Below are 144,179 nucleotides of genomic sequence, written 5' to 3' on the forward strand. Positions count from 1 at the left end.
CTCCATCTTAGCCCCCCCCCCTCCTCTGCATCCCTCAGTATCCACCCGACAGAGAGTCATCCATCTTCATTGGGGAGACACATGTTCTGTTTTGACAGTATGGGCTCTGACGAAGCGAGAGGAAGGAAAGCAGCAACCCCTTGACAGCAAAGACGCATTATCGGTGGGAAAACACATCCGACCCTCAATTACTGAAGCCCGTCCAACTCCGCCAACACTTTGGGTATTAGCTAATGTCACTGTCGTCTGGCTCAATGATCCGCCATCACTGGAGAGGTGTTAAATCAGTCTACTCAGTTAATTAGTCAGCGCCGTGTGTTTGATATGGTTTGATATGAAAAGTCCTAAATGGTTTGCAGCTTTGATGCTTCTTCGGTGCTCCCAAGATGAATCAAGATTTCATATGTAATTTGATGCCTTTCTTATTTAGATGAATACTCTTGTTGGGGATCTCTTCTTCGCCTGTTTAAGCGCTGAAGCTATCGTTGCTATTGCTAACTACCCTGTTTTTCTTCTGTTTTATTCCAAATAAACTGCTCCGGCTGCTGCTGGAAATGTAAGATGCACTGCCTCCTCTGGAGCAGAAGGGTAAGGCAAAACAGAGTTTGAATAACACTTTTGTTTTTTGTTTTTTTTACATCAGTCAGCTGTCGAGAGGAAAATCATCATTCATCCAGTTGAAAATCCTGTGAATTATTACTTCACTGTTTGACTATCCATCACGTTAACGTCTTTTTACAAATGACAGTTTGATTGTTAAAAGACAATCAATCTGATATGGGAGACCTCAGCAATGTAACTGATGTGAGGCTCGATTGATTTGTAATTGCTGTCAGAGGTGATCTTAGTCAGTGTCCCGCCATTTGGAGCGGTATTACTTTGACCTAAAGATGACAGTTCAATTAAATATAGTGTCTTCAGGCTGAGAGGTTGTGACAGGCATGTCCATGACAGTTGCCATAAGGACATTAATGACATCGCTGCCAGTCAAACTGTCACTAGTCTCTCCTCTGTTGCTTTTTCCTGCCATGGAATTAAGTAAAAAGAAAAAAAACTTTGAAGGCGGGTCAATCAATCAATATGCTTATAATCACAATTCCGATTTCAGGAAACAAGAGTGAAATATTTTCTCTTGTTTCTCTTGTCTCCTAAAAATTACGTTTATATATATTAGAGTCAACATTTTTTTACATTTTTTTTTATTTTATTAAAGGCAGTGCAGTCACCCGGAGGGTAGGTTGGCAAAATGCAAAACTATCATGCCAGAGACCGGGGTTTGCATCCACAGTCCGGTCCGTGTTTATGTTTAGAAACAAAAGCACTCTGGTTAAGGTCAGGGAGAGATCGGGGTTTTTGTGAAATGTAATTAAGCACATTGTGTCTGAAGTCACTGTGAACTTTTTTCTATATTAAACCAGATCACGATCGCTCCCTAACCTTTACCAAGTGCCACGAGAGCCTAAACACAACCATAAAAAAATGTAATACTGCTGTGGTCACTACCAGTGGATGGTCACTACAAATGGTGCAGGGCTGTTGCAATACAACAAGCATGCCGCTGCATCTGCATGTTTGAGCCGATTTACAACAAATCATTTTAAGTCGGCGCTCACCATTTTTTGCAAAAACCACATGTCTGTGTTTTAGAAATTTGAACGTATTCTTGAGGTTCTTCCAGCCCGGCTTGAGTTGTACAGTCCATCGCAGGGAACAACACGTCAGCCTTGATTTTTGTCAAAGTTACATTATATCAGTATGAGGTAATGCAGTGCAGATGTTTTAAATCAAATCAATCTGCCCTTAAACCTCATTACCACACAATGATAATGTAACACTGACAAAATTAATGCGGACTTTATGTTCACTGTGATAGATTTTACAACTCAAGCAAGTTTAAAGAGGGTACTGAGAGATTTTTGATATACAGAGACAAATGGAAGCCAATGGCTGCTTGAAATTGGTTGGAAAATACAAAAATGAAAACTTGCATAGCAAGTGTTTAAAATGGAGAGCGTATAAAGTTTATATGATTTGTTGTTATGGAGCAAAAATAAATTATTTAAGGCCGTTGAGGGTGGTCACGTGGAGTATAGGAGCAATGGTCCTTTCTATACGTAAGTCCTAAGTTTTGGGACTGTGTAGCAGGGCAAAACCAGCTGTTGTCTGTCTCACCAAAAAGCGTTTATACTTGGCTGGTGAAAAGGTTGCCAAATAGCAATTAGCAGTACACCCTGGGGTTGCTGCTTCCTCTTATTTTACTGTTCGCAAGTATCCAGAAAATCCACTTAATAGAGAATCAAAAGACCACCGATTCACATTTTGTTCTGCCATAATTTCAGAAATTCACTCAAAACCTGCACAGCATTCGAATGGAAACATTACTGAAGAACCGTGTTGTGCGTACAACGTAAACTTTCTTACATTAAAGCTGAAAATCAGCATTTTCCTTTATTTCTTTTGGCTTATAGCAAATCACATGCACTTGAGTAGAAAGCTGATACGGCAAACACTTGAGAATTGTGAATGACAAACAGCACCGTACAGTCAGTAACAGGTAGGATGAAGAAGCGTCATCACTACGGGGACGGAGTTATTGCATGAAAGAAAAAAGGTGAATGAATGAAAGCATTCTCCTAAATGAAGATAGCTGGTCCCCTTGGGTCATTGGTTGACAAAATATTAAAACACCGTCATACTAAATGAAGAACTTGAGGTACAAATTAGAAATGAAGGCTTCACATGAAGGCCTACAACCTCCCTAGATGACCCGAACGCCTCTTAACTCAACATTTCCACTGGTATCGGGTTGTAAATGCTGATGCATCTGAGTGTTCGGATAATGAATTTACTCGATCTTCATCTCCCTATCGCCTCTCATCGTTGCTAGTGCTGACCGTGTTTCACAAAATGCTTCCTTGCCATCTTGACATCACGTGGAACGCAGTAATCAGGCTTCGATTTACTACCAAAACGATCCTCTGTGATTTTATTTGGGCCTAATGTTGTTTTTAAACTTGTCACATAAATCAGGCCGAATCAAGAGGAGGAAGAAACGGTTCTCCCTTCCTCCCCCGTGCATTAGCTCACCCTCCCCGTGCAGACACTCTCCCCACCCGGTGCTCACATCCCGTCTGTAGGCGCTCATGCCGGGACGGTGCTCGCTCAGCGCTTCCTCTTGACGACCCTCTGAGGTACATTTGATGTCAGCGTGAACAGCTTGTTTTCCTTCCCTCCCCCAGATTCCCTCTCCCGCTCCCTCTCCCTCTCATGCATCTTATTTCTTCCTCGGTCTGAAGGGCCGTCGTGTTACGTGACGCAGGTTCGAGAGGCCGCCGCACCAGATTGATGGCCGCCGGGGAGCTTGTCCGTGACATACCGGCCTGAGAAGAACCATAGGAAGAGGTCCTCTCTGCCCCCATCCATCATCCCCGGGCCCTAATCACCCAGTGATGGAGAATGTACAGGATGGAAGAGGAGAGAGTTCTGGATGACAGACGTGTGTGTGTGTGTGTGTGTGTGTGTGTGTGTGTGTGTGTGTGTGTGAGTGTGTTGCACAACAAAAAGCAATTCTGCGTACTGTGAGCCACTTCCTTCTCAAGCTTTATTTAACCAGGGGAGCTTTGTGGAGCAAAGATGATCTGTCTCAGGATCACCGTTCGTACAGTCACGCCCTCCTCTCGCAGGAATAATATCAACCCAGGAAGTGAAGTGATTTGTAGCAGCCGTAGAGATCGTCAGGGTAACAAATAAATATGGAGCAGCGCAATCACAAACGGTTAACAGCGCATGGGAGTGATTTTTTTTTTTGCAGTTTGTAGTGTAAGAGGTGATGATACCATGCTGGAGCAAGGGCAGGTACAAATAGCTGTTCTTTTGGCCGACAGTGGGAGCACGCACGGCGAAGTCGAACGAGGGCGAACACACAGAAATGAAAAATGCCAAACCAAACAAGCCCAGAAATACCTCGGCCCTATTCATCAGCACTGCGGGCGGAGTGGGCTTATCAGTCACATTCACACGTTGACCCACCACGCTCTCTTGTGACTGGTCACTGACAAGCTCCACTGATGCATTTTGGGGGCTCTTCTCCTGTTTGAGGTGCTCGGGGGCACTTCACCAGCAGACGATGATGGTAGATGAAGCATTTCTCATTCACTTTCTCCAAACTTAATTTTTTACGTGTTGTCTTGAAAAACAAATGTCCAAAAGCGTGTTCTCTATCCTTAATTGCTGTAAATGATATGCTATGACATGATAAAATGATACGAACCTCCGAAAAAACTATTACATTTTCACACAACTTTGAGGGGATCGAACACACAAGCTCCTGATTCACGTCATGTTACCCACTTCCTCGTCGGACAGTATGTCAGCCTTGTTTCCAGCAGGCTCACCCGGTTTATCTACTGTGTCGTTGAAATATTTTTGATCCCGTAAACGGTCTTCCGACTCCGTGAAACTGTCAAGCGTGAACCTAAGGTAGCCTCACCCGTTTATCGGTGGTTAAAATAGAAACGACTGAGCAATCATCTGCAAGATTCTGCAAGCGATTGGCGCCAGGTTCACCCGAACTGACATGAAGAATGAGGTGAGCTGCTGTACACCTCATCAACAAGCACCCTCTGGCTGTCAAAATAACAGTTTAACATGTCAGGAAAGACCCTGAAGACAGTTTTTCCAAAGAAAGAACAGAGAACCACATGTTTTACACAAAAGACTAGGGCTTTCATTCTTTAGATTTCAATAATGGGTTTTTAATTTTATGAAAGCAATTACTGTCCACATGGTGGATTTGCAAAAAGGAGGCAAAATACACACACACACACACACACACACACACACACACACACACACACACACTTGAAAAAAGTGCCTCATCAGCAATTAGACAACAGAAAACTTTTCTTGCAGAACATCAATCAAAAACAAGTCTCTTCCCACATCTCGCCTTCATTTTGTTATTTCTCACCAAAATGATTAATAGTCACTTAGCGTATTATTGCACGGCATGCTGCCGCGGCTCCCGCAATTACACAATACTTAGCTCCTCAGCTGTCAGCCATCCAAGCGGGGAAGAGGATACCGCAGGTTCACGTGGCAGAGGAGCACAAGCAGAGGTTAATACGCTCTCCGAGAGGACGTGTCGCTTTCGGCACACCTGTTTTTACACCACGGCGTCCATTTTGAGTCACTCTCTCGCCCAGTTTGGAGCGTGTCAATAACAACGACAAATATTAGCCCGAAATACTGAAATGCACGCCCGTGGAACTGCATTTCGCTAGAAATGATAAACCGCGTATGATTACAACCAAAAAACCATAATTGATGATTTTTCTCTTGAAAAGCAACACAAGTGTCAGCTGTCGGATGAAAGATGGCTCCCCGTCTTCAAGCATTCGTCAAAACGACAGACAGTTTTTCCTCATGGATTCAACATTGAAATGTATCGACTACAGCTGCGGATTTGTGATGTAAATTATTTTGACTTACTGATGTTTTAAATTTAATTTGAAGCCTGTGGATTTCAGCCTTATACAGACTGAGGACAAAAATCTCTGGTTGCCCATTGATTGTACAGCCGGAGTTCTGTATGGGAATAAGAACAAACCCCCCCCCCAAAAAAAAACAACAAAAAAAACAAAAACAGCATGACCTCATTCAGTCCAGCCATTATCATTGGAGAAATGCATAAGCTGTTATTCCAGGTAGGACTGCGCCTCATTTGTCAGTGTCAGATGAAAGGTTCTGCGAGACAAAGACCCATTAAGAGCTCAGACTAAGTGTTTCTTTTTTCGGAATATTATATGATAGCCATTTGTTTTCACTCTCTCACGCAGTAAAGATATGATTGACTCTCATCTCGGGAGGCAAAAGGTTTATTTCCGAGCCTGGACGGATCTGCCAGCATCAGTTGTTAATGTAATGACCCTTGAAGGCACGCCAATCGCTTCATCAAGACCCCAAACACACAACATATTTCCATTATTAAAAGGTTTTTCATTCTGTAAAAGTAAATCTTTTTAAATATTTCCCTTGACATTTTATTTTCTGCACTAAAATTTAGGATTAGAATAATAGCATGAGCGTGTAGAAGACCTTTTCGGATCATCTCAGGTGTCACAAATCGAAGGAATTCCTTTAGATTTATACTGAAACTCAATTAAACCTTCCAAAGGGTTAACGCTGTTTTATAAGTGTGACACCTCCAGTGGAAATCCCCTTTATAATTGCAATCAGTGTACTGTCACACCTTCAGCTGAGACTATGAAGGATTTCTTAGGCTGCAGTATTTGGTTTTACATAGTTACCCTCGCAGGATTCAGTAGGAGGGTTTGAAGTGATAATCCTTAGAATCTGCATCCGGCTTGAATTGGTGGTTACTGGTGGTCGCACCAAGTGTGGTTTAATACTGCAGCAAACGCCCCTTGAGCACCTGCTTTGTCAGAAGTGCAACATTGGGAACAACTTCTGTGTAACTTTTTAGAGTGCGGCCAAACAAACTCACGGTGCTTTAATAAGGAAGCTGGTCAGTGTCTGTTTCTCTCTCTCCGTCATCCGCTGGGCATCAGCCGCAGAGCACAGTGCAGTCGGTTTCCTTGCCGAGGAGCCGGGGGCGCGCAGTCCGTCACCTCACCTGCAGCGCCTCATCTAACAGCTCAACTGCGGCGGCGCTTTTCGGGTTCAAGTTCTTCAGCTGATCTGCCGTCGGGGCATCCTCACAACGATCGCCGTCCTCTTTCGTAGACGCACTTTCGATGAACGATGGCGCCAACTCACAAATACAGGAAAAAAATCCCTCGGTTTGCGTTAACAGCGACTAAATACGGCACGTTTGACTGTAGGAGACTGAGATCAGTGAGATGAAAGCACAAGCAGCGACACTGGATGACCTGCACACATCTCGTGTGAAGGTAGGCAATTTGAATCCCGGGCGCGAATGACGGACTCCGCCGCTAACATCAGAAACTACTACATAGTGAGGATTGTAAAGAAAGTGAGTGGTTATTGCAGACCATAAATAGTAGCAACAACAACGTTTAATTTCATAACAATCTTTTGTAAATGTGCAACACATGACATACTTGCAGTGTGAAACTGTGAATTCTGCTTTCATCTCAACATACTGGAACCCGCAGCGGTGTCTAAGTTCTACCTAGAAAAAGGTTTCAACGTTTTGTGGCATCCCTTCATCTACAGGCCCACGTGTCCTCACAGCGTTTTTTACGGATCCTGTTTGCTCAATCTTGGTTAAGATGGATAGCTCCAGTCATTCTTTGTTTTCATAATAAATTGGGTTTCTTCTTGAACCTGTCAGTAGTGCTTTAGTGAAAAAACAACATCAGTTTCAACTTGGGCCAACAAACCGGTGCTTGTCCTACCTGAGAAAGTGATCGGGATTCGTATGAAGTTATCACATATGTTTGTATTGGCCTCCAGAAATGAGAGCACATCATGGAAATCCCCTCTTTAAGATTTCATGTTCCTCCCTCTCTCGGCCCTCTCTGCTGGCGTCGCCCATTAAAGCACTCATGCTGTTCACTTTATCATTCTTATGACCCCCATCTTCGGCACTGGTACTGAGGCTTTCCTCCCCCTCAGTCTCTAATTCATCATCCTTTATAGAGACTAATAGGCTACGGGTGACACCAGGGAGAGCAGCCGATGACTCCTGGCTGCTCAGATCCACTCAGAGTGAAGGGTTTTCATTTGCCTCCAAGACACGGTGGTATTCATTTGTTGCAATGGCACCCAATTTTCTCCTGGCTTGGGGCACAAAACTCTGAATCTTTACAAGGCCTCTTAAACTGAGATGTACGGCCTGAGTTTAGAAGTGCCGTGTGACGCCGTTTCCCTCCCGGTCGCCTCTTGCTGTTAATATTACTTTTTCATATTAAATGGCATGTATTTTATTTTGTAACTGCAGGATACAGTCGCATATAAGCAAAGATGAATTTATAGCTTGCCTTAATGCAAACTCTAAGAGGCAGATTGGCTTTGAAGCAGCGAGTCTAATATTGAGGAGAGTATTGGTCTTTTGTTCAACAGCTCAGAAAGTTATAAATGGGTCTTAAAATTAAACATGCGATTTCAGTCTGAAGAAAACCTTTCAGAGTAGACGTGATTGCATAAGAAGATGTGAAAGGATGCTAGTAATTCCGAATTTGCTCTGGCCGGTGTGAAGCAAGGCGAAAAAGTCAACGTGAGCTGAAACCATTTCATGTATAATTAACTGGACTTCCTGGAGTTTTTAGATCAGTCGGAGTCTGAGCTGTCACGCAAAAACACACACACACACACACACACACGCACTCACACACACTTGCGTTGCACTCTTAACACACTTTATAGCAGGAAAAAGGAAAGAGGCTTGGATGGATTGATGGGTTTACGAAGTGTCTCACCTCGGTACAAGAGACAGGGCTTCGTGTCCTGTTGCCCACCAATAGTCAACACTGTAAATACTTCTAGGTGTTGAAACCTAAAAAAAAAAAAAAAAAATGCTGCTTACCGTTCATATGAGTGTTCATCAGATCAGTGACACCAAACGACAATGTGCGAGATGCGTGTGCGGAGGTGGACGACATCCGGATTTGCTCCCGCAGTTTGTTTTCAGCCGTCCCTGCTAAGGAGCCGTTGAGCAGGTTTTTTCTGCAGCAATAAAGCAGTTAAGACGCCCCTGTGCCCATGACATTTATATTTGAAAACTCCTTTGTGTTGACAAAAGGCCACATTACAACCAACAATCACTTACTTGATGTAGTTAATAGATGCTCACGGGCAACGTGACACATCCCCAGGCGCTGCACGAAAATGGCCGGTAATGGCTGAATCATGACAAGGTTTATTTCTTTTTCTTTTTTTTTTTTTTAACTCTGACACAACTGTGCACTAGCACAGTAGCTGATGCAAGCTAGCAGTAGCGGTGACTCTTGATCACAGCCTGGATTAGCCTGCGGGCTGTGAATTTATCATGACGATGCCAAACAGAGCTGAAAGAGTACCGGTAGGTCGTATTTACCGAGGTGACTCTTGGAGCCGAAGTGCTGCGGTCGTGCTGTGAAGTGGAGACCCAGACAGACAGTACTTGTAGTCGGGCCGCCGATTATGTTGCGCAACCAGCTGGCGGTGTGATGGTTCACTTAAGTAAGTGTTGTTATTTTTAGCGGGGAATGAAGCTGCGGTTTTGAAGCTAGCTAGCCTGTGCATGCTGCTGCAATCAAAGCCAGAAGGGGTTCTTGTTCGCGCTCACATGCAAACCTACATAAAGGCTCTGTACACTCCATTAATACATGGACTACGTTAAAGACATCAATTCATAGATCTTGTTGATCTCCATGCAGTATTTCTGTATCTCCCTGAGCCCTAACATGGTCACATATCATACTGTAGGTACAGAGCTTCCTTATTGGCCTCAGCAAGACCCCGATGCAAAGGGACAAATCCAGCTCAGGTTTATGTAAAGATGGTAGTTTAAACAACAACACCGTCAACGATGACCTTTCTGTACTGAGTGTGATCGGTCAATGTCAATATAAAGCAAAAGAAGCAAAAACTGCACGAGTGTAGTTTGCAGGAGACAGGGTTTAAATATTCGATATACTCTCCCCTCTGTTATGTAACCTTCCTCTGCGACTGTCTGTGAATTCGTGGCTAAGGTTTTATTTTATTTTCTTCTGTAGGACCAGTTTTTCATCCTTGTTCTGCAGTTGCATTCGAATGTAACTGCAAAGACACAGAGGATTCAGTGTAGGTGCAGCTGGAAGGGCGCTGAGTCAGATCCTTTTGCGCATGTAAAGCACTTAGTTTGGTGAGGCTGGAAACATATAAATCTTCAGCAACCCAGCGTGGGGGGCTCACTGAAAAACAGCTAAAAGGAAACAGCACATTATTAATATTTAAATTTTTTATGTATGAATTTGTTTATCATCTCCAAACTGAGGAGACATAAAATATTGCAGGCTGCCTAACAAAGCTAAAAAGAAAAAAAAGAAAAAAAAAAAAAAGCTTACAGAGTACTGTGTTTCCAGAAACGTTATTTGTTTTATCCAGAGGTAGGCAATTAGCTGGGCGAGCTGAGTTATAGATCTCATCATCTAAATAAATGAGAAATTATTAGGTGAATTAACAAGGCAATGATTACATCATTTACCCTTCACAATTTTAGACAACGTGGGAAGAAGAAGCTAAATTACTCCACTCAGAAACCGCTCATCTGTTAATAGTATTTCCAATAAAGGATAATAACGTTTGATTATCCAAGATGCGCTTCCTTCGGGGAGAAAAATATTAGGTTGAGAAATGTGTTTATTCTTAACCTGAATAACGAGGGACATTATCCAGGCTCGAATGCCTGAGAAAAAAGTACCATCTACCAGCCTTTCTCCCGAGTACCGAGCCATTCCTTGCACATACAAGCATTAATACGGTGAAAATACATATCGTCTGAACTATAATTTGATGCTTCAAATGCCAACCATTTGAATTACAAATGCGCCATAAAGAAGAGTTAAAATGGCCCGTGTAACTGTGTCTAGTGTGGTTCAATTGATGTGGAACATTTAACTGCGGTCGTTGGAGCCTGGCATTAATACTTACGTGCTTCTGTTTCTCTTCTCTCTGTCTTTCTGAGCTTTCCATAAGACCAAAGTCTGCATAGATACTTCTGAAGAGGTCTATTATAGGTGTATAACGTCAGCTTTAAAAAAAAAAAAAAAACAGGCCTGTGGCAAATCTAGTTTTATTTGGACTAGATTTTCTTTCTTTGACAGCCACAAATAGAGAACATTTCGGGCAGAAATGTGCTTGTCCTGTGAGACATTATTAACGTCCTGTGAGTCAACTTGACAATCTGTGACAAAATGTAACTTGTTTGAAATATATGCAACATTCTGCTCAGGAATTCAGTGCTCCACGCACGATAAGCAGATAATCCAACAATCCCTAATGCTGTTTGTTTTCTCACTCCCACTCCTGGTCACTAAGCAGAGAAAATACAGATTTGATGACTGTACTTTTAAGTGATGCCACATTGCAGATTGAACCGCTTATTATCTCCTGATTCCACCTGGGGCTGCCAAGTTGTGCAGCTGTATTGTCAGACAGAACTTTGATACTGGATGATTCAGCAAAAACACAGGATAAAATTCAATGACAATTTTTTTTATTTTTTATTTTTATTTTTTTAAATCATCCATTTCTACAATATCTGCCCATGGGAACAGCTGGACGGTTAAGGTTAGGGAAAAACTGTGGGGAAAAAAGGGAGGGAGAAATCTGTACAAAGTCAGATGCACCACCCCTTCAACCTCCACACCCTTATTTCATTTCCCTAAATAAAGGGCGCACCACTCCCTGCACTGGCACTGAAGGTTGGCATTGGATCTAAATCGTGCGCTGCAGAATCACCTATCATGAATGTAAATCCTAGGATAATGGGCTGAGCTGTGAAGTTGCATGACACAAAATTAAAATTTCCATTAAGATTTATAGAATCGATTACTTCATTAAGAGTAGTTTTGTCGCAGGTTGCAACGGAAATCTTCTGCTGATGCCGTTTTCACTACGGGACAGTCTCAGTTCAGTGAAATCTCTGAACTCACGCAGGCCGACTCAGTAACTCAGACATGAAAACATGTAGACAAACTGCGGCCCCTGTGAAAGGGGTCAGATCTCAAATCTCATGCAGATGAACTCTAAGCAAAACTTCCCATCTGCTCTGCCATGCTGCCCCGCGGTCCCAAGAGAGTGCTTAAACAGACTGTCCAGAAATTAGGAGTGCAACCAAAGCTTGCTCGATGGAAAGGAGAAAGTTGTCTGAGTGTCTGAGGGCGATTTCTCTGATGATGCCATGGCAAGAAAATCGCCATGAATAAAAACAGGCCTTCTGTTGTGGAGCATACTTGTAAGAAGATTGCACTCTCTCGGGCTCAGCAGTCAACTAAGTGCTTTAATAAATGAGATAAATGTGAAAAATAACTATAAAACACTAACTGCTGAAAAAAGTGTCGACTCTTACTCTTAGTTACGTTTATATACTGTGTCGTGCAGATACAAGCGCCAGCCACATGAACTCAAAATACCGTTGCAGTGGTGAAATGTTTGTCAGGCATGAACGTAACTTCCTCTATACAACATTAAATTGCAAGCAAAAAAAAACCAAAACCTTTTTTTTTTTTTTTCTGTCCCAAGCTGAACAAATTCCGTAAAAACCGCCACCATAAAAGGTTCCCTTCCTACAACACAGGTAATTTTCACAGGGTCTGGAAGATGTAATACCACTTTAGAGTTGAGCTGGAGTCAAAAACAGCGCAGTATCCCCAGGAATCATACGCATATTGGACAGTTCCACATGATTTATGTCCAGTGCCAGCGCTCAGTTCCAGTGCAGCAAGTATTGAGAAGTAAGAATGTAGAGATTGGGGTCATCTAGCACATGTGATTTTCATTAAGGATTTTCATTAGGGAGATCGGAGTTCACGGATTTGCAATTAACCTGAGGTCACCTTTATATTTGCCATAATTCTGATCTTTCCCCAATATTTAAAAAAAAGAATGGGAAAGCCCCTAACTCGTAACTCAGACGCAATCATTTATTTCAACTTGTATGGATAAATTTTTCCTGTTCTTTCCCTCGCCTTACCCATAGCATAGCTGTCAAAGTTTGCATTGGAAGTAAAAAAGTTTTTCAACTGGGGTTTTGCAGAATCGCCCGAAATGTATGTGTTTGTCAGGCACTTGAGTTGCGAGAAAAAGTTGTCCACATAGTATAAGAATCCCACGTATACATTTGAATTTATTTCACCTACAAAATAAAATGTAATATGTTGAATGTATTTTATGACTGAGGAGATGATCGCGTACCTTTTGAACAATTAAATAAATATCTGTTAATGTGGTCCACCAATATTTGCCAGTCGGAGTTTGTGGGCTATACACTCGCGGAACAAGCTGAACGTCGTAGTCAACTTGCTGACCTATGTCCTTGAGGTATCTCCGAGCTCTCGCCATCTCCAACAAGAGTTGCTGTTCATATCACAGCCCGATGTAACTGTTTTCGAAACACGATTTTCAAAACAAGAATAAAGTAGGGTCAACTGATTGAGAGTGACGTGTACTTTTGATTGTGTTTTCTGTTCCCAACAATATGAGAATGACTAATATGCCAGTCATCCAATATCACCTCCTTATATGGCCCCTATATACATCTACCCAGCTCCCTATGACACCACATTTCCCGTAATCTACACCTCGTCCTAAACTCTGCCGCCCCCATTTCCAATGGTCGGATCATTGATCTGTAACTTTGACGCCTAGACTCTGGCCCCTAGTCAAAAAATGATAACTGTTCATATGGGACGATGGAGCTAAGTGCGAAATCAATGGGGCCAGCCTCTCTGATGTGGATATAGCGTTACCGAGAAGGCCAGCGGCCCCTAGGCGGGGAAGACGCTTCCCCGGGGAAGACTTTTGGAAACGTACCACCCCCGCCAGCCGAAACTCCGGTCCAGGGGTTCATCATTCACACTATCAATTACAGCACCTTAGCAAAGAACTCATTTTGGAGGAGTCACGGTTCGTCTATCAATATCCTCTCACCTGGTTTAACTGATTGTGACAGTGATTCATCTCACAGACCGTGCTGGCTGAAGTTCATTTTCGTTTAGGTTGTGTACGTCATCACCATGGGCCAAAATCCGGATTTTCAAAGGAGTTCTGGCCGAAGTGGTGCAATCACAGGATGTAGGGTATGCATGTGATCGTGTACGTGGGTGAATGACTGAGAGGGAAAGTCAAACAAAAGGGACTGCGAGAGAAAATAAAGCAGAACCCAGCGATTTCAATTCGACGCTGCTCCACAGCTGCAAGCTGTCTTATTAACATCAGGACACATAGCCATCCAGACATTTCCTGTCAGGCTGATATTTAACCGCAGGGAAAGGTCATTTTTCAGCTTTGGTTTCAAATTAATCCCCGCTTTTGAAGCCGTGTCTGCTTTGCGACTGGACCACAGCTCGATTGTGATAGGGGGCCGACTTTGGCGGCCTGGCGATCATTAGGTGCCGTACGATGTTGTTCTCGGGCTCGGTAAATTAGCACAACCGTCCCAGATGGACATTACGCACGCACACAACACCAAACCGCGCTGTCGGGGAGGAGTCTGGGCATGTAGCCGCCACATTAAGTTGTTTCCATCATTAGGCTTGCTTTTGCTTATTTCCCTGGTGAGTCGTGTTTTTGTTTTGAGGGATGTGTCTATCAAGGTTCGATGTGAGGCTCGACTGTACTGTTACTGGTTATGTGTCAACGATTATGTTTCCCACCCTTTTTTTTTTTTTTTTTTTTTTTTTTTGGTCTATTTAAATTAAAAAACAAATCCCCTGAAACAAATCGATGAAAATGAGGATTTAGGTTTCAGACAACATAAGCATTTGCCAAATGAGCAATTTCTCAAATAACACCACGGTATCTGTAATCAGCCCCACTGCCAGAGTCTCTGTCTCTTACTGTGATTATGGTAGCTGATATGGCTGGTTCAAATTAGCCGTAGCATCTAGTCTTCCCATCGTTTTGATTGTAACTGTGGTTGAAACAGGGTGCGAGGGCAGGACACAATGTGAGGCTTAGTCTAAAACACTCAAACTTTAAACAATAGTTTACCCAATAATAATAAACTCCGTTAGTTTTTGAAAAAAAAAAAATCAATTGTTCTTAATCGGAGGTACAAACATAATGGGGAAAATTTGAGAAAAATCATTTTTAGGAATGTTTCTTGAGAAGGTATACAAGACTTGCCAACAAATGAATCAACAACAATTTTCAGGCAGATGTATCCAACACTCCCAGACCGTGGTCAAATGCAGAATGGGGCTATTTCTGAGTCAACTTTTAATTCTTTAAAGGACTAGAGTTAACCTGCTACCCCAGGAGCCCCCTCCAACGACCAGCTCTGGGAACATAAGAGGGCTCTAAAGATGGGGCATCTAGCAGGCAGACTGAGCATTTGTGCCTGGAAACCTGATAGAGCGCCCCTCACCCAAAACTTAAAATACCAGCAGAGATCAATAGCTGCAGCATGTTATCTATTGTCCAGCAGAGTATTGTAGGTCCCAGTGTCTCAGCCAGATAGATACCCAACTCAGTCCACTTAGAGTGGAACTCCACCGATTTTACAAATTAAAAGTGACGCTCGTGTCAGTTGGTTGTTGAGGGCTGCAGGTTGGGAAAATGAAAGAAATCTGGGGGCGTGGAGTTAGGAAGAAATTAGGTCACCAGACCACCGTGGCCTGCTCCTCATCTCTGCTAAATAAGCTGCTGCTTGCATAACACACTCGAATCTACTACCTAACCATGGATGGATAATGTAATGTGGGCGCCAGCCTTTGAAAGGGAGAAGAATGTGGGGAAAAAAAGACAACTGTGATCCTTTTTGTTTCTCGATCGTGAGTCTGACAAAGTTAGTGCTAAATCGGTGGAGTACCATTTTAAAAATTGCTTTTTATTTGTTAGATATTTCTGGACCAACAGAACAACTGCAAATGCAGAACGGTCCCGTAAATATCGTTATTTCTTATTTCCGGGAAGACATTTTGTGATATGTGGTTTGTACAGCAACTGTGTTCCTCTTTTTGGCACTAGAAACTTAATGTTTATTCAAACTTTAATCAAACTTCATGAGGGAAAACACAATAAACAAAGATTTTGTGTGAAATGCATCTTAACCCGCATCAACACAAGTAATAAAAAGAATTTTATATTAATGTTTATATAAAAACCGCTGCCCCACAGATCCCTCAGAGGAGAAAAAAATGCAAATATTTCTACATTTAATGAGTATCCTGTCTTCCCTCTCTTTCTAAAACAATATTGAGGAGACAATGAATTATTTTCCTGTTTTAAATAAAGAAAAAGAAAACATTTCTCCGTATAATTAAAAGCTGGTCTGCAGCCTCTGGGCGTCTCAGACATCGGCTCAAACTGTGAGAAAAGATGAAAAGCAGATCCTGCATAATCGACGGTGCCTTCTGTGAGTCAGTGAAAGTGCACCTTACTCAGACGCCTGTGTGGAATGCATTCTGGGTAACATGCTGTCTAGCCCTCATGTCCGTCATCTTAAAGAGCAGCAAAGACAGAGCACTTGTGGACCTCTCTGGCAGATTTATGGGCTGTCAATGTCTTCCCCCTTCACCCGCTGTATCCCTGCTGCTTTTACTTTGACGGAGCTGAATGGGGGTTATGATTCTCCGGGCCGACTCACGTCCAGGCCTGTGCGTTCTGGATGGTCCGGCGGCAGGGGTCAGCCAACCCCTCGGGGCGGCGGGGTCAAGTTTAGGGAGACGTTTTGGCAGATGGTATTTAGAGTTCAGTCTGTCACTCAGGAAGAACAGAGAAAGAGGAGAAAAGACACTTTACGGCATTAATTGACTCGTCTGTGTCTCAATATTGACCCGGCTTCCCCCCAAAACGATCTCTTACTAATCTCCAAAGTGAGACACTTAAGGTCAAAACGTCAGCAAAACAGTCCTTAAATACCACTTATTCACCACTCACTTAAATATTGACGATAATCTGAGTGACTCAGCCCAGGTCTCATTCAATTGGAAATCAATTCTTTTACCTTCTTTTGCAAACAACTGAGAAGCAGGCTACTCATTAATTTTGTAAGTCAGAGGTAAATTTCTGTTTTTTCCTTCACTGAAACTCAGTGTTTGCTGAAACCTTCCGCGTAACGTTACCTTAGAAAGTTCTGTGTCACTTTTTATTAAAAATGTGTTACTCACGTGAAACTATATTTTGACAAGACATCAACTCTTTTGGATTTATTTTTAATTGTATGTATTAAGGCTGCAAAATTTGAAAACTAAAAGTTTATGACAACAAAAATCAATGTGTACAGGTAAAACCGATGAAGGTCTGCCTCTTTACTGAGTCAGCTCACAAGTTAAAGGCACTGACAGAAATCTTAAAATGGTGGTCAAACCTGTGTTTATGACTATTTCCACTTTGAAAATTGCGCTCTCTTCTTCTACAATGGTTTATTGGCGTCCGACTTGAGCATCAGAGCCACCGGCTGTTTCTCTTAACGAGCCATCTCCTAAAATTCAAATAACATTCGTGGATGGAAATGCACAGTAATTCTTTGGCAGATTCTGATGAAATCCTGTTAATATTTGTAGCAAATTTGGATGACTATCGTGAATAACGCTGATATTTTATCGTTAGCTACCATGCTCGACAGCCACTGTCTGGCTAATGCTAGTTACACAGCTCGTGCTGCTGTTGGTTAGCAAGAATTAACACCATTAGTAACTTAGAATCACTGTGACTGCTTCAGAGACGACAGCGGTGAAGACCAAACCTTTAATATGTATGATGCTGACTCTACCTGCTCCTAGCTGAGTCTGTGTTTTGTTTACAACTTGTGCACTGCAGCAGAAACACAATAATGGGAACTGAGCTTAGACACTTTCAGTGATGTCTCTGGATTGCTCAGATAAAAAAATATGTATATAAATTTGGGAGCCAAATGAGGCGTGAGGAGTACAGGAAAGAAGAACACCAGACAGAGGGAAGGTGGCAAATTCATTAGGTTGGAACTCTGTTGCTTCACACTAAAGGAATCAAGCCTCTGCTCTGGTCTCCTTCGCACTACAGACATTTTTTTTCCTGTCTCCATCAATCATCTGTTTTGTCGGTGGGGGAGCCATCTTTGTGCCTTGATGTTAATCAAATAAACAGCACATGTTTTACACTGGTTTACCATCCCAAATTCATTGTAGCTTGCTTGTATTCTAATGGCGTAATTATTCTAATGTTGATCGCGCCACTTGGGTAATTAGCATTTTTGATTGCGACTGCATTCGCAGGTGAATTGAAGGGAGGGAAAAATAAAAGAGCAGACAGCCCAAATGACATTTAGACACGTTACATAAGCTTACAACAGAAATTGATTTTTATAAAGACATTTGTGCAAATTGGTCAACTTCATTCCCACTTTAAACAAAGTTTGTTTTTCTTTATTTAAAGTTAAGGTTAAAATCTATACCAGGGGAGCAGGTTTAAACGGTGCAGCTGAGGGAAGCTGCAGTCTTTAAGTGAGAGGGATCAGGTTCCTGCAGTGAGATAGCGCCGTGAACTGGGCCGTGACTTAAGGCAACCCTCTTAGTGTACCTTTTTTTTTTTTTTTTTTGCTTTGGGAAAACAAGTCTGTTGAAACAGTCAACAGAGTGCGCCGACACACAGTGGCCTTACCCTGCGTTTACTCAGATTACCCCATATGGACGCCTCGCCACATGGTCCCCTCGGCCCTCCAGCAGCAACCACAGCTCCCTGCCCTTGAGAGGGACAGAGGATATGTTGAGAAGATGCTATACGTGTGTGTGTTTGGGTTTTTGTGTGTTAAGCGTATACGTCTGTCGGTTTGGATTTGTGTGCCTGGGCTTGTGTGTTTAGGTGGTCTCTCTACCCCTCTCTGCCTCTCAGGTTATGCTCACACTGCAGGCCGTCATGCTAAAGTGCAATGGAAATTGAAAATGAAACACGGTTAAACCTACATCAACTGATTTTTTGGCCCCTTGGGTGCAATGCAACAGGCTGCAAACGCAGCACAGACATTTTATCACCTTACAAAGCTGATATGGTGATGTGTTAACTAACAGTCACCCTATTTACACATCCAGCAATTACAGAGCAACATTACCATTTATTTTGAACCGTGTTTCTGGCCACCTGATACATTTAAGTTCAATACTCACTCTACTTTTAGCTTTGTTTTGGTCTCCACCAGCTCATGAGGGAAATATTTGGCTCTTCAGCTGCTAAACGCTCCACGTATGCGCTGCAGCTACTGTGATGTTCACTACGCAGATGCTCTGATTTGTCAAAGCAATCTCAACTCAAGGTCCTCTTACTAGCTTTTCCCTGGGTTTTCCTGGGCATGTCACACACTTTTTGTCAGAGTATAGAGTTTGCACGGTTATCCAGGAGAAGGATCCGTTGAGACGTGAGCTCAGAAGCTGTTATGCGTTCATCCATAGCATTTTTAGGATTGTTTGTCAAAATTGATTCTTGACCTTACCTTGAGGAATCTCAACTCAAGGTCCACCTACTAGCTTTTTCTGGAGCTTTGACATAGAGTTTGCTCACTTGTCAATGGATCTGATGACGATGATGATGCTCCGATGTTTTAAGCATTGAAGTGTAGGTTGACAGTTGAGGGCCTCCTTGTTTAAATAGGGGCTTATTATTACAAAGTTGCAGTTAACACTATTTTTCTCCTCCCTTCTACAAGTGTAATGAAACTGAGCAGTCTTGAATCTTGAATAATGTGCCTGCATGAAATAGGTTGTTTTTTCATCAAGGAAAAAAAAAAAAAAGAATAACCAATGTGTTTTGACATCAAACAAGCTGAGGTTTCCACATATTTCTAGGCCTTGCAAAGATCATGTATGATACGCTTTAAAAAATGGTAAGAAAGCATTTAAAATTTGCAGCTACATGGTTATTCTGGGATGGTGGAGACAGAGTTGAAAGGTGCTGGATGCTGGGGGTTGGTGCTGATGGTGGTGGGGGTATGATGAGCGGTAGTGCTCATCCATCAAGACCACTTACACGCCATAGGATCTGCTCTATAGCTGAGGGGGGAAATTAGGTTATAGACCCACATCTGCTGATACCCACTGGTTCATTAGAGGATCTGTCTGCTTAGGCAGCAACTGTATGGCATCAAACACACTGCAAAAAATGAGGCGTATGCTACGAATATGCAACCTATCCAAGATAGGATAGATTCATTTTCAATATCTGTGAAAATGACAGAGATGCAGTCTGACGAGATGTAACCTAATTTCCTTGTGTCCTTTGAAAAATTCTAATTTAATCTTTGACATTATGTGGAATCAACTAGTGCTTTACTTCATGTTGTCATACCAGCTTTTTTTCAATAAAACTCCAAGATAATCAAGGGATTTCTTTGGCAGTAAATAAACTTTCCAACACGCCATCTAATTATCACCCTTGTTTAAATGTTAATAATCACGTAGGAAGGAGAAGAAGATGGCGGCATGGGTTGCCGGTCGACATTTCTTGCAGCACCTCTCTTGAGTAGCAGAGCTCTTCGGTCTCGGAAGGAGGAGAGTGGAGTAGTAAAAGGAGGAAGGGCAGAGATTCAGAGTTCATTTTAAAACGAGAGGGCACTATCAGCGTGAGTCCGCCACCACAGCCCAATGCGAATTACACTGATTGGATGCAGTTGGTTTGGTGCTCTTGTTGCTGACATTGACAAAAAAGTTAGTTGGCTGTTGTTTCAATTAGTGGAGGTGGGGTGCTGAGTGATGGGAGCGGGGAGTCAACTGAGGGAGGAGCCTGCGGCTTTTACTTATCTTGTTTTGAGAATTTGGTTATGCATCATACAAGTTTGAGTGAACCTTACCTACTGTTGCTGCTGGGCAAACGAATGGGAAATACATACTTGTTTTGCCAGAGAAAGTAATGAATTTTTTTAAAAGAATATATAAATGAGACAAAAACAAAGTTGTTGTTTTTTTTTACATGTTGTATTTGTGGTGTTTCCTAGTACTTCAGTTGTGAATCACATTTTTCATGTGTCTATTCGGTTTAAAGTTTCGTTGACGTAATTAACACTCGTGTGTGGAGCCCTCCCTTCTCCAAACTTGATTTTTGTTGGTGTTCCTGCACCTCAGCAGTTGTGTCAAATACGGGCCACAGGTCACCCATGGATGACCGTTCGAAAATTCAAGTGATTCAAAAAAAGGCCGAGCCATTATAAGTAAGAGGTGAAAACTGTGTTGGGAAATACCAGTGATATTATTGGTTTCTTTCCATAAATATAATTCCCTGTGATTGGTGTCTTCCTAATACTTTTGCTGAGTGTGGATTTAGGCACTTGAACTACTCTCTTGTTTTTTGTCACTTTAATGCATTTTGCACTGCCCTCTGTGCTGAGGACTGACAATTACTCATTCTTTCATTCAGCTAAAGTGAGAACGACAAACTTTTTAACTGACGCTGCATATTTTAGACAGCGACAGCTGAGATATAGAAAATACAATATCAATTCTCTATGCGTGCTTACTTTTTGAACAGGACTTCGAATACTTGAAGAACCCTGTGGATTCATCCCCGTGTTGCTCCAGACTGTGGAGCATTTTTCAATTAAGCATTTCATTTCTGACAGTTGAAGCCACTGAGGCTTGAAATGTATGAATGATGGCACTTAGTGAGAAACTACCGTCCACACCCCATTAACCGCCATCATTCATGCTGTAGATTGCCGGATTAGGACGAGTCATAAGTCAAACGTGCAATTCAACATGCCTTCCTCTGGCCCCTATCGCCTCTCAGTTTTTAGATCTGCAGCGGCTGGAGATGTGAGAGCTGGAGGATGCTGGCTGCTTGGCCTGATCGTCCCATAAGGGTACTTCCTTCCTAAGTATTGCTTTTCCCCTTATCCAGATTCTTCAGATTAGCCAAACTGGAGTATAAACAACTGTTAAGAGGGGAGACCATTAGATCACTTATTTATGTAAATTTACTTTAACTACCAGTTAGTCTACACTTCAACACTGTTTGTTAAACATGTAAAAAAAAATTATAAATATGTACAGATTCTCATATAAACTAGACAGACATTCAAAGCCGTAATCCCAATTAGATTGTCCTCCTGTAAAAAGACAAAAAACAAAACACAAGGCCATAAATCAGCAGCTTGTTATGACCCGTAGTTTATTGTTAGGCAACCTGTAGCTGGCGTAGTAATTATAACGGGAGCCAAGGAGGAAGTCAGGTGACGTAGCATAAAGATCGACAAAGTCCGCATCAGGAGCAGGCTGGGGTGGAGGGATGGGTCAACAAAACACAGGACTTCCACGCAGGAGACCGCTGGTTGTTGTTTTTTTTCCTGCGGGAAACCGATCAAGGTTGTTTCTTTCGACCGTGAGCGCTACACAACCTGAACCGCGTGTTTATTGTTGTAACCATGACGACGGAGCTCCTAGGGGGTCATATCAGACGGCGGAGACAGACGACCTACATGGTTGTTCAGGCTGGAGGACCTGCTGATTCTAAACTTTCTGGCACTTAACCCTCATTTTGAAAACTAAAACAATCTAACAAAAAAGGACCAAAATAATCAGCCAAATAATTTTTGTTTTTACTATATATATGATGCATGTTAACGTGTCTATGTACTTTATAGACGTATAAATGAATACAGTTTTCTTGAAACTAGACAACTAACAGAGGTGTTTATTCAACAAAGTACATTTCAAGGATGTCCTTTGTTAGGTGTTCCCGTTATTGTGTAATTATTTCATTGTGTTTTATTGAGATGTGCGTGCCTGAGCTCTGCTACATATACAATTCATGCGCCACTGGGGACGAGTAAAGTTATTGAATTGAACTGGATTATTGTTTTTTGTTTTTTGTTTCCTCGCTCCATAGACCTGAAACAGAAACAGCTGTGGCTATGTCGTAAGAAAAGTTGTCTGAAGACTTTTATCTGTTTCCAAATGAATCCCATCCAAGAGGTTTCGTAGTTACCAAACTTTCATGTGAGATTATGTACTGTGACCACTATGAAAACGCACTCGTAACATCCTTGGATAGGTTGTTGTTGACTAAAGTGACGAAATGACACACTGAAGTAGCATTAGATGACATGTATTTGAAGATAAGAGAATAATTTAACACTAACTTATGTTTCCGTCACTTCATGCGGATCAGCTCCGGTTTGATTTTAGCCTTAAAACTTGAATAAGGTTTTTTATCACCATCAGCTAATCTTTCCGCCCAGTGAACACGTTAGAAACACACGTCACTGCTTCCTAATCCATCAGAGTTTCGTGAGACTGTGAAAAACAGATTTGACACCTCCCTTCATTATATAACGCCGCTGTTAAATTGTCGGTTACGAGGGGGAGCCGGAGCAACCGTCCCCTGCCTTATCTAGGACGATCAAAGGTTTCATCAGTAGTACCATCGCTACGGTTAATGGCCATTAACCTGATCTCCCCTCAGCATCCGTCAAGGTGAGGGCGAAGCAACTCAAGCAGAAGACCAGACATAGGCGGATGAATGAATGAATCTGGGCAGGCTTTATTGAAAGCAGAGCCATGGTGGTAGCATTTGTGTTTCTCCAAACACACCCAGCTTTGTCGTGGGAGTATTATGGGCTGACATCAATGCTTTGAACTCCATATATCACCTGTTCAGGGATGGTGGCTAAGGGGGTTCTCACACGCTGTGAAGGAGACATCCTTTGAAAACCAAGAGATCTGTATCAAGGCGCTATAAAAGTAACAAAACTGCAGTGGGTCAAACTTATTTCCCTGTTGATCGAGGCAAACATTAATGACTGCAAATCTTGTCCTGTTCTCGAAGTCTCGAATATACTCTTATGAGATTCTTGAATTTATGCTTGACCCCTGCGGGTTTACATGCTGCGCGCTGATCTCGTGAGAGATTAAACAGATGTCTTATGTAGTTGTTCCGTGTGTAATTGTTCTTCTTTTATTCGCTGGGTTTTCACCGAGGAACCATGGCAAAGACAATTTACTGTCACCTGCAGAGAGACAGACATTAATTTTTTGCTTATTCTATTTCTAATTATTCCTACATGGAACATTTGGCATAAAACCGCCATGTAATGCAGTTTCTTCATTACTAAAGGTCAATTTCGCTGTTGTACTACTTTAACTAGGCAATATTTTTCTATAAAAATTGCACCCAGCTGGGTGTCCCGCTTGGTTGGCCCTATCATGTGATCACGTGACAGCACTGCATTCACGTCAGCCTGAATTCGCCCAATTCCTACCAATTGTTATACCGTGGACCCTATTGCCCAGACGTAATTACAGCATCAAGGACGGGCGCGTGAGAACGCAGCAAGGAACAAATTGAAATTTGAGACTGTGTCCAGCGGCGTAGGAGTGGTCATAGCGCCCACAAGACCTAGCTAGGAAATCCTGGGATATGTTACCAAAAAAAAAAAAAAAAAAAATCCTCCTGGGGTGTTTTTATAAGCCAAGAATTGAAAAAAATTATGTATTAAATATTATTTTGGACACTTCCACGCAAACCAGGTTACATTTTTCCTTACGTATAGACACATCAGAAGAATAACGTTTGAGATTAGTACATTTTTGCTTGAACATGTCTTAATTGTTTCTCACAGAGACACAGAAATCATTCACTTGTTTACTCATTCACTGTTCTCTATGGTGAACACCCAGCGGGTTACTCTCGTTTGAGGCTTCAGACACTGCGCTGCTACGTTGCGGTTATTCCCACGTCTAGGAAAGGCAAAGCGTTGCACCGTGGAATTTTTAAACACAATGTCCATGACATGGACGCTAACTTTGCCGTTCTGTTTTGGGGTGTTTTTTCAGTCCTGAAATCGTTTACTTAAGTAAAAGCACATTGTAAAAATGTCCCGTACCTAGTTAAACTTGTGCATTCACCATCTCACTAAAGTAAAAGTACAGAACTACTGTCAGTGAAATGTTCCTACATTGAAGTTATGCAGAATAAAACCTGCCCCCTGTGGTGTATTATTGTATAACATATATTTGGGTTGGTAATACTGTACTGCTGGAGTTGACTGAAGTGGGACTAATTTTAACTACTGTATCTACCACTATTTAATCTATGACAATAAATCATATTTTAAAGGCTAATTATACTGTAGGTTCTGTAGGTAAAACATAATTCTGCACAAAAACTAGTAACTAGAGCTGTCAGATAACTGAAATGGAGTAAATGGATCTAATATTTGCCCCTGAAATTTATTGTAGAATTTAGTGTAGATTATTAGAAAATTAAATAATTGAAAAACTGTAAAACAGAAGAATAAAAAATAAAAGTGAAGGTAAAATAAAAAAAGGAAAAAATAAAAGAGTGCAAGTACCAGAGAACTGCACAGAACAGTATTTAAAGTACTTGTAAATGGCCTTAACACGTTTTTACACATTTTATTCCTGACTTTCCAACTAAAATACATAAATTACATGCATTAGGTTGAAATAAAAATTAACCAAAAAAAAAAAAAAGCAGAGGAGTTGTTGCAGTGCTCCAGACCGTATTATTTCTGCCCATTAAGCCTCTAATTTCTTGTTCTGTCACCTCTCGCTGACATCCGGGGCCCAAGCTTTAACTATCATTGATATTCCGCGGAAAGTCTGTGCCCTGCTGTAACCTAGAGAAAGCTTTACGGGAGCAACGAGCACTCCATCAGCAGGGGGAGCGTGATGACAACACGGAGGCTGCGGCAGTGCACTTCTCCCCCGGCGCTCGGGAGGCTGTCAGCGGGCCGGCCGCGGGGATCTCGGAGGGGCAGATGACAGGTGGAAGAGCCGAGCGGCTGCACTGGAATGAAAATGGCACGGCCTGGACAGCGTGGCGACAAAACGTTTCGAGTGGCCGGAGGGTCCAGCGGATCCGGGCACGAGACGCTGTCCAGGCGCCTCTTTTCTGCCTTAGTTGAAGTGTTCACTCCATGAGTCAGTGTGCCGATCGCGGGTGGTGTGTCGAGGGGTGGGGTCGGGTGGGGACGTTAGGCCGCTGTTTTCCTCAAGCTGCGATCTCTAGGCTTCTGCTCGGGCAAGACAATAGCACATGGGAATGCATCGATATTAGCCGAGGCCCTCTGCGTGCTCGGACACGCCGTGCAGAGTTCAACAGTGTCGCACTCCTACTCCGCTGCTGTGCAATGTTTGTGTATGCTCTCCTTCTCCCAACCTCTTAAGTAACTCTCGTACGCGGCGAAAACCTGTGCCTACGTGTTCCTGTACTTGTTTTTCTATAAAATCCTCAGGGTTTCTTCCGCTAAAACAGACTTACTTTGACTGATATTAACTTTACAAACCGCTAATAATCTTCGGAAATTAAAACATTTCGATTCAGACACAACAAGCGTGAGAGGCAGTTGTTGTTCGGAGTTTAAACCCCACAACACCTGCTTCATCATTAAAATAAGAAGCAGCAGCAGGCTTTTTTTAAGCTCTGACATAAATTAACTTGTGTCCTTCTTAATAAAAGCAGCATATCTGGTTTCCGGAGGACTACGACCCATTGGGACTAATGCATTTTCCTCCTGCTGGAAGGCCGTGCTGCAGACGACAGAGACGTTTCACACAGGCTGTTGAAAATGGCAGCCGCTTCACTCACTCTTAATCCAGATAGTTCAATCTTGACACTTTTATGGGTGGACAGTCAGAGGCGAGTGGAAGGAACAAAACAATCCCTTTAGTTACAGTAGCGAGGAATTTGGCCATGGTCGAAAGACGCAGATGTGGAAGATCGCATTTCAGATGAGTGCTAACACACCGATGGCCCCAACAAGCCTCTGCAACAGCCCTGCGCTGCGGTATGTGCCGCACTTTCCACGGGCGATCACCTTTTTGATGACACATTAATACATTTCATCTTCTTCTCAGGACCTCCCCTAAAAATATGGATCTTTAAATTGGGAGACGTGGCTCGACAGCTGAAATCTCGAAATAGCTGACAAGTCTGCCGTGGCTGTGTGTTTTTCCTCCACCCACGGCGCCCTCACCACTAAAACCTAGTCACTGCAAGTGGATTGACCTCGCTTTGTAACCGGAGACGTAGTTGTGCTTTGGAATTCGCAAACTTTCATCTCTCCAGTCAAAACCTTTCATCACAAATGGCCCGGCGTCTTGATCTGCCGTCAGTTATCTGCCAGGAAAAGTAAACACGAAACAAAAGGCCCCCACTTAAAGAAATATGGGGTAACAGAGACACTGAGAAACATTTTAATTATGGGAAGCCTGTGGACGCTTAACGCGTTCGAGAGATTCTCGGCTCCGACCCCGTGGGCAGATACAGGCAGTGGTGGAAGAGGAATTCAGATCCTTGAAAAAGTGGAATAGTGAAATAGTCCTGAATACTAACGGTCAGTCCCGCATTCAGAATTTAAATTTAGGTAGAGAAGCATTAATCATTAATCAGCAAAATATGACTAGTAGCGCTGCAATAGAGCCGGGCAGAATATTTATGGTAAAATGAAATAGAACGTGAACAAAAACTAATGTTCCAGGCACTGAACTTTGTACTAATGTCATGTAACAACAGACATAAGTTTTCGCGAGAGGGAAACTACTACATATACTATACTACATATCATTAAAATATCATTCCGCAGTAGGTTCGTGGTGGTAATACAAAGTTATCAGTCACGTCACTGTTATATTTTTATGTGTAAACAGAATTTCAATGTAGCTGATTGAGGTGGAGATAATTCAAGTACCTTACGACTTGTCGGGTAGTTAAACGTATCACGGCGTTAGATTTCCTAAAGTAATCACGTATACATGTAAAATACGTGAAGTTTCACAGCTGGAATTTTATCTGTAAAGTCACTAAGTTACTACGTCAGATATACGGTGTTGACTCTGGCTGTTTTGCTACTCGTTTTATGTCTCAGTGTATTTACCGTGTTGCCATGTGCTGAGGTTTTGGGGGTTTTTTTGCGAGGTATCCAGAGCAGATTCCAACTATGTCGGTGAGGGAACGAAATATTAAGTTGAATCTTGAATCTTGTGTAAACGCGATAATATTTAAACCGTCCGCAACAGAAAAACTACAGCTTTGTCATTTGCTTCAACATTTAAACTACTTACTTTTAAGCATGAAAGTTTCCTTCTTGACCCACTTTGCAATACAGTGCAATGCAAATCCCCCCCACACACACACACAGATGTATGGTCGTCGTCTAATTTTAGTTTAACAGGGTCTTCAATAGGACAAAGTCACACACACACACACACACACACACACACGTCCTCGACTGTTTTCGACGTATTTCAGCCAACCCGGTTTGGACGACTGCATTCGAGCAGCTCACTGCCTTAAGATTCCTTCTCTTCCCTCTTCCTGTAAAAGAGCAATCATTTCTTCATTAGCCTTTTATTTGTTTCTAACTGTTCCACTTCAGGGGTAACACACACAGTTTATTTGGGTACTCTTAATTACAAAAGGGAGATTGTGTGCCCTCCTCACTAAAATGAATGTCTCTCTCAGCCTCCCAGAGGGCAACAGCAGCTTAGAGTTGGACTGTATCTGATTGCATTTTCCAGGATTGATGAAGTTATCGAAATACTGACCAGACTGACTTGGACCTTATCTTGCTTGTATGCGGCTGTGAAGTCTTTAACCTGTGTCTTTCACCCTTGAGGTGAGGAGGATTAAGAGGAGAAATGCCTTTATTTCTTATTTGTTCGTTTCTGGGATTTTTTTTTTTCTTTTCGAAAGAGAAGCCCGAGGGCCGTGAGATCAGTCACGATAAATTAGATTGCAGTGCTTTCTCTCTCCAGATAGCCGTTGAGGAGGCAGGGCCAGCTTCAGGATCTTTTCATTCTTCGCGCCGTTATTAAACACAGTGCTAGAATCGGCTTCCCCTAGTTGATTCCGAAGTGTCGGGGTTGACAACAAAAGAGGAAATATGGTTTGCTGCCTGCACTAGGCGGTCGCCTTCAACGTCACATGTAAGACAAATGTGCAGGCGCAAGTCCGCAACCCCGCATGCATGCACACAGATATCTGAACCTTACCTGCTAAGTTTCAAACCAGCGCAGGACGTACTCACACAGTGCAGGCAAAAGTGAGCGGAGGGAGATCCGGGAGATGGATACCATGCAACTTGGATTTTTCTATATTCAATGACAATCTTTCCACGTATTCTTCTTAACTATACTGTGGTTGCATTGACCACAGTTGAAAGTTCCTGAAAACTAGGCTTCAAACCTTTACTATTTCTCTATAAAAATCAAATATGCATGACTAAGTAAGTGACAATTAAAGTTAAAGGACTGGTTGGACATTCTGGGAAGCATTCTTGTTCACTTTCTTGCTGAGAGTTGAACATTTTGCTACTCTTGGGACACAGACCGGTTAGCTGTTTCCCCCCGTTTCCAGTCTCTCTAAAGCCCCTTTCACACTGAACAAAAAAACCCAGTAATGTCCCTCTGGCTTTTGGCGTCAGAGGGGAAGGGTACAATCGGCATTCATGGCCTGGTCAGATGACTCCGCAGCAGTCCAAGGTATTTATCGGCTCCGGCTCAGACGGGCAGTGACGGAAACGTGACACCCGGGACGCGTTAACCTCGGCCCCTCTTCTGGCCCGATGCTATGATGCACGCCGAAGTTCGGGGTGTTGGCGCGTAAATAGCCAGGAACATTTGCTATTTTTTTTTTTTTTTTTTTTACAGCCTATGGAAACAATGTGCAACGGCGATTTTATTCTTGGTATGCAACGCGGCATGCGTTCAGTTTGAAGAGACTGTAAAAGTAAAAGACATAAAAAAGTAACCGCCGTTACGTAGCCACTCAACTCACGTACTGGCAGTGGGAAAGGATTCCATCACGTCTTTTGGCGTGTTTAAAAACCCCACATATACACACTAATTTTGGTGTAAAAAGGCTATAAGGGTAGGCCAAGCAGCTGCTAGCTCCAGCCACATATTTCCCGCAGACACATGAATCTGGTACCAACCTTTCTCGTCTAAGTCCCTGCAAGAAATTGAATAAGCGAACTTCCCAAAAATACCAAACCACCCCTTTAAAGTTAGGGAAGAAAAACACACTTTTTTTTGGTCATCTGATTTTGATTTTTACTTGATCGCAGATTGGACTGACAGTGGCCTGGCAACGTGAGCAAACAAATCCTGAGCATTGCACAGACGTATCCTATCCCTCATAGGCCAAAGCTGACTGAGAATGTAGCCAAGTGCCTTACCTGGCGTTCATTTATACACAGAAGATGCATTGACCTTTTGACCACTAGGAGGAAGAAGAAAAGCAAAATTAAATCTATGGACCCACAGCACTGGCAAACAATTGCCCTCTAAAGTTGCTATGGCTAACATGTTAGCAAAAAACAGTTGTTTATCATCCCAACATTATCACCCCACTGAAGTCCTGTTTCTGGCCACCCGACGAGTCCAATTTTCACTCTCCTTTCAGCTCTGTTTTTCTCTCCGTTAACTCCTGAGAAAAGTGTCTGGCTCGTTAGCTGCTAGACGTTCCAGTGTCCTCCCCAGCTAGTCATTAACCTATTCTGCCTGCAGTTTGTTGCCGGGGAGGTAGTGCACACTGGGTTCGTCAGAGCTTTTATTTTTTATTTTATTTTATTTTTTTGTGCTGAGTACAGCCGCCTGCTGTGGCTGGAAACGATGTTGGTTGGAAGAACGCTGAGACTGAAACAATAAGTAAACATGCTGTAAGACTGAAACATGAGCTAACGGGGGGTGAAAAAGCTCTAGAAAGAAACCGCCTTCACATTGGAAACATGTCATTTGATTCTATGTTTGTTTTAGCCATACATGTCCTGATTAGTGCCACTTTAACCACAAATGCCTGAATCTTATTTGCTATGAGCAGATACTGTAGGAATAACATATGAAAACCTTAATTCAGCATGAACATTTTCTATATGCATCTTCCGAATAGTTTGCATCTTTTCAGATTTGCGTAACATGACTCTTTCGATGCAAAACAGTATATTGACTCCCTTTTTTTCCTCAGGACAAACTGCTCCACATGCCCACACCGACGCATGCACTTCACGTATAAACAACTACAGTGATTTCCTGGAAAGTATGGTTCTTGATGTCCATCCAAAATCTCGGAGGGTGTGGCTAAAAGGCCCGAAATCTCATCCACAATTGATTATGGGCATTGAACTCAGCGTGCATTAATTCAGTTTACGGCCATTAAAAGAAGAAGAATGCTTGGGCTTGCAAATGGCAAAAAAACGACTGTCAACGGCATGATGTATGGTAGCTTATTATATTCCCCTCATTATGATTAATAACATAGGAAGGGATCCTCCATTCTTGTCAAGATGGAAAATGTAATTAGCTGCCTTGGCTGGCGTTACAGCCAGGCCTCCTCTTGGCTGCTCACTTCCCCAGGATAAAACACCCGGTCTACAGCGGGAGACAGACTTCACTGGTGTGTGTGAAAACCGGCATCCGGTTGCACATCCCCTGCATCCCTTTCTTTCCATTTTCTCAACACGCTTTCCTCTGATGTTGTATATCTCATCATTTCACAAAGGACACAACCAGTGCAACTGATGATTAGCCGTGTTTGGAAAAGGGCTACTGCGAAATTGGATCTACCCTCCATTTTAGGCTGACACGAACCTTCATGGCGTAAGTTCTTTCACAATAAAACCTCCGATTTACCAGAGGAAACGTCTTCCACTGGAGTAAAAAAGCATGAAATCACACATTTAAAAAAAGAAAAAAAAAGGATTGATTTTGTTTCTTTTTTGGCGGTTGTGTCTCTAATGATGATCCCATACCGGAGGTCATACAGGAGATTCCCCACATTTGTACGTACACGTTCGTATTTGTTGGAGGGGAGGGTGTGGTTGGTGGAAGAGAGTAATGGCGAGGGGCAAAAGGAGGCCATTCTCATCATTTCTGCCGCTGCACCTGTAATCAGCACCTGCGAGACTGATCGAGCTAAACATCAATTAACGCAACAATATCCTCGCGGAGACCCAGCTCACTCTCAACTGGACCCACAGCAGCAGCCTTCTGACTGCAGTAGTGACCGTGGTGAACCAGGAGACGCTGATGGAAGACGGTGTTTTTAGAGCTGTGCTCTCGTCTCCCTGCGTTTAGCTTTTGCTTTCATCCGGAAAAAATGGCAGGGTTTTTTTATTTACTTCATACCTTGATGCGAATCTGCGAGTGTGGTGAGGGCAGAAAGAAACCTCTTCTCTGGCGTGTCACAACGTTAGGTCTTGAAAATAAAGGAGTGATACTTACAAATAACATGCACAATATAGAAATCCGATCATGGGAAACAAACGGTCATGACATTATAGACTGAAAGAAAGACGGAGGGAAACATGCACAGACGTAATTTCAGTCAACATATTATCGAGCCGAAATGAGATATGCAAAAAGCTGCTCTGACTAAGGATGAAAGTAAAAGTTTCTGGGGAAGTTATCCAGAGTCCTTTCATGTTGAAGCTCACATTTTAAGAGACATTATCGGAAATTAAAGGTTATGAAAGGCTTTTTTCTTAGTTTTTAAGATACATAAGTATAGAATGAATCTCTGTGGTTGATAGAAATGGTCACGTTACTTAATGTTCTCACTAAATTATCTTGACTCTTAACCAGCGTTGAAGACGGAGCGGTCCAGTGGAAAACGAGCATAATCAGATTACATGTTTGAGCTGTGAGTCCAAATGGTTTAAGTGGACGAGCAGGGGTGTTCATTACGAGATCATATACTGAAAGTAACAACACAGATCCTGGTCATCAGCTGGGGCTGTAAGAGAAGAGACGGTCCTGTAACCGAAAGGTCACAGGGTTGATTTCACGGTCTTTTCTTAGAGTGTCCCCTGTACTGGTCCTTTGTTCAAATTCTGAAATCCACCAGTGTTTATATTTTCCTGACAAGCGACCTCTTGCCGTCGTGCAAATTGCAAAAAGGAAGCGGGCTGTTGCTCTTGCACAGCAAAACCCCTAAAGAAGGTCAGGGTCCGAGCGTACAGGGAGTCTGACTTTGACACGAGAGACTGCTGTTCGCATCCCACCTCCTCCTCACACTGGTTCGGTTTAACCACAAGCACTCCCTCCTAACCTTGAACAAGTACTTTCACTTGCCTGGAGTTAGCCAAACCTTAGCCACAGTGGTGACGGATCACGGCATCGATTGTTTTTCACATCGGTCATATCCTCCGGGGCACGGACTTGGCGGGGTGCGCCATCCCGCCGGCTGTGGCGCCAGATCAGAGAAAAGCTCGTATGGGCTGTTTTGGACACAACTCAATCGCTGCACGGGACCGTTGAAACCGGATGTTTCCACAAAACTCCCGCGCTTCGTTCAGTGCCACATTTTAGCACACTGCCACCATTTTGGACATTCTCGCTTTCTAAGACCCGGGATTCACTGGGCGGTTATAGTATGTATCACGGTTGTGGCGAATACAACCACGATGTCAATAAAAAGGTAGATGGTAATTGTAGTCCTGTAATGGGGGGCAAATTCTAGACTGCTGCAAGTCTAACATGCTAACATGCTACATCCCTTTTGCAAGGCGGTATGGACACCATCACCTTCCACCTCGTTTCATGGCTTTATGCAGTGGTACTGAATGTGGGCAGTGCACGTAACTAAAACACTGGTCGTTATACTGGTCCAGTCAGAGCTTTAGAGCAACATCGAAGACTCTTTTGGATAAAGCTGATTGAACTGTGCCGAGTTTCCGCTCAAATATGCTCCGGATGCTGCGGCTGAGAGCATTTAGTTCTCTAAGTGAAACACAGATCAGATGTTCTGTAACTGGTGCGAGCAGCGAAAAAGCCGCAGAGAGTCGCTCTCATTAGTCCGTAAAGTTCCTGTGGAATGGAGTGACATTATTTCCATTCAATCAGCCCTTTCAACAGAAACATTTGTCACAACTTTCGCAGCACTTCAGCCGAGCCAGTCTCAACGTTTCGAACCAGTGAGACACAGGGATGCAAAGAGGGCCGCATAGCTTTGGATTGACAGCAACCGGCATTTAGTCACACAGGATCAAATTGTCAGTACAACTAAAACTGTGTTTCACACAGACACAAATGGGACTCTTGGCCTGGTCTTTCTGATATTTGTCGGCTCACGCTGGATTTAGAAACAGATCCCACCCCAAAATACTGCAGATGTGAAAAGTGAAATCTGACACAAGCCGCAATAAGAAGAGTGAACATGAAGTCCCGCGGTGTGAACATAGCCGCAGTTAACACCTCACTGTCTCTGCGATCACATCTGCCCTCTCTGGCCTGGGTTCAGCTCCCATCAGCCCCCTCTGCGCCGCCTCGCCCTCTCAACCCTGCTACAGCCTCAATAAAGAAAATATAAGGTGTCTCTCTCTCTCTCTGAGTGTGTGTGTGTGTGTGTGTGTGTGTGTGTGGACCCACCAACTCTCCTGTCAGAGGAAGGCAAGAAAAACACCAACAGCGGTCGACTAGCAGCAACTTGAGATGGCGGGCTCCCATCCATCACTCTGCGTGTTCACAGACGCCATATGAAAACACAAACAAGCAATCAATTGTTGGGCGCACAGCTTGGGGCCTCCTAATAGAGCACATTTATCTGACGCCGTGGTGGTAGCCCCAGCAATACTTTAATTTGCGAGACATTATGTTGAGTTAATGCCTACCAGGTTGCCGTCCAACCGGGGGGGGGACCTGGCACATTTGGCGGTGTTGTAAAAGCCGGCGTCGCGCTGTATTGCACTGGGACGCCGTGATGTAAATGATCTCACCCGCCGCATCTTTAATGGATTGCGAAATGAATTTATGTGGGAATATCTGCAGAGCGGCGTTGCACTGCATCACGGCGTAATGAGAGAGCGGGAACTGTGGTTCCCCCGTACGGAAGCCGGCGCGCAAAGGCCGGCGCGCTGTTTTGTCCTTTGACCGCCTCTGTGATTGGACGGAGAGGGAGAGAGAGGGAGGGAGAGAGACTGAGAGATAGGGAGGGAGAGAAAGAGAGAGAGGAAGGGAGAGAGAGGGAGGGATGGAAGCCAGGCTCTCTAATAATGATGCGCCCTCGGGCCTAATGTGCCAGCTCTCTCCCTCTCTGCTGGTCTAGTAAGCACACACACACACACACGCACACACACACACACACGCGCGCACACACACACACGCACACACACACATACAGAACAGCACATGTTTCATTCTTCCTCACGTGTGTGCGATGCCAATAAAGAGTTCATTTACAAAAGCCTGTTTTTCCTTCATGTTCGAGATAAATTTAAGCCTAAGCTCATTACTTGCTGTCTGGAACATAAACAAGGACCCAGTCTCTAAAAGGGTTTTAATTTTTTCAACCCAGGAATTGAATGACCTCAAGTCCAGCGGTGTGCTTTGTGTGACGTCGGGTTTGGGGCGTCGAAATTGTGATGCGCTCGTTCGTTCGCTCATTCATCCGCCGTCGTGTCCGGGGCGGCAGCCTCCCGGGGGGCGAGCTCCATCGAAACAACAACCAAAAAGCCCAAAGTCACACTCTTCCGAAGGTCTGATCCATCAGCAGTTCCAGGTCGCGCCGTGCCGTGCTCCCGCCGCCCACGTTCACGTCTCCCTCGGCGGGGAGGGAGCCACCCTGCCCCTGGCGACTCACGAATCGGTGGCCCGCTACCAAACGGGCTGCGATCAGGCCCCGGGCCGCAGCGGGCTGCCTCTCGTTCTCTCGCCGTCTTGTCCTCTCTGGGAGAGCCTCGGATTGACCGGAATTTCCTCGACTACATCACACTGGCGTTTCGTTTTTGTTCCGTTCTGTTTGGAAAAAAATCATTTTAAAAATAAAAATGCACCGTCCCAAAGGCCTGCATTTTCAGAAAAATGCCCCCCCACCCTATCAATTTAGACCCTATATTCCCCTTGACGTGGCGAGGATCCCCGCTGTGATCTGGCTCTATAAATGGGATGCAGCACATTTAGCCGTCCAAGTCTCACTTTAGCCCTCGACAGAGGCTGGAAACCTGTGACCCCCCCCCCTCGGGCCCCCCTGACCATCACCCCCCCAAGTAACAACCACAAAAAAAATCACCAAAGCTATTTCAGAAAAAAAGTATTTATTTGTCTTTGGAACCTGAGGGATCCCGATGCGAAACGGAGACCGTTGCAGCGAGAAAACCCGAACCGAGTGCATCATGGAAAATACCGAACAAAACAAAACATGAACATCAGTTTACAAAAATCAGGAACAACACGAAGGCAGCAGCGAGCACTGACACACAGTGAGCGCTGCTGTTCGGAACTTGAACACGTGTAAACACGATAAAACCGAGCACAGACATTGCACGCGGACTCCCAGTGTGAATTAATGGAAGCGCCGGGAAAATGCGTGAGCAGAGTAGGATGCTGATGAGGAAATGTGAAACCGAAATGTACTAAAGGGTAATACCTCTCTTCAATTTGCCCCCGTATTAATGATTAGCCTTCTCGGCCCCCTATTGCTGTAATAAATACTAATACATTATCGATTAATGTCAGCCAAAGCACGGGGACGGGAGTGTGTCAGGCCTCCTCCGCGTCCCAGGGTTTATCATTCATAGACACTTTTATTCTGAGGCAGATGTCGCCCCCCCCCTCTCTCTCTCTCTCTCCTCCTGCCTCTCCAGAATCGCCCCGAGCCACTCTCCTGCCCGCCGCCCGGGGTTGGGGAGGCTGAGCTCGGCCCTGACAGGCGGCTGGTGGCTCTTCAATGCGGCAGAGGAAATTAAATTACCGCTCCTGTTGCCCGCTTTGTAAACAAGACAAAAGCCAATGATACGGCCAATTACACTTGAATACGGCGCATGTGTACAACAGGCTCTCAGAGCAGCCCGGTTTTAGGCTGCAGAACCGGGGATGGAGAGGAGGATAAGCAGACTGTGGTGTTTTTTTACGTGCCATTATCTCTAGAGATCTGCAGAGATTTATTATTATTTATTGTCAGTTTAATGCCCAAAGGTTTTTGGTTTTTTTTGGTTTTTTTTGGGTGAAATTATAATAGAAATTTGTAGAAGCTGGTTCATTATAAGAGAAATTTAGATGTTTTTTAAATAAAATTTAAAAAAAAAGGACATGAAAACATGAATTTAAAAAAAATTGTGATGATCAACTAATCTTCATTTTGCCTTTCACCGGTTGCGTCAGGCTAAATCGTGGGTTTAAAATTGCAGGCTATACCAGAATATGCACGGAAGAATTAGCATTATCCCGTGACATAAAAATTTTAAGTTATTGTTCATCCTTGTGAGTCAGAAAAGAAAAGAAAAAAAGAAAACTCGTTAAAAAGCCCTGAAGTCTATTTACAAAGCAGGAAGTAGTCTGACATTCCTGATTAACCCAGGAATAATGAACGTTTCCCCGTGTAAATGGCGCGTCTGGCAGCAGGTGTGAAGCCTCTGGAAGAAGCTGTCGGTTTCGGTGACTCCTGCAGACAAAAGCAGAATGCACGTTAAAATCTGTGAAGGCTCGTTTGCAGATGTCTGCTGAAGAGCATTGAGTGAGAAAGAGACGAAGGGCTTGATTGCAGACAAAACTGACATTATCGCATCTGCAAGAATTCAAAAGCCTATCTTCTCATTTTAGGGATGAATATACTACTACTACTACTAATAATAATAATAATAGTTTATTTTCTATACTAAACTGGCAGGTCACAGTGTCAGCTCAAGTCTACAAAAGAAGCTAAATGAACGACCCCAATCTCCGAACCCTTCCACAGACTGCCCTCACGGTCTCACAATAAAACCCCCGGTGAAAATGGCGATCCGAGTAAATAAAATAGATGGTCTTTATCAAAGTAAATTAGATTCACCTAAATAGTTCACCGGAGGGGCAGAGCAGTTCCTGTAATTCACTTTAAGGTTCACCAACTTACTCAATAAAGCCCCGGCTAGGAATCTGACTGATGTCTAATCGATAGGTTTATCTGAGGCCGACAGCTGGGAAAAGTGAAATGAATCGGTTTGCATTTAAGAGGAAAAGATGAAGTCGAGAAAAATCTGGCGTCGAGTAATGAAATGACGGGTTTTATTTTACCTTTTTGTGTCGATTTTTTCTAAATGGACTGAACTCGCACAAAAAAAAAGTTAGGGATGAAAGACCATTTTTAAAAAAATATATAGATTAAGTTTGAATAATAATAATAATAATAATAATAATAATAATAATAATAATAATAATAGTAATAATAATAATAATAAACAGATCGATATTTCTAGAAGATTACCTGTTTGACTTGCAGCCTGTGAGGCCTGAAACGCTCAGAGTGGAGCAGCATGACATCCCTCCATTCTCCCAGTCCCAAGCCTGCATTTCAACGATTTCTCCTCTCTTTTTTCACTGTTTTTCACCCCACCCCCCCCCCCCCCACACACACACACACACACACACACACGCACCCTCCCCTCTCGTCCTCCTCTCCACTCCGTTCAGTTTCAGAGTCGTCTGATCCGGGCAGGAGGCGCCAGGTTTTCCCCCGAGGCAGGCGAAGAGTCAAGGACTGAACCCTCCAAATGCAGAATAATGCAATTCCACACTCTCAGTAAAAAAGATGTTTCGCCGCCACAGGGTGGCTCTTTCCGGGTTCTGCAGCGTGCCGCGGTTGACCGGCGACTCCACACTCTGAGCAAACAGGGTTCAGCAGGGAGGCGACGCTTGTTCCATCCCAGAACGCTCTCAAGAGGAGAGGATGTGCAGGCTGCAGGGAAGGCACATTGTCCGTAGTCGTTTGGCCCATAGTTCTTAGGGGAAAGCGGCACAGGCGTTCAAATGATAAACCTGACAGGCTGGAAATAAACCTGCGAGCTGACAGCATAACAATCGAATTATTTGGAAGAGAAAATGGAAATGAATGTGCCCTGTAAAGCCTCTTTGTCTGCAACAACAGGTCAAGCTGGTTGAAGTAGCTCTGCAACATCTACTGGATCTTTACAAGGAGAAGTTTGTCTGATATTTTCTGGGTTGAATTTTAAGGTAACGTTAAGGGTTTCCATGTCTAAATAAACGGGTCAGTTGTTAAATTTAAGTTCCAGGCTGTAAACAAACTTAGCCTAAGAAAATGTGATATCATCCACAACAGAGAGCAAGACCTGGCCCCATACGAGATGACCACACATCCGTATTTTTGCTTAAAGATGCTTCCTTGAGTGTATCGTCTCAGTTTTATCCCGGGTTCAATTGTTTTGATCAGAATTCAAAGACTTTGCTCACAGCTTCGATCAAATTACCTCGAAAACCACGCGTAACACTGGTTTTCATACATGCATTTCAACTGAAAAGCACAACCCGTGGCCTGTCTCTGTACAAATAAGCCCGACTCACATGTGGTTCTTCTCAGACCCCTGAATTGGTTTTTGTACTGGAACAGGACCTCGTTCAGATTCTGATGGTTACGGCAAATTTCCAGTTCTGCGAGTGCAGACGGCAGCGTGCAAACTTGTTGGGGCAGAAGCCGCGTTCAAGTCCGCTTCTCTCGTGTTTATTTCCTTAGGTTTTGGTTACTGTGCCCTCATCAGGGTTGTGAAAGTGCGAATAGACATATGGGCATCGTGGAAAAACAGTTGTGTAACAGGAAAAATCAACTTATTTCTGTTTACAGAATCAGTAACTGATTTTGTTTTTAGAAAAAAGCCTGGACCCTCAGTAGAAAGGTCGTACCAGAGAGAGGTCCCTGCACCACAGCCAAGTGTTCCGTAGGATACTAATGTACTAGAACCATGGAGAACCCTGGTGATTCTACACCAAAGCGCATTTTAAGGGTACGTAAGATCATGACATGACCCTTCGAGCTGCGGCCATTCGAGAATCTCTGGCTCTTTGCAAGCCCCGTGCCAAGCGAGCGAGATGACTCTGTGCATGGACCACAGAGGAGGTCTTGCCGTACACGGTGGTTCTCTGGGTCGCAGTAACTGAGAGACATTTGTTGTCGCGTGCGAGGGCACCCGGGTTTCCGTGTTTAAGAAGAGTGCGCCGCTGAACGATTCGATTCTCCCTGCCTGACGAAACTGCTCCTGAAAGCATAAGTAAGGGGGTCTTTAAAGTGCGTCGCATGCAGGACAACGCGTCGGGGAGATTCCAGAACCAGTGTGACAGTAGAACAAGTCATTTTCAAGCTCGATAACTGATTGTTTACCTCCTCACAAAATAGGTTCTTTGGGTTGAAACAATGACTTCCAATAGATCCAAGGAGGTACAGTAGCTATGGGGACACTGAGGTCATGTCTTTGGCCTTCTCTCTGGGAATCATGGGCATTTTAGCATCATAACTGGGTCACATCCTACACTATATCTCATAGGGTGACTCCTACTCCCATACTCCTATATATATATATATATAAGCTGTTGATGGAGCAGTTAATAAACAAAAGGAAAGAATTCCAACCTTGGTGGAGCCCAAGTATTTCTGAAGTCCTGGCCACGGGAAAAGGCAGAGGAATGCCGAGGAGCAAATACATTAATAATAAAGGGTAGAAAGAAGTATTTCAGAACCACGTTAACTTTCTTATTCGGTTGCTCTCAGACTCTTTGTCACAAAGAGGCTTCTTTCACTATGCAAATGAAGGGGACCCTTTGCCCAACCACTGAACCCTGTTTTTTCTGGGTGTATCTCGTGAAATTCAACCTAATAGCAGCAGAGGAGCCAAAACAGGAACGGGGAGGGGGCATGACAGGCTTCGTCACACTAATCTCCGACATCCTTGATTGCAGAGGCGGTTTTCTCTCTCCCCCCCAGGTCCGGGGGTCATTTCAGCTGTCAATTTAAACGCGTCCGTAATCGGACAGCTTAGCGGCTGGACATCCATTATCGGACGCCCCTCGAATTTTGCCAAATGTTTCAGGAAAACTTGCGGGAGAAGCGGAGTTTAACCACGCTTGGCAATTTCGGCTGATACACATATCAATAAATTCAAGTTAAATGTCAGTTGGCTCCCCCCGGTGTTTTTCTCGGCTCTCAGCGGGCAAACTCAGGCCAGATCTCATGTCAGCAGATAGCTCTTGGACTGGAAGTGAAGGTGTCCGATGATGGAACCAGGGTAATTTTTTTGTGTTTTGGTTTATTTTTGCATGGAAACCTGCATCGTCGCATCACTGCACGCTTTGTAGGTGTTGTTGTTGTTGTTGTTGTTGTTGTTGTTTGTTGTTGTTTGCTTGTTTTTTTCACCCCACGTCGTTTCTCTTTGCAGAAACAGTTGCTGAGCATAAAGTTCCATGGAAACGGTTGCGGTGATGAAATGTGGGGAAAACAACAACAACAACAACAACAAACAAAAACAAACAAACCCTGACGCCCATTGACAAACAGGCATAACACAAACCAACGACATTAAAAGCCTCAGCAACAACAGCGATAGGCTTAATCATCTAGGCCACATTATGATTAGTTTTCATACCTCAAGTTCACACCGCGCTTTTGCTGGAGGGGGAATTTTAATGCAGGACTTGGGCCGGAAATGAAGCGGTTTTAAACCGCGGTATTCTCCACTTTTGAGCAAACAGTCTGAATAACCCCTTCCACCACCGCACCGGGCTATGCGTAGACAACTACATAGAAATGCTCCGTGTAGGCTGTAAGCAAGCTTCAATATCTTCAGTGGACACACTGCCTCCCTGTTCCTTTTTCCAATACATTTTTGATAATAATAATAATAATAATAATAATAAAGCATCTTTAAGAAAACATACATATTCTGTAAGCACGGGCCTATAAAACCTGGACCTGGAAATGACTGATCTCCCTGCTCAAATGTCCGATGGCCCCCTACGAGGCCGCCTTTAAGGCTTTAAAACGAGCGACAGAATTCGCAGCTCCGATTGGCTGAGACGCGTTTAAAAAAGCGCCGCGCACCTGCGTAAAAGTCTGCGTAAAAAGAACAAAAAATAAACAAACAAAAAAAAAAAGCCCCTCAGTGCCTTCACCGACTTGAAAATAGCACCGAGTGATGGGGGCGCATCCGAGGGAGCACGAACCGAGTGATGGCAGTAGAGCTGTGGTAGTAGTATGATATAGTTGTAGGTCCAGTAGGAGGTCGACATAGGTCAACATACTTATTATTATTATTATTATTATTCGTCTTTAAATGGCCTCTTCCAACGCCTGAACCAAGCCTCATTACTTCCCTTTTTTTCATTTCATTTTAATGTGGGTTTTGCCCCCCCACACACACACACACACACACATAAACACACACACACACACACAAAAGAAAGAAGAAAAAAAAACCCTACACCCACCAGTAGGTCACTAATATATCGGGGAGGCAACTGTGACAAATTCCTTTTGTCTCCGCCTTTTGCCGGTACTTTATTACCCAGACGAGCAGCATGGCCTGGAGATAACGATTCATCACGCACAGCCGGCAACCATAGACAACGCCTTTGGGCAAAGCCGGCGAGGGGCTTTCATATAGAGGGAGCGAGAGGGAGGGAGAGAGAGAGGGAGAGAGACGGAGAAAGAGAGAGAGAGAGAGAGAGCGTATGAGGGGGGTTGTACCTTAATTGGCAATGGGGTTTTATTGCATTAGTAAAATTGCTGATCACAATCCTGCACAGCTTCATGTCGATTCTGCGCCTGGAACCTGCAGGTAGACCTCTCATTGGCCTGTTTTATAGTGTTTTCTTATAGTGCTGGTTTTACGGCGGCAGCTCGTAGTGCCGTCAGGGATCTTTATTTAAGAAAATGATAATAATTTAACCCCCCCCCCCCCGATGCTTTGCAGCCATGGCCCGTTAGATACAATTTCAATGGTCCTGACGGGGAAAGTGGGTCAACGCAGCAGCAGCAGCAGCAGCAGCAGACGGAGGGATGTATGAGAACAGTGCAAAAAAAAAAAAAAAGCCAATGGAGACACCTCAGCCAGCGTTTGGAAGCAAGAGGACGTGGAGCCAATGCAGTCCAAACAGAGTAGTCCCATCACGTGGGGAAACGGCGTTTCTCTCTGCAGAATGAAATGTCAGACGCGCATGTGCATCTAAGGCGTGGAGGGAAAAAAAAGAAGCGTTTAGAGAATATTTGTGGCTGAGTGTTATGTCACTAAATTATCTGTTGAGGCTCTGTCTGATGGTCAAAAGGAAAGATAAATACTTTTAGTAAAGAAAAGGAATGGTTCGTTTGGGGTTTGGGTTTAGGGATGATTAAGGAAAGGGATTTTGTTCTGCTCAGAAATGGAGGGAAAACGTTACTCGCACCTCGTTTGGTCCAAACACCAAGAAAAAAAAAAGAAGAAAAATAAAAAGCAAATATAATGATAATTTGATACGAAGTTTTGGATCCATCTAAAGACTCCCAAACTGCACATTAGTAATCAGATAACTTTTCAAAAATAATTCGATTCCCCGGTGCTTCATTATAACAGGAGCTCTTAGGGACTAATCACCGCGAACAGCCCGAGCTGGTGAGAATTAATGGATCGAGACACTTGGCGTGTCACCGAGTGAGGCCCGCGTTGTCAGTCTCAACAGGGAACCAGCGCGGTGTCGCTCCCGACGACCGGAGCCCCGCAAGTTTCACCGCCGCGTCCCACGCGCTGGCCAAGGGGCCTCCCTCACCTGCGCGCGGGGGCCTAACGGAGAGGTCTCTGGGCCTCGAGATGTGGGCTGCGAGGATCGAAAACTCGACCCGGGTCTTCGAAGAAAAACCAGATGCTGTCTAATAAAAAAAAAAAAAAGTTTCCAATCCTGAGTAAAAACTGAGTATTGATCATTTTTAATCACTCTGGAATTTTAGCATGAAACTGTTGCATTTGAACGTACAGTGTTTAAAATGTCACTGGGCTCTGTCTTCTTTTTGTTTGGTTTTGTTTTGTTTTGGTTTTTCTTTTGGTTTTTGTTTTGGCCTTCAGATCCCATATGTGTCCAGGTTGGGTCGAACCTGATAAATAAATGAATCAGGAACCGGGACGGTAATTTCGTCGTCCCCGCTAAACTAGACGCCGGTGGAGTCGTTGGGTGCGTGTTGGGGGGGGGGCAGCTTCTACCTGCATGACGACGACAGAACCATTAAGAGGTTACGTTTCAGATGTGAACCATTCTGGATGTGGAAAATCCAAAGGTCCGAATGTAAGACGAGGTCGGCGGCGCCCAGTGGAACTCCGACAGTGAAATAAGACGAGCTTAGACAGAGGTGGTTTTGTTTTGCATTTACACTAAAACTCTCCATCTAACGCTGCGTGTGACGACTTGTTTCTGCGACCTGCTTTAAGGTGCCGGGTCTGCGCGTCCTTTTCGTGGGGATCCCTGGCACACGGAGGAGCCTGGGAACCCCCGGTCTGGACGTGAGTGCGCAACCTGGTTTTTTTTTTTTTTTGAGGCGCCGGAGGTGACGGAGCGAACCAGACACCGCATCGCCGCTGCTCGCGTCACACCGGCGGGGAGAGCTGCGTTGCCCCAACGAGGCTTTCAGACATTATTTCCCGCCCTCCTGCCCGTACATCTTCCTGGTTTTGCATAAACGGCCAATTACCTTGTCAGTAAGCTGATCTGAGGCCCGGTGCATCCTCTCGCATCCTATTCATTTCACTGTAACGCGCAAATATAAACAGGCCTAATAGCAGCCACGCTCGCACCCTTCTCGTCCCCGCATCGTTATTGATATGGCCTTGGATTCACACAATTGATTTTTATGCTTCCCTCTAGCCACCTTGTGCAGTCGAGAGATATCTTTATTCGCACAGAAAGTGAAATAAGTGCGTAATAAAACGGTGATATATTAAATTCGTTTTTCCCCGTGTCGCGGTTTTATTATGAGCCATTTTTCATCCTTATTGAATTGAGGCCCCGGCGATCGGCGTCGTCGCTTCGGGCGGAGGAAAGTTAAATAATTTGTGCAAATCAGCAACGCCGCGTTTCGCATTCGATTATCCATCTCTCCGTCCATCTCTCTACCTGGGCGCGTCGTTTCCCCACGCACGCGGGCTGAATATCGCTCGGTGTCGGCTCTGCATTTCATTACTTCTTGATCACGAACGCTGGACCCGGGTCCTACCGGTGGCTTTGAATCAGGCGCGCGCTCTGCACACTTCCCGTCGATATCGGTGGATTTATTGCCTCTTTGTGCGCAACGCTGCAACATCTTATTGCTTCAGCCTGGCTCTCGCCCCCCCTCTCTCACACACACACACACACACACACACACACACACACACACACACACACACACACACACACACACTTAAATCTGGTCCAGCATTTGTCGTATCCTGTAGGACACAGTGTACTGACGTAACCCGCTTTAAAAAATAAAGGGATTCTGGCGCCAGTCTCCGGCATGAGACACACATTTCGTCACTACGCGCGCCCGGTGTTCACACACTGATCCAAATACTGGTGGCCCTGGGTGGCGGGTGACCCTAGGGGTCCTTAAACGGGTTCCGCGGGCCCACGGGTGAGTATGTGGCCGCTGCAATCGCGCAATAAAGTGAGCACGCACTAAAAAAAGCCCGTCATCCACCGCTGCCTCCAGGTGCACACCTGCTGTCAAGGTCTGTACCAAATCATGTCCGACAGCAGGAGCCTCCTTAGGTGGCGGGCAGCTCTCAAACGAGATCTCATCAAGTAGAGGGTTCTCTGGAGGCCTTTGACGTGAGAGCCCTGAACCGTAACGCCACACCGGGTTTCCCGTTTTAAGCCGTTTTAACCGCACAAGAGGGAAACTCGGCGGAACTCTCAGAGAAGCTGGGCGCACGAATGTCAAAACGGAGTGTTTCCAATGATAAACTTTGGGGGAAAAAAACAATAAAATAACAACAACAATAATAATATAATAATAAATAAATGAAAACGTGAAATTTAGCTTGTCCAGTAAAAACCAATCACCATTGACATGAGGAGGGAAATATCTGGAAAATCCTTCAAATGAAAGGTAATTCACGCTTTGGAAACAATTTTAATGTAAAAAACATGACAAACAATATATTAAACATGAGACATGAGACCAAACATTGTTTCCCCTATAATCTCAAATACGGAGACGAGCATTGTAGACGCCAAACGGTTTGGAAAGCAGGCGAGCCGGGCCTCGGCAGCACTAAACGGCACCGACCCTCCTGGTTAAAGCCAGAAAAGCTGCAGGGGGGGAGGAAAAAAAAGAGCAAAAAAAAAAAAAGCTGCGGTTTCTTTAAGACATCCGAGCAAAACAACTGTCCTACCGGGGAGGAGGGAGGAAGGGAGGGAGAGAGAGAGAGAGAGGGAGGGAGGGAGGTTTGGCTGGATGACCGAATGGCAGCTTTTACGCAGAGGGTTGTCTCACCTGCTGAAACGCACATCACCATCCGGCACAACAGAGCCATCCTTCCGTCTCACCTCCAATTAATATCCAGCCTGCGAGGTCAGCGCCGCGCTTTCGCCCCTTCGGCTTTGTTTTGTCGCGTCTCGCGCCTTATTTTGATGCGACGAGCTCGGGTATCCTACCGTGCCCTCTGCGTATGGCTCGCCTCTGCCCGAGTAGGCGAACAAAGCGCATCGAGCCCTCTCCAGAGAACTGCCTCCCCCCCAAAATCACGGATGTTTGTCTGTGAGTACTCGGGATAACCATTTCGCGTCCTCTGTTGTTTTTTCTTTTGCTTTTTTCTCTCTTTTTTTTTTTTTCCTGTTGGTAGGCTTCCTTGTGTCTAGTTCACGGGGAGCGAGCACGCTGTTAAAGATGGATACGCTCTTTCCCAGCCCGAAGGACAGGCATTTAATTGATTGAAAACCCGATCCCACGGTTGGACAGAAATAATGGGAAGATTCTGGACGGCGCCGGACACGTTAACGGTTTCCTGGGAGTAGAGCGGGCCTGCGTCGATGCTTGAAAACAAAACAAAAAACAGCCCAGTATTGCAGTATACATGCAAACCGTTCTTCCCCCGAGGCGCGAATTACCCGAGGACAAGAACGAATCCGTGTACTGATAAAATATACCGACAAACACACAACCGATCAAACTATGGAGCACACCGGGATCGAGGAGGTGAACCAGACGCACCAGCAGCAGCATGAACCCATCAGCTTCGGGATCGACCAAATCCTGAACAACTCGGACCAGTCCAGCGGCTGCATGCTGCCCAACCGGACCGGCGACCCGGATTACGCGCTGGCCCCCAACGTCTACAGCAACGGGTACAACAGCGTCTACAACCCGGCCTGCTCCATGGCGGCGGCGGCGGGTCTGGCGGGCTCCTACAACGTCAACATGAACATGAACGTCAGTATGAACATGAACATGAACGTCAACGTGAACTCGGGCGGCGCCGGCGGGGTGATCCGGGTGCCGGCGCACAGACCCATGCCGCCGCCGCCGCCGCCGCCGCCCGCTGCCGCCGCGCCGCAGCCCCCCTCGACGCACCCGGCGGGAATCGGACCCGGCATCCCCTCGGTGCCCGGGATGGGGATGGGGAATGCGGCAAACTTCACCTTCCCGTGGATGGAGAGCAGTAGGAGGTTTGCCAAGGACAGATTAACAGGTAAAAAGAGCTTGGTCGTGATCCCTGCAACCCCCGTAGGCTGATTTGTGTTTGCCATTAAAGCGTCTGTCGGCCAGGGGAGAATGTAATCTACAGAAAACCTTCGTGTACCTTCACCGGCACTTCACGCCCTAGTAAATGAGCCCAAAGACTGGGGCACAGAGTCGTGGTGTTGCTGCGTAATCCCCCCACGGCCGTGCAGGGTTTTTTAAATTTGTCTTTTTTTTTTTTTAATTATTATTATCATTATTTTCTGACCGATTCGTCTTTTAAAAAACAGGCTAAACTGGGCCCTGATAGCTCGACAAAAAAAAAAAAAAAAAAAAGTCATCTTTAGGTGGTAATCTGTAACGATTCGTATGCGCAGTCACACACACACACACACACACACACACACACACACACACACACACACACACACACAGAGTCAGTTTGATGATGCTGGAAGGTGAAGCCTGATAAACGGGTGGAGAAACCGACATGGACATGCTGATGAATCAGTATTGGACCATCACTCTCCATTTACAGCGGATGACGGATAACGACGTTCCACGTTTTTTTTTTTGTTTTTTTTTTATTTTGAGGATGAAGGATTTGTTTTTTGTTTTTTTGCCTTTTTTTTTGCCTTTTTTTTTCCTTCTGCGAGCGAATCCAGAAAACGGGAAGATGAGTCATAACAGTAACAACATATGGGAAATTAATTTCCACATAACAGTGGATGCTCTCAGGATATTATTGTTATTATTATTATTATACTTCCACTGCGTTTAGAACATACAGCGGATAATGACAAGTTTACGTTTCCCAATTTTATTTCACCATAAGATTTCATACCTAACTGCGATGCCTTTAAATCGCCTTGCACCCAGTCCGTCCCCGTGGTTCCCGCTTAGTCCACTATTAAGGACCTCGCATTCCGTTGGTCCACGTTCCCCGGACCTGTGAAGCTCAGGCTGGGGATCTGCTCTAAACCAGGTCTTTCGCTGTCGCCTAAAAAAAAAAAAGCCCCCGGCTCCTCGCTTTCTCTCCCCGTAAGCTTGTGAATTTTAGAAGGAAATGCAAAAAAAAAAAAAAAACCAAACAACCAAACTGGCAGTGAATGGTTAGTAAACACCATGACACAACAATAATACAATGATAAGACAGCAATGGCTTCTTTGGAGGCTGCAGATAGGACCTTTAATAACAAATTACTAATTTCTCCCATTAAAGATAAAGAACCCGGGACGCATAATTGCGGTTTTCCACGAGCCCGTCTGGTTCCGCGTCGCGTAGCCCCCGTTGAATGGTCACTGGGCAGCTTCCTACATGCTAAGGTTTTTGCGTGAACTCGGTCACACACGGTGACAGCGGTTTTAACGCTTTCCTATCATTTAGATGCTCTCGTATCTCACCTGTAAAGCCAAAGAATCACGTTTTTTTATTATTATTATTCAAAGAGAGGCGTTTACAAAAAAAAAAAAAAAAGACCACGTCCATATTATTTGTCTATTATTTGTCTTTGAACATTGATCACGCTGATGAAGACAACTAATAACGTGCCATCGTTGGCCAGAAGGCCCGTTTTCTGCTATTGTCCCTGGCAGGGGTTCAAATGAAAAGAGAGATGGTATCACGGTGGCACAAAGTAACAGGTAACTTTAAAAACGATTCCTTTCGTTTGTTGACCAAACCTGCAGCGTTGCTACCAGACTCTACGTTATTCTCTCCTGACTGTTTCCAGCCTGTGACATTTTAAAAAAAAAAAAAAAAAATTGATTTATTTTCCTATTTTTTCCATGACCTCATCGTTATGAAGATAACCCCCCCCCCCCTCATTAAATATTCACTATTCAGTTCTTTTCGAGCTGATTAATTATTAAATACTGGGGGACGATATGTCAGCTGCAAAAAGATACAGTGTAAATAGGCTTATCAATTTTACTCATAGTCACCGAGGGCCTCTCGTTTAATTTCTCCCAGCTTTGTGTCGCTGTAATTATTTCCCGGTTTATATCTTTCCACTGTATTGATCAGCCAGAGATCAGCAGCAGCAGCTACAGTAGCATCTCACGCACATGCACGAGCGCGCATGCGAGCACACATGTGCACACGCGCACACACTCTCCAGATTTAGGCTGCTCTGTTTTCCATAAAGGGGCCGTAAATCAAATGGACTATCATCTATCCTGATGGGCAGAGGAACCATTTGAAGTGTGTTTTTTTTTTTCTCTCCGCTTCTTGTTTTTCTCTCCAAGTTGAAACCGGAGCAGAAAAACGGCCCCTTGCAGCTTTGCAGAGCCGAGCGTGTTGCCAAAGGCTCCCAGCTCTGGCAGCCATGGGAGAGGGTTTTCTTTTTTTGTTGTTGCTGATATGTAACCGAAACCTGTTAAATCGTACAATAGTTTATTTATCTCGTTTTTCACACTGACGTGCGTCCTTACGGCCTGAATTCATGTTATAAAAAAATCACGAGAAGTTGCATCAGACTGACGCAAGGGATTAAGATTTGGGCTGTTCGGCCACCATTTAATCCATGTCTAAAAATAAGACTCATACGGGACGGCTCATGTTGGTCACCAGCTCCTCTCTGGCTTTATGGGCTTAGACTTCATAATTTCATTCGTGTGTTATTAATTTATCCCAATTTCAACGCTAATTTTAAGCTATTATTATTGTTATTATTATTATTATTAGCAATAGTAGTAGTAGTAGTAGTAGTACGGTAAAATTGTGGCCACAGCAGTGTTATTTCTCTGTGCGCCGTGTCCCCAAGAAAAAAGGTGACTTTATATTTTACCCTTATTACAAAATGTATTTTTAGTTGAGGCTATTTTAAATCTGCTCGATACTCGGTAACGATTTTTATCAAAAACAAAACCGAAAAAAAAAAAAAAAAAAACAAACAAATCAAAACAAAAAAGTAAAACAGAAAACAGAAAAAATACGTTTTTTTTTTTTAAATAATAATGACAATTTAAATAAATCCAAGCAAAAATTCAAAAAGTGTTTTGCAGCGCAAGAAATTTAAATCATAAAGTCATAATTATTATTATGACAGATACACAAACACGTGTATCTGCTAATACAAAAGAACAAATATACCGGTGACCAAACACTAATCAAATTATTTAAAAGATGCTGTTCTAAGATAATAATAATGATGATAATAATAATAATAATAACAATGGTAATAATGACAGGCGATAATGTGGATCATTTGGGCGTCTTGGCCATAATTAGAGCCATAATACAGCAGGAGCAGCTCTAGAGGCCACGTAGCGCCAATAAAACACAATGAAACCCTTTTTTCTCCCCCCCCACCCAGTAAATCTCTGTCAGGGTTTTAATGGCGGCAGAGCAGGAAAAATTGGATTGTGTTTCCGTGTTGGACCCGCTCCTGTCCCGGTGTTTCCAGCCGCCCCGGTTCGGGCTGTGACAGAAGACAGCGTCCCCGCCTTTTGTCCCGCACGGTGTAATAAATAGCAATATATGTTCATGTTATATTTCAATATCCCCTTTAGAATCCTTCACGGATATATTTATTAGATTGCTACCGAGGTAATATCCGCAGAGGGGAAGGGAGGCGCTGTCACCGAGAAGTGTTATTAAGTATAAGTGGTTTTATTATGGGAAACATATTCTCCGCGGTAGCATTTTATTTTTTGATATGCTTATGCTAAATTGTATTACCCGGCCCATTTTCTTTTTTTCATTTGACGGAGGTGAACGAGAAGTCAGATGATTCTGCAGCGTTTGGCGTTTTCTCTTCCTTCTTTTCCCTCTTGTTTCAACCCAGTACTTGGGCCGACGCGGTTCGGTTTGTGCAACACGAGACCTCTACCTGTCTGAATGGGTTTTTTTTTTTTTTTTTTTTTTCCCAAGGCCTCCACGCAGATGCTTCGTCCAGCGTTTTACTGTTTTCCGGGCAGTTCGGGGAAAACCATTAATAATCAGGGAAAGTAATTAAGTATTATAGCGACATTTAACAGTCGGTGTACTGTCTCTAGAAAATGCTTAGGGTTGAAGTAAGGTGCACACCCTGGCTTAAGACTCGACAGGAACAATATATCAATATATATATATATATATATATATATATATATATATATATATGTTCATGTATATATACAGAAATCTGGCAAATTGGTTTTGAACACCAAAGACAGAAGAGGCTTTTGTGAGTATTCAATACAAGAATACAGGAGTATTATGAATTATAAGAAGATAATAGGGTTTGTTTTGATTCACGTTATTTCATTAGGACTGATGCAGTCGAGCAGGGGATAGTCTTTTAATTTGGAGGCTGGTTTAGAATCGAGCCACTGCCGGACTGCACAGGCTCGGACGTTACATCATTGTTACTCAGCAGTTTACAGCCCCAGTAATAATAGAGAGGAATAAATCCGAAGGCATATCCGGTTCCCGCACCGTCGTGGGCTTACATCTTCAGTCAAAACACCGATCACGACCGGTGCGAGCGTCCATAGCATCTCTGTGTCATGTATTCATCTGCGCCGTGCACGTTGTGGGAGGCGACGCCTCGCTGCACTTGGCAGGCCCAGGGGCTCCCGCCGCGCTGTCGCGTTTGCCTCTGAGCCTGCTCGCGTGTGCCTGGTCCATTAGCCAGCCCGCAGATGGCCCGAAATAGCCATCTAATGCAGTATGATTCGGCCAGACCTGCCGCTGGGAGCGACAGCAGGCCTGCTCGGGCTACAGAATAGCCTCGGCCCAGTCGAGGAGCCGACCAAAGTCGTCGAAGTGTATACAGGACAGAAATACCACAGAGTGGTCACCATAAGGGGTCGGAGCAGGGGTCACGGGAGATTTCCAAAACGCGCCGTGGGCAGCGCAATAAGATCCCCATAAATTCCCCGCTAAGGGCCACGGAGGTGCTGGGGTCCACTGTGAGCGCCTATAGGAACATCGTGGAAACGTAATGGGGATTTTTGTCACGATAAACGCCTGATTAAATACCACAGATGCCCGTGTAAATCCCAAAAGGAATATTGAAGGGGGTACAATTACAATTTTCTACTATTATCGGGCATCGGAGGAACAAAGAAGGTGAAACCTGATAACAGTGTCGTGAGAAGATTACCAAAGGAGATTAAAAAGAATAACGAGGAGAGGAGGAAAAAAGACGCGGTCACTATAAATCAGGAGCAGAAGACAATCAGAGGGAGGCACTAAGTCTTTGTTACACGCAGGCGACGTTAACTTTATGTGACCTACTGTAACCCGCAGATTGCAGCTATTTATCTTTACTTTACAAATCATTCGCTGGCGTACGCCTCAATCTGCCACTCGCGTTCAGCACCGTCGGGGGGGGGTCGGCGGCAACTCCCCGGAAACGACTCTGCCGAGCGCTTAATGGCTTCGTGTTCCATTTTCCATCCAAATTGTCATCGGCAAATGAATTTTCAGGTCGCTGAAACTCGGCGGCGGCGGCACGTGGCCCTCGGGGGACACCTCTGCAGATGTTTTCATATTCATTTTGGCTCCTGGTGAGCTTTTCTGACAAAACAAAAACAAATAAACACCCTGTAAGACAGCAGGCGAAACAGCTTGCTGGGGAGGAACGACACAGAGAGGGAGAGGGAGGAAACTGTTTTCGTTTGTTTGTTTGGTTTTTTGTTTTTTTCTTCCTGCTGATGGTTTCCATTCTGCTTCCAAATGAAAAATGCGGCTGGGGAGTGGATCTACGGCCAGAAACGATCTCATTACATTTATCGATCTCCTGTTTACCCAGGGCTGACAAAATAGGCAGGATTCATAGATATTTCACGACGCGGAAGTTAAGTGGTTATTAATACCAGCGATAGTGCAGTGATACGTGACGGTGAACCAGCAGGTAATGAGGCGCAGACAGAAGGAAAAACACAATGCGGACTCAGATAATGACTGTGTACTATTTATGTTTTTTTTGAATGAAAAATGTTTATATGCAAGAGCAGTCAATGTCAGGTCCTTATGCCAAGGTCACTGACAAAATGCTTGATGTCTGTGTGGAAGATATTTTTGTGCAAAAATTGAATTTGATTGGTCTGATGGTAAAGATTCCCCCCAAATCTGCAACGATGGGACTCTACAAAATTGAACTTTGTTAAGTTGAAAGTCTATGAATGGAGGTTATTACTGACATTGTTTTAAAGAAAGTTACCGAATCCTGTTTTGACCTTGACATTGTCACCGGATGACCCCGATAACCTGTCTCTGATTGGCTGACTGGTATGTGCTTGATGTATCTTAGGAACCTTACTAGTTGGCACTTATTTTCCCAAATGGAAGCTATCTCATTGTGTAGTGAAACCTCTCCAAATGCTAACTTAAGAGAACAGCAGTAAATAACATTAAAGCAGACTCTGTTCATCATTCAGGCCTCCTTCATGTGATTAGCTGCTGTGCATCGGTGCCTGCCCGGCGGCAGCTGCCGCTGTGCTCCAGATGTGGGACCTCACTGTGTCTCCCTTTCCTTTAGGGGAGCAGGCAGAGGAGAGCCGAGCCGGAGAGGCCACAGGGGGGCCGGGGGCGACTGGGTCCCTCTGTCCTCTCCCCAAGGGAGACATCGGCAGGGTCCCTGTCTGGAGCACTGTGGAGACATTAGCCAAATGCTATTACCCTGAGCTCGCTCACCTGCGAGACGGCAATGGCCTTCTAGCAGACTATCCTTTCCCAAAGGGTGCTTGCCCAGGTGAGTCACCCTCTCCCCCTTTCAACCTCCTCCCATACCTCACCCATTTGTGTTACAGCTGTCTTTTTAAGTGCATCCCTCTTGTGTGCTTTTCTGATGAATGCGACCTAAACGTTGAAATGTTTCATCTCTGTGAAAATTTAAAAATGACTGCTAAAGTAGACGTTCACGTTTAGATTTGTACTGACCTTTTCATTCGAGGAGGCCAATTCATCACCAGTTGCAAGCAACATCTTACTTTGAGTTGCCTTGGGAACTTGTACTGCATAACCCAGTTTTCTAAATGTCCTTCTATGACTTTTCCTTTGACTTCCTGTCTGTGCAATTCGTTGTGCTTTTTCGGTTTTCAAAATCTGGCCGGGGAGTGGTAATCACATTTATCCTCTTCAATTGGCAACTTCTGGGCCTTCTCTTAGACTCCTCGTCCAAACACACTGGCCTTTCCAGAGTCGAGGCAAAATGGACAATTATTTTATCCAACCAAGGACTGGGAAACAAAATCGCGTTTATACCACGAGGGTATACAAACAAAACCTCAAGGGAAATTAGTTTAGTCTTCAGAAACACAGATCATTGCAGTTTAGAAAAGGAAAACAACCTTAATTACTTACAGTAACCTTATTGCTAAAGCTAACATTGCCTTTTTTAGGAATAACATGCGTGATGTTTAAAGCTTTAATCCACAACATACACAATGCTTAATGAATAACTAAACCAAGGCAACTACAGTCAATACAATATGATAACAAATCCTCTTTTTTCTCTTCCCGCTTTTCAGCCGCCCTGTCGCCCTTCTCTGTGACCCGTCGTATCGGCCACCCCTACCAAAACCGGACGCCGCCCAAGAGGAAAAAGCCTCGCACCTCCTTCAGCCGGGTGCAGATCTGCGAGCTGGAGAAGCGTTTTCACCGGCAGAAGTACCTGGCGTCGGCCGAGCGCGCCACCCTGGCCAAGGCCCTGAAGATGACAGACGCACAAGTCAAGACCTGGTTTCAGAACAGACGGACAAAATGGCGGTGAGATTCCAGCAGAGCACTGTTTCACTCGGGGCATGGTTCGGTTCACTTCGGTTCACAGGGCAGCACAACTGTCTCTTCCACGTAGCATCTTTTGCTCATTTTCTCCCCCACGGGAGCTACTTAAGCAAAACAAACAGGCCTTGATGGATTTTTCAGAGGCTATTTGTCTTAATGAGCGCAGGACGCTCACTCAGAAGAGCCATCCCTTCCAGTTTGTCTCGCGACCATTAATCGACAGCGGTGAACGTGCCCGTGTTTTGCCCCTCGGCCCTAAAAATGCTCACTCGTGTTTCACCTTAAACACAGGTGAGGCGGTCCGCAGCTGAAGCATCTGAGGCGTCGTGCAGCACCAGACGTGTTTTGCTTAGCTAGGCTGCCAGTCGAGGCCAGTTCACTTGACCAAGCACAATCACTCCTGAGCCTCCTGAAAGGCCTTTTAGAAAACTGCTGTCCAAAGCAATACTCCAACACTCAGAGGAGGAATTGACTGAGAAGTCCATAGACAGGAAAAAAAAAAAAACACACACAAACACACTCCTTCACTTCATTCTCACTGTTGTTTATAGCCATTTGGAAGTAAATGAGAAGGAGATCCAATTATCATGCCCTGCCCATAGTTAAAGGGGCAGGGTGCATGTTTCAAAGTCACATTACAAACAGCTAAATTACCTAAAGGGTTTTAATTTTTAAATGATCCGGAAGCTTTTTAGAATTCGTTTTGAATTTAATACAGATAGAAAACACTTCAAACGGAACTGTGTTTTTGGCTGCTTGACATTTATGAGATAGTTTATTGGCCTGTTTGTCTTAAATAAAGATATAATGTTGAAATTTGGTTTGATGACCCCTCTGAAAAAAGTATCAATCACACCCTGTAGCACTGAAAAAAAAAAAACAAGACACATTTTCCACCGCGAGATGTAATAACAATGAATTTGCTTAAAACAATCACGGCCAAACTGAATCCGAGACTGAACGACATGTCACGAGTAACGAGGGAATTGGCCTAACTCGTTTTCCTGATTTCCTAGTTTTGCCGAGATTTATGCCTTTCCCTGTAGTGTGCACCTGATAGGATGAGCATGAGGGATGTCTCTGCGTGACGACCACGCTAGTAACAAGAGGATGATCGAATCAACAGGCAGCGAATAAGATTATGATAATGCTGTTAACAATAATGTGTGGCTAATGGATGGAGGTTGGTGTGCATGAAAGAGTGTTTTAGAGGTGCTGTTTTTCTACCTGTGATTCCTTCCTGCCATTAGCAGTTTGTTGTGGATTTTGACAGCGGCCATTTATTTTATTATTGTTCCTGTTATTAGCGGCACCACCTTAATGTTCAAAACAGCTTAATATATAATTCATTCTGCCTTATTCCGTAATGCTGATACGGCAAGGGCTCGGAACGTTTCTTCTCACACACATGCGGGAGAAATCCGTCAGGAGAGTGGATTTGAATATTAAAGAAACTCCATCTGGGGAGAAGAAACAGAGGCATCCTTTCATCTGCTCTGAATCACAATGGGAGCACGGTTTGAAGCTTGTTAAGTCCATGTTTTTCTCTCTCCTGCCTTTATTGTCTCAGGTCACTTCTGTATTTACACCTCTAGTCCTATAGTAAAGCTCACCCGGAGCGAGTGCTTCTCTCTGGATACTTTCCAACATAAACACCTCAACCCTTCCATGAAAAAAGGGCACATAGTTTGAACCCACGCTGTCTCCTCGTGTGTCTCAGGGAAAACACACGTCTTTGCTCCGTTTCGCCACGGCAAATGCTGATATCAGCGCCAACTGTCACAACACACGGGGTGTACGTTACCGTTGACATATGCGGCGCTGAAAAGAAGGGAAAAAACAAACAGATGTAACTTTTCACCTTGAGGCAGGAAGCGTACTGTTCCTCCTCCCCCCGCGTTAGTCACCTTCCCTCACCAGCACCTGTCACTCGTCTTGATCAGCTGTCATGTAGCCCCGGGCTGCAAGCAGCTAGCACTGGCGTTGAATAAACCTACAGTAAAAGAAGCCAGTTTGCATATGAACAACTTTCATTGGCAGTTTTTTTTTTTCCGAGACACTTGCAACCGCTGTTCCTTTTCAGCCCCCTTCCTACTTTCCTTGCTTGATTTCTTCATTGCTTTCTGCTTCTCTGCTCTGTGGCTTTCGTGCTTCCATTGATAGCCGTGAAAAATATGGTCCTAAGGAAAAAACAAAGCCAAAACCACAAACAACACTGAAAATCCAGTAGTTTCGGGCTGGCATGCTTTTTATTACCTGTTATCTTTAATTTTAAAAAGAGTGGCTTGGTTTTTATTGTCAATCGTTCACTTTGAAAGCCGGCCCTTTTCCCCGATTTCAGCAAAGCAGAGCTTCAGTCTGGTATCCTCTAATGTAGTGTTTCATAAGCTGAACGACCGTGCAGGTTGTTTGTCCTTACCCTCTGATGCGACCCATAAGAGCGTCTCCTGAAATATGGCACTAGCCACGGTCGTGAACACGCGGCCAAGCTTACGGAACGGCCACCGTTTGCTCAGGTTTCGGCACAAAGAGGTTGTTCAGTAAAACGTGACCACGGGTCGTAACTAGGCTGCCGCCACTGACAGCCCATGGGCTCGTTTTCTCACAGCAGAACAGTCTCCTCGTGGCTCTTTTAAAACTAAGCAATATATGCTTACGACTCCCTGTCACTGGTTGCCCGCTTCCAGAAGCCTGATTAAGTAAAACTATCCGGTAAATTGCAGGAAAAGGTCACAGGAAAGTTTCAAAACTATGCTCATGTAGCAGACATGTTTCTTCTCTTCTTTCCTAAAATGCTCGTCATCTTATGGCCCCTCAGATTTTTCCCGGCGGTTGGGAACCACTGTTTTGATATAAACCATATCCTGTCTATTTGGACAAGAAAGCGAGATTGCGTCTTTATGAGGATATGGGACAAACACTGCAAACAGTGCAGTGGCATTAATTGATGTTGTGTACGCGCCCCCCGTAAAAATAAAACACCGTCCAGGTATAACATCCTCCTCTGCTCCCTTTTTGTCCCTCCCTCTACCCAGGAGACAGACTGCGGAGGAGAGAGAGGCAGAGAGGCAGCAGGCCAACCGGCTGATGCTGCAGCTTCAGCAGGAAGCTTTCCAGAAGACGTTGAGCCAGCCTCTGCAGCCAGACCCACTCTGCCTGCACAACTCCTCCCTCTACGCCCTGCAGAACCTGCAGCCCTGGGCAGACGACAATAAGGTGACCTCCGTCACCTCCGTGGCATCTGTAGTGTGAGCTTGTTACTGTGTGTGTGTGTGTGTGTGTGTGTGTGTCTTTGTGTATAGGAGAGACAGAGGGAGGGAGAGGCTGGGAATGAGATGTGTGTATCAAGTTGTGGTCGGTGTGAATGGACAAAAGGGAGTTCAAAAACGCAGCTCCGTTATGGGTTTGTTGTAGATACAGGAAAATGATGCTTGCTTTGGGAAAAAAAAGGAAAAAAAAGAAAAATTTCAATGGACATTGTGCTTCCTCACTCATTGATGGTTACCAGCAACATGGTGGGGGAGCATGTGTAGAGAGAGAGACAGCTATCTGTTACTGCCAGGACCCTACAAAGCACTGTATGCGGACTTCACAGCACAGGAGCCGCACCGACATTGCTGTTTGTCAAAATTAAGCAAGTCCACAACTGTTAACTTAAATATCTAAAGTATGTTGAGTCATTTTCCTGCCTTACACCAAGTTTCCGCTTTCCCTTCAGCTGTCGGTCTAAAAGAGAGGAGGGCACTTTATCCCTAAGTGCCGGGAAACAAATGGACACCTCTGTACATGCCCAACTACCAAGACTGTCCCCTCTTTTGCCTCTGGATCCCCCACAAGGCGGCAGAGACTTTCTGCCACAAACGGCAAAGACAAAGAAAAAAAAAAAGAAAAGAAAAGAAAAGAAAAAAAAAGAAGTCCTGCTTTTCGCTTTCAACTTTGTACAACGTAGTAAATGCATGTTTCAACCCTTTTCTGTGTGCACTCGGACGTACCGCTGAAGTCAGCTGCCGTCGAGGTGGAGCTCCTCCCCGACTGCAGCGTTCAAGTGGTAGTGGATTGGTGGAACTCCCGGTCACGGATTCCTCATTATGTTCAATTTAAAAGGTGTTTTATATTAAATGATATTGTGACTTTTTTGAAAAGATGACAAACCTCTCTGTTTGTTCTTGCCTCCTATTGGGTCCCGTTGGGTTTTTCCACACACCGCCTGTCCGTTGTCTGTCACCATTGTGAAAACCTCGCGATAACACTTTAGGACTCGAGCGAGCCAGTTGCACGTGAAACTTTCCAACCACGCAAAGGTAGGATGCCGTCGACCTGTATCAGGAGGAAAGCGCGATACCTTTCTAAACACATGAAAGCCGTTGACTGCAGCTCCCATGTGTGCATGCGGGGCAGGGCGTTGCCAAAACTCAGCAAGTTTACTCAGCAAAACCCTCCGTGGATTAAAAAAAAAAAAAGAAAGAAAGAAAACAGGCTTGAAAACTGATGCCAGCTCGAATAAGGATGAGGGTACATGAGAAAGTAGAGGCTGAGCAGCTGCCAAGTGAAAACTGGAAGTGCAGCGGTCTGGGTTCTGTTTATGTTTGATCATTTCTGCGTTACGCCAGTGGTTTTCGGCGGAACACCTCAACGGAAGAGGAATTCATCCTTTGGAGGTTGGGAAGCTGAAGGCAAACCGTCAGCGCAGGGGGGACTCGAGCCATCAGGGGCCGAGTGGCTCCGTCCTGGTTCCGTCCTCTGCACAGTGCGAGGACGAGGACGAGGAGATGGGTCGTGGAAACGGAGGAGCCGCGGTTTGATTTGGTCAGAGTCCCTCTGTTTTTGTTTTTGTTTTTGGTATCAGCCTTATGAATTATGTTACACTCTCTGCTTCCCGTCCGTCAGCTGACACCCACTGAGGGACTGGAATTCTCTGCCCTCAGGTAATTTCCTTGAGTGCCTGTCGCCCGACAAAAACGTCACCATTTTTTTTATTTTTTATTATTATTCATCTTCGATGCTTTTTAGTCGGGACGGGAGTTTTCGTTGGAGTGGGGTTGAGTGAGTTTTATTAGCTCCCGCGACACTTTTCCGGTACTGGCTTCCATTATTGTCGAGGTGAATCACGGCCACCTAGACACCGGGCAGCCGTAAACGTTTGTTATCCCCCCCCCCCACACACACACACACCCTATCAGGCAAATGCTTATAACCCAGCAGCAGACTCATCTTTCAGGTTACTTGGCCGCAAACGAGCCTTCGACACCGTGAACGTGACGGGGAAATGGACCTTGCTGCGCACAGCCCCCCTCCCATCCGACACCCAGTCACTCCGTTGCTTTGGACCGTACACGCGTAACGCCGGCCCCCTCGCTTATCCTGGCCGTGGCCGCTGCTGACGACTACCTGTCGCGGGCCTTTACGGCATACCTGGGTTTCGCAAGCTCCGGGGTAAAACGCCTCGCGCCCTTTTGTTCGGTTATCGCTGGCATCTCTGCCTCCTCGAGCCCCCCGAGCCTTTGCTCGGAGCGAGTTGACGATCCGGTTCGAAACAGCTGTCTGCAACTGCAACCAGCCTCAACAGCCCCCCTCTGCCCCAGCGCCTACGTTCAGTCAGTTTTCAGGGCGTCTTGCCTGGTTGGGATCCTGTCAGTGGCAGGGCAGTTCTCCAGGTGACGCCTCCTCAACCCCCATTTCCTCCGCTCCCTGCTGCGTCTTTCATCTCTCGGTCTCAGATGCCTTGAAGACGTGACTTGGCCCATTTTAGAAAAATTCCTCCCTCCTCTGTTCTCAAAACCGTGCATTGTGTTTTACTACAGGTGCTTAAAGATGTTTTTCCTCTCCTGTCATGGCTCTGTAGTTTTTTTTTTCTCTTTGTTTGTTTTTTTTTCTCTCCTCGCCCTCTCTCTGTCGCCGTCCTTATCAAATAAAATGTCACCACACAAGATGAACAAGAGCAAGAGGCTCCGGGTATATCGGACTTCCTATCAGGGACTTTGTTTTGGACAGGAGCACCAGAAAAAAAACAAAAAACAAAACCCTATTCACCACCACATACGCTCCCGTCGGCCGTCTCCATTCTGGAGAGGACGCGGCGAGCGTTTAGGTCATACGGGGCCCGTCCGGTGTGCCCCTGCCGGGTTTGGAGGCTTGATCCGCCGGACATTTTGGCGGGGCCTCCTGCAGACCGCACGGCCGCCGGAAGTTCGATTCTACGGGTCGTCTGAGTTACACAGTTTATTCAGCTCTCAGGTGACGGCGGCTGAGGCGTTCAATAATCTGTCATTTGTCCAGGTCCCAACAGATTTGAGTCTTCGTTTGTTTTGTTTTTTTTTGCTCCCTTTACAAACGACGAACCAGCGTTGGAGCAGCTTGCCGGGTGGTGTGTGTGTGTGTGTGTGTGTGTGTGTACGGCGGAGAGGCCCGCAATCAAGCGTACGTGCCCAAAATGGTGTAAAGATCTCAGTCACTTGACCTGATCCCGGTAACCAGTATAGTCCGGTTTCACTGGGTTCGTCTGTTTTGGTGGCACGATTGTTTCTTTATGCAAATTTGAGCATAAGAACAGGGAGTGTTTAAATAAAGATCAGCTGCGGTTTTTACTGACGAGTCCGGTTGATAATAAATGTGTTTATTTAACTATGAACAAAACCTCCAGGACGCCCATAATTACACAAGACGTGACCACATTTTTTCCAACTTGATGGCAGATGGAAGAATATCAGTCCAGGTTCCTGACAGGAGTTTTCGGGGGCCGTGGCAGCTGCTGTGGCCTCTAGATTTTGGAGGACACTGCCAAACTCTGTCAGGTCGCTGCTAATGCGCTGACATGGGAGGCTTTGCCGACGAAAGGTTTTTATGGGGCCTTGGCTTGAAAACACAGCCGCGGCCCGTCGCTTTGAGTGACTTGGAGAAAAAAAAGAACGAGGGGCACGTTGGAGAGGAGGACGGATAACACTGAGTACTGTGCGCGCTTGGCCCCTAAATCTATATATTCACCAAAAACAGACCTACATCACGACGTGTAGTGATCTGTACAGTTTCCCCTCTGATGTTTGGTCAAGTATGAAGTATTCATGTACAGGTTTTTACTTGTAGGCGAAACCAGAGTCGGAAAAAAAAAAAAAACATCTCGAAGTGGGCACAAACCAAAAACGCAAACCCACTGGAGCTCCGCGTGATATGACAAAATATGACGGGCCTACGTTTAATGTCCGGACTACTTCCTCGGACAGAAAGCGGAACGCACATCCGGTCGGTACAACGAAAACATTTCACATCGCGGTATTCGAAGCTATTCGTTCATAACCAACATCGGTAACGGCTCAGGAACCGCGGTGCTCCGGTGATGGCTGCAACGACCCCGTACACGTTTCATTCAAACGAGACAAACCTCGCGAGTGGGGCCTGTCGGGTCGGGTTGACAGGAGTTTGCTCTGGAGGTGCCTGCAAAGAAACTTCACATTAAACCCCCTCGAAAAGGCACACACACACACACACGCACACACACGCGCACACACGCGCGCGCGCACACACACACACACACACACACACACACACACACATATGAACATCTTCCCATTAAGATAAGTGCCGGGTAGAAAGTAAGTACGTGGCAAGGCAATAATAATGAGTCCTCTAGCTCTGGGGCTGAAAGTGAGTTTTGTGTTGAATGTGGCCATTATGGCAAAAAAAAAAAAGGTTCTAGTGTTACTGGTAACAAATGCTTCAAATTTTGATAAAGAATATAAAATGCATACTTACTTTTGAAACCGGCTGTGCGGGGATAGAAAGATGAGAAGTGAATTTTATAGTAAGTAAATATACACTTACTATAATCCCTACACCTCCAGGAATCTGCAAAGCCAGTGTGTTGGGTAAGAGCGTGTGCATCAGCACCACATCAGCCATGAGAACGGATCTGCAGACGTGTCCTGGCAGCGTGTGACACATTAAGGCTTTCTCAAGTTCTCAGGCATGCATGAAGACGACTCATTCCTTTCGCGTGATGCACTCGTCACGCGGCGCGGTGCGTCAAACACCTGGTCAGTACGGGCCACCTACTGACGCGCGGCGGGGCAACTTTGTGAAGGTCGGAAACGCGTTTTCGTCCAAATCTAGCGAACTCAGCTGGCGCCCCGCCGTTAGACGTCGGGCACTTTGTCTGAGGTGCCTGTGCGCCCCGAGACGTTTACTCTTGCAAGAGCAATTCCTTCACAGTCGAGGTGGAAGGGCTGTTTCTCTGCCAGAGCCGCACTGGAAAGGCCAGGAGCCCCCCGCAGAACGACGCTGTCCGGCGGCTGAGCGGCCCGGGTCCGAGCCCCTCGTTACCGTTTATAACCGGACCTGCTGCGGTGCCTTCAGAACATCTGCGCCGGCTCCGCGGCTGCTGCTGTTTTGAGACATTGGGAGGGGGACGAGCAGTCACAACTGTCAATATAAAGGAATAAATGACAATAAAGGGGGGTTTTAAAATCCATGCTCTTCCAGCAACCTCTGCAGTTAGTCATCTGATTCATGTCGTACTCTCCTTCAACTTTAAAGAGACTTTGTGGTGATAATTTAAATCACCAAACCGAGAGAGAGGAACATGTTTATACACATAAAAATTGTCCTTTGCCTTCCCCCTAGAGCGAACACCTCCATTGATTAAAACGAGTTCAGTGTGGAGTTTGGAGCGTTTCATACTCAGGTTCATCTCTCCTGTAATATCTGAGCCCTCCATTCTATTTTCATTATTTTTTTAACAATCACAGGAAACTCTTCGAAGACCGCAACTGCCCCCAGGGCTGGACTTTTAATATCACTGTCCAAAGGCGTCTTTTATTTAGTCCAAACAGCACATTAAGTGACGGACGTGAGGGAGAATGTCCCAAGCTTAATATAAACGCCGCGGTTCTAATCTGAGGAACACGCAGTAAGCAGGCGAGGAGCAGCTACCGCACATTATTTGCAGCTGTGTATTACATGCATCCCTGTGTAATAGGTTTGTCGTGCGGGTATTTTCAACACTGGTCCATGTGATTCAGTGATGGCAGCCTGCCACAGCTACTGTCCAGTTGAAGGGGTGACTGAGAGTCAAACTTGTGCACACGAGGATATTATTTGCCATCTCTGCTGCCATCTTGTTGTCTGTCTTGATCAGTCCCTTTCCTTGCACAGTTTTTCCTTTTAAAAAAAAAAAAGTCTCTTTGAGTATGGATCGTAGCTAACACACCTTGCGTGATGCTGTGATATCATTTGTTGGTGGATGAGTATGGGGCCATCGTGTGCATATTTATAATTTTGTGTATATGAATTTTATTTTTTAGGGTGCCTTGTTAACATCTGGCCAGGAGACACTGATGGAAACAGTTGCGGGTCCGGGTCATTTACAGCTTTTACAGGTGATCAATGAGCACGGTCCCTGTCAATAAACCATTAAAATAAAATATATGAATAAATAAATGAACTAATACAAGACCCCAATATACAATATATAATAGACCTTCACTACCGATGTAAAACATTTTACCAGGCACTATCATTTAACATATTTAACGTTAAACCTAAATAAAGAATTTAGTTACTGCTTTCACCAAGGAGGTTATGTTTTCTCCCGTGTCTGCTTGTTGATTTATTTGTCAGCAGGATTACGCATAAACTACTGAACAGATTTGCGCCGAACTTGGTGGAGGGATGGGGCACGGGCCAGGGAAGAACACGCTCAATTTTGGGGCAGATCCGGATCACTGACCGTGAATTTGAATGTTTTTCTCTGAAGTCTGGCGAATATTGTTTGACATTAGCCTTGGTCTGGTCTCTGCGAGTCCCTTATCCTTATCAACCTGTCCTCATGTTGTGTTTTGTGACCGATCTATCTATCTATCTATCTATCTATCTATCTATCTATCTGTCTATCTATCAATCTATCTATCTATCTGTCTATCAATAATCAAAGCCTCTGTTGAAAAATGATGCATAACCTCAGACTTTTTGCTTTTAATTGTGATTATTAGGGTCGTTTTTATTTTTTCATGTTTTTGTTTACAGTATTATATATTTGTTGTCTGCTGTTCCAGGCTATTTCTTCTTTTTGGACCTCAATCTATTTAGCGACACCGCCACCTAGCGTTCGACCAGCAGAAGCTTCAGTTTCCTTCGTCCCGCCCACTCTTTAGTTCTACTGGCCCAAACTCGCTCGACCCTCGGTGACGCCCGTGCTTCCTCATTGGCTGGGTGATGTGTCCGTCAAACCAATTTACGGAAGTGTAGCCACCCACTTCAAAGATGGAGGACGATATATCAGATTTGAGCAGACCACAAATGTACTTGTTCGGTGAGCTCGCTTACTCCGACAAAACCTCAGATTTTTCGGTCGCACAATCAGCTTTTCTTTCTTGTTATCATGCACAAATAGCCATTTAACATTTTAAGATGGAGGAAAGTAGCTAAATAGCTGGCTAAGCTGCCTGCCCCCACACGGCGCCAATTCAGCTCTTTTGTTAGCTAGCCGAGCGAGGCATGGGGGCTTATAGCTATGGCAGAGAGTAAACTCCCGCGTCTCCAGCAGTTTTATGCATTTGTGTATGTTGTTCGAGAGAAGTGCAAGCACGGGTTTAGTTACACGTGTGTTTTTCCTTTTCTTTCTTTTTCTTTTCTTTTTTTTCCCCCCACAAGGTTGCACCCTCAAGTCGGAAAAACGGGAGTTCAAAGTTGACGTAGACGACGATGATACGGAGCAACAGCTGTCACTCAAAGCGGTAAGGAGGACACTTTCCACTGCACGCAGAACAACGGTTCCAGCAGAATGAGGGGAAACATCATTAGGGTTAAATGTATGCCAACGTTAGTGTAGTCAGCCCTGCTTTTATTGAGTATCCGCCTGTATGTCTCTGCCGTCGTCAGTTTCACTTTGCTTTATTGGCATTTGATGTAGAGACATCTGTGTTGCCAAAGTATGTAATGCAAAAACATGGACAAAGAGAAAGAAAACAGTTGTCATTATAAAACAAATAACTGCTGTATGATAACAAAGGAGTCGACGGTGTTTCAGTTTTATGTTCCCAGGACGTACATCCAGTCTGATTGTACTAACACAGTCGGGTCAAGAGGTTCATATACACTTGTATACAAAACGTTTGAGCAGCTTTGGGCAAAAAACATATTTTCTTGATTTTTGAAGTCAAAAGTTGTAAATACAACCCCTGCAGTAAACAGATATTAAACATGGGCCTTTTTTCAGATGTTAATGCACGGTTACTTTTTATTTCATCAGCTTAAAAAAAAAAAAAAAAAAATTCAAAAGAATAAACAGTAATTGTGGCAAGTTCCGTAAGTCTGTTAATCATGGGGGCAGAGGGTAGAAATGTTTTGCTTTGGGTTTGTGTGGCAGCCAGCATTGCATGGGTAGAGAGACGAATGGATGCCACTAAATATCGGCAAAGTTCTGGAGAGAAATGTCCTGCAGTCAGTCGAGAAAGTGAAAAGAGGCTGGCTTCCAACAACAGGACAATGATCCAAAGCACACATAAAAAAATCCATGAAGAACTGCGTCGAGAAACACAAGCCTAAGCTTTTGGAACGGCCCTCACTTTCCCCTGACCTGAACATGATTGAAAATCGGTGGGGGGGGGCAAGACAGCCTGCAATGACCTCAGAACCTGCAGTGATCTGCAGGAAGAGTGGGTAAAAACTACAGAGTCAAGAATAGAAATAATCCTCGCCTTTACCAAAAGTGTTTACAAGCTGTGATATGTACTGTGGGAGGTTACAAGTTCTTCTGGGTGCCCAAACGTTGCACGCGCCACAATTACTGATCAATCTTTTCGGTTTTTTCAAAGTTCACGATATAAAAAGTAACAGTTAATTAACATTTGAAGAAGCTTCATTTTTAATGTGTGTTTGTTGCAGGGGTTGTATTTACTTCTTTTCACTTCAAAAATCAACAAAATATGTAATTTTGTCATTTGCTAAATCTTGCATTCAATCGTATGTTCACATGTTATGTGGTATTGATGTTAACCCAGTCTGATTGTACAAATACAGGTCAGGTCTGAATCCATATATGTTAATATCATACATTGCATATGTTCTATATATTACTCTTGTGTCTGTCTATATATTTCATTAAATCTATGTTAGCAAGTTGTTTTGTAGCAACAGGTCTCAACCTTAAGTTGCCAGTCTTGCAATAATCGTGTCCTCCTCCGGTACAAAAAGGAAGTTTTTCATTACTCTTTAGGGTCATGTAGACTAGAAAATCTTTTTCAAAAACATTTATATCGAATAGATGACACAGAGTGTTAATGGGCCTTGTCTCGATTATGTTCTGTTGGTGGTTCCATGATTTCATATAGCGACCTCTTTCGTTCTCCTTCTTTCTCCGTCCCTCTCCTACATGGTATTAATATAGTATTCTTTTATCAGTCAATAAGTGTTTGGTCTATGTAATGTCAAAAATAAATGACCTAACCAAGTTATCAGAGACCAAATTGACGCCTTAAATTTATTTTGATTGTCCATTAGACAGGAAAAGGATTTTTTTTCAAATGTGAAACATGGAAAAGCAATTAAATTCTCAATCCAAAAATCTGAGACCGACTGATGAAGGCTGGGCAATTTAAAAAAAAAAACCCTTAATTAAAAAGCTGTACCCTGAAAATCTAGAAATAAAACCTTATTAAAAAAAATAGATGAAGAAATATGAGGTTGGTCAGTTGAAACGTGCGCTAGTTGTGGTGCATCAGGTCAGACAAAGGGTATCAGGAGCAGCGTTAGCCTGATGATGCCGTGACATGGAGGTGATGTTGCAAAGAATCAGCTCTGCTCCTGTTGCAGGTGTGTCTGGGAGCTGAGGCTGAGGATAAGTTCCATATGGTGGAAGTCGAGGGCCTCACTTATGATGGAAAGACAACCAAAGTGCCGCTAGTTGTCCTGAAGCCGTCCGTCCTGCCATCTGTGAGTCAGTGCCAACACTGACAGCATTTTGTGAATTATTAAGGGGCTGCTCACTGAGATGTATATAAAGAGTGTATTTTAGTTTTCAGACTCTTTTCTGCTTAATAAAATAACAAAAACTAGGGGGGGGGGAAATTCATACATATATAAATTCGAATACTACATTGTATTACTGGATGCAAATCATATATTAATAATTATTTAAAAAAACAAAAATTGTCGTTATAATTGTTACTCTTATATTGTCCAGATGAGTTTAGGTGGATTTGAGATCACTCCTCCAGTTACCTTCCGTCTCCAGTCTGGCTCTGGACCAGTTCACATCAGCGGGCAGCACTTCGTCAGTGAGTATTAGTACAACAGCTGTTATTGCTGTAGTTGCCTTTCCTTCTGCTTGAATTACAGACACACACTCGCAAAATATGACTCAGGCAACAGTTCACCACATCATTAAGCTGAAGTACTTACCTACTCAACCTCATGTAAGTTAAAAGTAGCGGTTTGGCGGCTCCACCTGCCTTTTCAGTGAAGTTAATGGAGCCTCATTTTACATCCATAAAACATACACCAGTAAGCAGTGTTTGCTTTGTAGGTGTGAAGGATTCAGAGGATGAAGAAGAAGAGGAGAACAACACGTCACCAGTGAAACGACCTGCAAGCCTGATGTCAGGGACGAAGCCCCCATTGGTAGTTAACTCAGTTTGTTCTTTGAATTCAACAGAGTTGACTTTAACTCTGCAAGAAAAATTGTCCAAGAAGCTGAGGCTGAAGTGCTAAAGACGATTTTTACTTATGTGAAATCATGAAGTTTAATTTTTGAACTGTATTTATTTTAGTTTCAGACAATAGCCAGACTAAATAATGTCTTAAAGGTTTCTGAGGCTGTAGTGTTTTTTTTTGCTATTGCTGTTTGAAACTCTGAAGGTGTTTCTAACAAACGGATGATTGATTGTCCTCGTAGAAAAAACTAAAGATGGATTCTGACGACGATGATGAAGAAGACAGTGATGAAGATGATGATGAGTACGTTTTTTTTTTTTGTTTGTTTGTTTTGGTATGCTGAACTTTTTCAGTCACCTGGCCTGCCTAAAAAACACATTTATCTGCACAAATAATATAAAGAAAAATTTTATTCCCCCGATTTTTTTCCTAGCGTTTGTGCAGCGACATCTCTGTTATACTGCATTTTACTTTACTTAACGACAGTTTTTTTTCATCCTACTTTTTTATAGTGATGATGAAGATGACGACAGCGATGAAATCGTGAAACCTCAGAAGAATGTCGGAAAAGAGCTCGAAAAAGTAAGCCTGTTTTTTTTTTTTGGTTTTTTTTTGGTTCCCTTTATAAATAATATTAACATTTAAACTTTGATTGTACCTGTGAAAAAAAATGACAGCAGCTGCAGAGTACTTTAGAGAATATAAAAATACCAAAGGACAATTAGTGTTCAATAAACACAGTGTGTAACTAGAAAATGCGTTCAGTAGAGTGAACACACACCAGACTTCGGAGGAAAAAATTCAAATTCATAGTAAATGATCCAGGTCTGCCCCAAATTTAATGGGTTCTATCCTGGGCCGTGCTCCATCCCTCCACCAAGTTCGGTGCTAACCGGTTCAGTACTTTTTGCGTAATCCTGCTGACAAACAAAGAAACAGGCAAATAGACACGGGTGATTACATAACCTCTGGAGGGAATAATGAGACGGATATTGAAATGTAAACATGCATGATTTTACATACTTTACATATATCATACTTTACCTCACATGTATCAAGATACTTGCCAACATAACCCACAATTAAACACTTTTCACTAATCACTGACGTTCATGACCCTGTGTGACCGCCATGACGTTAAATCGAAATTTATTGAAGGTACAACATGCCAACCCAGAGCTCCTGTGGAGCAATGTATTGATGCTTAGGAGCAGTTACTCAGTTTGTTTAATCTAAAACGATGTTATTAAAGATAAGGTTCTGTCCTTGTCCAACAAAACTGCAGCATGTTCTGTAGGCATTTAAACCTTGTTCTGAACCAAAATTGGGGGAAAGATTTTGAATGGTTATGAGTATAAGAGGATGATTGTTTACATTTGACACGTGCCACATGTTGTGGAGTCCTATGGTGACAGAATGAGTCTGAACTGATGCTTCCTTTTCAGTTATTTCATCATCTGTTCTTCTGAGTTTTGCCCAGTAAAGAATTTAAAGAGCATAAATAGTTCACGTTGTGTACGAACGACATTATATGGACGGGAATGAGTTTTCTTTCTTATGTCGTTTGAGATGTGTTTTTTAAGCCACCTGTAGGTTTTATCTGGTACTTTCAATATTATCAAGTAAGAAACCTTTCTGTCAGTTTTATGAATTTTTCTTCTGTTTTTTTTTTTTTTTTGACTCTCTTGTATCATCACTTTCATCACTGTTCAAACCAACCTAAATGTCCTTGTAGGTCACCAGGTTTTAATTCTAACATTAGATTGTATTCGTTTCTGAGTGTTTCCAGTTCTCCGTTGTCCACCAGGTGTCAGGGTTGCCAAGGGCTCGCCGTCAGATGTCTTTAGTGTAAAAGGAATTTCTCTGCGTTGCTGCAGTCTGCCCACTCCCCTTTTGTTTCTACCACATAATTTAAACTCCCACAGGCCGTATCCTATAGTAGCTTTTCATTTCAGCAGGCCCTTCCCATTCCTGCACTCACTGACCGTCCACCTCTTTGTATGAGACAAAACATGGAACTTTTTCATCCTGTTCGCTCTTGTACCCACCTGTTTTCCTCGAGTAAAACACAGGGTCTGTGTGGCGTAATGATTGGATTTCTCCTCTGTAATCTGCTTGAATTCTCACCGTCTCACCAACAAGACAGCACTATGTTATCCTACACACACACACACACACACGCACATACACAAGCACACACACACATATATATGTACTTCTATCTTTGTGAGGACGCTCATCGACATAAACGCATTCCCTAGCCCCTTACCCTAACCTCAACCATCACACCTAAATGCATATGCCCAACCCTTACCCTTAACCTTAACCTTAACCTAAACCTAAACCTAATTCTAACCTGATCCCTAAAACCAGGTCTTAACCCTCCTACAGCTCTTTGACGGTGTGAGGACCAGCCAAAATGTCCTCACCTGCAAGGTCTAAAACTCAAACCGGTCCTCACAAAGATAGAAATACAAGCAAACACACACACACACACACACACACACATACAGAGAAATGCACGCATGCATACATGCAGTCAGACGTACATATACACACCGTAGACATGTACACCGAAATGTTTAAGTGCACAGTCATTTGCAAAAATGCACTCAGTCTGCAAACATTAACAATATCTACAGCACATATGCAGAGAAGCTCGCTACACGCAGTTTTATACACACGCAAACATGCAGCAGTTACGGGGAAACTCTTCCCCCATTTTTTCTGTAACACTGCATATCTTTGTCCCTCTGTCATCCCACTGTTAATATGATTGCTCCTTTTTATCGTCTCTCATGCCATTTCAGCTTTGCACCTGGCCTTTGCCTTTGAACACTTGTTTTGCGTGTTACCACAATCACTTGCAAGTGTGTGGGAGCATGTGTGTGTCTGTCTCATTTTAAGGTTTTTTTTTTTTTGTTTTGTTTTTTTTAAACATACTATCCGAGCGCAAACTGTGCCAGGCAAAAGATCAAAGCGGGGCAGATGCGCATACCTGCGACATGAGCGCCGATCCTCGCCTCAGGGTCAGATGACAGCTGAGCATTTCTGTCACCTGTTGATTTATTCTGTTGTCTTCTCTTCTAATTCCTCCACATTCTGCACCCCCCCATTCCTCCCCTCTGTGACCTTAATCCTTTTCTTCACCCTTCCTCTCTGTAGCTCCATAGCTGCCCTGTCTCATTCTTTAGTAATGAAGGCACAAAGTTCTGGAAAGTAGGGCTGGAAGCAGTTATTATTTTCTTTTACCGGTAATTCAGCCAGATTTCGATACAGTCTTGTCTTTTTTTTTTTTTTTTTTTTGTCATATTGTACCTTAGTACTGTTTTGAGTAACAACCACAATGTGTCGCAAGCATTGAGTTTCAAAAGTTGAGATGAAATACTTGGACTGACTCTTAATCTAGTTTACTTTTTCTTTGATCAGATATATTTGATCTGGACAGAAAATCAGAAAAAAATTGAAAATTTTAGACTGTCAGAAGTTCTGTTATGGCCTAAATAAACATCTTTGCTTGTATTGGTGTTAAATTATATACTGACTCTTGTATTTACAAAATCTTCAAGAACCTAATCTGAGTTCGATTTCAGGCTCAATTACACTCAGCTGAAAGTGTGCCTGTGTTGATTTTTTTTTTTTTTTTTTTGTCACATGGGACACAGGTGTGATATTTTCTGCCTAGTTGGCAGAGCAAACATGTTTATAGAGTTGCACAATTTTGAAATCTGATTTGCACCATGTTGGACGTGTGTTTCAAAATAAGATCCTGAGGCATGTGGCCTACATGTGACTTGTATTTAGATGTTGGAATTGCAATTTGACAGCATTGCCAAGAGAAGTAAATCTTATATCATTGCTTCAGACAATTATAAGTTTGGCAACAGAACGGCCTGGCTGTGCCAGTGTTGGCATTGAGAACAATATGCAGCAATGTAACGGAAAAAATAAAAAAATGACAGCGCTTCCTTAAACAGATTTAGGGTGACTCATTTTGTTTAGTCAAAAACAGCAAGGGTTCCTTTAATCCCAAAGGATCTGTACCCAGGACCACTGCAATCTTTCTAGGGACTCGTAAACTTTACCTGTTTCAATCAGAGCAATATTTTTTTTATTTCCTCCTGGGCCATAATTCATGCCTCCAACAAGTCTTTGCTCCCATGGTAGAATTTTCTTATATCCCACGAACCTGGAATATGAGTTTGCAGGGCTGAATGTCTCTGTCTGCTCCAACACAAGGCTTGAGACAGCTACACCTACTGGGACTTGTGATAGAAATTTATTGTAATGTGCCTGACCCTTTACCAATAGTAATTGAGCTAACTTCTCAACTAGTCTAAAACAGAGAAATGACAAAGGCACAAGAAAACACTCAGCAGATCTTCACAACTTTTGTGGTAAATCCTCGAACCTCTGACTTTCTGCCCAGTTTTCATCCAAACATCACACCAACAACAGACCACTATAAACAACAATACGACGACATTTTAACTCGTCACATGTAAATATTGTGTCATAATTTCCTGAATGGTTTAGTTTGCCTAAACTGCACTTTATTTCACTTCGTGGTAAAAACAAAGTGTTGTTGAAAGGCTTTGAAAATAAACACAGTAACAAGAGAGACAGCCACCCAGTGGAATTGTAATATCATGTCATCTAAAATCAGTCTAAATGCAGAACACATACACTCAGGTGCATCCATGTAAGTGTCATTTGTATGTTAATATCATTCTGATTTAAAAAAAACAAACAAACAAAACAAAACAAAAGAAGCTTTGAAACCCCACTGAAACAGCCTTCCAGCATCTTGTTACCAGGCATTGCTTTAGGAAATTACACGTGTAATTGCCTTGTAGCAGTTATGTCAACACAGGCAATTACACTTCTAGCCCATTCCAAGGTGAATACCAGTGATTGCAAGGAAAGGGTTGGTGCTCAGGAAATGCAGGTACTTGCCTTGGCTATTACAAGGTAATTACATAGGTGGCTGAGCGCAATGGAAACCTCAAGGGAAGGCCTCCAGTGTGGAGAAGAACAATGACAGGTTATTGGGGTACTAAGTATCTGATCAGTGAGAAATTACCAAGTATGTCTAGAGTTTCCTCTGTAATTTTACATAGCACTGATGCTTTGAGATAATTTCTGTTTTGGATACATATCATTCCTGATTTTGTTGCAGTTATGTTTCTAGTACAGCTTGCAGATTGATAAACCTTTTTTAACTGCGATACTCAATTAGAATTAATTATTATTTCTTAACATTAGGACTGCAACTACTCCTTTACCTTAAGAATGACTTTATGCTGTTACCCCTAATTTTTTTTTTTTTTTGTCCTCTTGCGCTAAAGTGCTTTTAAAAGTATCCTACATGTGCAGCATTGATGTTATTATGACCTTGCAGGGGTGAGAGAAAATAATGTGAACACTTCATGGCTAAAACTCAAAAGCAAACTCTTCTACAAATGTGGTTCATATTATGTTAAAATGTCAATTATAATTTGTCAACGATAAAAGAGGCCTGGCAATTATTGCTTGGATATGGGAGATTTCAAAACAACATGGCAGCCCTACCAGAGCCCCAGAGCCACTAAGTTGTTTTGATATCCAACGTAATATATCAAGAAGAACAGACATTAATTGAAAGTCATTAACTAACAAAAAGGAGCCACAGTTGTAGTTTGAAACTAACCGAGAGGGATATGATAAATATATACAGTGTATAGGGTCTTGTTAAATATAGAAATTGACCCATATTTTCTGAGCTTTTAATACAAAGACAGAGTTCTGCTTGGTTTTTTTACTATCGCTGTATTTTTTTTTTTTTTATCATCTCTGAAATTTGGGTTTGTTTCTTTGGCTTCTCAGACCCTAGAGTCTTCAGCAAAGAAGACCAACAAGACACCGGTGAAACAAAATGGTCCTGCAGGAAAACCCTCAGGATCAGCGGTGAAACCACAGAATAAGGTATGGAAAGGCTGTATCACCTGCTCAGCTTTGCTAACGTGTGGTTGGCTTGTTGTTATTGAATTGAAAATGGTTCACAGATACTGTACTGTAGAAAAGGGATCGGGTGTTTGGTTCAACTAAGAACATTTTTTCAGAACCGTTTATTGGCGCAATGAAAATGGACCTGTGATTTTTTTGTTAGTTTAAATTATTTTCAAATTTGTTTGGAAATAATACAGCTAGAGCTTTGAGTAGGTCAGTTTAGATCTAGATGGAATGGACATTATCATGTTTGACTGATTAATCGGGTCTGCAGTTAAGCCAGGCCACAGTCAAAGCCAGCAACTGTATTCAAAATAAAATACATGTCACTCTTAAAAGTAGGCCAAAAAAATGGTGGATAGTGAAAATGGGAGTTTTAAAGACGAGTAGACAAAGAAGTTTGCACTTATCTACTGCGTCATTTAGAAGCAACTTTGATAAATGGGTATCGCATTACTTAACATATTGTGTAACAGCGCACTGTATGTAGTAAAGATATGAACTCTCTTAGGAATAAATCAGTGGAGAGCATTGAAATTTAAAACATCCCCCTTCGCAAACAGGCATGGACCTCCCACTATTTTCAGTATGTCTGAAATGAAAACGTGATAAGGCCTTCAAGCGGAATTTGGTACACAATAAGTGCACATAAAAAGAAACCAAAAAATCAATTACAAACAACTTGATCTTTTTGTGTAAAATTATTTCTGCTCAGACATGAGTCTGAAAAGACACAGGACGACTATGACCAAGGGTAATTGGGTTTGCATTTAGTGGCATTCACAATTAAAACAGGCCCAAAAAAGAAGGGGAAAAAAAAAAACCTGGAAAAACCTTCCCATTCCACCGCTAAAGATGATAAGTGAACAGCGCAATTAGCTCAACCTGAAAGTTAATTTCTTGGATGGAATGTTCTGGACAGCCGCCTGTCAAAATCCAAAGCTTGAACTCTGCCTCTCTTTAAGCAAACACACCTGACCTCTAAACAGGTGTCCCGGGGCAAGGTTTAAACCTGCGACCCCTTGGCCTGACTCCGCCGTCTTGAGTTGCACCCACCTTTGATGCCCCCAACCTCCTGTAGCACACGTACAGAGCATACAAATTGGCAAGCTTCGCTGCAAGTTTACAAATTCCACAAAGCATTTTCCTGTGATAAAATGATAGCCAGAAGCTAAGTTTGGATAAGGTATTGTGTTTTTACATGCAAATGCTGGATGCTTGTATGATAAAACACAGTTTACGGTAAAAGCACACCATCGTACGCTCACTTTCACACCCAGTGCACATAAGAAAATTGTCATTTCTTGTGTGACATCTTGATAGAAAGCTCTGCGATTTTTATCACGTTAAACACTAAGCCACAGAACTGCTAAACTCCTGAGGGTAGAAAGCGATTCCCCCAGTTCTTGCTGCGTGGGAGAGTGCAGCTAATTCTGTAGTGGCTGTTGTCCAGACATAACACAGGGGCTCTTGAAATGCTCTGGGGGATTAGCCGATGGGCAGCTGAATCGCCGAAACCATCCCGCCAGTTTAACTTTCTGGCCCGTGGAGCTTCAACTGCCCCCATCCCCTCTCCACCTCTACAAAACAACTGTTCCCTCTCTGCAACCTCTTCACACCCCTCACTTCCTGGACACACCTTCTCCCAATTGCTCTCATTACCAGCGTTTGATGTCTGGTGCAGCTTGCGCTTCCAGATGCCCCTGAGGAGCAAGGAAGCGGGCGTGGATGTCTGTTTTTTTCTTTCCTAAATGCAGGTGACTGGTCATTAGATTGGCTTGTCAGATCTGTTGCCAGTACCGCAGTTTGCACCTCTCACAGCCCAGCATGTAGCTGCACCTTCTTGCGTAACAAGCTTGACATGAGAACCAGCTAACTCGAGTTGTGCTGATCTGAAGTAACTTTATCTTGCAGCTGGTGTCTTTTGATTGATGGGTTTGGAGAAGTTGATGCCTTCACGCACACGTCACAGTCGTAAAGTTGTTAACCTCGCCACTCAGGCTTATCCCAAAAGGGTGTGAGTCATTGTTTTAATGACTGATTGACATGGGTTGCAGCAGGTGCCTATGTTGTTGGTACTTATTAATTTTTCCCGTGAGTGTAAGGATGTTTGCCTCTAACTATGACTTTTAACGATTGTGGTACTTATTGTGCGGGAAAAATGTCCGAAACACCCACCTCTATACGTACATGTACATATACAAGTCAGTGGATTAGAGTCAGGGTTCCCAGTGAACTGACGTTTTCCCCAGACATGGTTCCCCCAAAGCCCTCGTCCCAACAAAATGATAATTACCATCCGAGACAGACCTGATGAGCAAAGGTGTCACAGCCATGTGTTTGCACTGGATTGAAGACAAGAGATTGCATCAAATGATAGTGTGCTTGTGATTAAGTTCAATGTCTCGTGGCATCTGTAATCAGTGTCTGGCCCAGATGAAAAAGCTTGCTGGCTTTGTGTGTTTATCAGCTGTTTCAGGTCCACAGCTGTCCTTTGGAAGTAGAGAGCTGCCCGTAAATAATAAATACGTAGTGCATTTGTCTGGCCAGGAGCCAGCAGCATATGTGCTCTTTTTTTTGTAGAGTGGCATGTTTGTCAAGTTTTTTTTCACATTATAACCTTTGATCTGTGCTATAAAATGCAGATCTCTTAGGGACAGGGACAGATTACTGCGTTTTTTTTTTTTTTTTTTTTTAAACTGGAGAGCTAATTTATTTTCTTAAGGTCATTCCACCTTTTTTTTTTAACCATTTCAATTCTTACCCTGCTTTCCAAAGCCTGAAGTTGCAAAAGGTATTTGGGTACGGAGAAGTAGCGCTGAATTTGAACCCGTTCCTAAAGTACTAGAAGAGGGCATTTTATCAAGAAACAAGGTTTTTCGATTCCATTTATCTATTACAGAATGCAAAAATTTTGACCTACTGCACTTCTGCTGACATCTTGGTTGCCCAGGCTCAAGACCATGTACAGTGTCCATTGCATACTGTGCATATAAACAACGGGGCAGACTGGAGCTGCTAATTACAAGTGTGGTTAAACTGCACATTTAACTTGTGCATGGCAAGGTATCACATATCGATTTTCTTTATTATTATTTTAAATAAAACAAATGACACAATACCAGTTCATGTATGGCAAATCTGTGTTTATGAAATCTTAAATGTGCTGAAAATTAGGGTAGTTTTTTGCTAAACCAACATATTTTGGTTTATTTTCTTAATCAATTAATATAACAAAGATTTGAACTGGGATATGATCAAAACTGGAATGGATAAGCAGAAATCATTATCAATATAGCTAAAATCAAAATAATACCCAAACCTACTTACAGTGCATTCCAGTAGGAATAAAGACCCTGACCCTGAAATTATCACTGCCATTCTCAGTGTAGAATAGTATAGTTTTTTTAAACACCAACCAAACTGAACCCCTGCAAAAAAACAGTTCACTGGCTCCTGAGGTTTTGCTGTTTTTTGACTTGCTTGGTAAAAAGTTGTTCTATGAGTTGCTCCTCTCTTCTTTCAAATGTGTTTCTGGCTAGCTATCAATGAAACCCTGCAATTTCACTGGATTCCACACTGACTTTGCATGTAGGGACAAGCTCCGTGGCTTGTGTAACATGCAGTCATGGTGTGTGTGTGTGTGTGTTGTGTGTTGTGTGTGTGTGTTGTGTGTTGTGTGTGTGTTGTGTGTGTGTTGTGTCACATTCAGATGTGTGTGTGTGTGTGTGTGTGTGTGTGTGTGTGTGTGTGTGCTTGCTTCGTAATTGAGGACCACTGGGGCCTCCACTGCCCAGGTCTGGACACACACCTGTTCATGCTGCTCTTTTCTTCACAAAAGCACAGTGGTCTTTGTCGGTCAAAATCACATCTTCGATGTTCCCAAAAAGTTCCCCATAAACAGTCAACAGAAGAAGTGTCTTATTTTCTTTTGAAGGTCATCAAATTGATGTCAGACTAACTTTTGTATGAAAAACAAGCACAAGAACATTAGGTGCACTTTCCTTTTTTTTCCCCTCAGTTCAGTCGTTAGGGTTTGCCTTCAATGGTTGAACCAATTTGACAAACAATCTCTCTTGCTCATTCGGGGGTTTGCCCTCTCCTGCTTGCAAACAATAAAAAACATAATCTGTACCTGATGTATTTGTTAAAAAGATGGTGTAATTAGGCTAGAATTTGTTGTCCTTTCTAAAGCTTTTATCTTCTTCCAGCTGGTTGCCCACGCCAAGCCTGTAAACACAGACCCAACTAAATGGGTCACAATAGGGCTGCAGCCCAGACTGGCGCGTTGGTCAGCAAATGAATTAATCACCGAGAAGTTAGAATTAGCAATTTTGTGTTGAGTTTCAAATGAGAACACAGGAAAGTAAAAGGTTATCGCAGGAGCTGAACCTGTGTAATATAAGAAATATTGCAGCATAATATGAGGATCTTTTTTATCTATCGCTCTATAAATCTCTCTCTAATTGACATATCAATCACTGTTTCTTATCTGGCTGATATATATTCTTCAAGACACCTGCCCCAGGAAAAGACAAACTCCAGGCCGGCCCGTCTAAATCTCCCTCTCTGACTGAGATTAAGAGCAAGTTGTCGGCAGCAGCCAAGGAGGTAAGGCTGTCATCCTGTTTTGCAAAATTACCACTCTTAATTGAATGCGTGATGCACCGTTAAGCTGATGATTTAATGGCCTTATTCATCAGGGAAAACCCCTACCGAAGACAGAGCAGAAGTTTGAGAATTTCGTCAGGAGTTCTTTTAAAATCTCAGACAAAAAAGTAAGTAATCATGACTCATTTGATATAGTATGTATATATTTATTGATTGCACATAGTTTTGAGACCCGTGATAGACAGGCATCTGAGATCGGTCTTTATTTATTTTAAGTCTTAAGTTTTTAAATTTTTAGTTCCTACCTGTGAAATCTACAGAAATGTCCTGCTTTTTTGCTTTTGAAACCTACGATTTAGTTTCATAAACATTCGACCACGGGGGGGGGGGGGTGTTTACGGCCAGGTTTCTAGAAATATTCCAGGTTACTGGGTGTGAGTAGCCATGGGCACATTTACATCAACCTTCATTTTAGCTTTAAGAGCTCTTTTGCATGATAGATACCGAGGAATGCATTATTGTTCCTCACCCTGTCCTCGTACCTTACACTGTCCAGTGTGCCTCAAATGTCTCCCTGGCACAGTGTGTACTCTTTGAATTATATTCATTTTGTGTCAGCGGGCTCTTTCGAGATGGAATGGGAGTACACCTGCCAAGGCAAACTCTTTCTTGGTGATTTACTGAAGTGCGTGTCTTTTGTAGCCTTAATGAAGGGACTGGTGGTATGTGGATGGTACCAGTCTCTTTCACATTCAAGGCCTTTGACCAACCCCAAAACAGGGTTTTTCTAAATGCAGGACCTAAATCTTTTATAATACTGCTTGGCATTTCAGAAGATAAACAACAGCTCCTGCACATTGTTTTGCAGAGCATGAATTAGTCACCCGAAAACCTTCAGATTATCACCATAGGCTAAATGATTGCAGTGTGTCAGGTAGCAATGCTGTGTTGTCTGTATTGCAGCATCTGTTTGGTGATCACACAAAAATGGCTCCTTTAACATTCATTTGTGATTTCATTGCAGTGTAAAAATGTTAACTGTACAGTTATGAGAGCAGGTGAAAGGTCTTTAGAGTGGAGTGAGGGCTGGGTGGACAAGGGAAAGATTGGGGGTGGAGTTGGTTTGGGGAGAGCTTGTTGATCCCAGTGTGTAGAAACATCTGTGGAAGTGCTTTGGTTTCATCAGCCAAGGCTAAGTCTGTCAGACCTGGAGCACCTAGTCATATACTCTGGTATGTACTGCTGCCCCCACCCAACCCCTCGTCGTTCCCCAACAGCCCCATCTAAACTCCGTGTTCCCACAGGCGAGACGCACAAAAGCATGTTGTAGTAAAAGTGAGTCATGCGTCTCATGCTGCATAGCACTTCATTTGGATGATTTATAATTTCTCTTTCTTTCTTTGTTGCTCTGCTGTTATCCCTCTCTCCTCTCTCCATACCTTCCTCAGGTGGTCAAGGACCTCTGGAGTTTTGTACAAACACTGAAGATTGAGAAGAAGTAACAAACCTTGTGCTCTGAAGCATTTCTGCGTTTTGCATTCTGCAAGACATTTAAAGGCACAGTCAGCGAGATTTCCTACTCAGCCTCATTGTGTTATCATTGCTAACTATGATTTGGAGCGAACGGACGGACTGAGTGCTGAAAATGGGTAAAGCCATTAATGAATCAGGTGTCATTGTTTTTAGATGCAAAGCACCTCCTGGAGCTTGCTTCTTGTCACCCACAAAGTCACTCATTCATGTTCAGCAACTGCAGATCTTCCGAAAGGGGAAACTGTTTACTTCGTCGCATGCCAATCTGCACCACCTATAGGAAAGGAAAATAATAGCATCACCAATTAGGGCTTGCAGATGTCTGTTTTCTTACAGGACAGAAATAGCTGCTACAATTTCAACACCTGTGCCACATGCAGGCAATAAATGTTACACCTGCGTTTTTTATAGCCGCAATAAATAACAGATATGTAAATTTTTTTTGGTAACAACAAAGTTTGAAATTCAACTATTCAGAGCCCAGGACAGACCAGATAAGTTAGACTTTGCTATTTCTTTTTTTTTAATCCCTCTTGGTCTCAACCCCTTATCTTCACAAAAAAAACAAACAGCTGTCTGTGTGGTTTGCAACAGTTTTAGTATGTTTTTATACTACCGGGAGTCACCACAGAAAAAAATAGAATCAAACCCTAAACACAAAGTTGCTAAGACGTGAAATATAAATCTTCAAACAGCAGCTATAAAAATGAAAGCAACTTCAGTTGTAGCACTCATTAACTGCATGTAGTAAGCACTGTAGTACTGTCAAATTAGAGACACTGTTCCTTTCCTTGCCTGTAGATGGTGAGACCTGCATGTCTGCATCATGAGGCCAGTTTATACTTCTGCGCAGAATCAACGGCATAGGTGAGGCGTAGACCGCACCTTACATTGTGGCCTGCGCTGTAGCCTGACGTGCACCTCCCTAGAAATGTAACTACGCGTGGCGGTGACGTAGACTGCAACAACTGTGACTGGTCCGATTGGTCGTCCACGTCCCAGTGACCAGACGAGCACAGAAAATTCCCCCTCCTCCTGCCTCAGTCGGTTCAGTGGTCGTACACAACATCTCCTCTGTGTTGACTTCTCTCTTTTCTGCGTTGCAGTAATTTCAGTAAAAGTAACTTTTGTTCAGCATTTCCAGCTCCAGCTCCAGTTTCAGTCGCCATTGTTTGAACTACACAAAGAAACTCAACACAGTGGCGTAGAAAACCGCACGGCCAACTAGTGGTTCGTCGGTGCAATTGCAGAGCGACGCAGACACACCAGTGCACATGTATAAATGCCCACAAGGGCGTAGGCCACTTGCGTAGGCTCTGCGTCGATCCGCCGCATAAGTGTAAACCGGCCTTTACTCTGTTTACCTGTTGGTTGTGCGTGTTGTATTGGAACCGCAGGCCCAGAACTGTTGGTTCTGCAACTCTGCAGTTGGATGATATGAGCCGAGCCTGGTTTCAGGTGCTTCGCATCCGAGACGCTGCGTGTCCGTTTTAAGTCAATAATACAATAGGAGATATTGCGGAATGTGCCTTTAAATATCTCTACTGTTAACTGATATAAAGTCCCATTTTGTGTGAATTTGGGCAGTATATTCACAAACAGTTAAAGCCGCTGATATAGGGGGATAATTTTCTGTCATAAACCAGTGATGATACACCGTATTTTTCCTGTGTTTTTCCTGATTTGTTGTTTTAGGTTCCGTCTGGCTTTAGGAAGCCTTTTTAGCCTGCAACCATGCTTACAGATTGTACTATTAAGTTGTCTGGTGTAACTGCGCCGTCATTATTGTACAGAAATTCGTCTGTGTGTGTCAAGATTGTGTTTTTTCAAATTGTGTCTCTGGTTTGGTCATAGCAGCTCCTGCGATATACTGTAACCTGCAGTAACTCTATTTTTTTAACAATTTGGCCAAGAGGAAACTTTTCTCTTTCCTGTCACGAGCGAACAAATAAGAGCATAAACATAAAAACGTACATCTGCTTATCTAAATAATTTCACTTAACATTGCAAGCTAGAAACAGTGAGATCCATACGTCTACAAGGATGTGTGTAGTTGTGACCTTGCTACTGCTACACATTTCTTTACCAGTTAATCTGTTGAGCAAACAAAACATTTTTCATCCTGTGTTTTTTCCAGGAGCACACCTGGCATTTCTGGATGAGAGCCGTGTTATTCTTAATGTGTTTTTATACATTCAATACAAATGTTTTTAAGCTTACATGAGGCTCATCTTAACTTGCAAATACTACAAACCTGCTGACTGGATCTGTTTAAGATGGCATTAAAATCTGTCATAACCTGTGAGGGAATTCATTACAGTGATTACAGCCAAAAGAAATCCTCTTTAGCAGAAATGCTCATCAGTGCAGTACACAAAACATTATCAAGAGGATTATGACCTCCATAAAACCAACAGATGCCCTGACTAAATCGTTCTTCTTATATATACATTACATACAAAAGTAGAAAACAAGACGAGAAGCCTGTTAACGAGCTCCAGGAGTATATTTATGAGTTGGCACTGTTATTGTATTTCGGTGTAATCTAAAGCACTAAAAACAGATTACAAGCCAATGAATGATACAGGTTATCTTATTTATTGCAACATAATCATAAGGTATATATCAGAAAATTACGTCAGAGTCACAACGTCGCCTTTACATAAACCCCATAAAGAGCTCAACCCCATAATTGTTTGCACTCTTGCATATCAGTGCTCTGATGACAATAAGCAGGCACTCGCTCTGCTTATAATGTGTTTATGATCCTGTATAATGCCTTTTATGAGCCAAATGCTGGCAGTTGGACATCATCCTTAAGCAAAGGACTTGGTTCAGCCATCCTGTTCTCTGTAAAGGATATTTATGAATTCCGTAGGTGTATACTTTACTACTCCAGCAGATTTAGGTCGTTAAAGTCGACCCGGATAATTTACCTGAATCAAAATATTTTAAATATCTGTAATATCCTCTTTGTAGTGCGGTTTCAGTAGGAGCAGGTTGTTAGCGTTGAGATTTAGTTTTTGCCTTACACAACTTCATGTCGAGGTCTGTTAATGATTTTTTTAAATTCTTCCCTTGTATCAAACCTAATGAACATTCTTTTCTGTAAATAAATCTCTTGCTTTTATTTACCAGTACGGCATCTGAACAATTATATTTTTAAGTGTACGCTTAATCTAGCCTTTGCTAATAGCTGGTTTTGCAGCTTGGATCTGTTGTCGTGATCTTTATTTGAAATGTTGTGTTTCACTTGGTATAGAAGTGTTTTATGTTGAGTATAAATCCCCGTTTAAAATGTCTGAAATACTGCCCTGTTTTTGTTAACTTTTCATTATAGCGCTACTGGTTGGTTCATCTGTAGTTTGTCATCCGTTGATTCTGTAATAAATAATTATGAAGCCAGTACTTAGGTATGTCCAATACAAAAAAGAAAGATTGTGATCTTTGTTGATAACCCAATGTGTTTTTGGAGCTCATTATTTTCAATCATTTTAGTAATTACAAAAATTTGATTCAAAAGTACAAAACAAAAGTACAATATGCAGCAAACAGTATAGTTTAACTTTTCCTTATTCTTTGTAGTTACCATGATAGACATAATCAAGAGGTGGTTCCTTTTTTTTTTTTTTTCCTTTGTTGGATGAGCTTGTTTCAAATCTCTTTGCAATGCAGCTAGCATGATAAAATGTCACATTTAAAACAGTATTATAAACTTGTCATAACATTTTCTGGATTTTGAGTAGCAGTATCTACCATTGTAAAAAAAGTTTGAAGATTCATTTATCATTTATACTCAATCGATCCACTGACTCGCTCTGTATTTTCTTTATCCGTAATATTGCCTTGTCTATGATCTGAAATACCTACTGTAAAATCAGTATGTAATGAAAGGCGTTCTTATTTTCAATTGACAAGAAACAAGGCTCTTCCATATTTTCTGCATGTTAATGCAAATGAAATTGTAATACACTGTGTACTGTAGTCAAAGCTGAATTGGTATGTGAAAAATGATGGGCTTACTTAACATGTGTTAGAAGAAAGTGCATTTTGTCCATTTAGTCAAACTTTACTGATTTAGTTCACGCATGACTGCTCATGGTGGGTATTCATTCATGGTTTGTTGAGATGAACATAACCATCCTTTTATTTTTACCTACCTGTATCGTTTACCTGAATAAAGTGAATCCAGGAGGGCTTTGAGCCACAAACTGTGAAGTTTTCTTTTTTTTACCTATAGACCGGTGTCAAATTTCCTCTAAAGAGTCCTTAGAGTCCTCTAAATGGTATTAAGCCTTAGAATTTGTCCACTCTCACACACCAGTAGATGAAATCCCTTGTGAATTAAACATGAACAGTGTTATGTCCGGAACCAAGAGATTAGCGAAGTAATATCCAATTTAAGAAGAATAGACTACGCTAGTTATGAGAGAAAACTTGACCGACATGAGTTGACACACGGATAATTATTAATAGAAGACTTTATCTGTAGCTTGAAGGTTGACCCAGCAGGTGATCATTGATCATTTTTTAATGTCATGTATGACACCCATGAAAAAGCCACTGCAAAACCCTAAACACTGGAAATGCTGGTTATGTCATTCCTCACTTTGTGAGCTGTGTTGTTACAATCGCTGATTGCCAGTTTTCCATGTTGTCAATCACCCGAGTTTGTAAACTGGTGTTTAGCCTGTGTGCTTTCTGGTGGTAGACTTTTCAAGTTTACAAACTGAGGAGTACTGTGCAAAAACAGCATAAAGAAACAATTAAGAGGCATCTGTTTGGGTAACACTGCACGCGGTTTTGCTATCTAATGATGCCTCTGCCAATTTCCTCCCATCTCAGTTGTGATGGTGTGAAACACCCATTTGCAGATGTTCTGGCCGTGCCCAACAAAGTTTGAACGGGTGACGTTCACAGCACTGTAGGCTGACATATGGTTTTTGAAGGTGATTATCATTATGCCATTATCATAATCTTAAAATATCCTTTTTCCTCCTTAATTGTAAATAACATCCGTCTTTGTTGTGACCACTGGGTGGCACTGAAGTCCAGGCGTAACTACGAAGACAGACTCCATAATGATATAAATTGATTAAGTTTTTACCTGAAGTGTGAGTCAAACATTACTTCACTGCCAGCTGAGCAGTTTTTGCCCCTTGGCCATGAGGAAGTGAGGCGCACTAGCGGATGCAGCCACGGGATGACGCACGATTTTATGTTCCACACAAGACGACTGAGAGGCACGTGGAAATCCCCCCTTTGTGGTTGATTTGAATGCCAGTCCAGGGTTTGACTGAACCAGCCTGGAGGTATTGACATGCACACACACAATCCCAAAGCACACTCGCACATATATATTAAGAGAGGTTGGCCTACACGTTACTATGTGCACCACGGTGGAGAGAAAAATGAGTAGTATTGGCACTTGGCAGAGTTTGGTTTATTGGTTTAATTCCACTTGAGCAACCAATATGCAATACTGTGTGTGTGTGTGTGTGTGTGTGTGTGTGTGTGTGTCTGTCTGTCTGTCTGTCTGTCTGTCTGTCTCACACAGTGGCTTCAAAAAGGTATTCAGACCCTTTCACTTTCTGCACACTATTGTGTTTTAGAATTATTTTTAAATGGCTAAAATCAAAAAAAGTTTTGCAAATTAATTAAAAAATCAAAAACTGAAATCTCTCATTTACAAAAGTATTCAGACCCTTTGCTATGGCATTCCAATTCGTATTCAGGTGCATCGTGTTTGGTTTAAGTATCCTTGAGATGTGTCTAGAACTTGATTTGAGTCGACTTGTGGCAAAATGAATGGATTGATTGGATAGTGTGGACCACATATAGACAAGTGTATATAAGGTCCCACAGTTCACACCGTGTGTCAGGAAAAAAAACAAGCCATAATGTCCAAGTAACTGTCTGTAGACCACTGCAAGGAAATGTAGGCGAGGCATAGACCAGGGCAAGGATATAAAACCATTTCTAAAACGGCGATGTCAATAATTGTGATATGGAAGAAGTCTAGAACCACCAGGACTCTGCCTGAAGTTGGCCGTCCAACTCAGTGAGATCCGCAACTGAGTAATGGGGCAAGAGGTGCCTTGGGGAGGTCAGGGAGGTGACCAAGAACCCAACGGTCATTCTTAACAGTGCTTCAGAAGCTCTCTGTAGAGATGGGACAACCTGCTGGAAGGACGGCCATCTCAGCAGCACTCCATCAGTGAGGCCTTTATGGTAGAGTGGCTGGATGGAAGCTGAATGCTTGAGTGTAGATTTATTGGGGGGGAAATGCCAATTTTTTCCATTTACGATTAAATCTACAGCACAAAGTGTGCAAAAAAAGTGAAGGGGCCTTAATTCTTTCTAAACTCACTGTGTATAAATATGTTACAGTATTTCTCTATGCATGAATAAACACCGATCGGTGTGTCTTTACAAGTCTTGCTCCATCTCATTGGGTAGTGTGTACTTAAACAAAATGCAATAATGGTCATTTTTATGCTGGTTTATAATTGTAAGTGTAATCATATCTTTAGTACAATGCTAAAACTGCTAAAAGGCTGGTTCACCCATATTACACAAAACACTTCTTGCGATCTTACTTTGACCCCTACGCGGTGTGGGTGAATGGAATTTCGTTTGTGGTGCTCAGATAATTGAAAAAAAAAAAAAATCAACAGCTTGTCTTTCAATCCCCCATTGGTCTGGATAATCCACAGAACATGCTGCCAGCAGTTCTAATTGGGATTATTTATTTGGTAGAAAAAATTCCAAAGAAAACTGTTAAAACTGCACAAATAAGGCTTTAACAGTTAAAATCAAAACTACTGGCAGGGCTAGATAACCACTAGAAGAAAATACTGTACGTTTCTTTTGTAAAGTTGGGCGACCTGGCCCTTTAATGGTAGTCCTTATTCTTTTAATGCCCTACTGTAACAGTTAAACCACACAGGAACAAGGCAGGTGTGCTGTACATGTGAAACCGCAGGTATCCGTGCCCTTCATGTGGCAGCCAAACCCAACAGTAGGCCATTAGGGAAATATCGCCCTTTTCTCTAATCCAGCCGTCACACGATATGGTACAGGACAGTCATGACCGTCTGTCCTCAGTCATAGACACCTCCATCTGAGGACAATCTCTTCATCCTGTGTGTGTGTGTGTGTGTGTGTTCTCTTAGGAGAACAGGTGTGTTTTGTTTGTGAGCGTGTTTGTGCCCCCTATGAAGCGTGTGTGAGTGAAGAGCACAGGCCGGGCAGTTTGTTCTGTGGAAAACCAGCTTGTACAACCATCTGCCTTATTGAGAGCCTGAAGCTCTGTTCGTGTGTGTGTGTGTGTGTGCGTGCGTGCGTGTTTACGGGGATGGATTAAATGATCTTTTCATCCATGGTGAATCATTTGTACTGTTCAGAGGCATTGTAGCACAAACAAAACATGATTTGGGTATGGTGTTTTTAGTTTAAGATTTGAAAAGTTGCAGCTTTATGGATGTTGTGTTTTTTTGCAGCTTTAACATGATTGCGCACAAATAATTAATATTACGGCACTTACTGTAGGTGGGGGAGAGGAGGTACATTAGATAACATCTAATAGGCTCAGGCTGTTCATGTACAATCTCTGAAAAAAGCAGCAAAAACTATCTACGTCCCTTTTTACGGTGTTAAAACACTTCCTAGCACTTTCTCAAGGATTAATGCTTGTGCAATACAAACCAGCACCTTATGTTATACAAATGACTGGTAGTAGATGCTAATCCTCAAAACATCTAGCTAGACTGTAATACAAAACCTGAACACAACTGGATAACCAGCTTCCAAGGAACTTACACTCTAAATGTTATTGCTCTCGTTCACTCTCACTGCTATTCAAAATATCCAGGGCGAAGGACATGTTGTATCACACTGCAAATTAAAGTGTATTAACCATGGATGTAAGATTGTGATTTTTGAGGATTTTAAACAGTCCTTCCCACATCATTAAAAAACAGAAACTTTTTTTTTTTCTTTTCTTTCTACCCTTGCCATCCAAACACAATCCATTTCTCTCCGCTTTCATGTGCCCTGTTTTACCGGTCATGCTGGTTCTGGTGGATTTAATGAATAAAAGCAGTAACATGTTACAGCTTTCACTTGGATTTACCTGGTCAGTGAGCCATGACAGAGTTCTTTGTGGAAAACTGAAAACGTGCAAATATAAATGCTACAAAAGACACTGGCTTGTGGCAGATGAAAGCAGATAAAAAAATTTGCAAAGCATAGATATTTTTTATTTAATACCTGTGCTTTGCTTGCATCTGTGTTTGCTAGCTTGCGGCCTTCTTCTTCGCTGCCTTTGCTGGAACATTGCTACATTTCGTGGAATGTTACAGCCAACAATTTTTAATCAACAGAATAACCTTCAGCGAACGTCCACAATATGCGGACCCACTCATAAAAACATTGCTTTGTATCGTTGAAAGTGGTTAAAAAAAATAAAATAAAAACTCCCTAGTGTACCTTTTAAGGTCATTTGATTAAAGATTCAGGATTGGAGCCCACTGTGGTTTAGTCATTTATTAAAAAGATTTAAAAAAAATATTGAAAATCTGTTCCGATATGCTTGAGGAAACAAACTCTCAAATCCACATTAAAATTCAGACGTGGCTTGTCACCACTTCATCACCTCTTTGTTAGTACGGCTTGTAGCAACTAGTATCAATTAAGCTTCGAATTTCCATTTGATTCAGTCACCTGTGTTGCTGCCAAGAGTGTTACTCCACATGCTTCTCTCCAGACGTCTTGGAAGTGGCGGTATATCTTTCCCAAATACCAGGTACTCTTTTCCCTGAATTTGAGGCGCAGATTATGCAACCTCATCCTACACTGTTCTTTCAACTGCCTTCGGGGTATGTTAACACTAATGTCAGACTGACTATATCACCCTACTCATAACAGCTCAGCCTGCATTTTTACTGCTCCAGTTTTGATAGCTAAAAGCAGAGACGGTGCCACTACTCTAATTATTGTGTTTTTTTTTAAGTAATGTCAACTTTGAGAATACTTGAGTCTTTTTTGGGGCTTTTTGTCTTCTTTAAATTTATTTACATTAAATCACTTTCTACTAAATCACTGCTTATCCATGACATGATAATTGACCATAGTCTGGATTTTCTGGTCTTATGTGAAACCTGGCTAAAGCCAAATGACTTTATAAGCCTAAATGAGGAATCCCCTCCGAGTTACACTAGTTTACAAGTGTCAAGTAAATCAAGGAGAGGTGGGGGCGTAGCTGCTATATACGACTCCAGATTGTCAATGATAAGCCCAATTAACACCGCTGTTTTCACGTTTGAGTTACTTCTTATGAACTTTAAGTTGCAATCATTTTATATAGCAATTTTATATTGACCACCTGGTCCTTATTTACAATTTTTATCAGTCTTCTACCTTTCTTTGTGCCATACTGACACAAATTGACAGTCTTTTAATTAGGGGGGGTTTTAATATTCATGTTGATGACTAATCCAAGCCATTCAGTAAAGCGTTCCTAGATCTCATAGATTCTACCGGTTTTACACACCATGTTGACGTAGCTACTGGCCTCTATTGGGGAGGCTACATGCTATGACCTAGTAACGCGTGCCCTGTCTTTCTAAGATCTAGCAATCTCACCACATCTAGCTGTCCTTTCAGATCACTTCTTCTTTACTTTTAACGTTAAACTGTCTAGACATCATATTAACCAGTCTGAAACCTACCACAGATCAGTCAAATCTCACATTGCTGAATGCATTTAAATCAGTTGTTACCCTGTTTCGTGGTGCTAGAACCTCTCATTTCTCTGACCTGATCACAAAAAAGTAAAAATAACCCAAAATTTCTTTTTGACACTGTCATCAAACTCATTTGTAAACCACCCCCTATATGTCGCACCTCCCTTGACTTCATAGGGTTCTTCACCAGAAAAGTTGATGAAATCAGAAAAACAATATCCTCTTCCTTCTCAATTCCCACCCAGGAATGGGGTAAATACACCTGAACATTCTTCTTTTGCCACTTCACCCACTTTGAGATAATCTGCCTTGACACATACTCTAAACTGGTACTTTCCTCCAAGCTCAGTACTTGTTTACTTGATCCTATTCCCTCTAAATTTATTAAGGACCTTTTCCCAGTCCTTAGACCACTGTTACTACAAATAATAAACAGCTTTGTTACTGATGGAATTGTGCCTTCTGTTTTTAAAGCAGGGGTTATCAGGTCACTCCTAAAAAAAGCATAACCTGGAGCCCGATTAGATCAACAGCTACAGACCAATCAAAAATCTCCCATTCTTTTCAAAACTCCTTGAAAAAACAGTGGCCCAGCAACTCATAGATCACCTTTCATCCAATAATAAGTTTGAACCTCATCAATCCGGCTTCAGAAAATTCCACAGCACAGAAACTGCTCTGACGGAAGTGGTAAATTATTTATTACTTGCTTCAGACTCTGGCTCAGTTTCAATACTAGTACGCCCAGACCTCAACGCAGCATTCGACACGGTTGATCACCACATTTTATTAGTTTGTCTAGAAAGTTATATTGGTCTCACTGACATGGTTCTCTCCTGGTTTAAGAACTTGCTTTGTTTTACACAGTAACAGTGTCATCAGACCATGCTAAGGTCAGTTATGGTGTGCCACAAGAATCAGTGCTTGGCCCTATTCTTCTTTTCTGTTTACATATGGTCCCTTGGTACATTAATCAGTCGTTACAAACTAATTTTCCATTCCTATGCAGATGATACTCAGCTTTACATCCCCATTAAGCGTGACGCCTGTCATCAGCTGGGGGAGCTGGAAGTATGCCTATTAGAAATCAAACAATGGATGTCATCTAACTCCCTCCTTTTCAATGTTGAGAAAACGGAAATGCTAGTTCTTAGTCCAAAGCAGATTAGAAACAAACTCAGTGATCTTACCCTGAACGTCACTGCTTGCCAATTTCACAAAGCCCTAGCATTAGAAATCTCAGTGTCCTATTTGATCCAGCCCCCTCCATTGAAAATAATGTCAACGATATCACAAAGACTGCATTTTTCCGTTTTCGCAATATTGCCAAGATCAGTCTCATTCCTTCCATGCATGATGCTGAAAACCTTGCTCATGCATTTGTCTCATTTAGGCTTGACAGTTGTTACACCCTTTTCCCTGGCTTACCTAAATCCACTATTAGTAAATTACAACCTGTACAAAACACAGCTGCTAGGACATTAACCACGACTGGAAAATTTGATCATACTACCCAGCCAAGCTGGCTCCCTGTACACGCTAGATCTGACTTTAAGATTCTATTTCTAACTTGTAAAATATTGCATGGACTTGCAACATCCTACTTCTCACTACAAGCCACTCCTCGTTTACCTGTTAGGACTCTAGTATCACAAAATGCTGGTCTCCTGACTATTCCAAAAATAAATGAAACCTCAGTAGTTGGCAGGGCTTTCTCTTACAAAGCCTCTCTTTTCTGGAGTCATCTTCATATCCAAATTCAAGAAGCTAGCTAGGTTGACTCATTCAAAAGTAAACTCTCATCACAAATCTGTTTGCAACCGCCTTTAACCTCATTTAGCCTGCCAATAGTACTAAACTACGGTTATCCAGCTTATATTCAGTTTTATGTGCGGATGGTTCCGTATTAGTATTATATGTTACACATTTTTGTATATGTGATTTTCTCATCTGTATCCAGATGTGAATGTAGAGAAGTTTTATGTGCATATTGTAATTGGTTTTATTTTACCTCACCTCTTATATATTTTTATGTATTTTTAAATATTCACAATATTTTGTTTACAATGTTTTATGTCATTTATCTAATTTTTTACATTTTTATGTTTTTGTTGTGTTGTTGTTGTTGATTATTGTTTTATTTTAGACACAGCCATTTAAGATATACTTTATCCTATCGGGCTATAATAAACTTAAATTCTTTGACTTTTCTGACTTTTTTTTTTCAGTCAAATAGTATTTCTAGTGTTTACCTGCACAACTTCGAATTGAGGATGATATTTTCATACTCCATCTCTGGTGGAAAGAAATGTTAGGTCATGTTTCTGCAGGCACGTACATTTCATCTCTTTTTTTTTTCTCACGACCCAAAGGGATGTGTGATTTTTTTAAACACATCTGTACGTCTAGTTTGGAAAAAGCTCACTACACAACAACAGGTGCTGTTAACATGTGCTAATACTATATAATAATACTGTGGCTCCTACAAGCGGTCAATACTGTAACTGGTGATAAGTATTGTTATTAAGATGGATTGTGGTTGGAAAGCAACTCAGTATTATGTCCTTCAAAATGGGTCATGCAGATGTGCTGAAAAAGAGACATTCCTCTTAAAGCTGCAGTGGTCCAGTTTGCACCTTGGCGGCCCCAAGTGGCAGTGAGAGATCACTTTGATTTTAGGAGTTTTTGACTTCACTACCCTTTATTAGCCATGTAATGTAACATAATGTGTTTTGGACAGATGGACAAAAGTTAACTTATTTTCTCAAGGTCACGGTTAGTCACTTCGTGTCCACAAGCATAACAGATGTATTTAATTTAATACACAACCATACCAAAACATAGTCTCTGTTAAAGGGAAATTATTTTCTGTGCAGCCACAGTTTGTGATTTAGACTGATAAGAATGTTGTGTTTTCATATAAATATCATGGATCTCTCAGAAAATTTCTGCCAAAATATTAAAATCTTGGTCACAGGCATGTTTGAATACACACGTTGTTAACAAGATCTGTTTCCTCGGGTAGTTTTGTACTTAACACGTCAAACTTAAACTACTGAGTGTGGCATATCAACCCACCCAAACACACACACGCCCGTCCCTCCCATGACGATTGTTTTGACCTTTGCCCTGAGGAAATAAGGCTGTCTGTGCTTGATGTGACAGGTTGGCACATCACCTGGATACAAGCAAATAAACGAGCAGAAGGAAAAAATATCAAGGGAACATTTCAAGCATTCACGGAGAGCTTTCAAAATGGAACAATGACTTTGCCCCTGGGGGAAAAAAGTGATCATGCTGGTATGTTTATATTAGACAGAAAGGAAGCCATCATTGTCATCACCAGTGATTTTCTCTTTCACGGCACGATTTTGACAGTTGACTGTATCTTAATAACAATTCCTTCTATGTATAAGTCAATTGTCACGGACGATGCGCTTATGTAAACATTTTTCTTCACAAAAAAAAAAAAAAGCAGTCAAATCTTTTCCTGTCAAGATTTGTGAACTCTGTGGCATTATCATGAATTGTGTGAATACTAAACAAAGCTATATTTAACTGTTCTAGACACATTCCAGGATGTCAGTGTTGTCAGTCATAAATGAAGTCCTTGCACTCTGTTGTATCGCAGTTTTTTCTGGCTTTTTTTTTTTTTTTTTTTTCACGTATTCACGTTTTTATTCTTTTTTTTTTTTTTTTTCAAGTCTACTCTTGGCATTGGGAATATGTGGTAGGGGTTGTTCATTCAGGGATTGGGAACACTTTAGTGAAACAGACATTGGGGGAAGTAATTGTGTAAATTAGAGGAAGAGGTGGGGGAGTTCATCATCTTTCTTCCCGTAAGCAAACCCTAGCCCAGTAAAACACAACCCAGTTGGTACAGCAATAGGACATGCGATTATTAATACAGAAGAGGGAGGTGCGCTCACCTCGACAAGCGCCAACACGCGAGCGCATTACCTCTACGGCTGCTATGGCAAAGATGTGAGCTGCATTCCTCTGCCCACAAACTCAGAGTCTCTTTCGCCTAATGCAGAGGAGAGGCTTCTGAGAGTAACTCAGCTCAGACCTGGGGGAGTTTGTAGAATCAGGCATTGTGAAAAGGAACTAACCTAGACTTTGTTCTGTAGTATTACCTCCACATATTCATCTCTCTAACATTATAGTTGCATGATAAATTAGTAAAAGTACCTCTCACTTTTCTTTTTATTGCCATTTGACTGAATAGTGGCTGTGACAATTGTCTGGATATGCATGTGTACTGAAAAAAATATATATGTTGGAATTTCTGTTTCCTTCTGTTTTCTTCCTTTTCAGTATTGGTTGAACTAGATATAGTATGACTAAGAGTAATAATGACATAACGGAGCTCAGCTTTTTTCAGAAGATTATCTGGTAATCTAAAAAATTCCCTTGAGTTGCCAACTTCTATATGACTCAATGTTGTGCTAGTTTGCAACATTTGGACATACCTCCCCATGGCATAGCTTATCACAATCAGCATAAGATGTTTTGGTTTTTTTTTTTTTTAAAGCTGATACCAGAGCACAAGTGAAGTCCATCTGACTTAAGTTTAGATTGGAAAGAACTGAGGGGGCAAATACTTAGTTCATCCCTGTGCCATGCAACACTTGACTTAGGCTAAAACACATATAGATTGTAATTAAATTTCAACCCTCAAACGGAAAATTTAGAGAGGTAGAATCTGAAGGGAAATCTTTTAAGGTCCAGTCTCATTACCAAAGAAAGTAATTTTTACATACAACCAGAAAGTTAAGGATACAAGAGCCTCTTAGAAATCGTGGGTAATTACTGTTGATCAACTGCCTTGTACATCAAATCTTTGATTTCACCCTCCAGCATGCAGGTACAGTATGCCAGGCTCAGTTCTTGGATTAGTCCTGTTTTCATCATATAGTGTATGCTACCATGCCCAAGTGACCCTAGGAGCTGATGGTAAAGGGCAACAGAATTTATCAGGGTCTCCTGAGGCAAATTTGCCGCAGGTGAAGAGACCGCCTGAGAGTGATTCAAAGATGTCCATTGATCAGCATATAAAGGAAAGAGCAAACTCGCTCAGAACTCTAAAACCTGGGCCCCTTTCTGGAGCCAGGCTTCGGAGGGGAGGTTGGAAATGTTAGACCCAAAGGAACAACAAGAGGCTGCGGTCCAGTATGGTCAGTGACCCTCACTGACCATACTGGTTCGTGGAATGTGGTGTGTCACTTTTCTGGTGGTGTGAAAGCCAAAGGTAGTTTAAGAGATGGAGCAACACCATCGACTCTAGAACCAAACTCTGGTTAAGGGGCTGGCTTCTCTCCTTTTATGGTTCACGTGGATGTCATTAAGCCGTGCAAGCCTGTTTACCAGTCTTCAACTGCGTCCCCGGGGAGATTTAGGACCTGGAACCCTGATGGGCCAGGTTTAAACCCTCTCTTTAACCAGTCACATTTGTGTCCAGAAGATTGTATGTGCAAGAAGTGACACCGACAAGTTTGTAGTGACAGATAGGTAAAAGTATGGGGAAAGAAGTGGGAAAGGTTTGAGGAAGACTAGAAAAGAGGTTGGTTGCCTCACTGGAGTCCTGCTAAAACTGTAAGATGGCCCAGGATTAGAAGGAACAGTCGAACTCCTGAACCTGACCAGAAGGCCTCTGTGGAAGAGGCAGAGTCAGAAGGCTCAGGACATTTGCCCATCTCTCAGGCAGAAGTCACTAAGGCAGGTTCTCACTGACTCACCCAGGGGTCACTGAGAATCTACCAGAGATGCTGAAGGCTCTGAATATGGTTAGGCTGTCTTGTTGACCCACGTTTCCAGGTTGTGTTAAGGTCAGGACAGGAAGTATGGACTGCTAGACTGAAGTGGTGATTTTTATTTTACAGGAGACTGGAGTGTGTGCTCCAGTTGTCGGTACCACATTGCTCAGCCTCCCCAGGAAAGATTATGCCTGGGTGTATCGAAATCTGTGAATCCGTAGTTTTACTGGCTTCAACAGACCATGGTAGACCATGGTAGGTTGCCCGTTCATTAGTAGACGACTGGGCTACCTTGCTCAGCCTGCTACCACCATGGCTCAGAACAAGATAACCGGTGGAAGGTTGATGAATGGATGGCCGCTCAGCTCAATTTATCTTTAAACAGAAACAACGGTTCCAGGTAAGTAATGCTGATCAATAATTCAAATAAATCACTGATCACTGATGCGTATCGGACATGATTGATGTGCAGGGTTTGTCTACAATCTGTGTGACTGTCAACCACTCCTGTTGCTGCCGTAAGGGACTCCATACAGAAGTCATTGCATCCCCAGATGTCCACAATTAAATGGTGAGTAACGTTATCGTACTTGATAGGAATGTTGGCCGAAGGTACGAGTCTATCAAAATAGACTCTGAGAAAATGTATTCACGTGTATAATTTTTTAAATTCTTTAAACTGAAGTCAGTTACCTTGTGGTGACCACAGGCAGGAGTTAGAAATTAAATTTCAATTTACCACCTCATAAAATTTATCACCACATCAGAGGCTCACTTTACTGAGTGCTAATTTGTGTTTCGCACTAATCTGTCCAAGATCAGTCCAACGGCAGCCTTAAGCAGCACTTTTACCAGATATCTGACAGACATACCTCACTCAAACCAGCGCATTTCAACATGGTAATTTGTCAGTCCCTAAACTTCAAAAAGCTGATATCCGTGAAGACTTTAGCCCCCGAGCTCTGAGAGGCCATTATGCACCTTGCATGTTGTCTCACTTGACATCTTTCCCAGCCTCCCCAGCATAATCTCTGCAAGGTTCTATCAAGTTGAAAGCTTCCATTTTGTAATTAAAGCAACGCTGCCTCTAACACGATTGTTTGGTTTTTCTGTCTCAGCTAGTGCAATTGTTGTTTTCACTGTCTGGTTGTCCACAGGACACATGATAGGAAGTGAGTGCCTACATAGACGTCAAGGGAAATGTATTTATAGCCCATCATGAAGTGTAGTAACAGATAAAAGCAAAGAAGAATTAAATAGATTGTTTTTTTTCTTTGACCGCGGCCCGTCTGTTATTTTACTTCAGACATTCAATTAGTACAAGAATCAAATAAAAGAGAGAGGTTAAATAAGAGAAAAAAAATACTAAACATTAAAATGAACTTTGATATGAAATCATCATTAATCCTTCCCTGTAAAGGTAGGAGAAAAAGGAAGAATAGGATATTACCACACTAAAAGTGTTTTTCCCTGTAGAAGTTGTAAGTTTAACGTGCCTCTCAAAAGCTTGAAAACCCAACACAAACACACATTAACTTAATCATCGTGTCCTTAGGCAGTTATGATTCAGAACGAAATATGGTTTTCACAAAAGTATGGAGGAGGGATGACTTACAATTGAGAATTCAAAACATCCCACAATTTATTTGGGTGGAACTAATACATTTCTTGACTTGCAACACGCTTATACCAACGATTCCCTGGGCTTTAACCTGACGTACGGGTTTTGCTTTTATTTTTGTTTGGCTCCTTTTTTTTATTTTATACTCCCCCTATTTAAATCCTACCAGTAATGACACAGTGACACAAATCACCAACACAATGCATTCTACCTGACTCGCTGTCAGGTAGTCCAGTCAGCTCAGTTCCAGATATCTTGTGTACATATCATCAATGCCACAAATTGAAATTGATCATTATAAACTCAGCTGAGTGCTGTTTTTTTGTTCTTTGACAGGTCAATGCATCAGCACTGCCAGGGGGAGTGTTTGATTAACAATCGAAGCATCAAGCATGCTCCGTTCTTTTTGGACAGCAAGAACAGTTATATTCTTGAGATATCACCATGCCCTCCGTATCACGGCAAATCGATTCTCTCACAATCGATTTGGGCATCGTTCCAGACCGAGGGTCTCCAGTAACTAGAAATATGAATATATTGACCAAACTGTCATCTGCTCAGCACAGTGACATCGAAGACTGTATCATTTTAATAGAAATGGAGGCTAAAAAACAGGGAAAAAGACTTAACTCATAACTGATATCACCGTATTGGTATTACAATTATTTATCACCCAGCAATAGACCATATGAAGTGAATTACAGGACTACGGTTGTAAACAAAAATCTGTTACCTAACAGTAAGAAACAGGGTGAAACAGTAATGTTTCTGGGTGTATAAATTAAAAGACACTGCCCTGAATTTCTAATAGCAAAGCCTTTTTAAAGCTTCTTGTATTTCTGAGAGATGAATTATACCCACTATAAACTCATTCAAATGAATATTTATGTATTTTTTTTTACCTGCATAAATGATCCAGAAACACTCCCAAGTTCAGCCCCAAATGATCCTGTAAGATCTCAGCACGCTTTGACAGTGAGACTGCATCAATCATATTTTATTTTATCTTTCAAGCTGTCTAAATTTAGTGTAAGGTGATGCAATGCATCACATACTTCTTTGAAGGAAATAGTGTAGGCAAGAGCAAAAACAACATCAGCCATATCAAAGCTGGATGGGTGTGGAAGGGTACAGCCTTTTCTTGGTGGGTGGAGGTACCAGCCTGCCTTCCCTTTGTACATCTTACATCTGGAATGGGCACATTTTTCCCCCACTTTTCCAAATAACATCTGCAGCTAAAAAGCCAGACAGGTAGTTAGAGTTGATTGGTCATGGATGGATTTTCTCTCTCTCTTCTCTTTCTCTGTTGCTCCCTCTCTACCTCCCTTTTTTTTTTCTTCTATTCTACAAAGCCCAGAGGCTAGTATTTCACTGATTACAGAGTCCCTCCATTTGAATGGTCGTTTGTGTATTGTCAGAACAAAGGGGCGAGCGGCCTCTGAAGAGGTGCTAGACAGGGGAATGGATTGGGCTCAGCGATTAGGATGAGTGGAACTGCAGGTTCAGGCTAGCTTACCAGAGCAGAGACAGATCAAGGAGGGACTCCACTCCAACTGCTGTGGGACCTTTCGTGACTGGGAAAAGAGGACTTGTATGCAGCAGCTGCACTCCAGTGCAACTTACTCTCGCACTTAAATTGTAAGGGAGAGCATCAGGAGTTTTATAGTTGACTGATGACTAACATAGCTCTGGACCTCGGCCGTCAGTCTGTCCCCAAGGTGCAAAGCTGAAACTCGGGTTAGGGTCAACGTTAAGCCCTTTTGAGCCCAAGTTTAAAGCAGCACACGTAAACCATAAATAAAAAGCGGGACAGCAGTGACACAAAGCATCATTCTGCCTAAATGTGATGCCATATATTTGTCCTATTAATGAAGCTGTATTTTTTTCTCTGTCAACAGGAAGAACTAATTAGAAACCCTGTCTGCTAGACATTACGTTATTCCTAATTATGTTTTGTAAGAAAACCTAGATACCGACTGTATTTATGTTCCCTGGCAGTGTTTTCTAATCTAAAAAGTGCTACATTATGCTACATGCAAGTCGTAGGGAGGTGGTCAAGTGGACTTTTCTGCTTTGTCCCTGTTTTGTCAGAAAGCTGCTGCATGATGCTGTTTTTGGTCAGCAATGGGTAAATTTGCTGAGTCTAGCGTTACAAACACAACACCGCTTGTTAAAGTCTGGCCTTAATCACACGCATAAGAAAAATCTTTTGCACATACGTAGCAGATTTAGATTTAATTTCGAAAATGAGAATAAGATTGGTCGCAAAGGATTGCAATTATGATACAGAATGATGTATTTTAACAACCATTTTCAGAACTGCATTGCCGTCTGGTTCCTGAATCTGATCGAGTTACACAAGATGAGACCAATCTCATGTGTTGCCACAACAAGTACACAACAGACCACTTGCACCCGAGGAAGTGGTTTTCAGACAGCACAGTAATCAGATCAACATTAGCCTGACAAGTTTCGGCTTTGAACACTCACTTAGTACTTCTCACCCCCAACATGAAGGTAATGACTTAAAATCAAAGTCCTCATCATATTATGCGGGTGAGTCCGGGTCACACGCTTGGTGGGCTTAAGCATCCTTTTGATTGTGAAGCATCACCTTTTCAAAGCTGTTTTCAAGCTGATTTTTAATTTACTCTGGGCCTTTCTGCCATTAATGGGATCTATAACCTGCCATCCATCAGGGGTGGAAGATATGCTTAAAATACAGCAGGTGTGTTTAATAATTGCCAAATGATCAAACATTGTGTGTGGATGAGTCAAACCTTTTGGACAGTTTGTGAGTCTCACAGCAATTTTATGCCACATTACAAACAACCAGACCCTTAATTTGGTAATTATGGCCATCCAAGAAATCAATTATGGGGTCGTTCAATTCAGGGAGGAAAAAAATTAAAGAGCTGACAAAAAAACGCTTACATCATTTTACTTCCCAAACTTTCACCACCAGTCCACCCAGCTCTGAAGGCTTATTATGTCATTAAGGCTCTCATATTGTTAAGCAAAAGTCTGAGAAGAGAAACGAGACTTTCTGATTACCTCTGCTCGTCCAAGGGAGTTGACATTTATCTGTCAAACACCGGCCAAAAACTTAGAACACATGGGGTCTGCAGGCTGATTGTTATTCACTTGTATCACCGTGACACATTTTGGCAGTTTCTCTGTTCTGAGCAACGGCCAAAGAATTCATCCAGGCAAAAATAGTTTAGTGATGTCTTCAAAATGCATGTAGTCACGTCAAGTTATTGCGTGTGTTAGCAACTAGCAACAAGAGAGCCCATACTTTTGTTTATGTTTTTGGACAACTTTAGACTCTGTGCTTGACTGCGATGGAGCAAATCATCATTAATGTCAAACAGACGACTGAAGTTAATGGAAACATTAAAATGTTCTGCATGTACCGTGTTGCTCCAAGATGATTTGTTTAAGAGCGACGCTTTAATTTTCACCCTTCACTCCCACGGCCTCTCCCCCTAAGAGCACCCGCACCCAAATTCTCTGGCCTCTTCCCTTCAAGGCAAAGCCTAAATGGCCCTTAATGACTCCATGCAAACAACGTGTGACGGGGGACAAATTACTAAAACACTTCCCGCTTTTTTTTTTTTTTCCCTCCTCCCTCTCCTTCAGGTGATACTTGAAAGGTCTCCGAGGTAGCTGGCTAGCTGCACCCTCCCTCCTCTGGCTCCTCTCTCTGTCACCTTGCACAATGTCAAGGTGTCGCGACCCCGTTGTGACCTGAACCCACGTTAGCCGTTGGACTTCGGTTGCCTTCAGAAGGGCACGGTCGGCAGTGTGAAAAGGGATGTGTGTGTGTTTGGAGAGGCGGGGGTGGGGTCAGCGTATACTAATGGAGTGAGGAAGATTTCAGTGAGATGAGAGGAAGAGGGACGTCCTGTTTAGGTCTCACATGCTTGTCGGCCTGTGACTTCTAGCTTTAAAAAAAAAAAAAAAAAAAAAAGGCTTCTGGGTGGCTTATTTGAGGCAGTGGTCACCCCTCTGCATCAGTCGCCTCACCTTGGGAAATGAATGGGACACATGCACCCCCACCCAACACACAGCACAACTGCCCGCCCCTCCATCGCGGCCCTGACACCCCTCCTTTCCTTTAAGTCAATATGTCCGTGTCAGAGATGAAAGTGCAAAGTGGGAGGGACGCGGAGGGGGTCCTGACACTAATGTAGTACACTGGGCTTCACTTACTGATCTGCCAAGTTCTTTTGTCAAGCCTTAAATGCCTGCTAGGGCCCTTTGAACACTGAGCGCTTGCCCGCCTTCAGATGCCTCCTCCTTTAGCTTCAATGAGATATCCTCGGTGACATTCCCACAGTCCCGTTGGCCGCGGACAGACACACGGAGCTGCATGGACGCGGCGAGGTTCAAAATCAAAGGCTTGAAAAGAGGCTTGGAGTCATCTAAATAACATCATTTGCCACTTTGCAGCTCTGCAGAGACTCGTTGCAGGTACCGTTTGAATCTGTGGTTTCAAAGCACTTTCGTTGGCTGCCAAGCACAGCAAGCCAGGTAAACTAAGACCTTTAACTTGCTTGCTTGTTTTTCTCACTCCTTCACTCTTGTCAGCTAATCTCTGTGGGTAACCTTATCCCAACTCTTGAGTGCCCCAACCACCCCCCCACCCACCTCCCCCTCCCCCTCCCCTTAGCCTCAGAAACTGGAATGAAACAGCTCTCCCCATTCATAAGGCTCCCTCTTGTTATGCTCGACCAGCGGCCGCCCGCAATTGATCGATTCTCGCGGTTTTATCAGGCAATTTTTGAGCTTTTTTTGAATAGTGTCACCGGGCAATTTGTAGGAGCAACAACTCAATTGACAAGGGTCAATTCACCCATATCGCATATATATATATATCTATATATATATATCTATATATATATATATATATAATATTCTCACTTCTAACTCTGTTTAGCCATGCAGAGTGTTTTGCTTTTTGCAAAAGCTGTTTTTGCTCAGATTTTGATAGAGGTGAATGGAAGTTCCTTTGTGGTGCTCAAAGCATTGAAAGATTACATTTTAAAAATGAAACAGTTACTCTAGATGATCCGCAGGACACAAAACAACGGTGAAGAGTGTTTATTGCAACTACTTTTGTTGTATTCGGGAGGTGGCAGAAATCCGAATGAGACGAATGAATTAAAAAAGCACAGAAAAATGTAGCGAAGGCTAGATGGCAGTGCTAGATAATTTAGAAAATGTATTTTTTAGAAGTTGTGTGAATCAGTCCTTTTAAGCCTGCAACGTGTCCTACAGAGGACGTATTTTGTTTATATACCTGTCACTCTCACTTTATTCTCCACATGTAACAGTTGCACAGGTTGTTTCTTCTGTGGATTCGGTGCGGAAACGTCTAACAGCTTCAAAATGAGCCAGAGATAGAGACAATCGGGTCCTCGTGGGGGACGGTGCGAGACACAGCGAATGAAGTTCTTTAATTTCAGCGGGGAACTTGGGTCATTAGGAATCCTTTTGTGTCGGTTAAGTTGTGTGTAGTTATGACAGAGAAGGATTTTTTTTTTGGTCCAATTTGACGTCTTTTGTGCCAAATATTGGTTTGCATTTCTAGAATAAGTCTTTCCCTTGTATCCCGGATTGGTCAGCTGCCAAAGCGACCGGTAGTCCAAACGACCGTACGGCAGACTCGTCATGAAATCGCCTCACACCTTTTAAGACTTGATAAAATGATAAAAGTCCCCTAAGAAACCGGGGCCTTCCCATTTGCCATGAGCAGCGATACGTTTCCTCCTCCTTGTGACTCACAGGTGGCCACATCCAAGCCTGCTGCTGCTCTCTCTTTTTCTCAGTTGTGGATTTACGACCGTGCTCCGAGAGCTTTGTCACAAACATGTGCTTAAGAGGCGATGAGTGACTCCACAATGTTGGCTCCATCACAGTCAGTGTGGTAATTGCTGTTTATCATCCTGCTTTCTTTAAATCAGTTGTCAGGTGCCTTTATTTTTGGACTTTCGGAGAAATCGGTGGGGAGCAGCAGCAGCTGATGTAAACCTTATTTGATCAAACAGACCCAAGGCCTTGTATTTGCAAAGAAATCGTCAAATTATCTTTGTGGATAATTATTGTTTGCTCCATTTTGCTGTGATTTCCCTCCCTACGGCAGACAGGGCTAAATTAGTCATGCTTTAAATGACATTATACATCAGAAGTGTTACGGGGATTATTAAAGTGCACTGTGGTTGACAGGATCAAGTCTTCTTGTTAGGCAGACAGCCATGAATCACTGGGTAAGCGCACATCAACCCACTTTATCCACATTTGGACACACAGAAAAGATGAAAGCTTTGTGACTTAACTTGTCGTTATGAATCAGAACAGGCGGATGCTTTAAGTAAAAGCCATAAATCTATATTTTTCCCGTAATAGAATTGTTTTTTGTTTATTTTGCTGTCTGTTTGCCTTATGTTGATCAGGAGCTGGAGCACTTAGTTAAGCACTCCTTTTCATTTCCCACTAACCTCCCTCCAGGAGGCCCCTTTGAAATCCCCAACATGGGAAGTTATGTATGTAATCATTTAGAATAATTCTGAATATCAATGGGGCAGGAATGCCGAGGATCCAGTTTTAATGGGACAATAAAGGTGGACCACAAAGGTTTTCTTTTCTCCTCTTTCTTTTCTTTTTTTTTTCTTTTTTTTATATAATGGCAGCAGGGATGTGGGCTCACTTTACTGCTGCCAGCTCTGAAGCGCTCGTAAACACATTCACACCTCTCTTTCATTTAAATAAGGGATAAGTTATAGCACATTATTGAAAAAAAAAAAAAAAAAAAAAAATCGAGGTCGACAACAACCTGCATTTGAATGGTGTCTGGGAGAGCCAGGGCCAATCCACAAACCAGCGGCAGTTTAACAAGCACGGAGAGGGAAGCAGCCTCTGTAGCCGTTGCAAAACAGCATCTCGGCTTATTTTTCACTGGAGGTCATCATCATAATAATCATCATAATAATAACAATAACAATAACAATAGGTCCTGAAGTAATTAAAAGCCTGGAAGTAAAACATAGTTTTACGTGAAAGTAAAATCAAATGAAAACTTGGTCCAATCAAAGTCATGAATGAATAAATATACAAAAAAAAAAAAAGTTCATATCATCCCATGCCTCCAATTAGATAGAGATCTTTTAAACCCGGTTGTCTTTGTCCATATCCGAATAACCATGAAATCTTCTGCCAAACTTGGTTTTAGGAAAATTACTATTTAAAAAAAAAAAAAAACACACCCCAAAACAAACCAACAAGCCCTTCATCTCCTTCTACTTCTCCCCTGCGCAGCGTTTTGCCCACCGAGAAGGGAAAAAAAAAACCCCTCTCCAAGCCGATGGTCTCTCCAAGATTACCCTATCAGGTGCAAACCGCTGACATGTTTCCACCCACCAACAACAAAAAAGCCTCTCTGTGCCCAAATCTCCAGCCACAGACGCACAAACACCACTGACAGGCACTGCTGCGCCATCATCAGCCCCCAAAGCCTCTCCAGGGATCCGCCGCCGCCGCCGCTGCTGCGATTTCCACACGAAAACGTACCTTTTTGTAATGCTTGGATAAGTTTGTTTGCCCACTTTTTTTTTTTTTTTTAATTTTTTTTTTATAGCGACTTCTTCTCGGTGGACGGGCGTTTTGTTATCCGCCGTTTTCACTTTCCCCCCTCCGCAGCACTTGGTAGAATAAAATGACCCATGCAAGGTGTGTAAATCCCCCGCAGGTACGGACGGAGCTGAGGAGCCTGTGATCTCTGGAGCAGCAGGATTGGGATTGCGGGACAGCTCGGCTGGGCCGTAGGTGCGCAAAACTCGGATATCTTTCAAACGAGGGGATCTTTTTTTTCTTTTTTTTTCTTTTGAGAGAGAGGTCGAACATTGAATCCTCTGCACGCTTGGCACCGATTTACGGAGACGTTGCGGGATTTCGAGGAGCGGAGGAGACTGAGCTGAGAGAGAGAGAGAGAGAGAGAGAGAGAGAGAAATCTTCTGGATAATTCCTCCCAATAAGGAAGCACCTAATGTTGCACTCCGTGACTCTGCTACTGCTATCCGGTGATCTATCCTTTCACTGGGATTCAATCTCCTACTTACCCCGGGAGGTGTGCGCGTAAAGGACGCGCAGGGGAGCGAAAGCGAGAGAGAGCGAGAGAGAGAGAGAGAGGGGGGCGATCTCGCCAACCTTTCCCGGGGCCCTAAATCTGTGGAAGCAGGTGTATTTCAGGTGTATTTCTGCAAGCCAAGATGTCTCTGCTGCCTTCGAGGTTCATATACCTGTAAGTGTTCCACATCTCCGCTCCCCTTTGCACCTAAAATCACGCATTCTTACCAATAGAAGTCGCCAAACGCTTCATATTTGCGCATTGCTGTCATTCAGGTAGGCTGCGTTTATACTTCATGTAATTGCCTGTGTGATTCACTCCCCTCCTCCCTTCTCTCGTCTTCTCTCTCCACTTAGGTGTTTACATTTTCTGGTACTCTATTTCCAGCTACAGGTATGTTTACTCCTTAATTCAACTCCCTTTTTGTGTGTTTTTTTTTGGTGCGTGTATGTGTTTGCATGTCACCGTGCAGCTTTTTCCGAGTGAATTATGCTGATGATGGGTAGAGGTTATTTCCAGGGTGGTCCCTAAAATATCAGAGGACTTGTTGTTAATTAAATCCATATTAATTAACACCAATTAGGGTCCCGAGGAAGAAAATCGGCCCATAATTTTTCAAAGACAGGCCTAGCATTTGCAATAAATGGAAAAAAAAACACAAACAAACAGAAGATTAGACAGAAGATTACAGCAATATTTTAGGAATATACAATGAACAAGCACCATAAATGTCTGAAGCAGTAAGCCAACCGATTGGATACTCCAAGGACACTACAGTTCCCAGCATTAATGTCACAGCGGCATTGCTGCGACGTGATGTAGGAGATCAAATGTAATTATTTCAACAAGATCCCCATAAAATCCCTGATGCCGATAGACCGACACCGTGTAGCGATAAAGACGCGCAATAAACAAGCCGAAGCGCATCAACCTGGCAAAAATTAAAATCCAAACCTGTTGTTTGTTTGTTTTTGTTTAATATGGCGTTCAAGTAGCAGTTTCGGTATTTTACTAGAGAATTGTGTAATAGACGTTTTGATCCCGGGGGGTGAAAAGTTGTTCCTCGAGCAGATGGGCTCGTTTGGCGCTCGTTGCCCCGGTCTTTACGAGTCGCGTCTCACTTTGAACGGTAATGATTTGCAGGCGCCCACTCGCCCTAATGGACCGCGCGCTGTGAGGCAGACAAGCGGCGGAGAGCGCGGTCCCATCCACTCGCGAGGCTGTCTGACCACTTTATTGGCATGACGTGATTGATCATAATATTCCACGTGCTGTTGTTTTTTTGAATTCATTTTCGCGGCGTTGTTATGATCTGAGTTATAAAAATAAGACAGACTGACCCCCCCCCCCCCAAAAAAAAAAGAAAAGAGCAGGTCAGGCATCATCTCTCATCTCATCTCTTCCACATAAGCATCCCACAGTTGGTGGGATGTATTTTTTTTTTTAAATGTAATTATATCTTCCAACAGGTAACCAAAAAAAAAAGATTTTTTACATTTTGTCAGAGAACACTGAATCATACCAAGATGGGCAGTTTAAGATTTGACCTTTTGGGACAAATAAAACCCTGCAGGAGGGAGAGTTTGCTTGAGAGCCATGTAAAAAAATCCCCCCACACCCCAGAATTTCCAACGAAATTCGGCAGGGACAAAAAATAAAACCCCAAACCCCCGAAAACCGGAAAATGCAATGTTATGTAAGTCTATGTGCTCTGATTATTCCAACAGAGCTGACACAAACAAAGCTATAGTGTCGGCTGACCACTCCTCACATGTGAGACAGGGTGAGGCTCGTGCAGAATGTGGGCCCAACAGAAATACGAGGTGGACTGATGAATGATATTCCCTGTTGTTGGTTATTTTAAAATGTGATTTGGATGTTTATTGTAGCTTAGAAAAAGCCAGATTATAGATAGAGGCATGTATAAATCAAAGGAAATGAATCGCTGAGTAGTTTCACCTTAATCATCAAACTCCAAAAAAAAAAATTGCAGGAATAGCCATTTATCTTCCTGTCAGATTGCCTCTCCATGTTAATGTTACAGTTAATGGCTCTGTGGTTGTGATTTTACAAGGAAAAACAAAAGAAGTAACGACAGTTGGTGGTTAACTTTGAATGCACTGCCAACATGCGTGTCTTTCCTTATTTGTGTGTGTGTGTGTGTGTGTGTCTGACCCTGTCTGTGTGTGTTAAGGAGATAAAAAGGTGTATCTTAGATGGATGCGACAACTAAGCTTCCTCGGTGAAGATGAGCGCCAGACTTTTTGAAGTTTCAACCGTATCCGTTTTCATGCTATGTCTTTGAAGAAAGGAGACAGTGTGATAAAAAAAATCTTTTGTCGCTAGTGTTCACCTCAACAATGTGCTTAGGCTTGCCTTTCCCTCGACGCGAAATGCAACTGTCTACCAAACACACCTTTATGTTTGTTTAGAGATGCGGGAGATTTGGGATAAATCCCTCGGTAGCCACGTTTAAGGCCACGTTTTTTTTCTGTGTCTGCCCGTCAGCTTTAGAGGTTCATTTCGAGAGAGTTGACAAAGATGACGATGCTGTTTTTTGACTTTTAAAACGGGTGCATCATTTTCAACGCATCAGTGTCATGTGAGGGGATGAACACTTTGCTTTTGCATAAATGTTTAATTTTATATCACCAGGCATCAACTGCTTATCCAGCTTCTTTCTTTCTTTTTTTTTTGCATCACTATTTCCGTAGTGCAGAGGTCACTTGTCAGTCATGCAGTTTGACTGGTACTATGCCGTCTTGTTCCTTTAATAAAAAGTCTCGTAGGGGACGGTTTTTAACCCTCATTTGTTGAGCAGTTGTGGCTCATGCCAACTGCCCCGCTCTAAAATGGAACACCTACTAGACACAGACTGTGTTGATCAGCAAACGAGGCTTAAATATGGCACACAAGTGCGTTGGACATGACAAATCCTTTTCTAGAATGAAATCAGATGAGCTGGGTTTTCAGTTCCCCGACCTGTTTCCAACGTGCCTCTTCATGCAGTAAAACTGAATGTCTCTTGGTTGAGTCCCGGTCCGGGTTGAGTTTAGGATCGAGGAACTGGTTGAGGGTGACAACAGGACTCCAGGAAGTGTTTTGGCATTTTTTAAGTATTTCTGACACATTTTGGTGTCACGCTGTGTCAACCGTAGTTAAAGAAAACAAAACTGTGTGTACACTGTGCGGATGTTTCATGGAGGTGGCGTTGCACGTTAGAATGCATACGTGGAGTAAATGTGACCTGTCTAGAAAAAAAAGGGGTTGGGCTAGGACGTATGGGGGGGGGGTTATTATGAGAGAAACGCATAATCTGCTACTAGATATTGGCCATAAAAACGATTTCCCCAATAATAAATCACATTAAGCAGGTAGAAGAGTCATCAGCCTTTTTTTAAGTTCTCAACAGGTTGTGATGCCTTGAGGTCAATATTAACACCGCAAATTTGTTGCATCAGTAGGTAATGCATTTTTTTATATCCAGCCTCTCATTTTCTACACTGCCTGGGGCCAAAAGCAACATTGCGGGTGTGTTTCCTAAATGTCAAGATAAAGAGGCCGTGTCCCAGTACAGGGACTGGAAGTCCACATTTCTAGACCGAATATGTCATAACAAGTCAACAAGTCCTTCCTATTTCAAAGGCTCTTCCAAGCGTGGCTGAGATATGCGGCCTAATGCTGCATCTAACGATCTGTTGGGCGTTTGAGGGCAAATTCGGCATGAAAAACGTTTCGACTTGACGAGTTGATGCTTAAACACGCCATTAGTTTTGGTTTTTCTGTGACGCGTAACCGTCTCATTTCGGGGGAAGACATAGGTCCGACCCAGTGTTCAGGTTTTCTGAAGGACCGTTTTCGTGGACAGCATTCTTCACAGGGTTAGGCACCTGAATTGGGGCACAACTTGTATGACACCTGGTTCAGAAGAGCAACGTTAGGAGCCTTGGCAGGATTTGCCTTCAGATTTCGCAAAAGTCGTTCATTTTCCCCCTTTGAGTTTAACGTTTATTCTACTGCAGCCACAATTTCCCATCATGTTTGCTACATGTCATTAATATATCGAAGTTAGAATAACAAGGACTCGGGGTATGTAATGTGTATATAATTAGCCACCTGAGAACTGCCACATAAAAAGCCATTACTGTGCAATTACCACACCATACAGCTGGGGAAATGGGATCTTGGCGTGAACTGAAATTCCAGGGCTTCTGAAAGTATAAGGTTCCTGTCACTCTTTCACATGTTGGTTGACACAGTTGCTTTTCCGACATGCCGATGAGGTCTGCGATTTCCGCAGTTTTTAGTTCAGGTCTAAGGTAAACATTAGGCTAGTGAATTCTGAGAGTCGGATGAGCACAATCGAATCAAAAAATTCGTTCTACAAGAGTGTTTTTGTGGTCCAAGGTGCCTCCTGCCATCTCAGCCTTGTCTTCCGCCTGCTGCGTTTCCTAATTTATGGACCCTGCGTCGCCTGCAGGCAGATATTTGTTTGATGATAGTGCAACAGGTCTGGAGGCTTCAGGTGTATAATTGCTAGTGGCCTGCTTGCTTGTGGAAATGGAGTGCAGGTTTCTCAATATTGCCCGGGGCACATAGTATACTGCTCTCTCAATAGCAAGCAACAGAAGGCTGCAATGTAGACTTTGCACTTGTTCTGTGGGATTTATACAACAACAGCGACTTCATTAGCACATCCTGTAGTATGGCCAGCAGCTTGTAAAGGCAACGCATATAAAAAGTGCCAGTTGAGAGTGAGGAAAGAAACACTAAAATGCCACAGCCACAATTTCCAGGTTGTTATCTCAGTTTTTAGCCCCCGAAGCACAATTTTTTGACACAGCCCATAAAAGCAACAGCACACATTACTATCAACACCTGTGTCGCGATGATCTCTGACTGTCTCTCCTTCTGTGTTCGTCCTTCATTTTCTGTCTCTCTCTCTCTGCTTCCTCCTGTCTCACACCACCCCGCAGGAATCCCAGCAGAGCTCTGCTGATTTCAGGTTTTACATCGAGAACCACACGAGGAACCCGGACGACCTGAGCCGGAAGCAGGTCCGGATCTACCAGCTGTACAGCAGAACCACAGGGAAGCATGTCCAGATCTTGGGGAAGAAAATCAACGCCAATGGAGATGATGGGGGCAAGTATGGTATGGGAGAACTCCTGTGCATCTCACCTGACACTTTAGCTAGTCTGTTAAAACAGGATGAGAAATCACCACCCGCTACCAGCTGAGTTCTGTTGCTTCTTCAGGTTTAATCTCACTTCTTCAGCCTCCTTGGCTCTTCACTGCCCGTTGTTTGGAGGTGGTTTTGCGTGCTCTGCGTTTGGCATGGGCAAGAGGGACTTGAATGGTGACCTTTGGAAGCCGCCATCTACTGGTTGGGGTGGACGAAAACATGTTGAAATTGCTGACCTTGCAGAGGATCCCCCTTTTTTGGGGGATCCAGAGCAAGTGTGTTTTTCATCTTGATAGATTTATAGGCCAGCAATGTGAATTTTGTAAGAATACCTGACAGGGACCCCAATTGACTTGTTGGTTTGCCATTCTACAAAATATTCTTTTCTGTTGTAGGTTAGAAGCTTTTAAGACCATGCATGATGCAATCCTGTGGTATTAGTTAACTTTATTGCCTCTGTAGGTTGAAAAAAGTTGATCACGAGGAATGGGACTGTGACTGTCCATGTTGCAAAGTGCAAATTGGTGAACTCCTACAATTGTATTGTCCTTAAAAAGGCAAGACAAAGGTAAAACTAAATGTATAGTATTTCATTTGCCTCACCACACAGTGGTTTGCAATGGCTATTGTCATTTAATGTTAGATATGGGCAACCATGGTGATTTGTTACAGTCTAGCAGTGTGAATATACCCTCTGTCAACTTGTAAATGTTAAGCCTTAAGCATAAAGATTACAAAAAGCATTTTTCTTTAATCATTGAATTGAATATCGTCAGATACAATTTTATGTTACTGTCAACCTTAAATATATCCTCTTCGCTTTCTGTGTGGACTTGTCCGCCGTTTAGATCAAAACAAATACGGCAGATGAGTAAATTGATGGTCACTGAGGCACTCTTTGATGCAGTTGCACAAACATGAGGCACAAGGACTTGTGTTGTACTTTCCTGCACATATTTTGCTTTTAACAGCTGACTCACAGCTCTAAAATTGCTGGTCTTGAATGCCTCTGAGTGAGTGTGTTCAGTCACAGATGCGCCGAGGCGAAGTTTCCTCACTGCTTGTTAGAGCTTGAGTGGAAGCAGATCCAATTTTTCCCATGAGGCCTTGCCAATTCTACCCTCCGCCCCTCCTCACGTCCCCCATCTCCTCCTCCTCCTCCTCCTCCCCCCCCCCATCCAGCTGCAGTACCTGGCACCTGTGAACTCCTTTGCACTCACTAATAATACTCGGGAAGATACTCTCCTTGCTCTAATCCACTCATTCACTGCAGCTTCATTAGGAAGGGACACAAACCACCAAAGAGGAAATATATTGCTTCAAGTCCATATCTGTGCAGCTAAAGTGGTGGGGGCATTGTAATTCTTCTTAGGTATTTGTGTAGCATATTCATTATTTTTAAGAGACTAGAACAATCCTTTTCCAGAACAATCCATCGTAACTGGTGCCTGTTGTCCACTTAGAGCAGATGGTGGGGCACCGCACAGGCTTTTAAACTGATAAAAGCTTCAATCTGGAATTAAAGCCGGAGTTTTCACCATTTTTGACAGGTGAACCCACACCGAGGTCGACAAATGCCCGTGGCCCCACATTGTTCATATCGCACCGATGCACAAAAAGGAAAACATTGCTCAAACGGAGAAGAAATGGAGCCGTGAATGCTTCATAATTCACAGTTAGGCTGCAGTGTACATTAAAACCGTGCAAATATTCTATAATTTTTCTTTTTTGCCCTTATTTTTACCACCCATGGCCTCCTGTGGAGGCTTCAGCCTTAGCTGAGTTTCAAAAATACCCATAATACCCAAAGCTAAAATACAGAATATGAGAGTGACCACTCGCAGACTCAGATATATTAGCCTTAGCATTCTGTTCTGATCTAACGAATTCCCTCTTTCTTGTTTCCGACTCCACTGTTGTTGTTTTATCCTCACCACAGGGTGGCCTCTAAGGTTCCTCCACTCAGTCAGCCTCTGAGAGATCACTGAAGTGTAGTGTTCTTATATTTACAGATTTTTAAAGTTGTGGATTATATGGTTTATGGTTTTGAAGTGCCTACACTGTAAACAAAAGTACCACATTCCCTCCTTTGTAAACTTAACGGCACTTGCCGCTTGTTAGCGGTATTGATGACAGCGTGATTCCCCTTAGTGTTTGTGTTTCACTGGAACTGTGACTTAAGGATTTAATTTAATTTGCCGGAGTCTGCAGCTACCAGACTGTTCGTTTTCAAAGATGAAGCCATCAGTGTTTTACTCTGAGAGGGTGAAGATAGGGTTTGGCTGGGTCCGGGACAGAGAACAAACTGACAGTAGGGAAGGAAATATGGTTATGTCTGATGTTTTTCTTGGTCGAGGCGTCACACCTGAAGTTGAATATTCGGGTCTCTGTGCAGAACCCACCGCAGACAGTGAGAAGAACAAAGTGTTGTCAGATCCCTCCTGATTTGACTTGCGGAGTAGAAAATATATTTTAAAACATCATTCACTTCACGTGCAAACCGGCCTTGTTGGATTTATTTCCTTCTTTATTATGCCAAAAAAGGTTCAGGTGGATCTCAGCAGCATTGGAAAAAAAAAAATCAGAAATGCAGTTCTTTTGCTCCCAAATAAGACGTACGAACCGAGAGAAACTCTCAAAACTAAAGAACAGCTCCTATCTTTCCTCAGTTTCACCTCTAGGACCGGTTTTCTACTTCCCACTTTCCTCCCAAGGTTGCAGCTTAGGGTTTGGGGGGAGGAGGGGAGTTACTTCTGCCCCCGAGCCAGTCCCGTCCCCTTCGTCTATTCTTCCTCTGCTCCCTTGAGCGCTACTGAATGGCGCTGTGTGTTAAACAAATGGATCATCTTAACTTTTTGATTGAGTGAGCACAGACTAAAGGGAACTTGAAACCTAATCCTGAGGGGCACATAACTGCTCCACAAATGTTTGGCAGATCGCTTTGCTGGTCGAGGGGCGAGCAGAGACAAAGGTGACCTCGCAGGGGTTAACATTTGGGTCGGGGAGGGGATCGAAAAAAATAAAAGAAGTGCTGTGTCAGGATGGGGTGATGGTGGCGCTGTTGTTTTGGTGCAAATATGGTAACGTAAAAAGGATGTATAAGTGATATCAGACTTCATATACCTTTTTATAGACCCGAATTATTTGCTCTGGAGACCCATAATTTAACTCTTTTTATTGATTTTTTTTTTGTTAGAAAAGAAGATAAAACATCATTCCTTTGCCACGTTATAAAATTCATATCTCCTGGATCTTGCAGAATTTCATCAGTTGGTGATTTTCAATTACTGAGATCATAGTTCCCATAATCCTTCACGCGATTAAAGGGAATTTAATCTCTGGTACAACCAATATTGATGGTTGGCTGCTTTGTGGTGGTGTATATGATGAAAACTGACAATATATCCATGCAGTACCATGCTTAATAACCCTAAACTGTACACAATTTCATTAGTGCACAGTGTATGCTAAACATCTCAGTTTTCTTTATGAGGCTCAGACAAATCTCTGAGTTAGGTCTTTGATTTTGAATACTTCAGTTTGCAAGGATAATTTACAGGACTGGAAACTGAATTACACAATTTAGGTCTTCACTATTTTGGGAATTTGTCTCAGAGGATTGAAGGGTATTGCAATGTCTCAAAAGGCCTTAAAATGTCAGCCGTAAGCGGGGGAAACCTAGCCGATTTGTTTAAATGTATGGATATTCTTAAACCATATTTACAGCATGTGAGTGACAGGATTTATACATGCCCCTAACAGAGTCTGCTTTTTCTTTTTTTCTAGCTCTTCTTGTGGTTGAGACAGAAACCTTTGGGAGCCACATTCGAATAAAAGGAAAAGAGAGCGAACACTACATTTGCATGAACGAGAAGGGCAAAATAGTCGGAAGGGTGAGTATTGGTTTTCACTTTAAGAATATTACAAACTCCACGGATCCTGGAGTAAAAGTTCAGTATTTTCAGTGACAAGATTGAACTGCCATTTTCTAATACCGAAATGAATATTTTAAGGGAGCTCTTAATCCAAGCTGAACTGAACGCACCCTTAGATCTGCTTTCTCCTGCTGTTTTTGTACACCCTAACAAAACCCCTTTGATAACTCGCAGCCATTCTTCCATTACGTAATCGGCCTACTCCTTTGACACTCGATCAGTCAATTACGGACTGCAATCACCACAATGCATTGAGAGACTAATGGTCACTTAGGAGGAATGCCATTGCAATTATATCACTTAGTCACACCAGGTGGCCACATGAGCAGGATGACTGCATATGTGACTCTGTGGACGACCACTTGGATGTGGAAAGGAAGTTAATATTTGAAAACGTATACTGTTCTTCAGAGGCACACGTGTGATTTTGTTGCATTAATGACTCATGCTGTCAGCGTCGGCAGGGCCGCAGTAATTCACGCGAGTTTTCACTCTCTCATCGTGGTCATCTGTCTGAAAACATGCATTTTGAGTTTTAGTTGCAGGGGCGTCATTAAAAAAAAAAAAAAAAACAGTCACTTAAACTCTCCAGTGTTGGCATCGAGATTTTTAAAGGGTCTTTTCACCAAAATTAGAGAGAAAAAAAAGAAATTCTGTTACATTATAGTTGTTTAGCTCCATTCCAATTTTAAGAGTGCAGCAGCCATGTGTTTTTCTATAGAAACAGGGTCCTGCTAGTCTGGATAATACACAAGCTTTGCTGTGAACATTCTTCACTGAAACTACTAAAGTCTGTAAGAAAGCCATTCAAAGTGAGAAGTAATCCTAATGAAGAACCATGTTTTCAGAGAGTTTTAGACTGGCATGATATCCAAGGCTTTTCTATTGCACAACTCCTGTGCCTCGGCCATTGTGTGAGTATCAGAATCCCTCAGTATTTGACATTTATATATGTAAATCACCTTAATATCTCATAAACAATAAATTAACTCCACACCAGCATACCTTTGGATAAAATATGAAGCCACATCTTATTGAACATATAGCTTAATATCCTAAGGCAATACGTCGGCATTTTGGGAAATACGTTTATTTGCTTTCTTGAGAGTTAGATGAGAAGACTGATAACCACCCTTAGCATAGCATAAGGACTGGAAGCAGCAGGAAACAGCTAGCCTGACTCTGTCGAAAGGTCAAAAACCTTCCTGGCTTCCTATAGTCTTAACAGGCAACGAAGGGCAACTCCAAGAAGTCACTGCTCCTGGCAAAGAAGTAGTCCAGCACATAATCCTCCCGTAAAACTACTACAGGCTGTTTTTACACTTTGGTTTGTATGGATGGATTAAACAAACAAAAAATATTACGATACCTTTTAGAGGGACTCTTAAGCAGATTTTTTTATTAGCAAAAGATGCAGATGCAAAAGCTAAGCTAAAAATGTCCTCGCACTAGCTAAACATTTAGCCTGCAGACATGGGACTGATCTGGACCTTCGTTAACCTGGGAAGCGAATAAGCCAATATGTCAAGCTGTTCTTGTGCAATACAACTTTACCGTACTGAAACATTATGTTCTCTGCCCCCTCGGAAGTGAATAGACTATGAAAAGGTACAACTAGACAAGGTGTAGTTTACAGTGATTCACTAGAGAGTAAAGGTGTGCAGGTGAGGGGACTGGACAAAAATTTTCTGCGCCACAATGCACCGATTCAACGGAAATAATTAATAATAAATATAATAATAATTTGTTTTCCTCCTTTCAGCCCGATGGGAGTAAGCAGGAGTGCGTCTTCGTCGAGGAATTCCTGGAGAACAACTACACAGCTCTCGTGTCGGCCAAGTACAAGGGATGGTACCTCGGCTTCAACCGGAAGGGGCGGCCCAAGAAAGGCTCGCGGACCACGCAGAGGCAACAGGAAGTCCACTTCATGAAGCGCCAGCCAAAGGGCAGGGTGGACCCACTGGAGGAGTTTCGTTTCACCACAGTAACTAAGCGGACACGAAGGGCTCGGCGATTAAAACCCAACCCCAAGAGGAACTGATGGGACCAATGGGAGAGCACTAATTTTCCTCGGGGGGGGGGGGCGCTGTAACTGAAAAATCTCAAGCTTCTTGTCTTAAAAGAATCACCTTAAAGACTTCACTTCTGTAAAAGAAATACAGACAAAAAGAACAAAAAAATTCAAAGATGTTTTATTTTTGTATTTCAGGATGACTGAATATTTCCTTACTCTTGGATTCTTCTGGGTTGATGTCATTGTGCTAAAGTGTCTGTCATGTTATTTATACTGGATAAACTAAAGGACTTCTGAGAGAACTCCTGTCGCAGTCGTCCTCAGCTACATTTGAACTGCAAGCTGAAGGCATACTTTCTTTTTGACAATGGGGGCTGAAGCGGGAGCTGACGCAATGTTATAAAAATCAGCCAACTAGAGATTTATTGGAATACCTGTCGGTTTTTGTTTGTGTTGCCCCTGACAACACGGATCCCATACTTTCCACTGGAATCAGACACCATGGAGATGAACCGGAGAGAGGTGGCAGTCGCAGGTGACACTGTGCTGCCGGGATAACTGTGTAGCTTTGAGTGCAATATTTTACAGGTCTCTCTCTTTCTCTTCGTCTCCCCCTTTTTTTTTTTTTCCATATGTCTCTCAACCTCAGCTTCACTCGTGGCTCCTGGAATGCGCTGAACCCTCCGAGGACTGTGTGTGATTTCCTTGACATTTCCATGCAGCTTGTGATTCAGCTAAAACACGACATGCTTTGACTAGTCAGGCACCGGCCGTGGCTTCAGTCTTGTTTAAACACTAAGGAAAAACAAAAAAATAACAGCTGATGTGATTCATAATACCACAGAGTCTTCCAGCTTCATCGAATATGGGAAGTGGATGTTAATCCCTTATGTTTCCCATCAGACTTGCTTTCTAACAGCTTTTCCTCGCATGTGTTAAAGTTGTTCCAGAAAAGGATGCCTTGATTCTTTGAGTGTGAGCTATCTAATGTTTTGGGGTTGGTGGTGAAGACTTCCTCTACCTCCTTGTTTTTTAAGTTTATCTTTACCTAGTCTTGACTGTCTGCGTTCAGTTAATGTCAAGAACCTTTCAGTCAACGCTGCGCTTGAACTGGGCTCTCCTTTTTCCTCCTCCTTCACCTTCTCCTTTTTTTTTTTTTTTTTTTTCCAAAATCATCTTTTTACTGTGAGCTCCTCTTAGCTCCTTTCACTCTCACTGGATGAAAGTCTCAAAGATGCTTTTGTGAAAGCGTAGCCCCGTGCTTTGTCTGTCAGATCGATGAGCCACACGTAGGCAATACTGCAGCTCATCCAACCCGGATCCCTTCATAAATCCACATGACAATTAAGACTTCCCCTTAAAACCCCAGATAACCCACTTGTCCAGGATTCAGGGAACATTCTTAGCGACATGTGGTAGAGTTTGTGTCTGAATCCTAAAGGGAAAAGTCTGTGCTTCTATCATTCCTTCTCTCACTGACAACAAACTCCGGCCTCTTTTCACCAGTAGTATGTATTCACCTGTCTGCTGACAGGTTTTTGTATGAGTTGCTACTAACAACATGACACATTTATGATTTTTTTTTTTTTTAAACAAATGTAAGCAAAAATAATTTTATGACTATTATTAAGATATTTATTGCCTCCCTTTGTAAATAAAATGTGATGAGTTTTATTTGGCCTCTGTTAATAAAATGAGGACTTTATTTTAAAAAAGAGGATCTATTTTATCTCTTTCTTGCACTGTGAAGAAAAGTAAAAGTGCCCTTATGTCCTGGTTTAGACTGGAATTTGACGATGTGCACGCCGAATATCATGCTGCCTAAAAGAGAAATGCTGCAGGTAGCGATTGGTTGGACATAGAGTACATTCCCTTCTCTGCATACTGCCAAGGTATGCATTTTCATATACAAACCCAAAGCGTGAGGACTGCTTTTAAGGTCAGTGGTTTTTTTAAATTGAGAGAGGTCTATTGCAACATCTCTGAAGGCTTTTTATATCACCGTGAAGGGCAGTGAGAGTTCACAGTTGGTGCTTTTTTTAAACATTGATATTGTTACATAATTATAAAAGTATTTTTGGCAAAGAAAGCAATATTTTATCTTTGTATGTGTACTTTTTTCAGTGTCAGAGACGCAGATACATGTGTATTTGTGAAATTGGATTCATTGTTCAATTACAGCTGTAGTAAGTGGCATAGAGGTAAGAACACAAAAAAATAAACTCATATTGTCGAGCGTGAATGACATGATCTGAGGTGTACCTTTTCTAACCTTTGAGCACTTAACACAGCATACTTTTATTAAAATGCTCCGTTTTCCAGACTAGTAAACATATAATATTTTAGACATTTTTCCATCTTTCAAAAGCGCCAAAGGAATGTGGAGTAGCATGTTTTATAATGCTGTGTGCTGGAATGATGTTTACAGTAACCGTCAGACTGAAAGATGGCGGCTTTGAGAGAGAAAAAAAAAATACTTTTGTTTAAATTCCTAGCAATGCTATCAAGCAAACCCCCCCCTTCACTCTTCTCCGGTAGTTACCTCCAGAAGATCCAGAAGTCTCCCGTTTCGTCATGGGATTCTGGACGTCTGGCCTGCTTTTAAAGGTGGAAACATAGTGCTTGATGCGTGACCCAGTGATTCGTCATTAACGTAATAGATCAGCGCTGAAGATCCTGCTTGTCTGAAGGAGGAGGGGGCACTGAGAGGAGAAGATTTCAAGGAATGTTTTATGTTCCTTCAGCTTGTCTTACTTTCGTTCAGCTGCTTACTATCTCCTCTGCGTAGGATTGATGACATTATTGAGAGGCGCAAAAAAAGCAACCAGCAACCACAGACAATAATATGTATTAAATCTGTCCCAGCAACAATGTAGCCCTTTGAAAAATTGATAGAAACGTATAGAGCACTGTTTCCTATATATACTGCCAAAGTTTCGTCTTGTGCGTCAACTTGTCGGAGGATATTTGGTCTGCAGAAGGACTGGAAGTTAAGATCGACCTTGTGCGTGTTCAAGGAATTTATTCAATGCAACCTTCAAAAACCCACCAAATTCTATTTATGCGAGCGTGAAGCTTTTCTTTTTTTTTTTTTTTTTTTTTTGCCGTCCACATACTTCAAACTTGACCAAGCACAGCCAAACTGCATCTGGGTATATTAACATTTAAACGAGCGCCGATGGTTTCCAACGTGTCGGCTGATTCGCAATAAGGGGACGACATTTTTGCATAAGCCTCCCGCCAGGCTTTTCTCTGACCCAACCTTTGATCATTGGAGGCTAGATGGTCTTGGAACTGGACCAATAACTTCAAAATGAAACATAGAATTCCCTTTTGCAAAGCCCAACCCCTTTTCAAAGGAGGTGGAATCTTTAAATGCAGTCCTGCTTGCCAAGTAGTTTATATTCTATTATTAGAAAATCTTAGCACATTGAAATTGTGCACAATGGATACAGTATGACGAAGGAGGCAGTGTCAATGTAGAGAAAAACTTTGTGGTTCTGAATAAGTTATACAAATTTTGGTGGAAGACCCAAAAGTGGTTCTTTGGGCTTGAGATCAGCAACCACACACTTAACAATTAGCCCTGTCAACAGAAATGTGTTATGTTTGAGACATAAAACAAGTTTTGTCTCCCTGAATATTACTAAAATTGTCTCTCAAGGTCAGTGAAAAACAAAACTCCGGCGCCAAACAAAACACACTTCAAGCTGTAATATACCTTGTGCCATTAAACATCATGTCATTTACTGTCAAAACAGGAGCGCTGCTACCGCTCGTCTAACTTATTCTAAATGCTAAACCACAGTCGACTGGTCGCCTTTTAAGACTGTGAAATCCACAGGGGAAACACTGTGATTCCCAAAGTATTTTTGAACACACGGCATGAGTTGTGTTTTTGCAGGATTACAAATGTGCCTACTGTACATATAGTTTCTGGAGAGCCAGGGCCTCTTCTGTCTTCTCCTCATAACAACATATGGCCAGAGCTTTATGAATGAGGGGTAAAAATAAAGGTCAGTCCTTTTCCCTCTTATTTCAACTCAATGTGAAACACCAGGATTTTTTTTTTTAAATCTTATTTGGACACCGTGGTTAATCCCTAATCCATAACTGGTTTGACTCAATAAATATAAAATTTATTCACCTCCATAATCGAAAAGTTTGACTTCTGGTGAAAAAAAAATAAAACAAAACAAAACAAAACATTATTTGGTGTTTTTCTCTTCTGGACATAAAAAAAACAGCATTTTTTTTCTGCTGTTAACAATTTTTACGCCTCCAAATCAACATTTAACAGCATCGGAAAACATTATTCAGATTTTGTTGTTGTTCAGCGTTAGTCTAGGAACTTAAAAGACCTGTCAGTCAATTTGAGGCTGATGGCAGCGTTAGATCTTCTGATGTCAACTTTGGTGGTTGGGTGACTCTCCTTTACCGTCGGATCACGCATCGTACCTTAAAATTAAAACTTTAAAGGAACATTCACACCAATTTTACGCATGAAGATAAATTTATTTGTCATGAGAAGTACTACGGAGCCTGTAAAGACAGCATTTTGCCTCATGTGGCTCTGAAGGGAAATTACTTGAAGATGCTATATGTAAGTTTTTACTAGCCCTAGCCAAGTGCGGCATCAAACTTCATTCCTTCCTCCAGTGGTGGAAAGCATCACCAATGTTAACTCCTGATTTGCTTCTGCTTCTATCACTTCTTTTCTTCTACTGAAGTTAGCATGCTAACCTGCTAGCCCTGCCCCAGCCTGTCCCCTCATACCACTTTGCGATAGTGAGTCACTGTAGCGTCTGAGGAAAGGATCCCAGCGATGCCATTCTGGGTTACACTCAGTTCAGCCTTACGACTTCAAATTAAAAACATTTTTTTTGCATTACAAGGTGGGGGAGTAAAGTTTAAAAGACATGGCACTGAGGACCTAACAAATGATGGCTTTTTGATCCTTGATTTGATGCTACGCAATAAGAGTAAGGATGTCCCAACTTCTTCTGCTTCAAATTTGGCCATTAACTTATAAATCTCAGCTTCATGGAAGTGTAATAATAACTTGTTTGAGTACCCTGTACTAAAACCTTATGTCACAACACCAAAAACTTTAATGAAATTTTCCAGCTGCTGGTAACACATGCAGTTATGACCTGGGATTTGACTCCGCAAGGAATTTCATCTCCACTGATACATTCTTGGATTTGACGGCTAAATTGAGGTTGCTGATCTATTTATCATAATTACACACATGCGTGACAGCTGATGAGGTACGGGCTGTGTTATTTGTGGCAGCATAAGTATTAGAATAAGCAGCGGTAGATGTAGCAACTGTTTAGTGGTGACGGCAAATTAGGGAAAAACATGAGGAAAACCAAGACCCAAACAAGATGTGGCATGCAAAGACAAATAAATTAAAAAAAAAAAAAAAAAAAAAAACACAAACAAAATCGAAAAAATGTGTATAATGTATGTATAGACAAGCTCTGACACAAAGATATCCTGCTGCATTTGTATATAAGAAACCTCGGTCTTGAGGGTTTAATCAAACTCAGTTTAATTAACATGGGGATTAATGCATGTTTTTCCTAGCGTTGTGTTTTTCATTTTAAATAGCTTCAACATTTGTTTGTTTAGAAATGAATAGGGTGATCGGCCAACATGGCTGAACAGACAGGAAAAAAAACCAAATTTTTTTTTAACTTTAACAGATTTCTGGAATGTAAAGCGCCTGAATACACTGATCATTTGGCGTCAAAGCTGGGGGACAAAGTTTTCTCATTGGATGTCAGTCTCGTTCACACTTTCGAATGACGACTTTTACCTGCTGCATCTTTCCGTCTGTTGGGTAATGCTGCGGAGAGAAAAAAAGGGACCCAAAGTGACGAATTAAGGGGAACCACATGTAAACATATATAAAACTTGATCTGTCTCACACATGGACGCAGAGACACAGACGCACACACCAGTCGGGCCTTGTCCCAGCATCAACAGATGCCAGGTGACACAGCTCATTAACTTCTCCTTTCTCCTATTCTTTTGGCTCCTCATTGTCTTGAGATATGAGATGATCCTTTGTTGAGAGTTTTGCCCCCTTTTCTCTCAGCCAGGCAGGGCCCATAATTAGTGCTTTGCGCTGGGCGTACTTTCTCACAGGGCTACGACACAATTAATCAGCACTTTCCCACCAATGGGCAGAAGCTGCTTGATTCTATCAAGGCCAGATTTTTAAGTTGTGATGCCTTTTTCCAGTAATGGAAGTATCGGGACACAACACAGATTTTTAAGAACAGATGCTACAATTGTAGGGTGACAAATGACTTGGTGCAGGCTCTATTTAATCTTTTTAAGTATAGTCAAATATTATATGAAAGTTACTTTCTATGGTTTGTTTAGGTAGCTTAAGTCTGTATAAGTGCCAGATTTTGGGTTCGTTTTGTAAAACAGAGCAGTGGGTGCCAGAAAGTTTGGTAGATCACCCGAGAATCGCGTTGGTTCAGCAGGCGGCAACTTACCTGACATCTGAGCAGTCCTGATCTACTGCGCCACTTGTCTGGAGCTCCACATTGGTTTAAAACAATGCTGAGAAGTATTTGCGAATGCTGTTTTACTCAGATGTGTTGGTGATATACAGAGCAATGGTTCGATTTGATTTGTTATTGTTGATGTCGTACTGATGGCACTATGTGACTTTAAGCTATAATTCTATTGGAAGATGCTTAGTTTTACGGTCCCGGCCTTCTATTTATCCTTCCCTTCATGTGATACCGCATCAACCACTTTAATTTTCACTTTGTTTATTTTCTTAAATCTGTGATCTTTGGTTGGTTATTATCAGAACTGCTGGGCCGTCATAAATCTTACAAAATAGATCTTTTAATGAATTTTGTTCGCAAAATAGAACCAAATAGATGAACACTGACAACACAATGTAATGTGTGTGTGTGTGTGTGTGTGCTTTTGTCTGCGTGAATGAAAGAGTCAGAAAGACAAGGAGAGAGAGGGAGAGAGAGAGGATTTCCTGGATAGACGTAATAATGTTGTTATGGTTTGTTATACAGTACGCCACTGAGCTACCGCTTGCTAGCACATTTTGTATGAAAAGTTCATTCAAGACTCAGTCGATTAAATTGCCGCCACCTAAAAAAAAGACCAACACATAAAACTGCTCCAATAGAATAAAAACTGAAGACAAAAATTTTAAAAGGAGACACGGATTTAAAAAGCAAAACAAAACAAATAAGCAAAAAGTGAAAAAAACAAAAACAAAAACAGAAACATTCACAGCTTCAAACCACCTCAAATATGTCAGAGGGAGCCAGAGGAAAGTGAAAGTTCAGCAACATGACAACTGCCTATCTGGCTGCTGTACAAACAAAAGGCATTTCACAATAAAGTCCTCTAAATCATAATTGGTCAATGGCCGGGTAATGATGTATCAAGATAACTGTACTTGTTTATGAGTATGTAGCTCTACTACTCAGACTTGACTTATTACTTATTTTCTATTCAAAGCGTTTGAATTTGAACCAGGTATCAAGATGTTAATAAAAAACATAGGTACGACTTCCTGCACAAAACGCGAGCCTTTTCACACATTTCAAATGATTATAAACAAAACATTTCATCATTCATCATCCAGTCTAACCTTGAAATTTTGTGCAAGAAGCATAAACTGCTGTGCTGGACATGAATCTTACTTTATTACAACTACCAGGAAATGGATTATGTAAAAACTACCAGAAGATTATATTATATGGTCATTCATTTGAAACGGCTTCCTGCTTTTAGTTGTGTTTATGTAATCCCATCACAGTGGAAAAACACTTTCATATTTTTGTGCGCTGGATTTGTACCGGATTTTAAGACACTGTGCATCTTTTGTAAAAAAGCTGCTGGTAGGAGAGAGAGGAGGAAGAACAGTAGGAAAAAAAAGCGAAAAAAAAAAAACCCTCATGCAGACCTTTCACCTGAGGTCGAAACACAGGTCCTCTGCTGCTAATCTGACATATGTTTTCATGAGTCAAGACAAGCAACCCTGCCATGGTGGCCGCTCTCCAAAACTAATGATGTCAAGTGATTCCCTCCAACAGAATCCCTTTTTAAAACAGAATGAAAGAGGCAGAGAGGGAGGGAAGTGCGGGGGCTCTGGGGGTCCAGCAAGGGGATGCAGTTGACGAGGAGGGGACGGCAGGTTGGAGCAAAGAAGAAGACTGAGACGACCCTCTCATCGTCAAAAACCTCAACGTAGTGAAGCTCAAAGACCCTTTCAGCTACGACCTGTGCCAAATCTTACCCCTTGCCACTATCATATCATTGTACACAGAGAAAGGGGCTCACTTTTTATTTACGCCGTCGTTATTGCCAGAATATTGCTTTTAATTGCTGTCCTGGATTCCCCGCTGCCGTATAGGACGAGTCTGAGACGATTACTCAAAGTAATGGAGCATAATGATGTGTCGGAACAGCCCCTGTGAAGCCCAGGTCAGGGGTTGGACAATGTGAACATTCAGCTACTTAGCTTCCTTTGCAACTTTGTGACAAAATCTGTTTGCCCAACACCAATTAAGATGCCTCTCCGTGCGCTCTGGTCAATGGGTTTGACGGAGGGGGTCGTCCAACGAGTTGACATGACATGTTCCCGAGCAGGAACAAGCTGGCCTGTGTCCTCGCCTCAATAATTGGTGTCCCTTGCAACGTGCCGCTTCCCAGGGCTGTCCTTTGTGTCCCCATGGCAGTCCTAGAGAGTCAGGTCAGGGCTAATGGGATGGGACTGTTAGTTAAACAAAAACACACACACCCCCCCTACTGTTCAGCATGTTGCATAGAACAGCTGGGAGTCCACCGGGCTCTCACTCGAGAGCCCGCAACCCCCAAGGGGGCCCAAGGGCCCGCTGCCCACTCCCCATTGTGTCCCTGATGACGTCCTCTCAGGAGCCCGACACTAATTCTGCGTTCACACCGCCAGCAACTGCATCGGCGTTCCACTTTTCTGTGGCCTGATTGCAAGGTGAGGTGCCAGCAGAGTCACAGCGAGAGGCGGAACATCACGCAGTAGTGGTACGTGATTGGCTGCTAGAGGGGAACGTCGACCAAAAGTTTACTGTCATACAAGGGAAAGAGATGACTGTAGTCAGCACGAACCGTGACTCAGGCTGCAATAATAGGATGAATTTCTACTGGCAAGACACAAGGCCGAAGTTACAGGAAACAATTTGTGACGAGTTTCTCTGTTCTCACTCCGACACCACACATAGACAGGCAGATGCGGGAGCACAGGCTTGCTCCGAATCAGGAGGATTTTAAAATGTTCCAAAATCTGTAGCTGGATTAACGGATGCGTTACTGAATGGGCCAACATGGGACAGGCCCAAGGGCCCAAGAGGTCAACCTTACAAACATTTCCTGTGTTTGTATGGCTATGTGTATGTGTGTATATGCTCATATTTGCTCCTTGGTATTATTTTATTATCGAATATCACTTTGACCTGCTTTTGCATGAAAATGGTGCTATACAAGTAAAATTGGAATTGAATTAAACTGAGCCCAAAAGCCAGTGACTGGTATTAATCTTTCTTCTTCCCAAAGAGCTTGGTCAACATTAGGGATGTCCTGATCATGTTTTTGTTTTCTCCTGATCCCTACTTAATACTCAGTTTCTAGAAAAAGCAAGTCTGATCTGATAACTATTTTTATCATATTTTTGTTCTTTTACTTAATATGGCTACATTAAAAATAGTGCCACAATTTAAACATATTTGATACCTGAGTAGAAAGTTTTTAAAAAGGGTTAAGACAGCTTCTATTCATCTCCTACTATATGAACCAAATCCTGAAGTTCAGTTTTTCGACAAACAACAGAACTTCACAGCTACCGATAACCTGGAAACGTGCCATGAAAAAGATGCGCAACAAACCATGAGCGACATGGAGAAAGGTTGCTCCGGTAGGTAGGAAGAGTGGCCCGTTGTCTCGTAATCTGTCCATGGCTGGATTCTCTATCATTTCTATAGTGAATTATAAGCAGCACCATTAAAGCTACAATAGAGGGCTCTCCGCCTTGAGCCAGGAAGTTGATGGTTAACTCCGCCGCAGTCAGGTTCCTGCCCCCGACACCTGTCGGTCGTCTTGATGACCTGTCTGCTTTGAAACAACATCTAGCCTGAGGATGAGGTAACAGGCAACTGTCGGGCCAGCGGAGGTGGCAAACGCAACAACACTAACGCCTCAACAAAACAAATACTAGAGAAAGTTTTCAGGTATTCAACTTTTCAAGTGGGCCTCCTCTGCTGAGGGTTTTGTGTTTCGTCCTTATGTCATCAAGTTCATGTGGTGTGTTAAAAAACACAAACCGACTGACAAAATGTTCATATTCAGGAATTGTTATTTTAGGATAAAAACTGTGCACACTGCATCTTTAATTACTCTCCACAGCATCTTGAATTTCAACATCTGAGCTCCTCGAATTGCTGGGAAAAGAACATCGTGGCTCCCTGTCCAAATTTCATTGAGAAAGAAGGGAGGATTTGTCAATGGGGCTCTTGAGTGCAGTGTTGATGTTGTGTGGCTAATGTGTTTGCGCTGGCTGTGATAGAGGGGATTAGCTCCTTTGTGGTGGTCTGCTGGGACCGCAGACTACTGGACTTTGAAAGCATACTTGCCAACTTACTCACAGGCAAATCAAAGCCTGTGAAAAATTGTTCCCTTAGCACCTAGTTGACTGCTTGACCTCTGTGTCGGAAAAGGTGCAAGCACAACGCACACACACGCACACGCACACACACACAAGCGCGCGCGCACACAAAGCCTCATCAGAGCCTGTACCTCGTAATGTTTGTTGAGCGGCCGAGGGTCAAGGTGACAAATGGCAAACACCAAATAAATCTTTTCTAAGGCATTCCCCTGCTAACTAGCCAGCCAGCGATGAACCGTCCTCTCCTGGATATGTATGGGGTCACCGCTCGAGCTGACGACGCTTTTTGTCCTTTTACTCCTACCATACACATCCAGCCAAAATAAACCAACTGTCTGATGTGTTTTTTAAAACTGCTGTTCCATGACAACGAAATTTTGGAATAGCACAAGAAAAAAAAAAAAAAAAAAAAAAAAGGTCTCAAAAAGATAACTGTGAGAATGTGTTTATCTGTAAAGACAGTTTTAAATGAATCTATGAAAAGAAAGCCTCACCTCACTCGCAAAAATGGAGCTCGTACAAACGTCAAAAGAAATTAGAAACTGATTGTCTCTTAATTTAGCGATCAACAAAAGTGAACCGCTTCTTTTAAGGACTTAAATGTGTTTTACCAAAACTCTTGAACTCATGGATTTTTTTTTTTAAGTTAATCCTAAAAATAAGATCAGAAATTACTTTGGTAAATTTAAAAAAAAAATGGAAATAATCACAACTGACATTTGGCAGGTTTCTTGCGGCAGATTCCTCTGTAAGTCAAGACAACCTACCTCTCACTAAACAGCATGACATCATATCTGCAAACCTGAGAGAACCGACATGAAATAAGGCTTTCTGGGGTCCTCCTGGGATCATGGAGGTCCCCCCTTCCACACAGCAAAGGTTGATGAGGATCCCGGCCTGGGTCAGAGATCAGTCCGGGTCTGGGTGTCCCAAGATAGTCCGCATACAGTTTAAGATTTAAGGATTAGGCATTTTATCAACCTGATAAGGACACATTTCTTCGCACCTTCTGTGTACTTATCGGGCCTTAAAAAAATATGTAACATCGAAAGAAATGATAGAAGAATATTAATACCGTGCTTCACAAAGCCATATTGGCAAAAAAGGAACTCGACCACAACATCCAAAATAGTCCGAAATCTAAATTCTGCCTTCTCCATTCTTCCCCAGTTTTCTAAGAAGTGTGCTTTTCCTCCCACTTTCCATTCTCCATCACTGACTGCAACCTAACTCTGTAAAAGCACCGTGACAAAAGCCTCCACACCCACACACAAACACTCATATGTGACCTCCGCGATGCCCCTGCCAGTGTGTTTACAGTAAACGGAACCGGTCCTAAGTGTACCCCACAAAGGACCCTGTAGCCTTTGTTTTCCAGCATACTCCCAGGAGACTCTGTGAGGATGAAACAGAGATATGAGCAGCTAGAGTTACCTCTTAATGAAACGTATCAACACCACCAATCACAGCAACACACACTGACAACAGCACTCGGCCACGACCGGGCGAACTCTGGTGGTGGTGGTGGGGGGGCTGGCTCGTGTGAGGAGAGTTAGCAAAAAACAGAGGAGTTATTCATAAGTTCTGAGTCAAAAGGTGTTTGAGAATAAATTGGATTTTGTTATGCTGTGCTGTTAATTTTCACTTTAAAGCTACACTAGTCCATATTTGTATATTAACAGTGGACCAAATTACTAAATGTAATTGTAAACAGGGTCGCTCCAATCCGCAGAGAAGTAGCACCCGACTCTGAAGCTCCCCCCAGCTTTCTGGTGAATTTCAGCATTTTTCAGCGCTTTGTTTTGGTTTTACAGCCCACAACTTCACTGTTTTAGTTCACTCTCAACCGGCACCATTTACAGCCACTGCAGGCAGGCAATGTTAGCGACGAGCTGGTGAACATAGTGGAGCGTTTGGCAGGTAAAGAGCCAGATATTAGATAAGAAGAATGCATTTCAGGTCGCCAGAAACATGACTCCAAACTAGAACGGCACTAAGTAAAGCACAGACCTCCGCCAAGGCCAATGTCGGACAACATACGCCAGATTTCAGAGGAAAAAAAAATTCAGATTTGTAGAAAATGATCCAGATCTACCAGAAAGTTTAATGGGTTCTTCCCTGGTTCTTCCCTGCCCGTGCCCCAACCCTGGTTCAGTACATTTTTTTGTGCGTAATCCTGCTGACAAATATACAAACAAACAGAGACGGGGGAAAACATAACCTCCTTGATGGAAGTACTAAAAGGTAACGCTGCTTCGTAACTGCTGGATGTCTAAAAATTTCCAACTTTTTGCTAACATGTTGCTTGCTCTGCTGCCCCTAAGTGGGAAAAAACAAAAAAAACAAATCAATGCTTCTTTTAATATTATTTTAGGAGTCTAGCATTTTGAGATCAGGCCAAAATAGCAGCACAGTTTTCAGTTTGAAAAACAATTTGAGATAAATGACAATTTGGATAAAGACAATAACAATACATACATTTTTGTAATAAGTCCTTGGGGTTACTTGTTTCTATAATGCTAGAATTACAAGAACTAGCACTTGCACTTACCAGCTGAGCCGGCTTCTTAGAAAGGCTATAAATGAAACCAGGTGTATGCTTTACCCTACAACGGTTAACCCTTTTTAAAAAGGTGCCTTCCTGTAACCCCTCTTAAATTCAGATCAGAGATGCCTTAACTATGGAGGCCTGGACCTAAGTTAAACAAGATTCATTTCAGTCACCTGCGTTAGTCCTCATTAGTGAGAGTATGTGCACACAGCGCAGCCCGGGGCTGCTCATCAAAGCTGGAATATTCCATAATTAGCGTAGTCTGACTTGGTTTATCACATGGTGTCGGTTGCCTTACCTTAATCATACCTTTACTGGGTTTTAGCTGCCAAGGGCGAAATGGAAAATGTCGACGGTGAATGTTTTGCAGATATGTTCAGTATGAGCTTTTCGAACATTTTGTTTGCTTATAAGGTTCTAAAAATAACAGCCAACATGCATGAAGATATAAGCAGAATCTTAACAGCACATATATCAGCACATTGGGGAAAAAAAGCACCTTGCTCCTTTTGGAGGCTTATGTGTAACTCTAGATAGCAAGATAAAGAAAGGAATGTCAGTGTTTATTATTGTAGCAGCTGAATCATCTGAAAAATTGTCTCTACCTATTCCGCAGCCAAGGTCTTCATGCAGTGCTGTGGCATAATAATATTCTGCAATATTAAGCTTCTTCAGGGAAATTCCCTGAAACAATGCTGAAATCACGCAGTCTGTTGTAACGGAACAAGCGTTATTACAGCTATTTTGCAGCTGTGGGGACAAAACCACCCAGAAAAGAATGAAAAGAATGCCCGTTTTCGTATTGACACCCAGGAGTTTTTCAATAAATACAGCAGCGTTTTAACAGGTTTCAGAGGCACGAGGATCACAGAACTCACTCAGTGGACGAAAAAAACCCTGTGAATTTACACTTCGCTTGGACACCGACCCCGGTTATGTGCTCAAACATAGCTGCTCTTGTTGTGGAGGAAAGTTTGTAAATGTATTTTATTTTTGTATATACACTTTCAGGTGTGACTTCATTGCTAATGTGTAACTCTTATTGTTCTTACTTTACAGCCTGTAATTTCTCGTGGTTGCGTTCATCTGGTGCCGTCAAGGTTAGGACTTTATTTTAACCAATTAGTTTTCAGTAAATATTGGATGCTGTCTGGTTTACAGTTTTAAAACTTGTCATTTAAAGGCAGTTTTGTATGGATTGACACTATACAGTGTATGTGTTGTGGGGCTGCTTTACAGAGCAGGTTTCCCATTGTTTTTAGGAAGTAAGAAAAACAGCCTTGTCTTAACAACCGCATGGTTGCTTTTTTTTTTTCCGTAGGTTCTTTGTTGTTTAAGTACTACTTTTTTTTTTTGTAAGCTAGATAGTTGAGTTTTCTCCACAGTATTACAAGAACTGGTACTTGTACTGATAACGGTATCAGTAGGCCTTTTTCACAACAGAGCTTTGGACTTGTCATAGTAAGAAAACCCCAGGTGTTCCTAATAACATTAGCAATGGCTCTGCTTTATTCAAGTGTCCCAGTAAGGCCATGACGGTGTGACAGTGAGCCAAGATGCACAATACCAGAAACTCAAATTGAAGTAGTCAAATAGATTTCAGCCACCATTACTTTTATTATATGCACCTGTGATTTTCCTACTCTGATGTCCAATTTTTTTCTCTGAAAAAGGCCTATTTACGGAGGAGGCTTTAATCTGCAGCATTAAGAAGGACCTTCTTGAAACCCATCTTGGGTTTGGATTTGTGATGTCTAACTATGGAGTACAAGACTTAATTAAAACTAGACTAATCACCTGTGTTAGTCCTCATTAGTGAGTGCATGTAGCAAAGCCTGAGGCTGCTCATCAAAGCTGGAACAGATCAATAAAATCCAAAACATTCGATGGAATTCATTTACCAAGTGGTTTGAATTGCTTAACCTCAACTGTACCTGAAGTGCTTTATGTTTAAAGAACAAATGATCTGGAAAACAGGGACATTGAGAATCTTGCAGACATGAAATATGAACATTTTGTTTGCTCTATGTAGGTATTTTTTGGTTATCAGTTACAATTACTAATATGATGGACCTTTACATTTCATTAAAGGCCCATTCTTTAATTAAAAAAATGTGTCTAGTTTAATTCTGACCTCACACAAAGGTAGTAAGTGACACACTTGCTAGCCAGCTGACACAAATGCAGGAATTAACATAATCATCCGTGTCGTGATCGATGCGTGTTTGAGTTATCCACCAGGCTTTAGAAGGACTCCGGGAGCCTTGGTCAGCCACCAAACTTGGACACACACAGTGTTCACTGGATGGTGATGTATTCGTGGCTATAATACATACGAAACGCTGTTTCGGAGGGTGGGCCACCCACACAGAACAACCGTCCCCCGCAAAAAAATGAACAATGGCATCGTTCAAGTATAGTCTGTGTCTCTTTGTCAACTTCAAAGAAATGCATATCAGCTATTAGGTGACCTAATTGTAGCTCCCAAGAAAGTGTTCCTTGCCATGCGTGTCGGTTTTAGCAGAGTACGTTTTCCCCAAGAGGGTTGTACATTTTTGTCTGACTTTTTACTCCCTGCCATAAGTTACCACAGCACGTAGTTAGATTTTTGAGAAAGCACAGCTATTGTGAGAATTACCAGCACGACTGGAATGCACCATCGACCAGTCACTTCTTTTGGATGTTGTACAATAAGCTGTATGGTCTGTGTGGTCTGACTGAGCATATTAGGCTTCATAAGGGAGGAAAATGGCTCTGAAAGTATGACAGGTATGATAAACCTTTCTCTAAATGTGGTCCAGTTGGAATGCTCGTCTAAATAAAACACAGACGAACATGTTGCTACAGGTGACAAATAAAATAAACTGGTGAGAGTTTAGTGAATATGAAGAGGTTGTTTCCAAACAGCTCCGTATGAAGTCATGGTTACTATCACAGGCGCCGACACCACAAATACCAGTGACTTTTTATAGTTGACGATGATGATTTCATATTTAACCGCTATTACTCTTCCCCTGTAAAATATCCACCGGGCATTAAAACTGCGTCTCTGCTCGGTGAAGCTCTGACACAACACAGGGACCTTTACTTTCCCTTTTCTCGGAAGGCTTCATCACCATAACAGCCGGTATGACCGCTCACAACTACAGTACTTGTAACAGTACACTACCACTACTGCCACGGCGAATGGTATGCTATCATCACTAATGCAGTAGGGCATTACTCAGTTTTGCATTTCAGGAATGTGATTGCCCTTCACAGTGACAAGAAGGAGAAGGGGTTACGATTTAAATTTCAGTGATTACACTATAGTTACCAATCCCAGTAGCACTCCGGTACTTTGACATCTGGGGTCAGCTATTGGCTGTTTTACAGGGTGTTAGATTGAAGGGGGTTGATATCTGGTCTACGTGACTTGAGGAGAGAAACTGGACGTGTTGGCGTCATTACATGTTAGATCACAGCCATCTTAATGCAGCTGTATCTGTACCTCTGCTGCCGTCTGTGCATGTGTGCACAGACGGTGGTATGCGTACGCGGGTACGTGTACGGGGACGCGCGCCGCTGGGCGGTCTGCGCCCGCGGGGCAGGCGAGGGCGAGCGGAAACCAGGAACTGGAAGTTCAGTCTTGTGAATCGCTCAGCTGAGGTCGCGAATTCTAGAAAAGGCGGTGTGCAGTCACTGAGGCTACGCTACCTGCTGGATGGTCAGTAAATCCCACCAAACTGCAGGACTCCTTGTTAAAATGCAGTGTTTTGTTTTCAGTCTAGATAGATGATGATGTGGAGGATAAGGAGTAGTTGGAAGGAACACTGATTATGTGTTTCCTATTTCAGCGTGAGCTCGATCCAACACGAGCAGTCTCGCAGGTACATTTTTTTTTTTTTCCAGATTTCTTTAGTTTTAATCATGTTTTGTCATTTTATTTCATTTAGCCTGACCTAAATAATGTGCGTGGTGGACCAATAGGAAATGTCAAATACAAGCGGAACTGCTCTGTGCAGAGCTTTCACAAGGATACCTTCAAGGATCCCGACGAAGACAGGAGTCGTTTCACGGCCAAGTCAAAAGCGAAGTATCGCACACTAGCAGGCATGTATAAATTTAACAGCTCACATTTGTTGTAAAACAAGTGGTACTTTGCAGTGTGTTTCACTACAGGTTTCATCGGGTTCACCTTGAAGAAACGGTGCAATCTTAGTGCATCTTGTGTTTAAAAATGGAGGAGTAACTCTTCTAGTGGTGTGTCATCACTATCTTTTGTAGAATATCACTTCACATACTGAAGCATTAGTCATCTAGGCGGTCTATGCTCACTTCACTCTGTTCCAACAAATCCTCCGAGCAGAACGACCATATACTGTAGGCGGTTTGTCCCTGCCCTCTGAAGCGACCAATAGTAGTATGTTACGAAATAGTGCCCCTACGGCGGCAGGCATACCGGACCTTCGTTGTCATGATTTACAATAATAAACATGCGGCTAAGATTGTGGAATGGTGACGGTTCGGTTAGGTATAGGCACAAAAACCGCTTGGTTAGGTTTAGGGAGAGCTCGTGGTTTGGGTTAAAATAAGTGTTTGATTAAGGTTAGAGGACCTTCGTCGTCATGGTTACAATAATAAACACGCAGTTAAGGTTGTGGAACGGTCATGGTCAAAAGAAACAATGATGTCTATTGCTCAATATTTTTTTATTACTTCAAGTACACCAGATCCAGGACAGTATTCTCATCTGTGCTGGTTAATCTTGTGGACTGAAGCCAAATGTGATCGAACCTTTACTCGTATTACTACACTGCATTAACAGCTTCTACGAAACGGCCTGTAACGTCTGTTATGATGGAAAGTGTCAATACGGAAAGGACATCCTGAGCATTTTTGTTGTTACTGTAGGCACAGTTATAAAAGACAGCAGTGAGCTTTAAAGTAAATTTTAAGGTTCACATAAGGAGAACAGCCTGATTGCACGTCACCCAGCCAACCCCTGTTCAACGCCAGGACACACACATGAAGAGGCTTTTTCTTCACTGCTCCAGCGCTAAACAGAAATCTTCAAACCTGTCTGTGTGGGACTTTCCACTGTGACTATAGCTACACTCATTAATCAGCCCCAAAAAGCAACGTCAAACCATATTTGTCACATTTTTATGATTCATTGCTTTGAGGGAGGAGGAGAAAAACTCTCCCCTGAAGCTGGGATTTCACCCGCAACAAGAAATTCAAAGGCAATTTGTTGCTTTGTCATGTATAGGTTGAACAGATAGTGATGGATTGCCCGTCAGAGGATTTTTTTTTTTTTTTTTTTTTTTGCACAGAGTTCACCGTCATCCGAGGAGTTTGGAGGAGGTTAAAACTGAAAATGTAGTCATCCAGCTATGATGTATGGTCTCACAGATTATTTGAGGATTATCTATGATCAGATTACAGCAGCTCCTGCTGATCCATCAGCTGTTATAGATGAGAAGCCAGAGTTCTTCGGACCAGGATGATCTGACCAAGATGTGAGGAAGATGATAAATGACTACTAGAGAAAAAAAAAAAGATATGACAAGGATCTTTACTTTAGAAAGCAGTTACATGACTCAGTATATCAGTGTATCCAGATAAAATTCAAAGGTCCATTTTATTTAAATCATGTGTAAATGTTTAAAATTCTACATATATTGGCTTTAAAAAGTAGAACAGTCTTCAGAGAGGCAAAACAAGTAAACACCCACCTAGGGAAGGACCCCAAACTGCACGGAGCCCAGCCCAGTCAATCCCTGGCTGAAGTACCCGTGGCTTGGCTTGGCAATACCTATTCTTCTTGGTTTTGGGGTTAAACCTACTATAGAGAGGGGGGGGGGCGCTGGTAACTGCATGTTTATCTGAGAACTGATGTATCTGTCTACACCCTCACTAGGGCTACAGCAGATCAGTGACAGGGACCACGCTGCACTGGAAAGAAACTACCATAACTAGAGGAAAATTGAGGACGCTGAGGAAAATTGAGGCATGCATGTGTGTGTATGAAGAGCTGGGTGGCAGAGCGAAAGACAACCAAGAAGAGACAACACTTTTTTTTCCGGCCATGTGGCCTCGGTAAGCTACTTTAATTGGAGTGAGCGGGTGCCGTCAAGCTCTCATGATACATACCTCGAATTGAGGGCACTCTTAAGTTTATGTGAAGAGGAACTGAGAGGCTTTTATTTAAACTTGCGTGAAGTAACATGTTTGACATCACGACTGAATCGTATCCCTCCACGCAGTGCGAAAGGGTTACTTGTAGGCAGGTAGACAGGTAGATAACCCAACAGACCACCTCTAACAGATATAAATTGTGGGGAGGTGGTGGAGAGAGCAAGCCTTATCATGTGTACAAGCCTGCAGTCCTATTCCTCTTTTATGAATGTGATCAACATTTTCGGAGGCAGATAGATAGATAGATGCATTTTTTTCTCTCTTTGCATGTGAAATATTCACAGCGTCAAAGTGCAACAACATCCTGTATCCCCCTCCTATCATGTGAGTGTGAATGTTGAATTTCTTTCTCACAGATTCTTTGGCAAAAATATCAGCATAACCACAACGGTGTTTTTAAAAGTATTACTGGACAGAAAAGCAATGCAGATGTGTGCCTGTGTCAACTCCTTCTGTCTCGGGAGGAAAGATATAGAAAGGCCTTCGCAGTTTTGAATGTGGACCTCTGTTGTGTCTTGTCTTTTCCCACAGATCTTCTTAAACTAATACACGTCTGGTTTACACTGTGGAGTGCCCCGCATAAGTAAAAAGGGGGGAAATAGTCTGTTTGAAGTGCGCCAAAAAAAGAAAAATACTCGGTCGCTTCCAAAGTGTTTAAGTCTGGTTATTTTATCAGATTTTTATGGATGAGTGGAGGAGGGACAAAATAAGTGGAATGCTTTAAAAGTGCCAAGAGGTAATAAAAGAAAATGTCTCGGTGTTAAACAGAGCCTATCCTGTAGATGATAATAATATTTGTCTGTCATCAGCCCCAGCAGAGTTGTGGTTCCAAGTGTCTATTGGCGATGAAGCTTCACACATTGACTGCAGAAGGGGGCAGTTCAGAGCCTGAGGGAGTGTCCAGACAATTGCTGGTTCAAATACCCAGAGAATCCCAGGTAATGAGTAACAACAGGTGAAACATGACCCATAACAGCACAATGACATGCACCTTAAGTTTTCAGTGGTTGCCTGCTATTTGAGCAAAACAAAAGGTCTGTAGTTTCTGTGCATGTTTTTTCTAATCAGTTCCTCTGGGAATTTCTGATTTTTTTTTTTTTTTGTGATGAAAAAAATCCAACCGGTTCCTTATTTGTGAGATTCTGCGGTTTTTCACATTTCCACATTTGTCTGCAAACATGGTCAAACCAAAAGAATTTTTTGCCCACTTTACACCACACGTCACCTTTGCTACATAAAAATAATTAAATCTAGAACCACTTTTTTGAGCTAAAGTTAAATGAAAACTAGAATTACCGCCTTGCGGTTGTCCGCCTCCGCCAACCAGTCAAGTTGCAGTTTACATCCATGTCTGTCCAAACTCGTATAATACATGTAGTGAAGACTTTGAATTAATTTAGTAAAAAGGATTAAGTGTATTTTATCATAATTAGAGTAGGAATTCCTGAGTTATGGCCAAAAACATGTTTTGTGAGGTAATAGTGACCTTGACCTTTGACCTTTGACCACCAACTTGTAATCAGTTCATCCTTGAGTTGCCGCTTAGCCCTAGCCTTTCTATGACTCAGGGAACCCTATCTATTTTTAAAAATTCCCCAAACTGAACCATCTGATCCATGGATCTAATTGGCAGTGCGACATGACGTGTAAATGATCTTGCAAACTCAATTCAGAGAAAAAAACCCCCCCCAAAAAAAAGTAGTGGTTTCAATTTCTGTAAATTCTTTAGACAGCCTCAAGTTTAACAGTTTCCTTGCAATTTTTAAATACGATAGCACAAATATTAAAAACAAAACCAAAAACTGATGCCATAAAGAAATCTAATCAAATAAAGAGATCAAATCTATCTCTCTAAGAGCAAAGTTCCACTGGGGTTTGTCCTTTGCCTTCAGTTAAAGAGCCAGGCGACACTGAGACCCCAGAGACAAAGCATTGCGTCCCTCGATCCAATAACTTGTGGACAATTGCCAGTTTCGACTTATAGGCCGGGTGATGTAATGTTTACACAATACGGGACTATTTCTCTTCCCTGTCAAAGCAGCAGCTCACCTGCATTTGTTCAATCCCCGAGGAATCCTCAGCTGCTGCAGAGGTGTGGCGGCAACGATCGGTCTGTCACGGAGCGCGGAGGCGGGCGGGGAGGTAGAGCCGGGCCGAGGCCTCAAGCTGATCGTCAGTCGCTGATGGTTTGGCTAATGAGGCATGTTAACGCAGCTTAACCAGACCGAGCTCAACTACACTGTGCCGAACGTGCGTCTGCCTGCAGTCAGAGGGTTGGAAATGCTTTACTCAATACTCGGTTACTGAGATGGAAATCGTTCCATAAAGTAATCATGTTGGTAATATCAACTGTCTTACTCCTTTTCGACTACCTACACTTCCCTCTACCTTGTGGAATCTTTTCTGCTTTAATCGCCCACACACACACACACACACACACACACACACACACACACACACACACAAACAACTGCTTGTTAGGTGTCCTTGAATATCTTCCATCCTGCCCCTCCAGTGGAACTTTCTGGGGCCAACAGTATAAAACCTGATTTATGCCTCTCCGGTGAAGTGTTCCGATTTTCGCAGCGCCTCTTCAACGCTAGATGGATGTGTGTATAAACCCAGAACAATCGTGCTTACGTCGTGCCAATCACCACATGAAATGGAGAGGCGGTAATTGTGACAAAAGCCAAATTATTGAGAAGGACACAATTGTTGGGCCACGCAGTCACTAAATGCCCCAAGTGACCCTGTTTCTTGCATTCACTGCAGATCACAGAGAATAACCACTGCAGCTTTGCACAGAAGACAGCATTGCTTGAGCACAAAATACGAACCCGTCCAACATTACTGAGGACAAGAGGCTCACTGAGCCTTTTCAACTTGCTCCATGTTGTCGTCTTCACTATTAATAAAGACGACCCGCGTTGAAATCATATGGGAGAAAACACAAATCGGCGAAAGCTGACCAGTCATACCTCTTGTTGTCTCTGTGGTTAAGCAACAGCCCCTGTGGTCTCCACGTGTACTTACACATTTGTTGATAATCACATCAGCCAAGTGTTAAGACTGGTTAATACTGGTTAACTGTGTGTGTGTGTGTGTGCGCGTGTGTGTGTGATTAGTTTAAATGTGAAGGGTGTCAGTGCCTCCATTGACTTTTCTGTCCACCTTCTTGTATTTTGTCACTCATTAAAATTGCATGTCTGCACTGTGCTCCGTGTTTTACATGTCTAGAGTGACAGTTAGTGTGCGGGTTTACTGAAAACAAAATGAACTCATATCACTATAGCTACTTCGCTTGGCTAAGCTCCACCAAAAATATGCCAAGAGCGCGCACGAGAGCCTCACCAGCCTTTAAAACAACAGAGGATTCGCTGTGATCACACGGAGCGGCCTTTTGATGCGCGATTCAATAAATGACAGAAAAGATGTGAGAGGATGTGCGGCGGGGGAGGAAGGCACAAAACAAATAGGATGAGAAGGAGTTGAAGCCACGGTGTCACGGAGGATGTTATGGTACGCAGTGTACTGGCTGGACCTGCACTACTGCAAGTCTTAGCAGGCGGCACAGAGAGGAAGCCAGACACAGAAACAACAGCAGTCATGATTTAAAAAAGGGGAAAAAACAGTTAGAGAAGTACTACAACCATCACTTCTACAGCAACTGCCATAACATCTCCTACTTCCACAACCTCCACCACCATACTGCTGTGACTACTGCTATTATTCTACTTTAACTGCTACACTCACTCCCCCCGCTACCAGAGCTACCACACAACACCTGCTACCACCACTTTGCTTTCCCGCTTGTAAAGCTGCTTTCAAACTGTGAGCGGTTGTCATCGCCAACTCCATTTAAAAACATTTTTTTTTTTTAAGATGTAAAAACGATGGTAAGGAAAGAGGATTTTTTTTTTTTTTTTCTCCGCCAGTAATTCCCCATATTTTAAGCTACTTTATGGGATGGGATTAGAGAAAGTGGACGGCAGCAACCGCAGTGTATGATACTAGTCGTTAGAGGGATTGGACGTGGCTGGTAGCCTTGATGAAGGAGTTGAAACCAATTCCTACCGAGCAGCAGATGCAACAGTAGCCTGTTGCTGCCTGGAAGCACCGTAAAAGCGATACATGGAGGAGTAGTTAAGAGTGATGCAACATTCGGAGGTTCTTTAGTACTGAAATGACGGTTTTCTAAAATATTAGGAGTATTTAATATTTGTTGTTGTTAAAGTAAATGTTATTACTAATTTATAATTCTCCATTATTGAGAAGCTGCATTCCTTCTATTGCCGCTATTATCAACAACAGATGTCAGTTGGAGTTCATCCATTTGTGAAGGAAGACAGTTTTTGGGCTGAGACCAACACTAAATGCTGTAGATCTTGTTAATCCTTAACATGTCGTTATAGTAAACCCTTAAAACGAAGTACGACATTTCTAAAGATTTATTTTGTGCCAGACTAACTGCTTTGTGCAGACTTTAACAGACACAGTAGTGGCAAATTTGAAAAAACAGGAAGAGAGCAGTGCTGCACTCTTAGTTTTACCTCTACTAGCGGTGCTACTTGTACCTCTACCACTATCGGGCTACGGCTTCCCCCCGCTGCTGCCACAACCATGACACTGCAGCTTCTGCAACAATTGCTACAACTAACACTGCTACTACTACTTATGCTGTATGACTGATACGTTTGCTTATAATCATAACATACACATACTCTTTCACCACAAGTGGTACTCCTACCACTAGTAGTGTTTATTTCTACTACTAATGTTATTGATACTATCACTGCTTCTAGTGCTACTATTACTACTTTTGCTAAAATAACTACAGCACTGCTACTGGTATTGCAACTTCAACTGCAGCTAATACTGCTGCGGCTACTACGAATACTGCTGATAATAGTGAAAACCGAATTGGATTCCTCCACATTAGTGTTACAAACATCTGCATATCCAACACAGGATGAGCCGTTTAGGAGGGAAAAGAGAGGAAGGGAGGGAGGAGAGGGATGGAAATGGAGAAAATGAGTTGCGGAGGGGGTGGCAGGGTGATGTGGGGTACAAGTGTAAGTGGGGTCACGGGCGTAGTCGCGTTCTCATGGAGCGCTGTTACGTGCAGACAATGCCAAGTCGAGGCTCACACTTTATGTAATGTCTCGGAGGTGGAGTGCTGAGCTCTGCTTAGCATCAAACCCACCTTTGTTTAAAGAAAACACCCACTAATCGGTGACGTTGGAATATTTTAGACATCTATTCTGATGGGATCGGAGGTAAACTCGATGCACCCACAAGTGTTTTTGAAAGATTCCAAGGTTACTGAGGTATGTTGATGAAAGGTGGAGCAAAAGTATTCCGATAAGCAGAACGCTGGGATCAGAAGTTGCCGGCATAATGTTGAGCTGGTCTTGAGATTTCTGTTGCCTGTTTTGTATGTGAATGGTTTAACTGTGGCATTACATCCAGGCCCATCTGACTGATATAATCATTACATCTAAGCCCGGTGTGCATTTAACTGACATTTAGAAATCAGACTCTACATTGATTGTATTGAAATTATAAAACTGAAGGGCAAGTTTTCTCAATTGCACCAATCGAGTCTGACTTTTGTGTGAAATCATTGTTTGTGGAACTTGATCACATTGGAGGGGGAGGAAAGGTAAGACAAAAAAAACAACACACTTTTGATAAGTTTCCCCCGACCCCCCCATTGGAAACAGGGCTCTAAATTGGTGATTGTGCTGTACATAAAGGTAACACCAGTTAGAAAACACTAATATGCGTCAGTTTTATTAAAAACGAATTATTAGTAAATATAAAAACACTTTCAGAAATAAGCGTCAAAATGTCTTTGCTTTTCAAAATGAACCATGTAATCGTTCCCTGTTTGTCAGTGCCTTCCAGAACATGTTACAAATTATTTTTTACAATGGTAGGTACGAGCATAAAAGGGTAAAAGAAAGGGACTTCGGAAGTCGGTGGAAGACAGGATGCCAGCACCGATCCTCCTATGTTAAAGTCACGTGCGCGGTGGATCCGTCCATCCATCCTCGGCCTCCTCCCTAAGCGGTTTTGCAGAGCTAATAACATCATGCTACTTGCTCCCTCGGTCCTGAATTCGGAAAATTTTTTTTTTTTTTTTAGAGAAAAACACTCTGTAGAGGTGCAGCATGTGTACAGCATAACAGAATAGAAAACGCATATTTGAACAGAGTGCTGAAATGAACAGGCAATCCCAGTGAAAGTTCGTCACACAGTCTTTATTGCAGCAATAAAATCCAGGAGCGCGTTCAGGAGGATTTTGTGTACAACGGTGACGCGGCTTCGGACCATTTCTTAAAAACAGCGGGTGTGAATGAATTGCAAATAAGAGACTGATACAGTGGAGAAAGCAAGACAGATTGTTTTCGAGCTCCCTCGTTACCAAGAGTTTGTATCGGAAACCATTTCCATTTTTCACAACGTGCAGCCGGTGCATTGTGGGATTACTGGCATGGCTGGAACGCATTCCTCGAGCAATCAGGTGGCTTGGCTTCAACTATCTGTTGTGTAAGAAACTGTGTGGTCTCATCCTGAGAATGTGACTGGGCATATTAGACTTCATAAGGGAGGGAAATGGCTCCGAAAGTATGACAGGTATGATAAACCTTTCTCTAAATGTGGTCCAGTTGGAATGTATGTCTAAAAGAAACACAGGAGCGACAGTTGCTACAGGTGAAAAATAAAATAAACCCAAGGGCTTCTCTGAAACGCCCTGCATCTGTGTTTGTCGAGTACAAATTCATTACCTGAATTTCGTCATTCGTAACGTCTAAATAATGTAGGCCTGAAATCTGTGGCTGTTTTGTAAATCAAGGCACTGAGAAGCGGGGACTGAGAAGTTCATCTCCTATTTTATTCCTCGTCGAAATTTGTCTATTGTAACATAGCGAGCCAAATTTTACACTAAGCCCCTGTAATCTCACACATCACACCTTGACAAGGTGTACGCTGCAACATGAAACCGTGTTGATGGAGATGGGCGTTATGAATGCACTGGTACTTGTAAACCACGTCATCTTATCCGGCTGCTAATTTGATTTTCATTTGTGAGTGCCTCATTCTCCGCAGATTGAAATCTTCGGGTAAGTGCTGTTAAAAGGCACAAATCCGCAGAGAGGTCTCCCTCCGATGAAGATGAATGCCCTCCGCTAGTCCTACGTGAAATTTGTCTCGTGAGCATGTGTTCCCAGGATAAACACTGGGCTATAAAAACACCAGCCCGCAAGAATTATGCTCCTCTAAAAGCAGCATAAAGCACTGAGGATTTATCACGGAGGTGTGTGGTTCTCAACAGGCACAAAGATGGAGAAGTCTTTCGAGGAAATCTGGGGTGGATTGACTGCAATCGCTCATCCGCGGAAACACTGTTTACCATGCAGAACTTTCCGATTTTCTTTTTGCAGAAATTTAAGGAACACAGAAGCCGACCTTTTGCAAAAAGGCGTAATATGAATAAAGTTTTTCTACCATCCTGGAGCCCCTATATTGTATATAAGTGTCAAAACACATTTCCTCAAGTCTAGTACTTACGTTTTGAGATGTGTGACAGTTTTTTTTTAAATGTTTACTGCATTACATTTCAGGACGACAGATTTGACTGTTTGCACCACAAAATTAAAGCACCACTTAAAACATGTCTGTAGAATCCAACTTCAACTCTTTGTGGTCTCGTGGGCAAAGATTTTACACACCTGTCTTATCGTACTTAAAAGTTTCAACAAATTTAGATTGCTAAACCATAAGGTACATCATCGCTTATTATTTTGTTATCACTTGCTAAAAGTAAATACCGGCCTTTTTTTCCCTCTTCAAATTATATAGCTCACTTTCCATTGAGACGTGTCTTGCTGATTTCTGATCCTTT

At 42.7% G+C, this 144,179-nt stretch overlaps 3 protein-coding genes and 1 long non-coding RNA gene across 4 annotated transcripts; 3 read left to right on the plus strand and 1 right to left on the minus strand.

Moving 5' to 3' along the window:
* Positions 1–25,084: 25,084 nt before the first annotated feature.
* LOC120785480 lies at positions 25,085–34,407 on the minus strand. Its single transcript, XR_005706609.1, has 3 exons — positions 34,202–34,407; positions 33,960–34,045; positions 25,085–26,712 (listed from the first exon to the last, which is right to left on the minus strand). It is a non-coding gene; the product is annotated as an uncharacterized LOC120785480 (long non-coding RNA).
* A 12,057-nt stretch (positions 34,408–46,464) lies between these two features.
* Positions 46,465–57,940, plus strand: tlx2 (T cell leukemia homeobox 2). The gene is made up of 4 exons (XM_040120246.1): positions 46,465–46,981; positions 53,442–53,654; positions 54,433–54,670; positions 57,724–57,940. The coding sequence occupies exons 1-4, from the start codon at positions 46,465–46,467 to the stop codon at positions 57,938–57,940; spliced, it is 1,185 nt and encodes a 394-aa protein (XP_039976180.1).
* Positions 57,941–64,875: 6,935 nt separating this feature from the next.
* Positions 64,876–84,230, plus strand: npm1b (nucleophosmin 1b). Its single transcript, XM_040120053.1, has 11 exons — positions 64,876–64,988; positions 65,330–65,412; positions 67,490–67,609; positions 67,860–67,953; positions 68,202–68,296; positions 68,571–68,632; positions 68,842–68,911; positions 74,195–74,293; positions 78,833–78,928; positions 79,021–79,095; positions 80,377–84,230. Exons 1-11 carry the CDS (start codon positions 64,940–64,942, stop codon positions 80,428–80,430), a joined length of 897 nt encoding a protein of 298 aa, XP_039975987.1. The 5' UTR covers positions 64,876–64,939; the 3' UTR covers positions 80,431–84,230.
* A 21,624-nt stretch (positions 84,231–105,854) lies between these two features.
* On the plus strand, positions 105,855–116,873 carry fgf24 (fibroblast growth factor 24). The gene is made up of 5 exons (XM_040120141.1): positions 105,855–105,886; positions 106,069–106,105; positions 110,689–110,866; positions 114,684–114,790; positions 116,595–116,873. Exons 1-5 carry the CDS (start codon positions 105,855–105,857, stop codon positions 116,871–116,873), a joined length of 633 nt encoding a protein of 210 aa, XP_039976075.1.
* Positions 116,874–144,179: the final 27,306 nt, after the last annotated feature.

This window comes from Xiphias gladius, chromosome 23, assembly GCF_016859285.1.
Source record: "Xiphias gladius isolate SHS-SW01 ecotype Sanya breed wild chromosome 23, ASM1685928v1, whole genome shotgun sequence".
Taxonomy (NCBI): Eukaryota; Metazoa; Chordata; class Actinopteri; order Istiophoriformes; family Xiphiidae; genus Xiphias; species Xiphias gladius.

Excerpts from the sequence above, each read along its gene's own strand:
- tlx2 (XM_040120246.1), top strand. The coding sequence starts at position 46,465 with ATGGAGCACACCGGGATCGAGGAGGTGAACCAGACGCACCAGCAGCAG. Across the intron at positions 46,982-53,441 it reads TGCCAAGGACAGATTAACAG|GGGAGCAGGCAGAGGAGAGC; the intron begins GTAAAAAGAGCT and ends CCTTTCCTTTAG. Across the intron at positions 54,671-57,723 it reads AACAGACGGACAAAATGGCG|GAGACAGACTGCGGAGGAGA; the intron begins GTGAGATTCCAG and ends CCCTCTACCCAG.
- npm1b (XM_040120053.1), top strand. The coding sequence starts at position 64,940 with ATGGAGGACGATATATCAGATTTGAGCAGACCACAAATGTACTTGTTC. Across the intron at positions 64,989-65,329 it reads ACCACAAATGTACTTGTTCG|GTTGCACCCTCAAGTCGGAA; the intron begins GTGAGCTCGCTT and ends TCCCCCCACAAG. Across the intron at positions 68,297-68,570 it reads CAGGGACGAAGCCCCCATTG|AAAAAACTAAAGATGGATTC; the intron begins GTAGTTAACTCA and ends TTGTCCTCGTAG.
- fgf24 (XM_040120141.1), top strand. The coding sequence starts at position 105,855 with ATGTCTCTGCTGCCTTCGAGGTTCATATACCT. Across the intron at positions 105,887-106,068 it reads CCTTCGAGGTTCATATACCT|GTGTTTACATTTTCTGGTAC; the intron begins GTAAGTGTTCCA and ends CTCTCCACTTAG. Across the intron at positions 106,106-110,688 it reads TACTCTATTTCCAGCTACAG|GAATCCCAGCAGAGCTCTGC; the intron begins GTATGTTTACTC and ends ACCACCCCGCAG.